The 110,679-nt window shown below is 62.0% G+C and overlaps 12 protein-coding genes across 19 annotated transcripts; 5 read left to right on the forward strand and 7 right to left on the reverse strand.

The window, feature by feature from the left end:
- Positions 1 to 5,701: 5,701 nt before the first annotated feature.
- Positions 5,702 to 7,290, reverse strand: LOC308226675 (uncharacterized protein; the record flags this gene model as incomplete). Its single annotated transcript, XM_080628604.1, has 3 exons — positions 5,702 to 6,163; positions 6,292 to 6,428; positions 7,254 to 7,290. 3 exons carry the CDS (start codon positions 7,288 to 7,290, stop codon positions 5,702 to 5,704), a joined length of 636 nt encoding a protein of 211 aa, XP_080484730.1.
- A 3,187-nt stretch (positions 7,291 to 10,477) lies between these two features.
- CASTOR1 (cytosolic arginine sensor for mTORC1 subunit 1) lies at positions 10,478 to 14,858 on the reverse strand (the record flags this gene model as incomplete). Of its 2 annotated transcripts, none has more annotated exons than XM_080628603.1 (9): positions 10,478 to 10,543; positions 10,631 to 10,722; positions 10,830 to 10,912; positions 11,014 to 11,127; positions 11,704 to 11,827; positions 12,353 to 12,485; positions 12,601 to 12,794; positions 14,596 to 14,666; positions 14,746 to 14,858. In XM_080628603.1, the coding sequence occupies 9 exons, from the start codon at positions 14,856 to 14,858 to the stop codon at positions 10,478 to 10,480; spliced, it is 990 nt and encodes a 329-aa protein (XP_080484729.1). The 2 variants fall into 2 exon arrangements, with proteins under 2 accessions (XP_080484729.1, XP_080484728.1); XM_080628602.1 differs by having other exon boundaries at positions 10,628 to 10,722.
- Positions 14,859 to 15,245: 387 nt separating this feature from the next.
- Positions 15,246 to 24,345, reverse strand: TBC1D10A (TBC1 domain family member 10A). 2 transcript variants are annotated; one of them, XM_080628600.1, is made up of 9 exons: positions 24,116 to 24,345; positions 21,671 to 21,770; positions 18,777 to 18,884; positions 18,377 to 18,483; positions 17,723 to 17,837; positions 17,549 to 17,614; positions 17,053 to 17,242; positions 16,570 to 16,724; positions 15,246 to 16,384 (listed from the first exon to the last, which is right to left on the reverse strand). In XM_080628600.1, the coding sequence occupies exons 1-9, from the start codon at positions 24,310 to 24,312 to the stop codon at positions 15,980 to 15,982; spliced, it is 1,443 nt and encodes a 480-aa protein (XP_080484726.1). In that variant the 5' UTR covers positions 24,313 to 24,345; the 3' UTR covers positions 15,246 to 15,979. The 2 variants fall into 2 exon arrangements, with proteins under 2 accessions (XP_080484726.1, XP_080484727.1); XM_080628601.1 differs by lacking the exon at positions 24,116 to 24,345 and adding an exon at positions 23,769 to 23,906.
- A 2,019-nt stretch (positions 24,346 to 26,364) lies between these two features.
- Positions 26,365 to 40,526, reverse strand: SF3A1 (splicing factor 3a subunit 1). Its single transcript, XM_080628726.1, has 16 exons — positions 40,338 to 40,526; positions 38,422 to 38,534; positions 36,494 to 36,698; positions 35,445 to 35,702; positions 34,729 to 34,803; positions 34,077 to 34,227; positions 33,044 to 33,237; positions 32,315 to 32,432; positions 32,038 to 32,223; positions 31,581 to 31,702; positions 31,153 to 31,395; positions 29,891 to 30,101; positions 29,002 to 29,156; positions 28,237 to 28,338; positions 27,956 to 28,027; positions 26,365 to 26,997 (listed from the first exon to the last, which is right to left on the reverse strand). Exons 1-16 carry the CDS (start codon positions 40,401 to 40,403, stop codon positions 26,896 to 26,898), a joined length of 2,373 nt encoding a protein of 790 aa, XP_080484852.1. The 5' UTR covers positions 40,404 to 40,526; the 3' UTR covers positions 26,365 to 26,895.
- A 422-nt stretch (positions 40,527 to 40,948) lies between these two features.
- Positions 40,949 to 46,579, forward strand: CCDC157 (coiled-coil domain containing 157). Of its 2 annotated transcripts, none has more exons than XM_080628796.1 (10): positions 40,949 to 41,287; positions 42,133 to 42,337; positions 42,923 to 43,613; positions 43,697 to 43,774; positions 44,046 to 44,236; positions 44,347 to 44,502; positions 45,004 to 45,172; positions 45,475 to 45,614; positions 46,076 to 46,134; positions 46,220 to 46,579. In XM_080628796.1, the coding sequence occupies exons 1-10, from the start codon at positions 41,040 to 41,042 to the stop codon at positions 46,476 to 46,478; spliced, it is 2,196 nt and encodes a 731-aa protein (XP_080484922.1). In that variant the 5' UTR covers positions 40,949 to 41,039; the 3' UTR covers positions 46,479 to 46,579. The 2 variants fall into 2 exon arrangements, with proteins under 2 accessions (XP_080484922.1, XP_080484923.1); XM_080628797.1 differs by having other exon boundaries at positions 42,133 to 42,304; positions 42,926 to 43,613.
- A 603-nt stretch (positions 46,580 to 47,182) lies between these two features.
- On the reverse strand, positions 47,183 to 50,766 carry RNF215 (ring finger protein 215). Of its 2 annotated transcripts, XM_080628880.1 has the most exons (9): positions 50,508 to 50,766; positions 49,880 to 50,008; positions 49,576 to 49,647; positions 49,412 to 49,497; positions 48,946 to 49,000; positions 48,727 to 48,831; positions 47,891 to 48,007; positions 47,680 to 47,817; positions 47,183 to 47,559 (listed from the first exon to the last, which is right to left on the reverse strand). In XM_080628880.1, the coding sequence occupies exons 1-9, from the start codon at positions 50,760 to 50,762 to the stop codon at positions 47,428 to 47,430; spliced, it is 1,089 nt and encodes a 362-aa protein (XP_080485006.1). In that variant the 5' UTR covers positions 50,763 to 50,766; the 3' UTR covers positions 47,183 to 47,427. The 2 variants fall into 2 exon arrangements, with proteins under 2 accessions (XP_080485006.1, XP_080485005.1); XM_080628879.1 differs by having other exon boundaries at positions 49,412 to 49,647.
- Positions 50,767 to 52,415: 1,649 nt separating this feature from the next.
- SEC14L2 (SEC14 like lipid binding 2) lies at positions 52,416 to 59,140 on the forward strand (the record flags this gene model as incomplete). The annotated part of the gene is made up of 12 exons (XM_080628912.1): positions 52,416 to 52,469; positions 53,631 to 53,706; positions 54,043 to 54,086; positions 54,226 to 54,285; positions 54,351 to 54,539; positions 54,935 to 55,030; positions 55,179 to 55,239; positions 55,313 to 55,396; positions 55,533 to 55,639; positions 55,737 to 55,876; positions 58,721 to 58,890; positions 58,989 to 59,140. 12 exons carry the CDS (start codon positions 52,416 to 52,418, stop codon positions 59,138 to 59,140), a joined length of 1,233 nt encoding a protein of 410 aa, XP_080485038.1.
- Positions 59,141 to 60,166: 1,026 nt separating this feature from the next.
- On the forward strand, positions 60,167 to 62,371 carry MTFP1 (mitochondrial fission process 1; the record flags this gene model as incomplete). Its single annotated transcript, XM_080628922.1, has 4 exons — positions 60,167 to 60,218; positions 61,526 to 61,653; positions 61,727 to 61,959; positions 62,249 to 62,371. 4 exons carry the CDS (start codon positions 60,167 to 60,169, stop codon positions 62,322 to 62,324), a joined length of 489 nt encoding a protein of 162 aa, XP_080485048.1. The 3' UTR covers positions 62,325 to 62,371.
- Positions 62,372 to 65,000: 2,629 nt separating this feature from the next.
- GAL3ST1 (galactose-3-O-sulfotransferase 1) lies at positions 65,001 to 67,522 on the reverse strand (the record flags this gene model as incomplete). Its single annotated transcript, XM_080628401.1, has 2 exons — positions 65,001 to 66,153; positions 67,398 to 67,522. The coding sequence occupies 2 exons, from the start codon at positions 67,520 to 67,522 to the stop codon at positions 65,001 to 65,003; spliced, it is 1,278 nt and encodes a 425-aa protein (XP_080484527.1).
- An 8,570-nt stretch (positions 67,523 to 76,092) lies between these two features.
- PES1 (pescadillo ribosomal biogenesis factor 1) lies at positions 76,093 to 84,152 on the reverse strand. The gene is made up of 15 exons (XM_080628529.1): positions 84,103 to 84,152; positions 82,971 to 83,050; positions 82,616 to 82,769; positions 82,433 to 82,542; positions 80,733 to 80,904; positions 80,386 to 80,475; positions 78,632 to 78,748; positions 78,432 to 78,509; positions 77,987 to 78,076; positions 77,670 to 77,800; positions 77,416 to 77,541; positions 77,143 to 77,327; positions 76,903 to 77,039; positions 76,572 to 76,739; positions 76,093 to 76,302 (listed from the first exon to the last, which is right to left on the reverse strand). Exons 1-15 carry the CDS (start codon positions 84,124 to 84,126, stop codon positions 76,216 to 76,218), a joined length of 1,749 nt encoding a protein of 582 aa, XP_080484655.1. The 5' UTR covers positions 84,127 to 84,152; the 3' UTR covers positions 76,093 to 76,215.
- A 251-nt stretch (positions 84,153 to 84,403) lies between these two features.
- On the forward strand, positions 84,404 to 90,766 carry TCN2 (transcobalamin 2). 4 transcript variants are annotated; one of them, XM_080628605.1, is made up of 11 exons: positions 84,404 to 84,589; positions 87,157 to 87,360; positions 87,896 to 88,082; positions 88,166 to 88,222; positions 88,751 to 88,893; positions 88,982 to 89,143; positions 89,223 to 89,398; positions 89,884 to 90,058; positions 90,151 to 90,343; positions 90,452 to 90,573; positions 90,662 to 90,766. In XM_080628605.1, the coding sequence occupies exons 2-11, from the start codon at positions 87,276 to 87,278 to the stop codon at positions 90,721 to 90,723; spliced, it is 1,362 nt and encodes a 453-aa protein (XP_080484731.1). In that variant the 5' UTR covers positions 84,404 to 84,589; positions 87,157 to 87,275; the 3' UTR covers positions 90,724 to 90,766. The 4 variants fall into 4 exon arrangements, with proteins under 4 accessions (XP_080484731.1, XP_080484733.1, XP_080484734.1 ...); XM_080628607.1 differs by having other exon boundaries at positions 87,194 to 87,360; XM_080628608.1 differs by having other exon boundaries at positions 87,245 to 87,360.
- A 769-nt stretch (positions 90,767 to 91,535) lies between these two features.
- On the forward strand, positions 91,536 to 102,648 carry SLC35E4 (solute carrier family 35 member E4; the record flags this gene model as incomplete). Its single annotated transcript, XM_080628370.1, is given in 7 exon segments — positions 91,536 to 92,145; positions 93,603 to 93,982; positions 93,984 to 94,071; positions 96,276 to 96,481; positions 99,886 to 100,127; positions 101,146 to 101,242; positions 102,403 to 102,648. Coding segments are annotated over 7 exon segments (1,869 nt in total).
- Positions 102,649 to 110,679: the final 8,031 nt, after the last annotated feature.

The following is a 110,679-nucleotide window of genomic DNA, read 5'->3' on the forward strand; positions in this document are numbered from 1 at the left end:
GATCCCCCAGCACCGCTCCTGGGGCAGCATCCGCTCCCTGCTGCACTTGGCATCCTCCCCATGGCTCCAGCGCTGCGAGGCAGCGGCGGTCCACAGCACCGGGAGCCCCAGAAGGAGGAAAAGCAGCAGGGGGGTGGAAAAGTATAAAAAAGCCCAAAAAAGCCCAAAAAGAAAATTATCCCCCCCTCGTTTTGGGTTTCTTTCCCCGTTTCTTGGCCGCAGTTCCAGTTATATAAGTGTCCAGATGTTGGCTGCACCGCGCCAGCGCCGCGCTTCGCTCCCGACTGCCAATTCCCAGAGATGCTCATCCCAGGGGAACGCGGCGTGGCGGGAGCCCTGGCTCCGGCTCTGGCAGCGGCCGCGAACCGGGACCCGCCTGTGCCCGAGCATCACCAGGGGAAGAGGAGCGGGGGGAGAGGGAAGGAAGAAGGGGAAAGGGGGAATAATCCCCCTCCAAAGCTGAGTTTTCTTTTTACCTGCCGGCACGAACTTCATTGTGAGCCGCGTCCCGGGAGCGACTTAATAGGGATTGGTGTTGGCAGAGGGAGTTTTCAGAAATTCATGTTCATACTGGGGGACTTCTCGGGGTTTATATACCGGTCCGGCAGCCAGCCTGTGTTGTAAGAAAGGGGAGGAGGGGGGGACGCGGGGGGGAGCAGCACCACTATCGTTACTTCTATTGAAACTGGAAATCAGGAAGTCGAGGGCTTTGGAAATCCTGAATGATTCTTAGAAATAAACTTCTGATAAAGTTGATGTCACCGGGATTGCGGCTTTGGGGGCTGCTGCCTTTTATTTTTCAATCCTTTTCACGCACGGGGCCGGGGAGGTGCTGCGGGGATGTGGGTGGGAAGGGAAACGGGGGGGGGGCAATGGGGATTGCCCCCGTCCCGCAGGGAGGCCAGCGGCCGCACGTGGGGTTCGGGGGTGTCGCGGTGCCGCTGTCGAGGCGCGATGTGAGCGCACGGGGCCGTGAGTCACGGAGCCACCAAGCACTTTCACCCCCGGGGCCCCCTCCTCGGGATGGGGCTTCCCCGGCGGCTGCCGGAGCAGCCGGTACAATGAAGGGGGGATGAAGATGACCTTGGGGGGGGGTTGGAGGGGTAAAATGTGGTGTCGGGATCCCCCGAGGGGTGCGGGAGCCCCGCTCACAGTGGGGTGGACCCGGTGGCCTCGGTGTCCCCCATCCCACCATCGGTTTGTCCCTTTGGGCACCAATGTCAGGAGTAAAGGGTGGGTTTTCTGGAGGAAAAAGGACAAACCCACCCAGGGGGAGAGGCTGGACCGGCCTCCCCCCCCCCGCCGGTTAACCCTTCCATCCCCACTGCCTGCTCTGGGCTGGTGGGAAGGTGCTAAACCCAGTGTGGGAGCGAGCACCCGAGCAGGGGTCAGCCCCTGGGGGAGTCCTGTGGGACCAGGGTGCTGCTTGCTCCCCGGGTTGGGTGTGAAAGGGGTTAAAGGGGATTTTGCTCTATGCATTTTCTGTCTGTTTTCTGCCTTAGAGGGGCACGGCCCAGCTGAAACTTTGGATCAGGTTTAGCAAGTTTGTGCCCTGGCAGCGTGAACCCGCCGGTGACAGTCGAGGAACGGTGATGCAAGAGCCACCACGACCGCGGTGTCCCCCGCCTGGCACCCCGAGGGGGACACCAGGACCCCACTGTGGTGGCCGGGGGGATGCTGGGCACGTAACTACTGCCTGCCTCAGTTTCCTCACGCAGGAACCAGGTTTACCGGTGGCATTGATGCCCCACAGCCTATTTCAGCCCAGTCTGTCCTTACTGGGATGCCTCCGCAGCCCATGCCTGGTTTTATTGGAGTGCATCAAGCAGCACATCATTTATTGATGGAGAGCTGATGCCTGATGGCACTTCATTAGTTCGGGAATGGGTGTTTCTTAATGAATAGGGAATGTCCTCGGGGGGGTTGTGTGCAGGGATTGACGTTTGCTGCCCATTCCTGCAATTTCCTCAGCTCAGGGCTGCTATGTACCGGAGCTGGGCAGGGATTTGGGGGTTCATTTGTAATAGGTTTTCAACGGAGGGTAAAAAGGAGGGTTCCCCCTCTAGAGGGGAGGATGCTCCAATAAGAAAACCTGAATCCCCGGTCTGGGCAGGCTGGACAAGGGAGATGCCCGGGAAAAATAGCCTTTCTCAATCACTTTGGTGGCAGGAATGTCCCTACCCGGATCCCGCAGGGATGTCCCATGGAAAGGTGAGATGCAGGCGCGGGGTGAGGTGCTGGCATGAAGGGGACCCCGGTAGGTCCCAGGGAGAAGGGGCTGGTTGGGAAGAGGGGGGAGCCCTCCCCATCGGAGGGAGCAGAGGGAACCTGGGGGTGTCCCCGGTTTGGGGACCCCAGGAGCGGAGCTGGAGGCAGGGCGGGCAGGAGGCAGCAACCGAACGCTGCTGTGCTGCCGTCCCAACCATGCCCAGCCTGCCCAGGAACATGGGCAACAGCCCAGGGCGTCCCAAGGCCACCGCTGTGCCCCCCTCCCCATCCCTGTCCCCATGCTGCCCCCTGCTGCCCCAGACCAGAACTAGACACTCCCCATCCCATAATTGCCCCCCTCGCCCCATCCCCAGCCAGAGCTGTCCCCTTATTCCCACCCTAGAACTTACTCCCATCCCCATCCCAGACCTTTTCTCTCCCCATCCCAGAACTGCCCTCTCCATCCACATCCCGTAATTGTGTGTCCCCCCAATACCCATCCCAGAATTTCCCCATTCCATAATTGCCTCCCCCCCCCCGGCCCTATCCCCAACCCCATCCCATCCCGGACTCTCCTCCTGGGTCCCCTCTGGGTCCCCATCCCGTGCTGTCCCTGTATAAGGTTATGGGGGGGAACCCCGGATTTCTACCCTGGGGGAGACCCCAGGCTTGGGACTGGGGTTGGGGCTGCCTGGGGGGCCCATGTCAGGGGGATAGGTCTGGTGCCTCCCCTCTGAGCCCCACTGGTGTCACCCCCAGGGACGCACCCATCCTGGTGACAGGCCCCTGTGGCAGGACCCTTGGGGACTATATCCAAGGGATGTCCCCACCACGGACTGGCTTTTCCCATGGGATGGGAGCACGGGATGGGCACTGGGGTCCCCCTGGGTGTCCCCCATGGGGACATGTGGGCTGGCAGCATCCCCTGATGACAGCCAACCCCTGTCTGGGTGTCCCCTCACCTCCCCTGTGCCAGTCCCGGGGGTCACGTACCTGCGCCCTCCCCTCCGCAGCCCATGCACGCTGCCGGGGTGCAGTGGCGGGTGGTGGCACCGTCACCCGCAGCGTGGCAAACGGGCCCGGGCTGCTTCATGGTGACATCGCGGCCCCCTCCGAGTGTCCCCAACGGCAGCGGGGCCAGCACGGGGGCAGCCGTCCCGGTGCCGATGCTCCCTGTGACTGAGCGAGGCGGTGCTGGTGCTGGGCAGCCGCGGGCACCGGCACACGGCACCGGCGCACGGCACACGGCACAGGGGGGAATAAGTGACTCCAGGGCCACATGACCAGGTCTCAGGGCTTTTGACTCAGCGGTGGCAGCGGTGGCTGGGTCCCTGCGGTGGCCACAGCAAAGGGTGCTTTGGTTTAGCTGCTCTGGGTCGCTTGCACACAGGGCTGGGTGACATGTGGCACATGGGTTGTGCCCCATTGCCACATGGCACTTTCCTGGGGTTGCCGATCCATGCCATGAGATGTGGTGCTTTGCCACGTTACATGCCATGTGCCCCACTGCACCATGTGCCACACTGCGCCATGCCATGTGCTGCATCCTATCGTGTGCCGCATGTTATCGCATGCAGCATCCCACCAGGTACCGCATCCTATCATGTGCCACATCCCACTAAGTGCTGCACCCAGTCGTGTGCCCATGTCATCGCATGCTGCATCCCACGAGGTGGTACCACATCCCATCGTGTGCCACATCCCATTTTGTGCTGCACCCAATCGTGTGCCCATGTCATCATCTGCTGCATCCCAAGAGGTACCACATCCCATTGTGTGCTGAATCCCATCATGTGCTGCACGTCATCGTGTGCTGCATCCTAGCAGGTACCACATCCCATCATGTGCCACATCCCATTGTGTGCTGCACCCAGTCGTGTGCTGCATCCCATCATGTGCCGCATGTCATCGTGTGCTGCATCCCACCAGGTACCACATCCCATCGTGTGCCACATCCCATTGTGTGCTGCATCCCATCTTGTGCCCCATGCCATCACATGCTGCATCCCACCGAGTGCCACATCCCATAGTGTGTTGCATCCCATACCACACCACACCATGTGCCAGGCCAGGTCCCAGCTCATGCTGCACCCTGTGCCTGGCAAGAACACCGGAATACAGCCCCTCTCTGCCCACAGACACCAGGACACAAGGACACCGGGACACAGGGCCCATGGGCCGACGTCAGCGCTTTATTTCCTGTGCCATTGCACAGACCCGGGCTCTGCCCTTCTCACAGTACCAAAATATAGTGAAATCCATAAATAAACCCTCATCACATTCAGAGTTGATACAAAATAAGAGTTATCACAAAAATAGATATCTATATATTAAAAGCATGTCCTTAAATACCTCTTCCCACTGTGGGGACACATTAAATTAACACCAGGAGTCAATAAATACAATAACACACAAATAATACGGTATAAATTAATGGGGGGGGTGCCACCACCCAGTGTCACAGTGTGGTGGCTGGAGCCCAGCCCCTGCCTGGCACAGCCTCAGGGGCCTGGGGACACTGAGGGTACGGGGGCACTGAGCAGAGAGGGATGAGCCTGGCTTCTCCCAGGACATGGGGATGCTGAGAGCACAGGGACACCCAGAGCACGGGGACACCCAGAGCACGGGGACACCCAGAGCACGGGGACACCCGAAGCAAGGGGACACCGATTGTGCAAGTGAGCACAGAGGCACCACACAGGGACAAGTGCAGGGACACCAAGCGCAGGGGGACACTGAGAGCACAGGGATGGGCACAGGGGTGACCACGGTGCATTGAGCTTGTGGAGACACAGAGCTCAATGGGACACCAAGCACACAAGGACACGGAGCTTGCAGAGACATGGAGTATGCAGAGGCACTGAGCACACAGGGACATGGAGCTTGCAGACACATGGAACACACAGGGACACCAAGCTCCCAGGGATGTGGAGCTCATAGGATCCCACTCCAAGATGCAATCAGGGGCTGGCAGCCCCGGCACAGGCGGGTGCTGGCTCTTAGTCAGGCCGGGTCACCAGACCCACTGAATCACTGGAAACTCCGGCAGAGCTCAGTGACAAGGGCCAGCTCCATCCCGCAGCGGTGGCACCGGGGACACCGGAGCGTGCAGCTCCCCACGGCACCGCAATGTGGGGCAGGAGATGGGGGAGCTGCTGGGAGAAGAGCGGGGCTGTCCTGCAGCCGGGCGAGCGGTGGCACGGGGACAGCTTGGTCCTCATGGCAAGCTGAGGTGATGGGAGCTGCTCCGGGCACGCTGGTGTCCTTAACCCTGCGAGCTTAGAGGGTCCCCATGGCGCATCCCGGCCAGCCGGCGAGTGTCCATCGCAGGGAAAGGAACAGGTAAAATGGAGATGATGGAGGTGATGGAGACGATGGAGATGATGGAGATGATGGAGATGATGGAGATGATGGAGATGATGGAGATGATGGAGATGATGGAGATGATGGAGATGATGGAGATGATGACACACGGACACCTCCAGTGGCCACGCTAGGAGCGTGCAGGCTGCTGCGAGCCCCGGTGTGATCTCCGCTTGTCCCGGCGCGCTCGGGCTCGGATCCGAGCCTCCAGCTGGGCGCTGAGCTTGGCCATGAACCGCGCGTAGCTCCAGAGGAGCCGGCACCCCTCCACCTTCTGCCGGAACACCCTGGTGGGTGCCGTGGGGCCGGGCGCGGGCCGGGGGCCGGGCTGGGGCCCCCCAAAGAGCCCCTCCAGGTTGTTGAGGAGCCCTCGCACCTTCAGGTGGGTGCTGGCCAAGCGGCGCAGGATTTCGGCGCCGGGCAGGTTGAGGTCGCGCTGCTGCCGGGTGATGTCCTGCAGCGCCTGGGCCATGCGGGCCATGGTCCCCCGCAGCCCCCGCAGCCCTCCGGGCCCCAGCACCGGGCCCCGCAGCCACTCGGGAGGGTGGTTGGTGCGGCAGAGGTGGTGGAAGGCCAGGCGCTGGTCCTCCTCCTGCCCGGGGTGGGAGGGAGAGGTCAGGGGTGTGGGATGGGAGCAGCACAGGGACCCCCCCCCCAGCGCTGTGTGTCCCCCCGTGGAGGGGACAGGAGCGGCCCCGCACCCTGGGGACGGGGACTCACGTAGAAGGTGAAGAGCTCCTGTGCATCCTCTGCCATGTGCCTCACCAGCGCCTGGATCTGCTGCAGGGTCGGGGGCTGCAGGGGCCGCCCCCCCTGGCCTGGCACCGCCCAGAGGATGAAGAGCCCTTTGGTGACAACTGGGGAGGAAAAGAAGGGTCAGGAGGGGACACTGGGGCATCGCTGGGAGCAGGGGGGCAGCCCCTTCTCCGTGTCGGAAAGGCACAAGCTCACTGGTCCCTGTGCTGCAGGGAGAGCTCAGCCCTGTGCGCCCATCACCTCAGCATCAGGTCTGGAAGCAAGAACAGCTTGTGGCAGGCACATGCAACCATTCCCTGTGCCACAGCCCCCAGTCCTGCCGCAGGGAAAAGCCCCTGTGCCAAAAGCCTGCCGGAGACCCAGCAGGGAGCAGAAAGATGAGGACAAGGGTGATGAAGATGCCACTGAGCAGCCACAGCGGTTACCCCAGCAGCTGCCTGTCACCATGGGCCACCATGAAGGTGGAGACAGCGGTGACACCCCTGGATCCGGCCCCGTGGCTCCAGCTGGATGCTGTCCCGACCCCACTGTCACCCATGGCTCTGTGCCGGCGGTGGCCTCAGATGCGGTGCTGGACCAGCACCCAGCACCCAGCTCTGCTGCACTGGGGGGGCTGAAGGGCTTGTGTGGGCTGCAGGGTCTGTGCCAGCAACCAACTGACTCTGCCGTCAGTCCCCACACTGACCCCAAACCATGTCCCCTCCTGCCCACCCCGTTCCCCGGGCACAAAGGGACCCCCATGGGATGCTCATCCCCATGCTCCCACGTGGGGTGGGATGCACCCGTCCCCTGCCAGCACCCTGGGGAGGTGACACCGCAGCGGCACAGGGAGGGCACAGCCTGGGTGACACCAGCAGCCCCCGCTCAACTGCCGGAGCCCCCCCCTGAGCCCTGCGGGCAGCCGAGGGCCGGCAGCAGCCACGTACCTGCCAGCACGCCCCAGGGCCGCCCGTCGCTCCGCATGGCCGGGGCAGGGTGTTTCGGCGCGAGTTCACTTCCTTCACTGCTGCCGATGGGGAACTTCGCCTTTTAAAGAGCGCCCATTGCCCCCACCTCCGACCGGGGCACCCGGCCCCAGCGGGGAAGGCAGCGGGGAGCGAGGCCGTGCCCCGGGGCCAATGAGCGGGGCTGAGCCCGGCAGGAGGAAATGATGCTGCCCGGCCAACGGGCTCGTTCTTCGATTCAGTTCCTCGAGGGAGTCCGTGTGGGTCCCACTGCTCATCCCGGAATCCCAGGAGCCGGCTTCCTGGAGAAGGGATGCTTTGAGTCACTCTGGTTTCACTGCGCGGCACCCGATGGGGTGGTTGAACCGAAAACATCCTCAGCTGCCCCAAAACCCCAATGCAAAAGAGCGTGGCAGAGATGGGGCTGGCACCCAGGGACAGGGGTGCCACCATGTGGGGACAGGCATGTCCCATCACAGGGGGCTTCCCATACTGGCTCCAGCCATGGGAGCTAAAAACCTATCTGGATAAGGAGGGAGGTGGAAGCCTGGGAAGTCTGTAGCATCCTGGGATGCCCAGGGACTGCCCTGTGCCATGAGGAGAGCTCAGCCCCGTGAGCCTATCACCCTGGCATCAGGCCTGGAGGCACAAACAGCACGTGCTAGGCACATGCATCTGTCCCCTATACCAAAGTCCCTGGTCCTGCTGCAGGGACAAGCCAATCCCTGTGCCAAAAGCCTACTGGGGACCCAAATGGGAGGAGAAGGATGAGCATCGCAGCATGGCCATGGCACTCAGTGATGCTCCAGAGGATGCTCCATCCCTCCACCCATCTGCTCCCAACAACCCATCCCTGTAGGTGATGACTTCAGGCACTGATGGAGCCTGGCTCAGCCCCTCTGCCCAGCAGCACCCATGGGTGCCCACGGGGAGGAACCACAGGCGGCGGGTGTTGCCCAAGGGCAGCGGAAGCGTGGTGCTGGCAGCGCTGCCCTCACTGCTGCGTCAGCCTTATGCAACCACCATGGGAGAGCCCAGCTTGCTCAGCACCAGCCCCATGGCAGCACCCACTGCAAACAGTCCCCTTACCCCCGCCCCAGCTCCCCTTTCCCAGCGGATGAAGCCGGCTTTGCCCGCTCCATGAAGTGGGTGCATGGGATCAACCCTTTGGGATGTGCTGGGCTCGCTTTGGTGCCACCAAGTTGCCCGTGTGAGGAGAGGGAGCTTCCCTGTGCCAAACTTCCACCCTGGGCGGGTTTGGTGGTGGCACGGAGGGGACAGCCCAGTGATAACGTCTGCTCCGGGCGGAAGCGCGCCCGTGACTCACCCCCAGGGGAAGAAGTGCTCTCTTTTCCCCAAATTTCCCGCCCCCCCCAGGCATCCGCAAGCTGAGGAGTCCCCAGGGCAGGACCTGCCTCCTCCTCCTCCGTGTGTCCTGCAGCAGAGGCGGTGCTGGGCTGGGTCTGGGGGGCCAGGAGCCAGGAGAGCATCCTTCTCTCTGCATAGGAGTTTGTCCATCTGTCTGTCTAGGCAGTCCATTTACCATCTGTCCGTATTTCCACCTATCCATCCACACATCCGTCTGCATGTCCACCACCTGTCCACCTCTCCATCAACCTGTCTATCCATCTACCTGTCACCCATACAATGAATCAACTGCCCATGCATCTGTGCATCCACTCATCCATCCATCCATCCATCTATCCACCAATCTGTGTGTGTCCATCCATCCATCTATCCACTTGTCCATGCATCCATCTGTCCTTCCTTCCATCCATCCATCCATCCATCCATCCATCCGTCCATCCATCAATCCATCCATCCTTCCATGCATGCATGCATCCATCCATCCCTCCATCCATCCATCCCTCCATGCATCCATCTATCCATGCATCCATCCATCCATGCATCCATCCATCCATCCATGCATCCTTCCATCCATCCATCCATGCATCCATCCATCCATCCATGCATCCTTCCATCCATCCATCCATCCATCCATCCATCCATCCATCCATCCATCCTTCCATCCATCCATCCTTCCATCCATCCATCCTTCCATCCATCCCTCCATCCATCCCTCCCTCCCTCCCTCCCCGTCCCTGTGGACCCTCCAGTGTGCGCGGTGCTGTGGCAGGACCCCGCAGGCAGAGCAGCGCAGTTCACACCCACCCTTCTCTCCCCAGGGCTCCACACGGGACCCCATGGCTGTGAACCCCCGGGGCAGGCGGGTGGCGGGGCCTGCGCAGCCCCATCAGGGACAGGAACAGCGCCGGTGACCGCATGGGCTGGGGCAGTTTCCTCATCGCTGGGCACGTCACCGGCGTCCCATGACAGGGGACGAGACAGGAAAGAGGAGCCTGAAGCCACCGCAGGAACCCGGCGGGAGCTGACGTGGGGAGGACACGGCCGGGACCCTGCTGGTGCCTGGGGCAGTGGGGACAGGATGGGAGCAGAGCTGGGGTCACCCCCAGCCCCACTGAGCTGCTCTCAAAGAGGTTTCCAGCACCCAAAGCAGAGGGCATTGGAGCTGACCCCATCACTGGGCACACAGGGGTGTCCCCCCTGTCACCTCCGTTCCCATCCCATCCAGTGCCACCCCCAGGTACATGGCAATAAAAATAACAGCTTTTATTGACTCATCAATAAACCCCGTGGAAATGCAGCTTGGCAGAGCTGGGGTCACCAGGACAGGCGACAGCCACCGGGGAGGGGACACCAGGCCCCACCATGGGGAGTTTTGGGGTGCCAGGGGGAAGCCCAGCTCTGGGGAGGCTTTTCACCAAGATGGGGCTGGTCCAGGGGTGCCCCAGAGCATCAGGGCCACTTCCCACCCCAGGGGACCACCCACAGGGGCACACATGGGGCAGGGGGACACATCCTGGGCTGTCACCCCCATCACTGCTCTGCGGCACATCCCCTCCATGTCCCCTCCTCCAGCAGGTCCCTGGGGGCATCCATTCTCCTCCTGAGCCCCCCAGCAGGGATGGAGGCATGGGATGGCACAGCAGGACCACTGTCCCGTTGCCATGAGGCCACCAGGTCCCCACATCCCCAGCAGGCAGGGAGCGATGCTGCCCCCGCCTCTGCCCCACACCATGGGGAGCCTTAACATTAAAACTAAGGGATGCGGTGGGGGTGAGGAGGGGCAGGGGCACCCCCCCGTGCCACCACACTGGGCCACCCGGCATGGGGACAACCGGCCACTATCTGCTGCTGTCCTGGCGCTGCTGCAGCAGCTGGATGACCTCGGCAATGCCCTCCTCAGGGACCTGCCGGGGGGGGAACGGGGATGTCAGCCCCATGGGGACACCCCCAGGGCGGTGGATCCCCGGGGAGGGGGGTCAGGGGCTCACCAAGGCGTGATCGAAGTTGAAGGTGCTGATGTAGTACGCGGAGATGTCAGCAGCGGCCAGCGGCTCCGCGATCTGCGCCACGATGCCGCACTCATCTGGGCAGGAAAGGGGCCCCCATAGAGCGGTGGCCTTGGTGCCGCGGGGATGCACAAGGGGAGCGTCACCCCAAGAGCAGGTCAGGGAGGATGGGGACGCGTCTCACCAAAGCCGAGCGGCTGCCCCCCGATCCGCACCATCCGCCACAGCTCCCCCGTCGAGCTGGTCAGCAGCAGGTCACTGGGGAACCTAAGGGAGGGGGGTGCGGAGTGAACCCCCCCTTTCCTGGGGTTCACTCAGCCCCCCCGGGGGGGGGAAGAGGGACGGACACCCCCAGGGACAGCACCCACCGCTTCTGGGTTTCGGCGTCCATCACGATGGAGATGTAGCCATCGATGAGGGAGAAGGCGAAGAAGGTGATGGAGTCGAGGTCCTGGCTGCCGGCGCCGGCCTCCCACGGGGGGCTGCAGGGCAGGAAAGGGGTCACGATCCCCAAAATGGGGTGGAAAGGGCTCGGTGGTGGCACAGGGCATCGCGTTGGGTGAGCTGGGACTGGGGAGCAGGGAGAGCCAGTGATACCCCAGGGTCTGCTGCTTGCACAGGGGCAGGGTTGGGGACAGGGGTGACACCAGGGCTTAGGGCATTCCCACAGTGCTGCAGTGGCTCTGAAGCAGCAGGGTCCCACAGGAAGGGCCTCATCCCAGGGGACATGGCCAGGAGCATCCCCTTGCCACAGCACCATCACCACCAGTTTCACAACCCATCTTTCCTGCTCTGCTGCAGGGGGGGGCTTGTCGTTACGTTGCCCTGGGGCTCCCACCTCCCATGGTAGCAGTGGGACCCACAGCAGCCACATGGGGGTCAGGAGGGCAAAACCAGGTTGCAAAACACACCCAGAGCTTGAAAAGCCACTGGGAGCAAGGGGAAGGGGACACTTGTCACTGCAGCTCAGGTGGCACAAGGATGATTGGATGGATGGATGGAGGGATGGATGGCACTGGGCGAGGAGCACCCACCGCATCCCCACTGCCAGGACCCACCTGTGGGAGTAGAAGAGGACGTCAATGAGCATGGTGGCGATGGCGGGCAGCGTGTCGGGGGCCACGGTCAGGATGCAGAAGCGGGTGTGGGGGCTCTGCACCGGGTGCAGCGTGGGGCTGGCAGCTGTGGGGCGAAGAGGCACCTGTCAGGTCGGGGACAGGCGCGCAGTGCCACCGCGTGGCCACCGCAGCCACAGCCCCGCATCCCTCGGGGCACGGGAGGGGGACCTGAGAGCAGCTCCAGTGCCTAAAGGGGCTGCAGGAAAGCTGGAGAGGGGCTTGGGACAAGGGCCTGTAGGGACAGGCCAAGGGGAATGGCTTGAACCTGCCAGAGAGGAGACTGAGCTGAGCTCTTAGGCAGAAGCTCTTCCCTGTGAGGGTGCTGAGGCGCTGGCACAGGGTGCCCAGAGAAGCTGTGGCTGCCCCATCCCTGGCAGTGCTCAAGGCCAGGTTGGACACAGGGGCTTGGAGCAAGCTGCTCCAGTGGAAGGGGTCCCTGCCCGTGGCAGGGGTTGGAGCTGGAGGAGCTTTAAGGTCCCTTCAACCCAAACCAGGCTGGGATGCTGTGACGTGGGTACCACTGGTGGGAGCTGGAGCACCTCTGAGGGGACCGGGTGGCCCTGGGGTACATGGATCTGGTGTCACTCACCCGGCTTGGGCTTCAGGAACCCATTGCTCACATCCTCACAGGTGACAGGGACGCATTCGCCGCTCTCCTCCTTGTAGATGTCGAACTCCCCAGCCAGTGTGTGGATCACCACCGGCAGGTCCCGCTCCCGGACCTGTCCAGGGGGGCAGGATCAGGCCCAGCATCACCACTAGCACCAGCTGGGGCCAGAGGGGTCCTCACCCAGCACCCCCATGGACCAGCCCCCTCCATCCTCGCACAGCGCTCACCAGGATGAAGTCGGTCTGGTAGGTGGAGAGCATCAGCACGGAGACGTGGTGCTCGGCCAGCGGCGCGATGACCGAGCGCGCGATCTTGGTGACGCCGGTGGCCTGGCAGCCGGGGGGCTCGCGCCCGTTGGACACCACGCTGAGCACCAGCCACGTCGAGTCCGCCACCTGCATGAACTCGGAGGGCGGCAGCTCTGCGGGGGGACGGGGACACTGTGGCCACAGCACGTCCCATCCTGCACACCCTGCCCAGGACACCTCACAGTGCTCCTCAGGGGGTGACGAGCTGGCCAGGGGGGCCAGGGCAGGATCAGACCCAGGCGTGGGGCTGGAGGTGCTGGTTGGGGGGCACAGACCAGCCCCATCCATGAGAAGAACCAGCACCACGAGCCAAGATCGCAGACCAGGCCTATGACATCCGAGCTTCAGGCCCCATCTCTCCTCCCCGCAGCAGCACCCCAGGCTGTGTGCAAGGGGGTGTTAGGGTGCAGTGCACCCCAAAACCAGCATTACCCTGGGGATGCCTGGCTCACCCCCTGCCCCCAGCAGTCCCCAGCACCATAGCAGGACACAGGGCACCAGAGGGGACAAGGGCAGGGGTTGTGTCCGCCCACCACCACTGTGCCCACCCCCTGCCCAGGACGGGACCTGGCACTGCTGGGGTGCCCCAGGACCCATCCCTGGGCACCATTTCCGCACCCCACAGCACTCCCAGCACATGGGGGGGGGTGGCCACCCAAGGGGTCTCCAAACCTCTCCCCCCACCCATGGGACACATGGGAGCCCGCTGGGGCCCCAGCCCCCCTTGAAGACAAACTCATCGCACCAGTGCTGATGGGGAGGTCACCCCGAGGGGGGGGTCCCCATCATGGGGCAGGCTCCGCACCCTGTTCCCGCTCCGTGGCTGGGGCAGGGCGGGAGCGGGGCCGGATCCAGGTCCTCGGCGGGTGTTCCCAGCGCCTGTTCCTGCGCAGGAAGCGCCAGAACAACCTCGGCTCCGGCCCAGGGCTCCGCGCGGGGGCCGCGGGGGGGACACGCGGGGCCGTGGGGACCTGTCCCAGCGCCGGCCGCTAAATCGCTTTCCAACACCACCCTGGGCGGGGGGGGGGCACCCCGCTCCTCGCGTCACCCCCCCCGCGGTGCCACCTTGGGGATAAAGGGGCGCAGCTCCCCTGTGGGGGGGCACTGGCACCCCCAAGGCCCGGGGGACACAGACGGAGCCGCAGGGCCACCGGCTCGGGAGCCATTGTTCGGCACTTCCCGCCCTCCCCTCGGGATGGGGAACGGTTGCGCACAGGCCCCGAAATGAAACAATTCGTGGGGAAGGGCTCGAGGAGGGGGGGCAAGAGCCCGGCCCCGCGGCCCCTGCCGTGGGCAAGGAGGTGGGAGCTGGATCCGGCCGCAGCGCTGCCCCCTGCTCCCTGCGGCACAGCCCCGGGGATGAGCTGCGGCCGGACCCGGTCCCGGCTCCGGCCCCGGCAGGAAGGTTTGGGCGTGGGACGGCCGGGCGGGACCCGGCCCCTCCGGCACGGCGCAGCCCGTCGGGCCGGTACCCGCGGTGCTGAGGGTGAACACGCGCTGGGTCACCCGCGTGGGGACGTCACCAAATGACACATCCCGAGAGGGCGGCGGGGCCGGGGTGGCTCCAACCCCCCCGTAGGACACCCCGAAACCCGGCCCCTGCTGCCCGGCAGCACCCCCGGGAGGGCTCCCCCCTGCCAGCCCCGGTGGGTGCAGAATCGGCCCCGGAGCACCGCAGCTCTGCCTGGGCCGTGGCCGGGCAGGCTGGGACAGCCCCAGCGCAGGCGCCAAGGGGATGGGAGCTCCGTGGCCAAGAGCCCCGGGGACGGGCACGCTCCCAGGGAGCCGCTTTACCAGCCGGGACTCGCTCCTTGTGGCTCAGGACCGGAGCGTTGCTGCGCTGGGGTGGGCTGAGAACAGGCACAGCTCGTGTCAGCGGTGCCAGCCCGGCCCGGCGGGGACACTGCGCGGTACCTTTGAAGCCCTCCTCGTCCAGCATGATGGTGTAGTCCTCGGGGGTCTCCGTCAGGCTGAAGAACTTGCACCTGAAGAAGAAACCGGCGCTGCCAACCCCGGGGCCGGGCACCGGAGGAGGAGGAGTGAGGCGGGGAGGAAGGTCGGTACCTGCAGCGCTGGGGCAGGAAGAGCAGCTTGAGCAGCGGGTGCGTGTAGAGCCAGAGCCCGCGGCGGGCCAGGCTCAGCACCCGCACCCGGTGCTCCAGGATGTGCAGATCCATGGCCCCGCCGCACCGGGACCCGCCGCCGCCACGGCCCAAGCCCGTCCCGTCCAGGAGGCGGGGACAACGCAGGCCATGCCCATCGCTCCGCCCATCGCCACGCCCCCTCCCGTGCCCCGGCCCCGGTCACGCAGGGACCGGGCACATCGCGACCCCAAAAGCCGAGCCCCCCCTTCCCCCCAAACACGGGGTTAACCAGGGCGGTGACATCGGGGTGAGAGCAGGGGGTTCTGCCCCATGGCACCCTCCCAGCACCTTCTCCCCCGGCAGGACCCCCCACGGGACATAGGGGGACACCCCCGCCCCATGGCCCCCCCCACCCCGCAGACGGGAGGACGCGGGGCCGCAGGCGCCTTTACACAATCTGCTTTATTTACCTTTGTACAAAACCGTGTTTCCCCGCTTTATTTTACAAAGCCACCCCCCAACCCTCAGGCAGCAGAGAGGGGACCCCAAACCAGGGAGAGCATCGCCCCTGCTGGGCATCGGGGGGGGGGGGCAGAAGTGCTGGGGGGAGCCCCGGGGGGCGGAATGCTCTCCCCGAGGCTGAGGACACGGGGAGGGGCTTTAGCCCCGTGGTCTGGCATCAACCCCCCGGCTCCTGCAGCTCCCAACCTCTGTCCCTGTCCTGCGACGGTTACTGCCACAGAGGAGTAATAAATAGGCTCAAGTGAGTAGGTACATTGGGTACTACAGGTAGGGCTACAGCTTGATATATCCTCACTAGATAAAGAGGAGCAGGGTGAGGGGTGCTCCTGGCTCCCTACATACCCCCAGTGCCCCTGCACCAGGCGTGAGTGCTTGGGAACTGGCCCTGGGGCTGGCAGACGGATGGAAGCAATGGAGGGACCCTGGGGACAGCGGGGCTCTGGGACAGGGCAAAGGGACCAAGGCGCACCCAGGATCCCCCAGCTGTGGGGAGGGAGCTTGGGTGGCTCAGCCACCCCTGCCAGGGCTCCCACCACGCATGGTGCCAGCACCGAGGTGTCCCCGTGGGTCACCGCGGCCCCTGCATATGGGGACCATGGCGTGTTCCCATCGCTCCGGTGCTGGGGGCCATGGGTCCCCACGCAGCCCCCAGCAGTGGCTTCCAGCCCGGGTCCATGCGTGCTGTGCTGGCCCTACAAGTACGTGTCCTCGCTCTCCCGGGAGCTCAGGCTCTCCTTGGACTGGTGGTGGGGGGAGACCTGGGGGTGCAGCAGCTCCTGGGCTGAGCTGGGCGCCCCATGGCCCTCGGCCCCGGGGCCGTTGGCGGGGCTGGCCGGGCTCTTCTCCTTGCTCTTCTCCTTGCTCTTCTCCTTGCTCTTGCGGGCCTTGGGCACGGGTGCGGGCCCTGGGGACACGATGATGGAGGGGACGGGCTCCAGCGCTTTGCGAGGGGGGGGCTCGGCCTCGCTGATGGCCTTGGCGCCGTGCAGGCGGGGGGGGCTCTTGCACTGCAGCTCCCCGTGTGTCTCCCGCCACTTCTTCAGCTGGATGAGGTGCTCCCGCTCGATCTGACGCTCCGTCACCGGCAGCTCGATGACCTGTGGGACACGGCTCGTGTCAGCAGCGACAGCGACAGCACTGACTCCGGTGGGGGCACCCCCAAGGCAGAGGCAACCCCAAATCCAAGCTGTCTGGGGGCTGCCCCCCATGCTACACCAGCTCTGCCCACCCCAGTGCAGTAACTGGGCAGCACTGGGACCACAGAGCTCCCCCAGCACCTCACCTCCTGCACCAGGAAGGTCTCCTGCATGATCTTGGGGCTGAGGGCCCTCAGCCTCTCCATGGTCTCGTACTGGCCTTGGCACGACTTGAGCTTGTCCGAGGAGCCCAGAGTGTGTTTGAGCAGCACCAGGCCCACGCGGAAGATGATCTTCACCCCTGCAACGGGAGAGGTGAGGCAAGAAATGCCCAGCAAGCAGGGTGACGCTGCCACTGTGTCCCTCAGGTGCTGTGGGACACCAGGTCCCAGCCCCGCCAGCAGTCAGGACATGCAAGAGGGTGGATTTGGGACATGTGTGTCCCCAGACCCCAAGCCAACAGCCCAGCCTCCATCCCAGGCACGTGGCTGCCCCAAACCTGCCCTACAACAGGTCCCATGTGCCAGGCACAGGCAAGCAGCGGCTGCAGAGCTTCTGCTACAGCCCCAGGTGCTGTCCATGTGCTTACCCCGGGACGAGGAGGAGGATGGTGGGTGAGGAGCTTCTACCTTCACAGAAGAACATGTCCCAGACGCGCAGGACGGAGCTCCAGGGCAGCGTGCGGGAGAAGGCGCACATGAACCACTCCGTCATGTAGAGGATGGGGTCGATCTTCTGCTTGCTCAGGTGCTTGTAGGCCACGGGAGAGACCTTGTGCAGCAGCGAGAAGAGGATCTGCCCATCCAGCTGAATGGCCTCCTGCAGGGACAGCATCCAGAGGCCTTAACCCCAGCACAGCCCTGGGACCAGCATCCCAGCACCCAGCCCCACCGGAGGAGCAGTCACCCCCCGACCTGGCTCCTGGAGCAGAGCTGTGCCCCACGGATGCTGGGAGCGGGAGCGCCCCATCCCTGACCGCGGGATGCTCCCAGGGACCACGGCACAACACGGATACTGTGGGAGCACCCAGGACTCCCCACGCTCCCTTCTCCCTCCGGGGTGAGGAGCTGAGGGAGCCATCAGAGGTCCCCACCGCCCCCAGGGCACCACGGGCCCTTCACTCACCAGCTTCTCGCTGTAGTAGCCGGGGAGATACTTCTCGCAGATCTGCACCAGGCACCAGAACGCTTGCTGCAAGCCAAGGACAGCAATGAGTGCCCAGGGAGCAGCCCTACAGCTCCCTGCGACCAAGGGAGGCAAGGGGCACCCCTCAGCACCCCCCTGGGCCCCAACTCGTACCTCGGCTGGCATGTGCATGAGCAGGACGGCGGCGATGGGGGCCTGGGCCTGGCAGTAGCCCTCCTCGGGGCGGTACAGGGTGTATGCCTTCAGCACCCGGAACAGGTCCTGCTGCCTGCGGGGACACCGGGACAGGGAGCTGGACACAGGGCATGGCAGTGTCCCGGCAGAGCCCATGGAGGAATCCACACTGGGCACCCCATGGGGACCCGCCGCTGGCCGCCACGAGCCTGGGATCCTGCTTCCACACATCCCCAGGGACACAATAACCACAGCTCTGCCCATGGAGGCCCCATCCTACCTGGATGTGTTATCTCCTACCTGTAGACTACCATCTCCACGGGTGCTGGCTCAAGCTGAACCATGGCCAGGCAATGACCCAGTTGCAAGCACAGTGGCACAGACACTCCCCAACACATGGGGAAGGACAGGTCCCCGGTGACACGGAGACCACAGTGGCCACCTCCTCCCTCCACCTGGGGTCAGAGCCGGCGATGAGGGCTGCGCCCCATGCACTGAGCTCCTGAGAAGCCATCCTGCTTTCAGCCTGCGCCTGGATGCCCTGGGAGCTGTGGAGGGGGGACACACAGCGCCCACCCCACAGTGCTGGTCCAAGCCAGGGCTCCAGCCCGGACACGCAGCAGCTCCACTCACCCATGGCCTCCGCGTGAGACAAACATCTCATGGAAGGGGAACTGGCGGTGGAGATCCCGCTCGATCACATCCAGCCACTTCGGGTCCCCCGTGAGGAGATCCAGCTCCTGGCGAGCACAGAGTCAGGGTGAGCAGCACCCCACATCAGCACGGTGCCAGGTCCATGGGGCTGGGGGAACAGCCTCCAGGCTGGGCCTGGCTCTGCCCCAAACACGAGCCCCACCTGGCTGTGGGTCAGGGCACTCTTGCCCCCCACACACACACAGCAGAAACAAGCAGCATCTGGGACCCCAATTGATGCCCCAGCCCTAGGGGGAGAAGGAGCTGACCCAGCACCTCCCCACAGCAGCACCTCATGCACCAGCACCATCCGCACCAGCACCCCTGTACCAGCACTCACATCAAACTTGCCGATGTTCTGCTCCAGCTTGACCTTGCTCCCGGACAGGTACTGCCAGGCCCGGCCCCGCAGCGAGGGGGGGATCCCCTTCTGGCACCGCAGCCGGATCTGCAGGATACACACAGAGCTATCACTGGGAATATCATGGAGCAGCTGTGGGCAAAGAGGCTCTCGGGGCAAGATGGAGCAGGGCTGAGCACCGGCTGCACCCCGGGGTGCCCGGCCACTGAGGCACAGCCTGGTTTGGGTTGAAGGAACCTTGAGGCTCATCCAATTCCAACCCCTGCCATGGGCATGAGGGAGCTGCAGACACTGCCAGGAGCCAGCTGAGGGTTCATGGTCCGCAAACAGCTCCAGACGAGCCTGGCTCTGCCTCAAAGCAGGATTCACTCTTCCCTGTGAGGGTGCTGAGGCGCTGGCCCAGGGTGCCCAGAGAAGCTGTGGCTGCCCCATCCCTGGCAGTGTTCAAGGCCAGGTTGCACACAGGGGCTTGGAGCAAGCTGCTCCAGTGGAAGGGGTCCCTGCCCGTGGCAGGGGTTGGAGCTGGAGGAGCTTTAAGGTCCCTTCCCACCCATACCCTTGTATGATTCCATTCATTCTGTGACCCTGCTGGGAGCTGGAAAAGCAAACACTGGAGACAAATGGGGAGCGGGTGCTCCCTCCCTGGCACAGCCAACGGGAAGCACTGGAATCACACAGGAGCACTCTCCAGGCTCCAGTCCAGCCCTCCTCTGACCCAGGGAGAGCAGGGAGATGCAAGCTGCCGAGCTCTTGGCCTTTCCCCCCTCTCATCCCAGGCCGGCTGGGCCCCAGCTCCACGCATGACCAGCTCCGTGCCCAGAGCCAGCCCCTGGTTTCCTTGGCACTGGGCACCAGCAGGACCAAAGTCCAGTGTGGCAGCACCAGCACCTATCCCACAGCAGGGCTTAACCCTGCTCCTGCCAGCAGCCAGCAAGGACCAAAACCAGACACCCCCAGTCCTGGGGCATCGGCAGCACCACCTCCCCATGGACCCTGGCCAGCACATGCAGCATTGCTGGGCCCATCAGAGCAGTGTTTCCAGCAGTCAGCCCATACAAGACCCTGCAGACCCTCAGCACGGCTCCACACCTCCCATCCCCACATGGGGAGCTCGTCTCAACTGCCAGAGAAATGGGATGCCAGAGCCCCCATACCCTCCCTGGCATCTCCAGCCTGCCCAGAGCTCCCCTCCCTTTGCTGCTGTAGCTCAGGAGCAGGTTGTTTCCAGGCAGCCTGGTGCAGCTCCCTGTCCCCGGGGGGTTTTGCTGCTCCCTCCCCATGGTGCTGTGTTTACCGGGGCAGCCCCGGTCCTGCAGGGCCTTTGTGCCTGCAGGAAGCCCGCAGGCGATGCCCATGGCAGCTCTGCCCTGCTGCCAGCTCCCTCCCGGAGCCAGCTCCCCTTCCTGCTGGCCCAGCTGCCAGGAAGGAAGCTGCCCTGCTGGGTTCAGTGCAGCCCCTGCAGCGCCACAGGCACCAGAGCCAGGCACCTCATCCCCTTGGAAGCCCCGAGCATCTCATCCCCATGGCTCCGGTGCTGGGGGTTCCGGGCCCCCTGGATCCCACTGTGTTCTTCCAGGGATCAGGAGCGTGTCCAGGCTGAGGGAGGCCAAAAGCAAAGAGCAGCCTGAGTGCTGCTCATGGGTCTGTCCTCCTTCGGGCTGGCGACAAAGGGCAAGGACCAGCCCTCAGTGCCAGGAAGGACGTGAGGCTGAGGTTCCATCGGGACCGAGGCCAGGCGGGCAAGGGAGGGAGCGATTTGGGATGCTGGAGCAGTGCAGGCGTGGGTGAGCCCAGCAGGGCTGGCCCAAGGGATCCCCGGGCTGTCAGCCAGCCCCGGGGCATTCAGAGGCACAGGGAGCAGCCACGCAGCATGGCCCCGTATCAAAGCAGCCTGGCTCCGGCCAGAGCAGCATCAAGGCCAGGCCTGGCTCCCGTCCCTGAGCAGCCCCAGAGCTCCAGGCACAGGGCAGCTCTCTGGAGATCCAGATCCACCCCCAGCAGTGTCCAAGGCCAGGCTGGATGGGGCTTGGAGCAAGCTGCTCCAGTGGAAGGGATCCCTGCCCGTGGCAGGGGTTGGAGCTGGATGAGCTTTAAGGCCCCTTCCAACACAATCTTCCCTGAGATTCTAGGTCTCAAGAGGCTCTGGGCATCGTTTTTTGCTTCAAGACAAATACAGCACATCAGCCCCATGGAGGCCCCTGGGAGCTCAGCCCAAGCAGAGGGAGCTCCTCTGCCAGCCCTGCTGCTGCCAGAGCCCTGATCCCAGCCTGAGCACGGCTGGAGAGCAGCAGAAAGCACCCGCAGAACAAAGTGCCCGCTGCCGCGTCCCGAGAAGCTCTCCCGAATCCTTTGTGAGCAGCCAAGAAACAGGAGGGATTCCTGCGCTGAACAAGAGGCTCCAAGCAGAGACAGCGCTTCAGGAGCACAGCACGGAGCCATGCCAGGAGGCTCTGCCAGCGGGGTGAGGAGGAGGAGGAGGAGGAGGAGGAGGAGGAGGCCCTTTGGCTGCTCTCTGGCAGCACTGGCTGGTGCCAATAGCCTCACTGCTTCCAGTGGACACACAGGCCTTCTGCATCCCATCCCATCCCATTCTATCCCAGCCTGGTCAGGAAGCACCAACAGACACAGCCAGCCAGCACACGGCACCATGGGTCCCCCTGGGACCCCAGCCTGCAGACCAGCACCACACACACCAGCCTCAAACATTTCCTACCCGGAGTCTTTTGCATCCATGAGATGCTCAAAACAGAAGTTTCCATGAGCCAGCAGTTCCCTCCAGGAATGGGACACAGGGTGCTGGCTGCCTCGGGGACACGGCTGTCCTTCCTCCTGTGCTGGGGCAGCCCCAGGGGCCGTGGCTGTCACCCACTCACCTTCTTGTGTTTTTTGGCCATCCACTTGTCCCAGTTGTTGAGCATATCCAGCCACTTGGACTCCCGCTGCCGCAGCACCTCCAAGGGCACCTCCTCCAGCCTGTGGGATGGGGGAAGAGGCCATCAGTGCAAGGCCCCCCAGGTCCTCTCCAGCACCTTGTGTCCTGTGTCCCCCCCGCACAGAGCCCAGCCAGGACACACTTGAGCTGGAAACACTCAGCACCCATGACACCACGGTGCCAGCACAGAACCAGCTCCAAACGGCTCCGGATCACCCTGCACTGCACCCGCTGCGCGCCTGAGCATCCCTGGGGAGCTGTGCCCAGGAGAAGGGCACATCAGGAAGGTGAGGAACCGGGAAGCACATCCAGAGCCATTTGTGGAGCTGAGCGCTGGCTGCAGACGGGGAAAGCTGTGGCCATAAGCATCATGTCATGCTCGCGCTCCAAGCCTGGCGCTGCTCCAGGCCCGGCACCGAGCCCAGCAGAGCTGAGGGTCCCCCAGGAGGGAGGGGAGAGTTTTCCAGCACAGCTCAGCCGAGCCGGGAACCGGAGTTAACCCTCCCGAGGCAGGAGGGATGCTGCTGCGATGCCTCCAACCCCCCGGGCATCCTCTGCCTTCCACCAGCGAGGAGATGGGTTACAGAGCTCAGCCAGGCCCTGAGCAGGGACACCCCAGGGCCAGCAGAAGCTTCTCAAGCCATCAGCGCCAACCTCAGCAGGCTCAGCGCTGCCCTGGCCTCAGCTCCACACTGCCCACAGCCCTGTCAAATCCTTCCTGGGGACCCAAGGACCACAGCCGGTGCTGAGCATCCTCCATGGAGCACAGGACACCCAAGCCCTGCCTCCTCCCGGAATGCAGGGAGCCCAGGGCTGTATCCAGCTGGCAGCTCCCTGCCCCACTCCTCTGCTGGATCCCACCCACCGGAGCTGGGATCCGAAGGGATCCGGCACAGCGGACAGAGGGCGCTGGCCCCGTGCCGGGGCTCTTGAGGCGTGGGAAGCTCGGGAGCGCTGGCCCTGGGCCTGCTGGAGCCCGGCCAGCCCTGAGTGGAAGCTGTTACCAGCTGCTGGCAGCGGGCACAGATGGGCACCAGAGGCACTTCATATGGCCCAGGCGGGGAGGACGGGCTGGGGGCACCCACACGAGATGCCCTGTGCAAGGAGGATGTGGATGCTCCCCTGCACCCACACTGTAGGTGACAGCCCCACAGCTTGGCCCTCCCCGGTGCCCCCCAGACCCTATGCAGCTGCTGGGACCTCCCACTTGCCCTCCCTATGCTTCCCCGAGACCCTTCCCGCCAGAGAGACCCCAGCTCTGCCAAGCCAGAGGGAGGCTCTGAACTCCTGCTTATCCACTCCTGGACAGATGGAGAGCGGATAAGAGCCCTGGAGAAGGCCAGGATTGGACCTCAGCGCATCCATGGGGCACAGGAGGAAGGCTCGGTCCCCAGTGACTGCAGCCACCACGCTGAGAGCAGCCACTTGCCTCCAGCACCAGGAGCTCCAGCAGGCAAAGCTGCAGGGACCAGGACATCTCCAGGGACACGTGAAGTGCTGCCGGGATGGGGTGCAGCAGCAGAAGCCACCCCGCTGCTACGGTGCTGAGCCATGAGCAGGGCCAGGGTTCATCCCCCGGCGCGATGCACCTTGTCCAGCACCAGCAGCGAACCCCCTGGTGCCTTCTGCCCCCAGGGACTGGCCCCGTAACACCCGAGGGGCAAACGCTTTGCTCCGTGTGCACGGGGAAACCGAGGCACGGGCCGCAGGGGGGGGGAACCACCCGGGTCCCATCGAGCCACCGCAGGCCCTGTGCTGGCCAGGGCGTCGCTGTGAAGCACCGCACAAACACGCTGCCGAACCAGCCCCGAGCACATTCCTGCTGCCAGCACCGCCCTGGGCTGCTCCTGGCCCCAGCCTGGGCTGCCCGGCTCCCTCCCAGGCCTTCCCCGCTGCCGCCCGTCCCGGCAGGAGGCCCAACAACGGCCCCGGCCGCCTCCGTTTCCCCGCTGGAATCCAGCGCTCGGAGGAGAAGGGGCCCAGAGGTACCGGATCCCCGAGGTGGGATCCACGGCGCTTCCCGGCTTTTCCCCCCTTACCAACACCGAGAAGAGGCCGGAACAACGCTGCGGGCTCAGGTTCAGCCCCGGCCTGCACCGCGGGCACCCCCGGGGCACGGCCGGGCTCTGCCCCAGGCGGCGGGTCCCGGACCCCCCCATTCCAGGGGCGCTGCCCCCCTTGAGGCCCCGCGCCCCGCCCCGGGCGCTGCCGCTCTTCCGGGGCGCGGGCACGGCGGGGCCGGGCTCTGCAGGGAGCCGGGGATAGGCCCCGGGGGACGCTCTCCGCTGCGGCCCAGCCCCGCGGCTCAGCCCTGCGGGTGCCGGCAGCTGCTCTACCGGGCGCTCGTTGACGCGCGGCCCGCCCGGCCCGGCCCGGCCCGACTCACGGCCCCTCGGCGCTGCGGCTGCCCACGATGAAGCCGAACTTGTCGACGCGCCGCTCCTCGGGGCCGCCGCCGTTGACCTCGGAGTCGGAGCCGAGGGAGCTGAGCTCGTCGGCGCCGGGCTCGGCCAGGCTCTCGCGGGTCCCGGCCAGGCTGTGGTGGCGGCCGCCGGGCGAGCCGGGCCCGCGGCTCTTGGCCATGGCGGCTCCGCGGCGCCTCAGCGCTCCTCCATGCCGCGGCCACGGCGGCGGACACGCCCCCGCCAGCCCGGACACGCCCCCGCGCCGCGCCGCTATTGGGCGGGAGCGCGCAGACAGCCAATCAGCCGCAAGGATGGCGACGGCGGACTGCCGCCATTGGCTGAGCGGCCAGGTGGGAGCTGTCAATCAGGGTGACAGCGCAGGGAGGCGGGGCCAGCGGCGGCAGAGGGGCAGGGAGCGGGAGCGGGGCCGCACCGGGGCTGTCACAGGCACACATGGGGCTGGGGCACGGGGCCCGGGCGGGTTGGAGCCAGCGGCAAGCACCGCACATCGCATCCCATCCTGCCCCAGCCCCCGGGCTCCCACCGCCTCCTCACGCTGAGGTTTCCTAAGCGGCAGCATTGTCCGCGCCAGCCCCGGCCGGTAAAACACAGCAGCAACGGACCCTGGGAGACAGCAACGGGCTGGGAGAGGTCCTGGGTGAAGCTTTCGCACGGCTGGGCCATGGGGCGCAGGCACCAAGCTCCACCCCACCTCCAGACGCTTCACATGGATCCTGCCCCTGCATGGACAGCTCTGAGAGTGATGGGTTTGTCCCAGACACACACACAAGGGCCCTGTTCACCGTTTATGTTGATGGGAGGGGCTGGCCAGGCTCCACCTGAGCTATTCCTAGCAGGAAGGGTTCCTGTGGGAGCAGTGGCGCAGGAGCTCAGCCCTGCTAGGGTGAAAATGGCACCTGAGCATGAGGGCAGTGGCAAAGACACACATGGGATCACATACATGTGGGATCAGGGAGCATCACAGCACTTACCCCCACCAGGCACAGCTGGAGGAGCGAAGCCGGGTGACCACAAGCCCAGTCCCACACCGGATGTCCAACACCACTTCTCCATTTCAGAGCTTTGCTGCAGTTTGGTTTTACACCAGGCACCTGTTTGCACCAATCCTCCCGTGTTTTAAAGCAAATCAAGGTCATTGCACACCTTTGCTGTGGGGCAGGAGCACATTCCCAATGGCAGTATGCTGACATGTGGGTTCACCACAGCCAGGGGCCAATGCCAGCACCAGGCACCTTCCCCAGGGCAGCAAGGCTTGCTCCTGGCCCAGAGGAGCACACTGGGGCGGGAGGAGGCCGGTGCTTCCCTTCTGCTGCTGCATCTCTCTCCCCTGACCATGCAGTAAGGCAATGAGGATGTTGTGGCAGTGCCTGACTACCACGAAGAATAATAATAAATCCGTGGTTTTGGATTATCCCAAGAGAAGAGAGACACCCACACCACAAACAACAGCCGCTCCTGCAGCACCTGTCCATTAACTTGGCTGCTGTGTCTGTGGATCAGCCTGCAGCACAGCTCTGACTGAAGCACAGGATCTCCACAAGCCCAAGGTGGCAGCTGCACAACACGAAGCACAAACACCTTTTCCAATAAAAATCTAAATTCAGAGCAGCCTTTCTGCCCACACACACAGACAGCAGCGCTTGTGGGCATTATGTTTACACCTAAAGCATAAATCAGAGCATCACAGAAAGAGAGTGCCAGCGCCTCAGCACCCTCACAGGGAAGAGCTTCTGCCTAAGAGCTCATCTCAGTCTCCCCTCTGGCAGGTTCAAGCCATTCCCCTTGGCCTGTCCCTGCAGGCCCTTGTCCAAAGCCCCTCTCCAGGTTTCCTGCAGCCCCTTTAGGCACTGGAGCTGCTCTCAGGTCTCCCCTTCAGGAGCCTTCTCTTGTCCAGGCTGCCTCAGCCCAGCTCTCTCAGCCTGGCTCCAGAGCAGAGCTGCTCCAGCCCTCGCAGCATCTCCATGGCCTCCTCTGGACTCACTCCAACAGCCACGTCCCTTTTGTGCTTTACATTGAGGAGTAACTCTGGATCACCAGGGGAATTTTAACCAAACCCCTGTCTTGCAGCCAATCCTGGAAAACACAAGAATTTCCTACAGTAAACAACAAACCCCAATGTACATCCCTGCAGCCCCTGCAAGTGCTCTGAAGTGCGGCACAGCTCCATCCACATCACCAAACCCTGAGGCACCACAGAACCACAGACGCCTGCACCAAGAGGTGTTTATTAAAACAAACTGGAGGCTCTACAGAAGCAGCAGGAAGCTGTTTTAACACACACAGATCCAAACACTCCTGCACAGGGCGGGTAAGTTTCCAAGTCAGGGTCAATCTGAGAGGCTCTTGCAGAGGGATCCAAGACAGGGAAAGAATAAGGGACTTGGCAGCTGTGTTGAGAAGGAAGAAGCTGTCAGGAAAAGGTGAAGTGAAGCAGCAAGCAGCACTCAGACAGATGATGGTCAGTGTAAATCCCTCAAAGATGGATGTACTGAGCTGGGCACCATCTCAGTGTTGCTTCGAGAGGGAATTCAAGCAAACCATCAAACCCTAACAGACCAGGTCAGTCCATTTACACATTTCAGGGCTCTACTAACTTCTTCTCTCTCCCAAACACACAGCTCAGCATCTGTCTCATCAAATCAGAGCAGTGGGAGTAGCCCCTAAAAGGCTGGAAGACTCAGAGGGTTGGGGTTATACGAGTGGCAACACAGCCACTTTATGCCTCTGGGTTCCACGGTTCCTATTTCTTTCTGCCTCCTCTCTCTTTGAGGGCCAGGTGGATGAGGGAGCCACTGGTCATGTTGTAATAAGCCAGAGAGTTCGAGTCCTTGATGAAGATGCCCTGAGAGGAGGAGAAAAAAAGTCAGTTAAAGAACTCTTAATGCTGCCTTCCCACAAAAGCCCAGAGCCAAAGCCCTCCCGGCCATGGAGACGGGACAGGGGGTGACAGAGCAATGCAGGCTTTGGAAAAACCGGGACAGATCCCAGTGTTTTGGAAGAGGGGCACTGGAGGAGGTGGGGATGCAGGAACTGACAATACAAACCAGATACCTTCACACACACAGTCACCATCCCAAGTGAAGTTATGTAGAACCACAGAATCCCAGCCTGGTTTAGGTTGAAGGGACCTTAAAGCTCCTCCAGCTCCAACCCCTGCCACGGGCAGGGACCCCTTCCACTGGAGCAGCTTGCTCCAAGCCCCTGTGTCCAACCTGGCCTTGAATGCTTCCAAGCTTCCTTTCTCACCAAGGGTTAACACAACATCTGCCCACAGACGAACTCCCAAGTGTACAAAGGTCAGTGCTCAGGCAGCAGGTTGTGCCTGTGCGTGACTGGAAATGAGACCCCCCCTGCAGTCCTGTGTCCAGCTCTGGGGCAACAACACAAAAGGGACGTGGAGCTGTTGGAGTGAGGCCAGAGGAGGCCTTCTCAGGGCTTCCAAGTTATTCTCATCCACCTTCCCAAGCACATACCACAGGTCTGCAAGAGGAGACTGACACACTGAACTATCAACCTCCCCCAGTAAAAGAAGAGGCTGACTTCAGAGAAAGCCACCAAGCCCAGAGGACTCATTTGCTGCAGCAACAACTCAACAGTCCACTGATGCCACCTATTCAAAGCTAGTCCTGCTGTCCTGCTGTGCAGTTCTGTATCCCAAGGTGCTGCACAGCCGGGAACATCAATGCCTCGGCTCCCTGCAGCACCGCAGTAGGTGCATTACCAACTTCTTCTGGTAAAAGTCAGTTTGTGTGTGAGAAAGCACTGCCATAACAAGCACCATTTCAAGGGCTTCAACCCACCTCATACTGCAGCTTCTGCTTCCCAGCTGGCATCCCTGTGGCCTCGTGGATCTTCACCTTTATAACAGACACCTGGGGAGAAGCAAAGAGCTTGTTCAGGGGGGCTTCCCTGTTGTATGAGTGTACCCACTGCTCCCCACACACACCCCCTCACAGGAGGATACAGCCTGGGGAGCATCCCGAGGTTTACAGCTCCCACCATCAGGTCAGCTGCTGCTCCCCAAGGGAAGAGGCTCAGAGCACAGGGAGGAAGGGGGCAGCCAGGTCCATGTGCTACGTGCCTGGTCCGAGAGGGGCAGGGTGAACACCAGCACTTGGCCGTTCAGCTTCCATTCAGTCTTGTCCTGCATGTTGGGAACCTGGACTTTGACCGTGACCGGGCCCTGGAGGAAACACAGATAATGTCTCAAGGTGAGGAGGCTCCGCACCGCGATAGCCAAGCGCCAGGCACAGTGTTTGCTCCCAAGACCAGGCACTATCTTCAGCTCTCAGTAAACATATGCCTCAATGATGGGAAAAAGCCTTCACTGCTCCCAGAACAAAGCATTCAGCTGGATTTCTCTCAAGCCTCTCTCTGCCCAGGCACCACAGGCACTCACAGCCCTCCTGAAGGACTCAGGACAGCACATGCTGATGGCAGCCCTCAGGAGAAGGTTCAGTGTAACACCCCGTCCGTGTTGTTAGGGAATACTCACATCACCACGGTCATGCTGACACTGAGATATTGAATCTCCTTCCACCTCCAGCTCAGCAGTTCTTAAAACCTTATTAGCACCTTTAGCTCTTCTTTGCATTACCATAAACCCACCTCTCCCTGCCCTCAAGTGCAGAAAGGCACCATCCCCACACGCTGCTGGAGTGCTGTATCACTGCTCCCAGCAAGGCACACAGCAGTTTGGGAATGCCAGCACCTCAGGAGGTCACTCCCTCATGCACAGCAGCTCCTCTCCATGCAGTGAACTGGCTTCGCATCCCTGTGGGGCTGCAGAGCCCAGGGGGTCAGCACTCTCTGGTGCTTCTCTGTGAGCAGCCATACACTCATGTACCTTGTTCCTGCGCAGGAACTCCTCCTCTGGGATGAGGCTGTCCTCGCTCTTCAGCTTCTTCGAGACCGGTTCATCCTCCATGGGTGGAGGAGGGTGCACAGGAGGCATTGGTGCCGGGGAGGGAACCGGAGCCACAGGAGGAGCAGGAACAAAGGCTGGAAGGGGGCAGAGGGACACAACACAACGTGCGGTCAGCACTGAGACACAGCAGGCACCCCCCATACAGAAGCTCTCTGAGCAACCAGCAAGGGCTGAAAATAACCAGAAGTGTGCATGGAGGAAGTTCACACAACCAACAGCAACACGCAAACTTCAAACATCAGAACTTTCATAGAGGGAAACAGGCCAGGAAGAGACAACAAGCAGCCAAAGAGCTTCCTGCAGATCCTGCAGAAGAGCAAAGGCTCCAAGCTGGACAGACAGCAGTGCCAGCACCTCACTTTAAGGAGAAAAAGAAGAAAAAAGAAGGGGAAAGGGAAGAATTGCCTTTTCCATTCTGCTTTTCAACTCTGAAACACCTAATGTTGTGAGGAAAGGGGACAGGTAACACTTTTCCCTCCCTTCTGCAAGGAGCTGCAACACCCAGCGAAGTGCTGGCAGATCCTCTTCACCTTGGGGCCTGTTGGGTGTTTCCCCTTCCCCTGGGCAGGCTCCCGGGGACACAGCCACCAACCAGTGACACCCAATTCACTCTCATGCTGCAGGAGGAGTTTTGAGCCCCACAGCAGCTGCTGTGAAACAGGTCACACCAAACACCTCCAAACTCTCACTGATGGAGTCTGCGGTGCCACCTAGACCTCTTATCCCAGGCACCAAAGGCGCAGAATGGAGCTCAAGCCCATGCTGACCAGGACTGAGTTGCTGCTGAACCGGCGCACACTGAGCTTACCTGTTGGCACGATCATGGGGGGTGGGCGGGGGCTCATGATGGGGGGAGCAGAGGGGGGCATGGGCACCACGTTGATGCGCGGGGTGTGGATGATGGGTGGCATCGGGGTGGCGATGACAGATCCCGGAGGCAAACGGACCACGGACGTCATCGGGGGCCGAGGCATGACGGGGACTGCAGAAACCACAGCAGCACGCACGGGAGGGGGCATCTGCAGGGAGACAGGGTCACTTCATCAGCAGGAATGTAGAATCAGAGAAAGCGCTGGGCTGGAAAGGACCTTAAGATCATCCAGTCCCAGCACCGTGCCATGGGCAGGGACACCTCGCACTACAGCAGCTTGCTCCAACCCTCTGTCCAACCTGGCCTTGAACACTGCCAGGGATGGGGCAGCCACAGCTTCTCTGGGCACCCTGTGCCAGCGCCTCAGCACCCTCACAGGGAAGAGCTTTTGTCTTACATCTAACCTGACCATCTCCTGTCTCAGTCTGAACCCATCACCCCTTGTCCTATCACTGCAGTCCCTAATGAAGAGTCCCTCTCCAGCACCCTTGTAGCCCCCTTCAGACACTGGAAGCTGCTCTGAGGTCTCCAGCAGCTTCTCTTCTCCAGGCTGAACGGCCCCAATGTTCTCAGCCTGGCTCCATACAGGAGGTGCTCCAGCCCCTGCTCATCCTTGCAGCCTCCTCTGGACTTGCTCCAACAGCTCCATGTCCTTCTTATGTTGAGGACACCAGAAGTGCACACAGAACACACAGGAATGCTGGGGGCTGTTCCCAATCCCGGCTAAAATAACATGGATTTCTGCTGGCCTAAGGCTTGCTGGGAACCTCAGGCCCAGGTTGCCTGTGAACAGGCTCAGGAGCCTCATTAACAAATGAGATGGTTCCTCCTTCCCTCACCACCCTGGGTGCCACTTTCAGTCAGGCAGCAGAACCCCTGGGGCAGGGAGTAACCCGGAGCAGCTCTTACCTGCAACTCCTTTGGTTCTGCATCCTGCCTGTTTACACCTAAAACAGGCCCCCACCCTCCCTGTGCTCTCCGCCTCCCCCTGCCCAGCTGCTCACATCTTTCTGATGCCTCTAAGGACAAACCACTCCACCCGAGTCTTGTTTCCCATTTTTAACAGCAGGTTCAACATTCTGATGTTTCCAAATGAATCTTAAACTGCCCCTAGGTCTGTTCATAACCTGCTGTTTATAACCCTTAACCTTCATCAGGACTCCCTTCTAACCATGGCCTTTGAAAGCCCAAACACTCACTGTGGGGGGACGAGGCACAGATGTGATGGGCTGAGCACTAGCAGGGGGATTTGATGCTGATGAAGGAGGGGGTGGCTGGGGTATCTCATTGGGTTTGCTGGGCCCAATCTTCTCCTTGCTGTCATCTTCTGGCACCAGGCCCTTGGCCTTATGGATCGCTTCAATCTGCTCTTGGAGGGTGATATTGGCCTGAGCAGCCTGTTGTGTGCGGGCCATGCTGCCCGAGTGGCCATCCCAGGTCACCTGAGAGGACAAAATATATCAGAATAAGCCCAACCCCAGCCTGTCCAGACTGCAATGTGAGCTGCAAAGACATCAAGAGAGCAGTCTGACAGCAAGAACACAGGTCAAAAGACTTGTGTGTCTCTGAGCATACAGAATACTACAGGAACCTGCTAAAACCAAACCAACACTAATGTCCACCCTACCTTTTCCTCTGGTTTCTGGATTTCCTCTTCACCAATCTTTTTACCAATGGCAGTCTCTTCTACACCAAAGATATCAGTACGGCGCTCTGCCAGCTGCTTCAGGCTGCTTTCAATGTCCAAACCTGCAAGCAGCAAGAGAAGTTATCATCTCAAGTGACAGAATCAAATGCGACCAAGCTTCTGCCAACGACCTTTATGGTACCTAATGGCAGTCTCTTCAAGAGACTGCAACTGCTGCTCAGCAGCAGCCTATGCTCTTTGCCTTTAACTTCACAGAAAGGCTTTGATGGACTGAAGACAAATGTAGCCACATAACCAGCATGCTGAGAACAGCAGAAAACCACATTTAAGACGGGCCTTATCAGAGAGAGCTGGGGGAGAGATGGGATGTGCTAAGAGTGCACAGAACTCATCCAGGAGCTGGGGTTTGCAAACCAATGCTCTCCCTGAAGCTGACCTGGGGCATAGACCTCATCATCACTCTGCTTTTCCCGGATGGAGCGGTCGCGCTGCTCCAGCCATCGAGGATCCAGGAGGCCAATCCTCATGTGCTCCTGCATTTTACTGGCAGGAATCTTCTCTCCAGTGATGGGGGAAACAAGATACTCGTCTGGAGCTGGGGCGGGTGGCAGCGGCTTTGAGGCTGGAAAAGAAGAGCACAGTGTTGAAGCAGCCTGGAAACAAATGCTTTTGTGGTCAGTGAGGGAGAACTGATCCTCACCAGCCTGACTTACCTTTGGGATCATAATCCTTCCTCACAATGACCTGGTCTGGTGTGGGAGGAAGAGGCGGTGGCATCGGCGTTTCTGGAGGAGGAGGAACCTTCTGACCTTCATCTTCATCATCTGAGCCCTTATTTAAACCAAACGCAAAAATGACAATCAAGTTCCAGCAGTCAAATACCCACAGACAACATCTGGGAAAGGCATAAACATCCTGTGCAGCGCTGGAAGAGCTGATGCTGCAGCTGCAATGAGACAGAGCTTCTCTGCCTCTGACACCCACAGTGGTTCCTCTGGATAAATCCCAGTTCAGCAGACTCAGAAGAGGAAGCAACAACCCCTCAGCTTCCACATTAAAGAGCAGAGTAAGCAGGGGCTTATGGTTAACCCTGCTCTTGTTCCTTGTGACCACAAAACAGCTTAAACAGTGGGTGGAGGAAGAGTCTAAAATGAGTCATCTTTCAGCATTCCAGACTGCAGAGCGTGGCCTGAAGGCTTGCTCACAGGAAGATAAAATCCACACCATGAGGTGACAGCACCACTGCATTTCTCTGTTGGAGAAATCATGTTGTTCATGGAAACATGAAAAATAGCATATTCCAGCAGAAACAGGTTGGTCTGAAGTTCCATCAGAGAGAAATCTCATTTACTCAAAGAACTGAGGAACTTCTTACAGTGAAAATGCACCAAGGAGCACACAAACTTTATGGGATGAAAGTAATGGGTCTGTTGGGTAGTTACCTCATCCATATCCTGCACTTGTGTGTCTTGATCCAGCTGGGCTGGGGGCTCATCTGTTTTCTCTTGCTTTTCATCTTCCTCATCTGACTCCACCTCCATCTCCACCTCCTCACTTTCCCCAAACTTCTCGTAACGCTCCTGGATCAGGATCCGAGCTCCCAGCTCTTCTGGAGTGGTGGGAGGAGGGAAATTCCCTACAATGCAGAAAACAGAGCTCCTGTTTCTCTGTCCCACTTCACTGCTCCATGCACAGACAAGTATGAACCTCCTGAATGAAAAGAAGTTTCTGTACACAGCAGTGGCATCAAATATCTCCTTGGAGCCAAGGTATATAAAAGAGAAAGGATGGAGCCTATCCAGACCAACATCAGCATGACACGTGAAGATGAAGGTACTTATAGGTAGAACTTAAGAAGTACTTAGGAAGAGAAGGCTCCAGAGAGACCTTAGAGGAGCTCCAGTGCCTAAAGGGGCTGCAGGAAACCTGGAGAGGGGCTTGGGACAAGGGCCTGTAGGGACAGGCCAAGGGGAATGGCTTTAACCTGCCAGAGGGGAGACTGAGATGAGCTCTTAGGCAGAAGCTCTTCCCTGTGAGGGTGCTGAGGCGCTGGCCCAGGGTGCCCAGAGAAGCTGTGGCTGCCCCATCCCTGGCAGTGTTCAAGGCCAGGTTGGACACAGGGGCTTGGAGCAAGCTGCTCCAGTGGAAGGGGTCCCTGCCCGTGGCAGGGGTTGGGACTGGAGGAGCTTTAAGTTTCCTTCAACCCAGGCTGGGATTCTCTGACAGGTGAAAGTGCTGCCAGAAAGTGCAACAAGTTCTGCTGTCCTGGTGGAAGTGGTAAAGTGGATACTAGTGCAGTCCTGGACCTAGTTCAAGGGGAAGGATACTGACTGGCAGAGACAACCCCAGCCCTGGTGTCACTAGAAGGCTTTCCCCACATCTGTAAACCCTGAAGTCTGCCTAAAACCAGCACTTCAGGACACAGCACCTGCTCAAAGGGAGCAGAGTTTTGTAGAGGTTACAGTGCTTCAGTACCTTGCTCATTGGGCTGAAAGTCAACAGTTTCCACCACCACAAAGTCATGCCAGTCGATTTGCGCATAAGCCACACGTTCCTTTTCTTTCTCCTCCTCTTCCTTCTTTCTCTCTCGCTCCTGGAACTTTGCCCACTCCACTCTGTAATACACCTGCATAAGCAAAGCACGCACCAAATGTCAGACAAGAGACACAACACAGTCACCTCTACAGCACCTAAAGGCTCACGCTACCAACCCTTTCAGGGCAGTTACACAGGCAGTATTCCAGAGGCCTGGCACGACAAAGAACAGTTACAACCCTGTAATTCCACCTTTCCAAAGGAAAAGCCTCACTGTGATGAAGACAGAAGTCAAAGTAATAAAGAACAACCTGGAAGGACTCCAAGTGACTGAGGGGTCACAGTGAAGTTGTCTGAGAGTGAAACATTCTGCTCAAAAAAGCTTCATGCAGTTCCTAAGCCTCTGCTGCCACCCCTGGCACCAATGGTAGCCAGTAAAGGCAACTGCAGCACCCTGTGTTCAAGTGGCTACAGAGGAAACACCCATTTTATTGACTGTGTATTTGCATTTGCTGCCAATAAACCAGAAACACACGAAGGTGAAACATTCAAAAGATCAGTGAAATGCTTCTATACATTTCCCAGGCATTACCTGATCAAGGACTTCCTTGGGATTTTCAGCCTCCTTCTTGAGTTTGAGGAGCAGACCTTTGGGTGGGATCAGGATCTGAAACACATGACACAGGACAGTTGGTGACAGTTCTTTTTGCCAGAGCCTCCTTAAAAGCAATTAATCTTCTTTCCTCAGTGATAAAAACACCAGCAGATCCCTGTTGCGACATTCCAGTTATTCTACTGCAACCCTCTTGTTACCTATCCCTCCTGCTTGCACTTGAAAATATGCCCTTCCTGGCTTTCCAGCTACGCTCTGTATTTAAAAACCCACAGCTCGTACATTTCAGTAGTGGCTGGTACATTTAAGTAACAGCCCACTGTGTTCAGCACCGCACACTGCCAGCCATACGAGATATTCACTCTACTTAGAGTGGGATTTAAAGGAAAGACCCATAGAATCCCAGCCTGGTTTGGGTTGGGAGGGACCTTAAAGCTCACTCAGCTCAACCCCCTGCCACGGGCAGGGACCCCTTCCACTGGAGCAGCTTGCTCCAAGCCCCTGTGTCCAACCTGGCCTCGAACACTGCCAGGGATGGGGCAGCCACAGCTTCTCTGGGCACCCTGGGCCAGCGCCTCAGCACCCTCATGGACCTACAGATGTTTCCAGGCTGGCTGCTTTGCAGCGCTTCAGTAGCCTCCAGAACCCAGGACTGCTGCTGAGGCTTGAACCTGGTGGCTGAGCTGCCAGGGTACCTTGGTGTACTGCTCCACCAGCTTCGTGAAGTAGTTGAAGAGGCTGTGCTGGGGGCGAAGGAAATCAAACTGGTAGTTCCTCTGCTCCTTCTGCATCAGCTGCGTGAGGAACTGCCGCCCGTTGCGTGCCACGAACTGTGCCGTCAGCTTCACCACATCCAGGTCGAAGGCAGAGATGGAGGGAGGATCCGCAATGAACTCGAACTCTGGAGGAGGCTCTTTGGGAACCACTGTCTCCTGGATCACCTGGGCCTGCACCTGCAGAGCAGAAGGACATAGCTCAGGCACTGCCCTCAGGAAATCATCACCAAACACTTGAAGAACTCCTTTTGCTTTCAGCTGCTGCGGGAAAGCAACACCAGAGATGCTGGCAGCTGCAAGGAGGAGGAGGAGGAGGAAAGCTGGTACCACAGGGTGCATCTGGACATCTAGGTTTGGGCCTACTGTAAAACAAGCATTGCTGCACCAGCTAACAAAGCTGGAAGCTGCCAGGACGTTGCTGTAATCCTGCAGGATGGGCAATGCCACACAGCATGACTGCTGGGTGTGCAAAGCATGTGGAAGACATTCAGCCAGTGCTCTCGTTCCAGCCAGTATAGAAAAAGCACAGCTAGGCAAGACTAGCAACACTTTGCATCCCACATTTTAAGGGGAAGTTGATCCTTCTGGCAGGAAAAAAGGAAATGTTTCTACAAGACAAGCCCAAATTGAACAAGACTCTAAAAACTTGCCTACGGTAGGAGTACTAAATCCATCCAATCTGAGCGATCACTGGTGTAGGTACCATGTCAGTCAACACACATTTGTCATTAAAAAGGACCAAGTAGAACAATAAATTGGTTCTTTCCCACCCAACTTTGAGTTCCCAGCAACTGGGGGATGCCCATCTGCAGCAACCAAGTCCTAGACTCTGAATGCAAAGGGATCACTGCTGGCTTTCTTGCAGATGTGTAACCAGCTCCTTGTGTTTCAGACCTCCTGCTTCACATCAGGCTGTGGGTTACCAGGGAGAAGTCAAAGTTCTGTGCCTGAGTGAAAGGGACACTTACCTTCTGTGGCAGCTGCTGCTGGGCAGTCTGCTGCTGCTGCATCACCTTGGGAATAGCAGCCGAGGGCTCCTGGGCTTTGCCCTCTTTGAACTCACTGACTTTGTGCCGGTAGTAGGCATGGTAGGGATCGTTGGGGTTCAGGAAATTGAACTTGGGGTTGTTTATCTCATTCTGGCGAATTCGAGCTTCAAACTCTGGCCCATTTCTGGGGAGGAAACAGAGGAATTGTTCAGGTGAACAGGCATCAACTCCCGGGTAAAGGTCTGTTTCTTTTACGGTAAGATGTGTTCGTGCATCAGCCCCTCAAAGGACAATTTCCTCTCTTGCATGGAAGGAGTTCACCTCTAAGTAACTCACACCCACCAGCTCCGCACACACGAGTTAAAGGCACTTGTCCTGATTTAGTCTGAACACTTCACAGGGAATGTTTCTTCAGACAGTTCAAAACTCAGCAGTGTTCCACAACCCCATCTGGCCACGGACAAACAAAAGGCCATTTACTGGACTGACAGTTTATGGGATGCAGTTTACAAGTTACTTCCTGACCAATCTGCTCTACTCACGAGCTTTTGGGACCAGTTTCACTTGCAGAAAGTTCATATAAGGAAAAAAGTAGGTAAAGAGCAGCCTGTGCAGAGGCTGAGTGTGGCAGGGTTGCATTCATGGAGCCCTAAGCTGAGGTACCATCCATTCCTCTCATCCATCTATTTGGGGGCACTTGAGCCAGAGCATATTTCTCTTCACATCCTCTGGTTACCTCCAAGTCTTGTTTGGACACTCCACCCCTTCCAAAAGAGGAGGTCTTTACAATACCAAAAGATAAACAGCCCCTTCCCTATCCTCACAGAAAGCCAACGCTCCCTGGCAGCACTCAGAGATCAGTTACACAATAAGTGCTTTTGTCCAGAGCAGCAACGAGTAACTCCCTTGAACCCACAGTGACAAGTGGCCCTTTCCAGTGACGTGACAGCACAGTGTGTGGCTGCTGGATGCCATGGAAGGTAAGAATGAGCCAGCTGAGGGGTGGCACCTCCTGTGGTACCCACATGCTGCCAGGAGGACCAGGATCCAACCCCCTAAGACCTCACACAGCAATAAGCCAGAAATCAGATCACGGAGCTGCTGCGAGGGCTGGAGCAGCTCTGCTCTGGAGCCAGGCTGAGAGAGCTGGGCTGGGGCAGCCTGGACAAGAGAAGGCTCCTGAAGGGGAGACATGAGAGCAGCTCCAGTGCCTGAAGGGGCTGCAGGAAACCTGGAGAGGGGCTTGGGACAAGGGCCTGTAGGGACAGGCCAAGGGGAATGGCTTGAACCTGCCCGAGGGGAGACTGAGCTGAGCTCTTAGGCAGAAGCTCTTCCCTGTGAGGGTGCTGAGGCGCTGGCCCAGGGTGCCCAGAGAAGCTGTGGCTGCCCCATCCCTGGCAGTGTTCAAGGCCAGGTTGGACACAGGGGCTTGGAGCACCCTGCTCCAGTGGAAGGGGTCCCTGCCCATGGCAGGGGTTGGAGCTGGCTGAGTTTTAAGGTTCCTTCAGTTCAAACCAGGCTGGGATTCTAGGAATGATGCCAGTCAGCAAATGGAAGAAGCCCACGAGTCAAATTTATTCAGCTTTTAGACTCCTCCCTACATTTGAGATCCACTCCCACCAATCACTGTGCTGGTGTCCACACATCACAGGAGATCCTGCCCTAAGGGAGCATCACACTTTCCCTGGAGGAACCTCTCTCCCTCTGGCTCTCAGGGCAGTGTGAGATGGGGCTACTGAGCTGAGCACAAACAGGGGTGGGATTTAACCCGAGGCTCACCACACAGGTGAGGAGCCTTCCCACAGGACTGGGACCTCCTTCAGCTTCCAGAGCTGCACAGCCACTAGCAGCAAAGAGGAAAAGCAGGAAAATCCCTGGAATTGTGAGCCAACAGCAGTGTCCATTACCTGGCTACGAAGCTGGCAGTCTTGTCCACAATATTCCTGACTTCTGGAGGAGGGTAAATAATTCCAACCACAGGCTTGGCTGGGGCTGCTTCCTCTTTCGGCTCCTCTTCTGGCTGTAAGAACAAACAATATACACACATTTATCTGGTGCTCTGGATAGGAGCTGGCACAGAGCTGAGGTTTGGATTTAGTACGGAATAACGTTGGTAACACACTAGTGCCTCCCAGCTCCAGCAACAAGCCAAAGGGAAGAACAGGGCCACAGGAAAACGTCTTCATGGTGCTTGCAACCAGTGAGGATGCTAAATTCAGACAACCTCAAATCAAACGTGTGCAATCAAAGCTCAAAACAAGAGAAGGAACTTCAAATACTTGTGAGCAATGTGTGTGTACCAGCACCAGGGACTCAAATGAGCCTAGATGGCTGGAATCCTGATTGCCAGGTGGTTGATCTCCATTGCTTCCCAACTTCACTGGGAATAACAATCCTAACACAGCTTAACTGCCAGAGGGGAGGCTGAGATGAGATGTTAGGAAGCTCTTCCCTGTTCTGCATCCCCCTGTTCAGTGAATGCCAGGTCAGAATGAGATATTCCAAGCAAGCAGCTCCCGAGGCCACTGCCCTCCTTAGCTCCCAGATCCCGGAGTTCTTCCCAACACAAGGCTCTGGTTTAACACTCCCATCCCACAGACTGCCCTCGGCTGCTCAGGGTGGGTGACAACGTGGCTGCTTGCCCAGAGCACCACAGGAAGCTGGAGAGGAAGCCAGGCCCCTCCATGCAATCAAAACAAGCACTCCCGGTGCTCTTCCTATCCCAGCCTTGATCCCATGTAGCTTTAGGAATGGCAAGCAAAGAGGAACACCTGGAACACTCCATGTGGGAATAACAGCACTGCCGTACAGGCTGGGAAGCTTGGAATGTTCCCAGAGGCCTGGAGGACCACAAGAAACTAGAACCTGAATGATCAGGCCTCATTAAACCAAATAGAGCTTTTCATCCAGGGCAGCTGCATCAAGAGCTGGTTCATAGAGAACAGCTCTGCAGGGCATTGTTCTCAGGGTAATTCCATGAGGAACCAAATTATGATCCCAGAACCCTCCTTGCAGACGGCTCTATCCTCTGCAGAGCAGCAGCTCTTTGCAGGACACTGATGTTGGTCCCCCTTCCTCACCAAGTGACTTCCACAGGAAAAGCTGTTACAAGAGAGCAGGTCTATGGGAAACGTTTATACCCTTAACAGGGGAGTGTTCACATTCCAATCAAGCCACTGGCCCTGCACAATCCCCATGGCTCCAAGGCAGAAGGGGTCAAATACAACCTTAACAGAGAGTGCAAGGTGAAACGTGCCATAAGGAGCTGTAGTTCTCATCCCCACTTGCTCTGAACACCATCTTGAGGAGCAGGATAAGGCAGCACCACGCTGAGAGCTGTTTTCACTTAAGCACCCCTCTGAGCTGCCCATGGGCACGGGGAAGCCGCTGGGGTTTATCTGGAGGAGCCTCGCTCTTCCTCGTGTGCGTCAGGATCAGCCATCGGCTCGGGTCCCCGCAGTGGCTCATGGCACAAGCGCTGACGCTACGGTGTCAAACCCAGCCAGAGCAGCAGCCCCTGCCCATGGGAGCTGAGCTCCCACTGCGGGACAGCCGGGAAAAGCCTCCCGCTGAGGTGAATGGGGCTGAGACAGAGGAGAGCGGGGCCAGGCAGTGAAGCACAGCGAGGCGGGGGGGGTGCGATCCCTTCGGACACTCTTCCCGCTCCCACAGCGCAACCATCGCCTGGGTCCCGCAGGGAGGCCTCCGGCCTACCCCCGCAACCAACCACAGGCGGGCCCGTGCAAGAACCCCGAGCAGCCCCGGTACGAAGCCCCCGCTCCCAGCGCGGCCTGTCCCCCCCCACTCCCCCCGCGGCGCGCACCGGTTTGCTGTCGGCGGGCGGCGCTGGCTGCGCGGGCGCCATGGCCTGCACGGGTCCCGCGGGCATGGCGCTGCGCTGGGGCGGCGGGAGCTCCCGCTGCGGGGCTGGGACGAACGGGACCGGGACCAGCTGCACCGACGGCAGCGGGCGAAATGGCGGCCGGCGGCTGCGCTTCGCTGCGCCTGCGCGCCGGAAGTGACGATAAGGCAAACGGACAGCGCGGACAACCGGTGTGTGCGGCGGCTGTGAGAGGATCAGTGCGCATGCGTGATGGGAAGGGAGCCCTGAAGGAGGTGAGGCCCGCAGCGGGGGGCGTGGCCTGTGCTGGGGGTGTGGTCCTTGTTGGAGGCGTGGCCTGTAATTGGATGATGGCCATGGGGGCGTGGCCTGAACAGGAGAAATGGCTTGTGATTGGGTGGTCTGCACTGGAGGGGGGGGGGCGAGGCCTGCGGTGGGTAGTGCGTTGCCTGTGATTGGGTAGTCTACACACGGAGGGGGCGTGGTCTGCGGGGAGCGTGGCCTGTGATTGGTTAGGCTGTACCGGGGTGTGGTCTGTGGGGACCGTGGCCTCCGTTGCCATAGCAGCGGCCGGCGCCTATGTGTTTCCCGTGTAGGCCTCGGCCCGGCCCCGGGGCCCCCTTCCCGTTTCTCCGGAGTCCCCCAGCCCCGGGGCCCGCTGTGCTTCTCCCGTCCCCCCCGAGCATGGCGCACCTCCTGGGCCACCCGGGCTGCATGGAGAGCCTGCGGGCCGACCTGCGGGACCTACAGGCCGCCATCGCCGACGTGTCCTCCCGGGCCGGCGCCGTGCGAGTCCCCTCCTGGAAGTTCCCGGATCAGGTGTCGTGTGAGCTGGACGTGGCGGCGCTGCTGGAGCGGTACCGATACAGCCCGAGCGACCCCGAGGTCAGCCAGCACGGCCACGTGGTGCTGCTGGAGCTGCTCATCGACAGGTACCGCCCTCCGTGTCCCCCGGCGGGGTGTCCGGGGTGTCCGAGGGCTCTGCGGCTCTGCTCCGTGATGAGCAGTGTGCTGACACCTCATGGCCTCATGCTCCACAGCTCTGCTGGTAAACCCCAACGCCTTGCCCTGCACAGAGCTCAAATGCTGCCTGCAAAGGAGCAGAGCGAGCGCTGGCACTGCTCTGCACAGGGCACTGGGTGGATAGGGGCGGGCTCCTTAAATTGCCTCCAGAAACCTTGGAAACCCCTTGAGTACAGCTGAATATCCAGGCCAGGGAGGCAAAAGCACCGTTTGCAATGAGGGTGAAGTAAATACAGCTCCATTTTAATAGGGGAGCCCTTCTTGCAGAGCTCTTGGGTTGGATATCAGCAGCATGGGTGATGGATTTCATATGGATGTGTGTCATATGGATATCATATCTGGGGAGACCTGAACTGCAGGCTGACAGCTGCAGGAGTGCTTTCATCCCCCCAAGTACTGCTCAGTGGAGTGAGTCAGGCTGAGGTGGGTCACAAGAGAACTGCTGCACCCCCAGAGCGTGAGCAGCAGCTCAGGGAGGGGATCCTGCCCCTCTGCTGTGCTCTGGGGAGACCCCCCCTGCAGCCCTGATCCAGCTCTGGGGCAGCAGCACAAGAGGGACGTGGAGCTGCTGGAGCGAGGCCAGAGGAGGCCATGGGGATGCTGCGAGGGCTGGAGCAGCTCTGCTCTGGAGCCAGGCTGAGAGAGCTGGGCTGGGGCAGCCTGGAGAAGAGAAGGCTCCTGAAGGGGAGACCTGAGAGCACCCTTCCAGGCCCCTTTCCCCACTGCTCTCAGCTGTGCTCTGTTGCTGGCCCAGGCTGCTGCTGCTGCTCCAGACCTTCACAGGCTACGCAGAGGAGCTGCTGAGCGACCGAGCGGTGCCGCCGACGCGGGCCCTGGCCCCTGGCATGTCTGCAGGGCTGACCGTGAGGAGGTACTGGTGCTGCATGCTCAAACTGGGAGCCTTCTACCAGCAGCTTCTGGCCGAGGTGGGACATGTGGGGGCCCTGACAGCCCCCGAGGTGAGCACAGGGTCACAGAAATGGCTCTTGCATCCCCTTCCATGACTGGGACTGTGCTGAGGTCCTCCTCTGAGATGCCTGTGAGCACTGACCCATGTGTCAAACCACATCTGTCCCACACCATCCCCTCCCTCCTCTAACCACCAAACCAGGATTCTGCTCCTGGGAAAGCCCCACAAACACTCCTCTGGCATAGCCGGAGGTGTGACAGAAGGGCCGGTCTCAAGAAGGGGAGCAGGTTTCATTGCTGAGCTCCCTGCTGTGACACCACAGCTCTGCCAAGGCTGGGAAGCTGCCTGGCAGCTGGGAAAATGTAATCCCCCAATTCCCCCTCATCCTGCATCCGGGAGGGGGAGGTAAATTCATTTTGCCCCTTATCCACGTGCTTTGGTTGTGATGGAGCACTGCAGTCAGTGAACACGAGTGCTTGGTGCTGCCCTCCTGGAAGCTCTGGGCTCACTGCCCCTTGGTTGCACTGGTGCCCTGTCCCCACACTTCACACCTCTGTATCTGGGCTCTTACAGATCATCTGCAGCCAACACGGTTTGATGTGAGCCCTGGTTTGTTCTGTGCTCTCTCCACCAGAAGAAGGCTTCCAGGAAGGAGAGCCCTGCACTGCCCTCCAGTCCCCAGGCTGGGACCCCTGAGAAGGAGCCCCCAAAACACTGCTTGCCCAATGGAGTTCTGGAGTCAAGATCTTCTCGAGACATTGCCCCATCCACTTCCCTGTGCCTGCCATCGAGTGTGCTCACACCAGCCAGCGGTGCCCCGGGCACTTCCCTGCCCAGAGCTGCCCACAGCATCCCCGTGCAGCCAACTGGGACATCCCCGGGACCCTGTGCCACCTGCACCAGCATCCAGGGCTGCCTCCACGAGGTGGGCAAAGCCATCACCAGCATCTGCCAGAGCCAGAACATCCCCTCGGCCCTCAGCAGGTTCCAGGAGGTGGTGGGGGACACAACAGGGAGAAGGACCCTCTCTGCCACAGATGTGAGCTACTGGGCCTCGGAGCAGAGCAGGGACCTGTCCCGGATCAGCAAACACCTCCAGATGCTGCTGCAGCAGGTCCAGCCGCTGCAGGCTGAACTGCAGGCGTCGGAGAAGCAGAGGGAGAAGCTACAGAGGCAGGTTGAGGACATGGCCTGGCTGCTGCAGGTAGAGAGGGACAGCCGTGTGCAGCAGCAGAAGGAGGCTCAGGAGAGCCTGGAAGCAAAGAACAAAGAGCACTTAGAGGCTGTAGGCAGGCTGGAGAGGGCCAAGGACGACCTACAGAGAGGTACAGTGGTGTTCCCAGTGTCCCCTCCTTGGTCTGAGGGTTTTGAGGAGCTGTTTCATTACTGAAGGCTTGTGCTGCTTTAGGAGCGGCTCTGCTGGAGGAACAAGTCTCCACCTTGAAGGAGGAGCTGGCTGGGAAGCAGGCAGCTGTGCAGGAGCTGGGTAAGGACCCCAGGGGCACCCAACTGATGTATCCCACCCCCTGCCAGGGGCTGTGGAGGCTGTAGGTCCCTGAAGACACCTTGTCCTGGAGCTTCTCCCACCCAGCCTGGTTTGGGTTGAAGTGACCTCAAAGCTCATCCAACCCTGCCACAGGCAGGGACACCTTCCACTAGAGCGGGTTGCTCCAAGCCCCATCCAACCTGGCCTTGAACACTGCCAAGGATGAGGCATTGACCCATCTTTGGCCAATGAAGGTGCTGTGTGTCCCCAGAGACCGCCAAGGCCACCTTGCTGGAGGAGATGAGGACCACAATGGTGGCCAGGAGCCAGGTGCTGGCGCTGGAGGAGAAGGTGCAGCTGCTCAGCAGCCAGCAGGAGAGCCTGGGCCAGGAGCTGAGCACCACCACCACGCAGCTGCAGAAGGAGAAGGCCAAAGTGGAGAGCATGGAGAGACACCAGGAGGTACCAGTCCAGCTCCCCCTTGCCCTGGCAGTGGGCTGAGCCCCTGGGTGCTGCTGCCCAGCACCACGTGGGTGCAGCAGCAGCCCCGGTGCAGGCTCCTGCCCCTGCAGTCCCTGCAGGCCAAGCAGAGGACGCTGCTGCAGCAGCTCGACAGCCTGGACCAGAAGCGAGAGGAGCTGCAGCTCAGCCTGGGGGAGGCTGAGGAGGACAAGGCCCGGCTGCAGGAGCAGCTCCAGGAGAGCCAGGAGCAGCACAGGCAGCAGCAGGTCAGTGCTGGCACCCAGCACCCCCGGGGGCTGCCCTGGGGACCCCTGTGCCTCCGGAGGGTGTCCGGAGCCACCCCCTGCCCTGTCCCACATCCACAGACACAGCTTTCCCAGCAGGATCAATCTGGGACAGGGGATGACGTGAGGGCCGTCTCCTCCCGGAGATCCCTCAGCCCTCATGCAGGGAAGTCTCCACTGGGTTCCTCCATGGCCAAGGAGCAGAGGGAAGTGACTCCCCGGGCTGCTCCCGTGTCTCCAGCATGCCTGCTCCTGGATGTGCACTGTTCTTCATGGCTGGTGCTGCTGCTTCCAGCTCACACAGGGACCTTCCAGCTAAATCCCTGCCCACTTCCCACCGTCATGGGGCATCCTTACCACCTAAGGAAAGGAGGATGCTTTCCCTGGGGATCCAAGTGCTCCCACAGGACTCCCCCATGCTGCACCATCCCGCGGTTCAGGAGAGCTCTCTGCAAACCTCAGCACCTCCTTTGTACCACCCAGGAGCTGCTGGACGCGCTGCAGCAGGAGAAGCTGGGCCTGGAACGGGCTGTCTCGGGGCTGCAGGAGAACGTGTCCAGGCTGCAGGAGCAGGCGCGGGAGCTGCAGGAGCGGGAGCGGCTCCTGGTCTTCTTCCCTGAGCTCCACATCCCCACTGAGGCACAGTTTGAGAGTAAGGGAGCAGGCTCCTGCCCTCAGCCTGTGCCCGGGCTCACACAGGATTATCTGAACAACACCCTCTGTGCCACTCACAGCCAAGCAGGGCTCAGCCCTGCGCTGTGCTAAGCCCATCTTAACACGCTTCCCAGCACAGGAACTGCTGATCCCACCTCCAGGCTGGGAGATAAAGCTGGGCCAGGGCATGGACAGGGCTTTGTTTGTCTGCATGGGTTCAGCCGTGCTGGTGCTCGGGGGCAGGAGAGCTGCAGCCTGAGCCCGGGCTCACAGCACAAGAATGCTGTGTTTTGGTTGCAGGCACCGGGAGCTTGACTGAGGACATGAAGAGGCAGCTCCAGGCCAACAGCATCCGGATCGGGGTGCTGGAGCAGGAGAACGCGCGGCTTGGCGCTGCGCTGGGCAAGGTGAAGGTGGCTGCCCAGGAGGGAGTGCTGAAGGTGAGGATGCACCAGCCAGGGTGAGCTGGTGCCATGAGGAGAGGGTGTGAAACCCAGCACCAACCTATGGGCCATGGCGCTGCACCCATCCTCTGGGGACTACCCATGCAGGAAAAGCTTTGGGTAGCAAAAGACCAATCATAGAATCCCAGCCTGGTTTGGGTTGGAAGGGACCTTGAAGCTCCTCCAGCTCCAACCCCTGCCACAGGCAGGGACCCCTTCCACTGGAGCAGCTTGCTCCAAGCCCCTGTGTCCAACCTGGCCTTGAACACTGCCAGGGATGGGGCAGCCACAGCTTCTCTGGGCACCCTGGGCCAGCGCCTCAGCACCCTCACAGGGAAGAGCTTCTGCCTAAGAGCTCAGCTCAGCTCCCTCCAGCAGCTCCATGTCCCTCCTCTCCATCAGTCCCACTGGAGCTGATCATGGTGGGGAAGTTTCACCCCTTCTCTTCCCTCCCGCAGCTCATCCCGCAGAGCCAGCTGTGGTCCCAGCTCAGCCAGTGCAGCAGGGACACTGTCAGGTAGGACAAGGGGTGAGTAGGACCCCAAAGGAGCTGGGGACCTTCCCCCTTCTTCCTCCCCTGTAACTGCTCCCACCACCCACAGGCCGTCGAGCAGCCGGGAAAGCACAGGAACACAGGGACACACAGGGACAAAGGGACACGCGGGGACACTGGGATGCACAGGCGACACCAGGCAGCGAGTGCCCAGCAGCCACCGGGCAAAGCCACCCTGGGCAGAGCCCATGGGCAAGGCCGGATGCTGTCCGTTGCCTGTGGCTGAGGGCCTGGTGCTGAGCCTCCCTGAGCCCCGAGGCAGAGCCCGTCCCCTGTCCTCTCCCCGTGCTGGTGGCCACCGCCGATGAATAAATGCTCCTGAGACTAACACAGAAGTGAAGAGCTCAGCACCCAGCCCCTGCCCTGCCCAAAGGACACGGCCTCATCCTGGGGCCCCTTCCCTTGGGAAACCCACTCCTGGCCCATCCTCTTGTGCCTCCACTGGGACTGGCCAAGCTGCTTGGAAGAGGAAGGCTGGGGGTGAGAGGAAGCTGAGCCCCTCAGCCCATGGAAGCAGCTCTCCCTGTGCTGCTGGCACCCAGAGGGGCCGGGGACCCCTGAGCAGCCCAGGGAGGGCATCAGGAACCTGGTGAGCTCAACACAACACACAGCAGCCTCTCCTCACTTCCTGTTTAATAGAGACCAGTGAGTGCCAGCCCCTGCGGCACAGCCGGGCCCGGTGACACAGGGCCCCACATAGGGTCCCTGCAGCCCCTTCGTGCCCTCCCTCATAATAAGTTAGTATAAATAAAGCACTGGCCCTGCCCTCGGTGGTGAGGCCCCCAGCAGAGCTGGCACCCCGCAGAGTGGCACCCAGCACCCCACGATGCAGGGGCCACCCCACCGCAGGCACCCGTGAATAGAAAACAAAAAGAGACCTATAAAAGTGACCATGAGCAGGGAGAGCACAGCCCTGCCTCTGCACCCCCCCACCCTGCTGCACCCATGGGTGCCCCTATTCCTTTCCCAGCACCCACTCCCCAGCCCTCCTCACACTGGACCCCCCCCACCCCTCTACTCGTGCTCATTCAGGGGAGCCCCCCCGGATCCTCTTTTGGGGTGTGATGGGCGCTGAGCCCGTGCCAGCAGCGAGTGCTGCTGCCCATCACCCCTTGCCCTTCCCTGGAGCACCCATGCGTCCGTCCCTGGAGCCCTGCCACCAGGCCAGCTAGCTCTCCGGGCAGCAGTTCCCTGCAAGGCAGGGGGATGGAGGGGATGGCATGGGGAGCAGGGGGGGCTCTGGTTCCCCCCCAGCCCTCACCCCCGTGGTGGCGGTGGGCTCTCACCCAGGATGTTGCGCTTGCAGAGGGGGCAGGTCTGCTGCAGCAGGAGCCAGGGGTCCACACAGTCCCGGTGGAACTCGTGGCAGCACGGCAGCACCCGCAGCCACTGCGCGGAGGGACACGGACGTGAGCGGAGCTGGGCCCCGGCAAGCAAGGGCAGCCCCAGCGCCCGGGGTGGCAGGAGCACAGGCAGCCCCAGTGCAGGCTCCAGGCTCCCAGTGCCCACCTGGCTCTTGTGGAACTGGTCCAAGCACACGGCACAGCTATCGATCTCGCAGGCGCGGCTCCGCAGCGCTTTGCCGGGGTGGTAGCGCCGTGTCTTCAGCGCCGAGAGCCGCCGGTGGATGAGCTGCTTCAGGTCCAGCTGCAGGGACAGCAGAGGTGAGAGCCTGGCACCCATCACCCCGGGGAGGAGCAGAGCGTGGAGACATCCCAACCTCAGCATCCTGCTCCGATGGGTCCTGCCGCGACTGCCGCTGGGCCTGCACGATCACACCGGTGCAGAGGAGCAGGGCGATGAGCAGGATGGTGTTCCAGAGCTGCTGCAGGTACTTCTGCAGGGACAGCACCGGTGAGCGAAACATGGAATCATGGAATGGTTTGGATTGAAGGAACCTTAAAGCTCATCCAGCTCCACCCCCTGCCACGGGCAGGGACCCCTTCCACTGGAGCAGCTTGCTCCAAGCCCCTGTGTCCAACCTGGCCTTGAACACTGCCAGGGATGGGGCAGTCACAGCTTCTCTGGGCACCCTGGGCCAGCGCCTCAGCACCCTCACAGGGAAGAGCTTCTGCCTAAGAGCTCAGCTCAGTCTCCCCTCGGGCAGGTTAAAGCCATTCCCCTTGGCCTGTCCCTACAGGCCCTTGCCCAAAGCCCCTCTTCAGGTTTCCTGCAGCCCCTTTAGGCACTGGAGCTGCTCTCAGGTCTCCCCTTCAGGAGCCTTCTCTTGTCCAGGCTGCCCCAGCCCAGCTCTCTCAGCCTGGCTCCAGAGCAGAGCTGCTCCAGCCCTCGCAGCATCCCCATGGCCTCCTCTGGCCCCGCTCCAACAGCTCCACGTCCCTCTTGTGCTGCTGCCCCAGAGCTGGATCAGGGCTGCAGGGGGGGTCTCCCCAGAGCACAGCAGAGGGGCAGGATCCCCTCCCTGAACTGCTGCTCACGCTCTGGGGGTGCAGCCAAGCACACGGGGGGATCCCTCCACTCCCATCCCCACCATTGCCACTGCCCCACACCAGTAACCGGTTACAGGAGGAGCCCCCGCCGGTGCCGGAGCCGTACCTGGACCTGTGAGCTGTTCTCCCCGGTGCAGATGACCCCCTGCCACTCCCCGTAGAGGCCCCCTCGGGAGAGGCCGCAGGTTGACCACAGCGTGAGGGTCACTCCCTGCAAGGCAGGAGATGGCATTGCTGGTGCTGGGTGCATGGAGGGGAGGAGGAGCCCATCGGTGGCGGAAGTTCCTTCCCTCCCACCAGGAGAGGGGAAGGCAGACCAACATACCAGGTTCTCCAGCAGCACTGCCTGGTACGTGATCTTGGCTGTCGCCCGGAGCCCCCTGTGAGCAAAAGGCAGGAAGAGTCAATCCTTCAGGCACAGCAGGATCCGACTGCAGCACCCCAGCACTGGGAGCATCTCCCCCCCCCATTCCCAGAGACACGGGGGACTGAGAAACACCCAGGGGACTGCCCTTGAGCAACCCTGCACAACCGCTTCCCCCCAGTGCCCTGCCACAGCTTCCCCCCATGACACCACAGCAGCGATCCGCACTGACCACGTGCAGGAAGGCTCGAGGGGTCCCATCACTGCAGTGGTGGGGACAAGCACTGACAGCACCAGAGGTGCTGGTAACCCACCACGTGGGCTCTGCACAGGTCAAGCTTGCCCCCAGCCCATGTGCTGTGCATGAGGACCCCGGGCGGCCCGGCCAGGCAGGGAGCAGGACACAGCCCCACCGCCGCAGCCATACCGCAGCAGCGCTCCCAGCAGCCTGGTGACGTTGTCCGAGGACTGGATCACGATCACGGGCTTGGCAAGAAGCTGGGACACGTCCAGCTGCAAGCAGAGAGGGAAGCAAGAGCCGTGAGCAGGGCGCGAGGCCGGCGCGGGGAGCTGCGGGCAGGACGCCCCTACCTCCCGGATGGCGTTCTGGTTCAGCGCCAGGATGAGCAGGGCCGATGCCCCCAGCACCAGGGCTCGCTTCATCTGCGGGGACAGGGCTCGGGCTCAGAGGGCAGCACAGGCAGGAGGACGGGCAGCGGCCTTCCCCCGCCTCTCATCCCGCTGCAGGCAGCACCCAGCGCCCCTCTGCCCTGGTGAAGCCTCACACGGGACCCACGAGAGGCCGACCCGGGAGCGCTGCCAGGGCCCCCCCGACGGCCGGGCCCCCCCCATGCGATGCGGAGCAGACACCCGGAGGAGCCCCGTGCGCTCGCACCTTGCTCACGACGGCGGTGGTGAAGGACTCCTCGCGGGCGCCGCGGGGCAGCTCCGCCGGCTCCTCGCCCACCGGCACCACCCCGATCCAGCTGCCGGCAGCGCCCAGCTCGGGCTCCTCGTCCCCAACCTGCACCAGGGAGCACAGCACCAGCCCCGGCACCCGCACAGCACCGCCGGGGCAGCAGCTGCGGGGGCACAGCGGGCAACAGGACCTGTCCCCGGCCCCCCCAGTGCCCCCCACATCTCACTGCTCCCCCCATTGCCTTCCCAGGGATCAACCCCGCCTCTCCCTGGTGCCCGCTCCCGCCGGTGCCCACAGCCCTCCCGTGCCCGGATCCCTCCAGTGCCCAGATCCTCCCGGTGCCCGGTTCTCCATTCCCTGCTGGCCAGTTCTCTATCACCCGGTGCCCGGTTCCCGGTCCTCCCGGTTCCCCAATGCCGGTGCCCGGTTCCCGGTCCTCCCGGTTCCCCAATGCCGGTGCCCGGTTCCCAGTCTCCCCGGTTCCCCAATGCCGGTGCCCGGTTCCCGGTCCTCCCGGTTCCCCAATGCCGGTGCCCGGTTCCCAGTCTCCCCGGTTCCCCAATGCCGGTGTCCGGTTCCGCTGTGCCCGGTTCCCGGTGCTCACCAGCAGCAACCGCCCGCGGATCTCCTCCTGCTCCTCCTCGTCCCGCGGCCCGGCCCGGCCGCCCCCCGCGCCCAGCACGGCACCGCGCAGCGTGTAGGAGCCTCCGGGCCCCGCGGCCGCGCTGCCGGCGCCATCCCCCGGGCCCGGCCCCGGCCCGGTCACCGCCACCTCCACCCGGGCGGCGGGCGCAGGCCCCGGCCCGGCCCGGCACAGCGCCAGCAGCGGCGCCAGCAGAGCTGCCCGCACCGCCGCCATCGCACCGCCGCGCCCCGCCCCGCAGCGCCCCCTGCCGTCGCGGAGGACCGTCGGGGCCGAGAGCCGCCGGGGGGCGCCCGAGAGCGAGACCAGGAATGGGGCTGGGATAAGGGAACAGGGATGGGGGACAGGGGTAAAAAGGACCGGGATGACAGGGATAAAAGGGGCCGATATAGGGGAGTGGGGTAAGAGTACTGGGATAAAGGGGATCAGGATAAACGACCGGGATAGGGGCAGGAACCGAGGATGGGGACCGGAAGAGGGAAGAGGATATGGACAGGAATATGGATAGGGACAGGCATCAGGACTGCTCCATCCCTATCTGGGACTGAGACAGGCACGGGGAGAGGGACAGGGACTGGGATGGGCACCAGGAGAGGGACAGGGGCAGGGATGGTGCCACACTGGGGGATGTGGACCCCATGGCCCCGCTTCCCTGTGGGGCCCATGAGGGCACGTGGGGACGCACAAGGACACGCGTGCACAGGGACACGCACAGCCCCGCACACATGTGGGGCACCCAAGCCTGGGCTCACCCCAACACCCGGTACCCCAAACCCCCCCGGTACCCGTCCACTGTCCCTGTGCCAGCAGCTCCAGCAGTGCCGCCACGGTTGGCCCCGCTGCAGCCACGTGTGCCTGGCACATGTGCCAGAGCAGGATTCCAGGGGGATTATCGGCTGGCCGGGGGCAAGGACCATGGTGCGGTGGCATTCCCGGCGGGACGGGCCTGGGTGTGTCCTGGTATTCCCGGTGCTCCGAACCGTGTCGCAATGATGGAGGCTTAATCTCAGCGCTGGAGCCGGTTTAACTGCACGGCAAAACATTCCCATTGTTTGGCTCTGCTGTAAACAACAGGCCGGAAACCTGTCCGGCTCCGGAGCTGGGCCAGGAAAGGTGATCCCCAGTGTGGGATATCCAAAATGGGAGCGTGGGGCACTGCGGCTGTGAGCATGGCCCCATGGAGGGGACACACATCGTGGGGTGGGAATGGAGCTGTGGAGTTATCCATAGGTTCATGGGATATGGATGGCTCCATGAGGCGGTCACCGCTCCGGGGGACGCAGATGGCTCTATGGGGCACGCATGGGTCCAAGGGACACAGATGGCTCTATGGGACACGCATGGGTCCAAGGGACAGACACGGCTCTCAGGGACATGCATGGCTCCACGGTACATCCATGGGGCCACGGGAGACACACGGTCCCCTTAGCCCCATCCCCCTGTGCCCCCATCCTCTCCATACCCCTATCCCCTCCTAAGCCCCATAACCCCATAGCCCCACACCCCTCCATCCCCCATCAGTGCCCCCCATCCCCCCCATATCCCCTCATACCCCCACCCCCCTATAGCCCCTATAGCTCCTACAGCCCCTACAGCCCTGATACCCGCCTACCCCTGTATCCCCGCATCACCCGCAGCGCCCACAGCCCATCCCTCCAGCCCCCCCCATCCCTCCATACCCCCCCACAGCCCCTATCCCCCCCGGCCCCGTACCCCCGTGCCCCGTCGCTGCCCGGGCAGGGTCCAAGGCCGCGGGGCCGGGCCGGGCCGGGGCGGGGCGGGCTGGGGGCGGCGCTCCGGAGCCTCCGCAAGCCGCCGGCGGCGCCGCGGCCCGGTAGAGGCTGCGCGAGCCCCCCGGGGCCGGGTACCATGAGCGGCCGCGTCGGGGACCTGAGCCCGCGGCAGGCGGAGGCGCTGGCGCAGGTGAGCGGGGACCGGCCCCGGTGACCCCCGGCATCCCCCGCGGTGCTGCCCGGTCCCGTCCCGGCTGCGCCATCCCAGCGGGGAGCGCGGCTCCGAGCCCCCCCATCCTGCCCCATCCATCCCCATTGCTCCCGGTGGGCCCGCCGCTGCCCGGGCACCTCCTGCCCCGCCGCGGGGCTCCAGGTAACCGGTGGCCATCAGCCGCCGCGGTGGCCTTGGGACCGGCACCGCGATCACCGGCACCGTGCCCGGGTGGCTTCCTGCGGGGTCATTCCTCCCCGATAGGACTTTATCCTATCGCTGCTCTTGGCGCACCCAAGCCCAAGATCACCCCAAGGGAGCCAGAGCCGGGACGGGGCACGGAGCCGAAACCGTCCTGGTGCTGGCGGGTGGGGGAAAGCAGAGCTGCGGAACCCGTCCATGAGCACCTTGTTGTGCACAGGGTGAAGGAGCTAATCCCGGGCTTAATTACACCTAAATTCAGCAGCAGATAATCCCATCCGCCTCATTAAGGGCAGGCCCTGGCCTGGTACAGGGACCTGGGCCTGGGCCATGTGCCACAGGGACCTGCGCCCGAACCCGGCTGGGACCTGCAGGGTGTCCCTGGAGCGGCACCATCCCAAAGAATGCCAGTGGCGATGGGGAATGGTGTGGTGGAGGGGGCCAAGAAACTTGGAGAGGGGCTTTGGGCAAGGGCCTGTAGGGACAGGCCAAGGGGAATGGCTTGAACCTGCCAAAGGGGAGACTGAGCTGAGCTCTTAGGCAGAAGCTCTTCCCTGTGAGGGTGCTGAGGCGCTGGCCCAGGGTGCCCAGAGAAGCTGTGGCTGCCCCATCCCTGGCAGTGCTCAAGGCCAGGTTGGACACAGGGGCTTGGAGCAAGCTGCTCCAGTGGAAGGTGTCCCTGCCCATGGCAGGGGTTGGAGCTGGAGGAGCTTTAAGGTCCCTTCAGCACAAACCAGGCTGGGTTCTATGGTTCCTGCAGCCCTGCACAAGGGGACCAGCTCAGGGACACCCAGTGCTCGGGCCCAGCCGCTCATCACAGCCACGCGCGGTGGCAGGGACAAGGTGTGGGTGTCGCTGCCCTCCTGGGGCACAAAGCGGCAGCTTTGGGGTTTCCAGGTGGGATCATGGCCCCTCCAACAGCCCCTCTTCCCCTGGCAGTTCCGGGAGAACCTGCAGGATGTGCTGCCCTCGCTGCCCGCACAGGACGACTACTTCCTCCTCAAATGGCTCCGAGGTGACCCCAGGGAGGGGGACATGCGTTGGGGGTGATGGATCCAGGGACACATGTTCGGGGTGATGGAGCCGAGGACATGTGTTGGGGGTGATGGAGCCAGGGACATGTGTTGGGGGTGATGGAGCCAGGGACATACGTTGGGGGTGATGGAGCCAGGGACATGTGTTGGGGGTGACAGATCCAGGGACATGTGTTGGGGGTGACGGATCCAGGGACACGCGTTGGGAGTGATGGAGCTGGGGACACGCGTTGGGAGTGATGGATCTGAAGACGTGTTGGGAGTGATGGAGCCGGGCTGGAGCAGCCATTGAAACTGAGCTCTTTGCTGTCCTGCAGCGCGCTCCTTCGACGTGCCCAAGTCAGAGGCGATGCTCCGCAAGGTGAGAGGGACCCCCCAGTGCCGCCACCAAGCTCCCGGTTGTCACTGGGATGGCCCCGTTCTCAGGCCTGCCCGCGGGGTGCACCCCATCCCATGGGATGGGGGCATCCCCAGATCCTCTCATTCTGCCCCCCCTGCAGCACCTCGAGTTCCGCAAGCACATGGATGCTGACAACATCGTGTCGTGGGAGGCCCCCGAGGTGGGTGTCCCGGCCCCGGGGGGGTCCCATCCCCATGGGGTGCCCCTGACAGCGGTGCTGCGCAGGTGATCCGCAGGTACATGTCGGGCGGGATGTGCGGCTACGACCACGAGGGCAGCCCCATCTGGTACGACATCATCGGGCCGCTGGACACGCGGGGGCTGCTGCTCTCCGCCTCCAAGCAGGACCTGCTCAAGAACAAGTTCCGTGACTGCGAGCTGCTGCGGCGCGAGTGCGAGGAGCAGAGCAGGAAGGTGGGGCCCGGCCCATAGCGCGCACCTGGGCGTCCCCAGCCCCACAAACCCAGGGCTGGTCCATCCCCACCACCCAGCGTCCTCCCCACCCCTCCATGTCCAGGCCATCCCCACCACTCTGTTCCTGCCAGCCCCACAAGCGCACATCCTGTCCCTCCTGCCGCAGACCATGTCCCTGCCAGCTCCATAAGTCCATATCTCACCCATTCCCACCCCTCAGTGTCCTCCCCAGCCCCACAAACCCATGCCCAGTCCATCCCCACCACCCAGTGTCCCTGTCCCAGCCCGCGGTGCCCCTTCTCCCCACACCAGCACCCGGAGGAGGCTCTGCCCGGGGGGGTTCCAGCCCCATCGCTGGGGCAGGGCACTGCCTGAGCGCCCCCCTCCCATCCCAGCTGGGCAGGAAGGTCGAGGCCGTGCTGATGGTGTACGACTGCGAGGGGCTGGGCTTGAAGCACCTCTGGAAGCCAGCGGTGGACACCTACACGGAGGTGAGGCTGCGACAGCGACACCGGGACCGTGGTGCAGGAGCAGGTCCCTGCTGTGCCCTGTACCCCATGAGCGCTTTGGGGCGGGGGTCCCTGCCCGTGGGGGGGGGGGTGCGTGGATGGGGGTGATGGAGCTCTCGCCATCCCGCAGCTCCTGTCCATGTTCGAGGAGAATTACCCCGAGTCCCTCAAGCGCCTGTTCATTGTGAAGGGTGAGTCCGGCTGCGGGGCCCCTCCTCCCACCCGGGGGTGCTGCCCCCCAATAACCCCCCCATCCACCCCCAGCCCCCAAGATCTTCCCGGTCGCCTACAACCTGGTCAAGCACTTCCTGAGCGAGGACACCCGCAGGAAGGTCGTGGTGCTGGGATGTGAGTCCAGAGCCCTCAGAACCGGTCCCCACGTCCCCCCCTGCCTCCCGTCCACCTGGGGGGGGCCCCGTGGCTGCGCTGGGGCTCCCCACGGCGCTCCTGTGCCCCCCCAAGCCCTGAGTCCTGCTCCCTGCAGCCAACTGGAAGGAGGTCCTGCAGAAGTACATCGACCCCGAGCAGATCCCGGTGGAGTACGGGGGCACCCTCACGGACCCCGACGGGGACCCCAAGTGCTCGAGCAAGGTCAGAGAAGCCCCAGCGCACCCGTGGGTTCCTAAGGGGGTGCAGGGGTGGTCTGCCCCCCCCCCCGTACCCACATCCATCCCCACCCCCTGTGCAGATCAACTACGGGGGGGACGTGCCGCAGCACTACTACGTGCGGGACCAGCTGGCGCGGCAGTACGAGCACAGCGTGGTGGTGAACCGCGGCTCGTCCCACCAGGTCGAGTACGAGATCCTCTTCCCGGGCTGCGTCCTCAGGTGAGGAGGGGGCTGCGCCCCGTGGGGATGCGGGGACACAGCGCGATGGGGGGGACACAGCGCGATGGGGGGGACACAGCGCGATGGGAGGGACACAGCGCGATGGGGGGGACACAGCGCGATGGGGGGGACACAGCGCGATGGGGGGGACACAGCGCGATGGGGGGGACACAGCGCAATTGGGGGGGACACAGCGCGATGGGAAGGACACAGCGCGATGGGAGGGACACAGCGCGATGGGGGGACACAGCGCGATGGGGGGGACACAGCGCGATGGGGGGGACACAGCGCGATGGGGGGACACAGCGCGATGGGAGGACACAGCGCGATGGGGGGGACACAGCGCGATGGGGGGGACACAGCACGATTGGGGGGGACACAGCGCGATGGGAGGGACACAGCGCGATGGGAGGGACACAGCGCGATGGGGGGACACAGCGCGATGGGGGGGACACAGCGCAATTGGGGGGGACACAGCGCGATGGGGGGGACACAGCGCGATGGGGGGGACACAGCGCGATGGGGGGGACACAGCACGATTGGGGGGGACACAGCACGATTGGGGGGGACACAGCGCGATGGGGGGGACACAGCGCGATGGGGGGACACAGCGCGATGGGAGGGACACAGCGCGATGGGGGGACACAGCGCGATGGGAGGGACACAGCGCGATGGGAGGGACACAGCGCGATGGGGGGACACAGCGCGATGGGGGGGACACAGCGCGATGGGGGGGACACAGCGCGATGGGAGGGACACAGCGCGATGGGGGGACACAGCGCGATGGGGGGGACACAGCGCGATGGGGGGACACAGCGCGATGGGGGGACACAGCGCGATGGGAGGGACACAGCGCGATGGGGGGACACAGCGCGATGGGGGGGACACAGCGCGATGGGGGGACAGCGCGATGGGGGGGACACAGCGCGATGGGGGGACACAGCGCGATGGGGGGGACACAGCGCGATTGTGGGGACACAGCGCGATGGGGGGACACAGCGCGATGGGGGGGACACAGCGCGATGGGGGGACACAGCGCGATGGGGGGGACACAGCGCGATGGGAGGGACACAGCGCGATGGGGGGGACACAGCGCGATGGGAGGGACACAGCGCGATGGGGGGGACACAGCGCGATGGGAGGGACACAGCGCGATTGGGGGGACACAGCGCGATGGGGGGGACACAGCGCGATGGGGGGGACACAGCGCGATGGGGGGACACAGCGCGATTGGGGGGACACAGCACGATTGGGGGGGACACAGCGCGATGGGGGGGACACAGCGCGATGGGGGGGACACAGCGCGATGGGGGGACACAGCGCGATGGGGGGGACACAGCGCGATGGGGGGACACAGCGCGATGGGAGGGACACAGCGCGATGGGGGGGACACAGCGCGATGGGGGGGACACAGCGCGATGGGGGGGACACAGCGCGATGGGAGGGACACAGCGCGATGGGGGGGACACAGCGCGATTGGGGGGGACACAGCGCGATGGGGGGACACAGCGCGATGGGGGGGACACAGCGCGATGGGGGGGACACAGCACGATTGGGGGGGACACAGCGCGATGGGGGGACACAGCGCGATGGGGGGACACAGCGCGATGGGGGGGACACAGCGCGATGGGAGGGACACAGCGCGATGGGGGGACACAGCGCGATTGGGGGGGACACAGCGCGATGGGGGGACACAGCGCGATTGGGGGGACACAGCGCGATGGGGGGGACACAGCGCGATGGGGGGACACAGCGCGATTGGGGGGACACAGCGGGATGGGGGGACACAGCGCGATGGGGGGACACAGCGCGATTGGGGGGACACAGCGGGATGGGGGGGACACAGCGGGATGGGGGGGACACAGCGCGATGGGGGGGACACAGCGGGATGGGGGGACACAGCGCGATGGGGGGACACAGCGCGATTGGGGGGACACAGCGGGATGGGGGGGACACAGCGCGATGGGAGGGACACAGCGCGATGGGGGGGACACAGCGCGATGGGGGGACACAGCGCGATTGGGGGGGACACAGCGCGATGGGGGGGACACAGCGCGATGGGGGGGACACAGCGCGATGGGGGGACACAGCGCGATGGGGGGGACACAGCGCGATGGGGGGGACACAGCGCAATGGGGGGACACAGCGCGATGGGAGGGACACAGCGCGATGGGGGGACACAGCGCGATGGGGGGGACACAGCGGGATGGGGGGGACACAGCGCGATGGGGGGGACACAGCGCGATGGGGGGGACACAGCGCGATGGGGGGGACGCAAGGCAATCAGGGAGATGCAATGTGATGGATGGAATGGGGGTGACACAAAGGAATGGAGGGGACACAAGGCAATGAAGGGACACAATGTGATGGAGAGGACACAGAGGAATGGGGGGACACAGAGCGATGGGGGTGACATGATGCGATGACAGGGACACAAGGCAATGGAGGTGACAGCGTAATGGAGGGGACACAAGGCAATGGAGGGGTATAATGTGATGGAGGGGACACAGAGGAATGGGGGGACACAGAGATGGGGGTGACAATGCAATGGAGGGGACACAATGCGATAACGGGGACACAAGGCAATGGAGGTGACAGCACAATGGAGGGGACACAATGCAACGAAGGGTCACAATGTCATGGAGGTGACACAGAGGGATGGGGAGACATGATGCAATGGAGGGGATAAAAGGCACTGGGGGTGACACACTGCAATGGAGAGGACACAGTGGAATAGGGGTGACAGTGCAATGCAGGAGACAGAAGGCACTGGAGGTGACACAACACAATGGTGACACAAAGCACTGGGGGCGTCCCCACCCCACGGCTCTCCCCATGGCGCAGGTGGCAGTTCCAGACGGAGGGCGCTGACGTGGGGTTCGGGGTGTACCTGAAGACCAAGGCCGGCGAGCGGCAGCGCGCGGGCGCCATGACCGAGGTGTACCCCAACCAGCGCTACAACTCCCACCTGGTGCCCGAGGACGGGTCCCTGACCTGCTCCACTCCCGGCATCTGTGAGCGCGGTGTCCCCCCCCCCCCCCCCCCTTTCCCCTGGGGCACCCCGGGCTGCTCCCCCCCCGGCGCTGACCGCCCCGTTCCCGCCCCGCCGCAGACGTGCTGCGCTTCGACAACACCTACAGCTTCCTCCATGCCAAGCGGGTGAGCTACAGCGTGGAGGTGCTGCTGCCGGACGCCGCCGCCGAGCAGCAGATCCAGCGCCTCGGGGAGCGGCCCAGCGAGGAGAGCCTCAACCACAGCCCCTAGCGCTGAACACACACACACACACACCCCCCCCCCCGCCGCTGCCGGAGCCCCCAGGATGGCCGCAGCCCCCCCCAGGATGGAGATGGGGCTGAGGCCCCTGAGCGCACGGACCGAGGAGGGGCTGAGCGGGACCGCAGGGGCGGGAGCCCCCGACTGTGCCTTAGGGGGGGCCTGGGCCCCCACTGCTGCGGGGGGTGTGGGGAGTAAAGGGACGGATGGAGCTGGGTCACCTTTGGTTATTGTCTCCCAGCCCCACAACCAGACCCTGCTGCCCCCCCCCAGCCCCATAACCGGACCCTGCTACCCCCCCCCGTCACATAACCGGACCCTGCTGCCCCCCTATAGCCCCATAACCGGACCCTGCTGCCCCCCCATAGCCCCATAACCGGACCCTCCTGCCCCCACCAAGCCCCATAACTGGACCCTGCTGCCCCCACCAAGCCCCATAACTGGACCCTGCTGCCCCCTCCAGCCCCATAACCAAACCCTGCTGCCCCCACCAAGCCCCATAACTGGACCCTGCTGCCCCCCCCAGCCCCATAACTGGACCCTGCTGCACCCTCCCAGCCCCATAACCAGAGCCCGCTCCGCCCCCCAGCCGCATAACCGAACCCTGCTGCCCCCCCATAGCCCCATAACCGAACCCTGCTGCCCCCCCATAGCCCCATAACCAAACCCTGCTGCCCCCCCATAGCCCCATAACCGGACCCTGCTGCCCCCCCCAGCCACATGACCCTGCTGCACCCCCCAGCCCCATAACCAGACCCTGTTGTCCCCCCAGCCCCATACCCAGAGCCCGCTCCGCCCCCCAGCCCCATAACCAAACCCTGCTGCCCCCCCCATAACTAATTCCCGTTCCCCCCACCCTCATGTCCCACCCATGTGACCGCCGCGAGGCGTCACGTGACTATTAACCCCCGCGATGCCCCGCCCCTCCCGCGTGCCCCCGGGGGGCGGGGCCTGGTGACGTGTCCCCGGAGGGGCGGGGCGGGCTCGTGCGGCGGCGGGAGCGGGAGTGCGCGCGCCATGGGGGCGGCGGAGCCCGACCTCTACCGGGACACGTGGGTCCGGTACCTGGGTGAGCACCGCGGCGGGCACCGGGTGGCGGGCACGTGACACCGGGCACTTGGCACGGGGGCACCACATCGGGGCGGGCACCGGCACCGCACAGTGCGTACCGGCACCGGGCACTGCGCATGGACCGGGGACCGGCACTGGTCAGTGCACATGGACCGGGTACCGGCACCGTGCTTGTCCTCAGGCACTGACACCGGGCGCTGTCAGGCAGCACGGCTGCATCAGGCGCCAGCGCTGTGTCAGCAGGTACCGGACACTGACACCCGGCGCTGGTTATGCACACTGCACCGGGTACCGGTGTCCTTGGGCCCACGCAGCAGGCACCGGGTACCAGACACCAGCACCACGCACTGCACTGCGTTGGACACCGTCACTGTGCAGCCAGTACTGACACTTGCCCTTGTGCACTGACACTGGGTACCAGCATCACAAACTGGGCACTGACCCTGGGTACCGGTGTCACACCACACTGGATAACAGCATCACACAGTGGCACCAATACTGGGTACCAGCATCACACACCGGGCACTGACACTGAGTACCGGTGTCAGACCACACGGGATAACAGCATCACACAGTGGCACCAATACTGGGTACCAGCATCACACACCGGGCACTGACACTGAGTACCGGTGTCAGACCACACGGGATAACAGCATCACACAGTGGCACCAATACTGGGTACCAGCACCACACACCGGGCACTGACACTGGGTACCGGTGTCAGACCACACTGGATAACAGCATCACACAGTGGCACCAATACTGGGTACCAGCACCACACACTGCGCACTGACACTGAGTACCGGTGTCAGACCACACGGGATAACAGCATCACACAGTGGTACCAATACTGGGTACCAGCATCACACACCGGGCACTGACACTGAGTACCGGTGTCAGACCACACGGGATAACAGCATCACACAGTGGTACCAATACTGGGTACCAGCATCACACACCGGGCACTGACACTGAGTACCGATGTCACACCACACGGGATAACAGCATCACACAGTGGCACCAATACTGGGTACCATCACCATACACCGGTGTGCACTGGGCACTGCCACTGCACATCAGTCACCATCACTGGTCCTGGCACTGTGCGCCAGCAGCACGTGCTGTCACCCGCACTGCCCCTGGGGACTGGGCACAGGCACTGGCACCGGTGCTGATCACGACAGCCGCAGGGTCCAGGGTGACCCATCTGCGCTGACCCCTCTGTGTGGGTCCTCACTGCTGCCAGTGGGCACAGGAACACCCCAGGGGGGTCCTGGTCCCCACTGACCCCTTGCTGCCCCCCAGGTTATGCCAACGAGGTGGGTGAATCCTTCCGCCCGCTGGTGCCGGTGCCGGTGGTGTGGGCCAGCTACGGCGTGGCCACCGCGTACGTGACCGCCGATGCCATCGACAAAGGCCGCAGAGCTGCCACCGTGAGTGTCACCCCCCCACCAGCACCCCCCACTGCTCTGTCCCCACACCCTGACCCCCCTCGTCCCCCCCCAGGCACACGTGCAGGACCCAGCGCAGGCCACGCGGGTCGGGGTGGCCGTGGTGGACACGTTCATCTGGCAGAGCCTGGCCTCGGTGGCCATCCCCGGCTTCACCATCAACCGGCTCTGCGCCGCCTCGCTGGCCCTGCTGGGCACCCTCACCCGCTGGCCGCTGCCCCTGCGCCGCTGGGCCACCACCGCCCTGGGGCTGGCCACCATCCCCATCATCATCACCCCCATCGACAGGTAAGGGGGACACCCGTGGGCTGGAGCGCTCCTCATCTCAAGGGAACTGGTCCCATTGTGGCCTTGGAACTGGGTGGGGGAAGCATGGGGTGATCGACGGGGGGGTCCTGGCCCCAAAGGGGTGTCCAGCCCCACAGGGATGACCAGGAACTGGGTGTTAGTAGGGCCCGAAGCCTGGTTTTGGTGACACCCGGGATGCTCCTGGGATTAGGGACCACTCCAGCTGCCCCATCAGAGCTGGTTAACCAGGGACACCCCCTGCTGCCCCGCTTCCCTTCTCCTGCCACAGGACCGTGGACTTCCTGATGGACTCCAGCCTCCGCAAGCTCTATGGGGCACCAGGAGAGCCCCCGGCCCCGCACTGAGCCCCCCCTGGGGACACTGAACCTGATCTTGGGGTGCTGAGACCCACAACTGTGAACCCCCCTCCCCTGATCCCACACCCGGTGACGGCCCCGGGGCTGGTCCTAATAAACCATTTCAAGGCTGACCCTGTTCTGGGTGGTGTTTGGAGACCCCATGGCCATGTCCCCTCCTTGGGGACACACACACAGGTCTGGCTGTGTCCCAGCCCCTGGGGGATCTCCCACTTGGGATGGGGGGGTCCCTCATCACCCCACCAGCACCCCCAGGTCCTAGCTGGAGCCCCTCCATCCTCCCACAGCCACTGCCAGTCCCATAGGACACCCTGGCGGCTGCCACCGTGTCCAAGGTCTTCAGAGGTGCCTCCAGGCACCCAAATCCCCCCCAGGCAGAAGCCACCCCCTCCAGCCCCATGGCCTGGGGGGGGCCGTGCTACCATGCATGGTGGCCACATCTCCCAGTACCACCAGGGTACCACCAGGGTGATGTGGCTTCCAGACAAGGTCATGGAGGCCCCAGCCTGGGGTGGCATCCACATGGTCCCACACGGAGAAGCTTTAGAGAAGAGAGAACCACTTTTAACTGGGGAGGAGGAAGGGGGGCACCAGCTCACCCCCAGCCCTGCACCAGGCTCTGGTGGTATGGACCCATCTCACCCCCTTTGTTCATCTCCCTGGGGATGAGGGCTCCCCTCAAGCTCTGCAGCTCGGCATGGAAGGGACATTGCCCCAGGCCTGCGCCAGCAGAGCCCCAGCCGTAGCAGATGCTGCCAGCACCAGCCTGGCCAGCAGGAACCTGGCACCGCGCTGGGGACAGCACCAGACCAAGCAGGGCTCAGAGGATGCTTCAGCACGTGGGGTGGTGGGTTTGGGGCATGGGGCTGGAGGTGTCCACTCACCTTCACACCACAGCACCTTCTCCTTCTGCACCAGCAATGGTCCAACCATCTCCCGGTGGAGTGTCCCCTCTCCTGGGAGCCCTGGGGCAGGATGTGGCCAATACAGCCTGTGAGGACCCCTAGGATCCCAAAGCCACGTGGGCCACCACATCCCAGCCCGGTACCCAGCAGCTCCCCTGGAGGGTGTCACCGCAGCAGCACAGGGCGCTCCGGGAAGGACCTGGGAGCTGAGACCGGGCCTCAGCAGGAGCATGTCCCATCCACACTGCAGAGCTGCTGCTCCCTGCCCCGGGGCTCGCTGCTGGCCCCTCTGGGGACAGGCAGCCCTGGGCGCGCAGAGGCACAGGGACAGCAGTTTGGTCACAGCCAGGACAGAGCTGAGATGTCCCCACATCACAGCCCCCGGCCTCGGCACAGGGACATGCATGGGGACATTGTCTCTGCAGCTACCTCTGGACTCAGAACTGGCTTTTCCAACCCCTTATCTGTGGAGATAACCGGTGGCTGAGCTGGGATTTGGCACCTGCTCCCAGCAGGATTGCTCAGCATGGCATGGGAGACACCATGGAGCTGAGGCAGGTGCTCCAAGCTCTGTGTGCAGGACCCACGGGCAGCACCACGCACAGCTGAGGTGGTGGGCCCAGACTGGCTCTTGGGGCGTGCGTCCAGCCCAGTACTGATGGTGCTTCTGGGGCCACCCTCCAGCAGCAGAGCTGGGACCTGTTGGCACAAGGGGGTTGTGACACCCGTGGTGGCTGTCCCATGGGTCTGGTGTCCCTGCAAGGCCAGCAGAGTGGATCCATGCTCCTCGGCCTCCCCCTGGAGAAACAGGAGAGGGGTGGAGGTGGCTGGGCCACTCTTGGGTTAAAAAGTGCCCAAACCACCATTATCTTACAAAAGTAGAAGGGCTTTTTTATTTATGGTCTTTCCAAAGGGAGCAGAACACGGGCTGGGGGCCCTTTGCTGCTGGGGAGCCTCAGCCACAAGTGCCACCAGGGGCATCACTGGGACGGTGGCCACCAGACCCTGCTCCCCATCTCCTCCCACACCAGTTCTCACTGGACCCTGTGGCCTTCTGGGATGTCCCATGTAGGGACTGGGGCCACGGGGCCCTCTAACCAGGGCGATGTGGGGCTGGGAGGGGACCTGCTGTGTGGATGCTGCTCACTGTGGGGACCATGAGCCCACTGATAAATGGGCTTTTGGGGTGGGTTTTCCATTCTCCAAGTGGCTCCAGGTCACAGCCCGACATGGACCATGGCTACAGGTAGGCTGAGAACGTGCCGCACTCATCACCCCACGGGCCAGAACCCCTGGAGGGGTGCAGCAGCCCCCAACACACAGTTCCAGGAGCTCAAGTGAAATGGGGTGATTTGAGGAGCCCCTCGAGGTTTGGGTTCCCTGGTGGCAGCTCTGCCCACCCCGGACAAGGAGGACACCCTGCCCATGCTGCCTCCAGCTGCATGGTGATGGATGTGCTGCTCCCGCCAAGATATGTCCTTCATGAACACCTCCTCCAGCCTTTCCATGGAGAAGGAAGAAGTGGATCCTGCTGGGAAAAACCACCCCAGGCCCCCAGTCCTTGGTGCTCTTGGAGGCTGAGGGAGAGGCCCTGGTGGGTGCCCAAGCACTGCAGGAAGCTGGTGCAGGGCGGCCCTGACCATTCCTGGGTGCCGGGGCCTCCAGTGGGTTCTGTGCACTTCCAACCAACAGACACCATGAGTAAGAAAAAGGAAAGCACCTGGTTCCTCCGGGGGGAGAGCGGGACCCCCGCTACCCCCTACCACTTGAGGAAGTCCCTCACGCGGCTCCATAGCTTGGTGATCCAGAGGTTGACCCCCAGGTCGGTCAGGTACTGGATTTCGGGTGTCAGCATCTTGCGGCACAGCTTCTGGTGCTTCTTGTTGATCTTCTTCTTCAAGTTGTAGCCCAGGATGGACTTCTCCCCCAGGGGCTGCCAGGGTTGCATGGAGGACTCCTGGATGGCACTGGCGTCCACAGGGTGTCCCCCATCGATGCAGATGCTCTTCATCTTCTCATTCTCCTGCTGCAGCTCAGCCACATCCTTGGCCATCCGCTCCCTCCCATAGGCTTCCACTTTACGCCAGAAGGTGGCGTTAAAATAGCGGTAGAGCTTGGCGTCGATGAGGTTCCAGGAGGTGGCCTTCTCGTAGAGCTCAGGTGTCAGCCGGGACACAGTGGAGCCCTTCCGGGCATTGAGCTTGAAGTAGAGGACATCCTCCAGCTGCCAGCACAGTAGCTCCTTCAGCAGCACCAGTGACTCGTCGAAGTACTCGAGCAACATGACAAGGTGGAAGCGCTGATCTATCTCCTGGATGTACTCCTCCACCAGCGGGCTGTTGGCGTTCATGTTGTTGTCGTAGCCCAAGTCGAAGAAGAGGAGGTTTTGGAGGTAGTGAGCATTGAACCCGTTGGGGTCATAGTAGTGCCAAGGGTCCCGGAGGAACTCTGCCAGCTTGTCGTCCCCGCTCAGCTTCCAGGTGAGGGGAATGATGCGCCCGAAGTAGTGGAAGGAGGACTCAAAGAGGTAGGCAGGGTCCCGCAGCACCGTCACGAACGTGGTGTCAGCCGGCAGGAGCTTGCGCACCTCCTCGTAGTGGAAGCGCATGTGGTTGCAGATGATGTTGAAGCAGGCACCGGGCCGGTAGTGCTGCACTTGGCTGCGCTCGAAGAACGCGGGGTAGTAGAAGTCATTGCGGCCGTTGGGGAAGGCGAACTTGAGGCGGTGCTTCTCGCCAAAGCGGAAGAGGATGTTGAGGATGGTGCTGCTGGCCGTCTTGTGCGTCTTCATGAACATGATGTTCACCTTGGGCACGCAGCTCTGGCCCGATGCGCTGCCCGTGCCGTTGGCCGCCGTGGCCGGAGCCTTGCCAGGGGCTGCAGAGGAGGAGCAGGAGGAGGAGATGGGGATCCTGGTGGGAAGAAGATGGGACAAAGTGAGAAGGCAGTTGGGCCAACGTGGCTCAGCCCCCACTGAGGCTCAGCCATGTTCCTTCCTGGAGGAGCTGGACCGGGGAAGGGTGCTCGGCCTGCAGATGGGTGCTTACTCCCAGCACCTATTAGGATCTCCAGTGCAGAGGAGGTTGGGTTTGTGCAGAGCCCCATGTACCCCACACCATCCGCAGAGCCCCTGATGCACTGCTGAGCCACCAAACCAAGCTCACCCGCCCCTGGACAACCCCAGTCACTGAGGATGTGCTGCTGTGGGGGTCAGACCCCAGCAGCATCAGCACAGCCTGAGCAGGGCTCCCCATCCTTCCCCACAGGCATGGCTGTGGTGGCCCTGGTGATGTTGAGATGTGCATCAAGACAAGCTCTCCATGGCCATAACTCCATGGACAGGAGCTATTAACATTCTTGTGAGGTCTGGAAGCTGCCCACCCCTTGTAGGAGCTGTGGAGGATCCAGCATCCCAGTGAAGAGGGGAATAATCCCCATGCCCAGCTCCACAGACAAGCACTGGGAACACCATGTGTGTTACCTGAGCTCCCTGGGGCAGGAACCAGAGGCCTCTGTGAGTGACTTTGGGCACTGTTAATGAAGGTGCAAAGCTGATCCCTGATAACGATCCCATTGGGCAGCAGCTCATGCAACACCCGCAGGCGGACGCCGGGGATAAGCTTAGAGATAAATCCAATGCCAGGAGCTGAGCTTTCACCAGGCAGCAGGGAGCTTTGAACCTCTCCATGCCCATTGCTCTGCATGACAGTGTACATGTGGCAGCCCTCTGGTAACTCCTAAGGACAAGCCCTCCATGATAAGCACCCAAGTAACTGCCTTCTGCCTTCTTCCCCTCTGCCTTCTGCTCCTGACTGCTGGGGAATGTCCCTGCGATGCTTTTCCTTCTCCCAGGGGACACGAAGCTGTGGGGAGGTGGGGGTTCCTACACCTCCTCGTCCCACCATAACCCAGGGTGTGTGTATGGATACACACATCTCCATCCTGCCCCAAAGTGAGCATCCTCAGCCCCCCAGGAAGCTGGGGTTCCCCTTCATCAACTCATGGGGTGCAGACACCAGCACAAGGTTGTAGCAAGGGGATGTCTTGGTGTGAAGCCATCAGAGCCTGGGAAGCCCCAGGATTTTCCCAAGCTTTCCAGGGCTGGAAAGCTCTGGCTGAGTACGAAGCAGGGTGGCCAAGCTGTCAGGGCACTCACTCTGCCATGCTGACTTGCAGTGGAGGGACGGCATAGGAGTAGAGCAGCAGCATGAAGCTGGTCAGGAGGGTCCCCAGGACGAGCCCCTTGCACATGGACCTCCAGTGCTTCCCATGGTGCAGCATCCTGGTCACCTGCAGGAGAGGAGAGATGTTAGCACCAGGAGATGGGGAAGCTGGGATAGAGGGGGCTCAATTCACATGCCCTGGCAAGTGTCTCACTGCATTTTTTGGCACTGGCACTGCCAAGCTTGAGGTGAGGCAGCACCAGGTGTGTCCCCACTGCTGGCACAACCGCTTCATGGCGAAGGAGCAGCAGCTCTGCCCAACCTGAGCAACCTTTGCCCACTTGGAGGAAACCCAATGGACTGGGCTAGAACCAGGGGGAAGGAAGGAGCTGCCATGGGGCAGAGCGAGAGCACTGGAACTTGGAGCTTTCCAAGGGCACTGGGATCCCTTTTCCCAAGGAAACCTCCAGCTGGATCAGGAGCTCCATCAGCTCATGGATGGATGCTGCTCTATGCACCCAGCGCAGGCATGGACCCAGGGAGGTCCTGGCGCCTCCGGCAGCACTGAGGGCAATGTTCAGCCTTGGGTGGCTCCAGGTGGGGACAGAGACCTGTTGCACAAGGGGGACCCGGGGCAGGATGTCACCTGCCTGCGCCATTGCACATTACACACGTGTGCATGCAGCGGGGCATGCACACAGTCAGAGGGCACGTGCACACAAACACACATGCACGTATGTGCATGTGGAGACACATGTATTCATACACATTGGGACACAGACACATATTGTGCGTGCACACACAAGTACCTGCATCTGTGTGCATCCACATGCATGCAGACACACATGCACACATGTATGCACTCATGAATGCCCCCAGGGACACAGACACCCTTATGCATGCACACCAATGCACACACCCAGGGACACACACACACACATACATGCACACCCATGCACACACAGGGACACGGACACACACACACATGCACACACACACACACACACATGCACACACACACACACACACATGCACACACACACACACACACATGCACACCCATGCACACACCCAGGGGGACACACACCCCCATGCACACACACACACATGCACACCCATGCACGCACAGGGACGCACACAGACACACACATGCACACCCATGCACACACACAAGGACACACACACATACATGCACACCCAGGGATGCACACACATACATGCACACACACATGCATGCATACCCATGCACATGCAGGGACACACACACCCACACCCCATGCACACACACATACATGCACACCCATGCACACACAGGGACACACACACGCATACATGCACACACAGGGACACACACACGCATACATGCACACACACACATACATGCACACCCATGCACACACAGGGACACACACACACATCCCCATGCACACACACATACATGCACACCCATGCACACACAGGGACACACACACATCCCCATGCACACACACACACATACATGCACACCCATGCACACACACAGGGACACACACACATCCCCATGCACACACACACACACACATACATGCACACCCATGCACACACACAGGGACACACACACATCCCCATGCACACACACACACACACATACATGCACACCCATGCACACACACAGGGACACACACACATCCCCATGCACACACACACACATACATGCACACCCATGCACACACACAGGGACGCACACACATCCCCATGCACACACACACACATACATGCACACCCATGCACACACACAGGGACACACACACAGAGCCCCGTGCCCACCCCTATCGTCCCCCAGCATCACCGGGGACACGGGCGGGGGGGTTCGGGCAGCTCCGCTCGCCCGCGGCCGCATTGCTGCAGGGTGTCCTCTGCGGCAGGACACGGGCACGAGCCACCGTGACCGCGGCACCGGGGCTGCCACCGGAGCCCGGGAGCACCCCCCGAGCTGGGGCAAAGCCCCGCAGCCCCGTTCCATCCATGGGCTTGGGACTGGCTGAGGTTCAATGTCCATCCCAACCCGAACCATTCCACGATTCTCCGACTGAGTGGTAGCAGCATCTCCCCAGCCCCGGCTCTTTCCTGCCCCCCCATGCAGCAAAGCCCCCTGGGTTTATCCCCGCTGCCCCCCAAGCAGGAGGGTTACCTGGTGCTGGGAATGCTGCTGGGACACGCGGAGCCCGGGCGGCTGCTCCCCCTGCCCCCCCGGCGCCTCGGGTGCTGAGATTTCCAGCTCGATGAATAATGAATGGAAAGTGCAACCGGAGCCCAGGCTGCGGCCGGGCGCGGGCACAGCTCGTCCTGGCACCCGGCGCAGCAGCGGGGGCACCGGCGGAGTGGGGGCACCCCAAAAGCTCACCCAAGCGCTGCGCTGCAGCAGGGACGGGGGTCAGGCAGCGCTGGCTGCATCCAGCCTCATCCTGCCCGGTGTGTGGGGCTGGCGGCAGGCGCAGCACGGGACACAGCGGGTGTTTAGCAGAACCACATGGGAGCGGGTGGCCCTGACCCTTACCCCATCCCGGGTGTGAGGACCTGAGGGTCTCACATACCCGGGAGCAGCCAGAGTTTGGTCCTGTGCACGGTCACCATCCACAGTGGAAAAAGGTGCTGGTGGGAGCCAGGCAGGGACAGTGAGGACACCCATCAGCACCGGAGCGAAGCTGCATCCTGCTGGTTGTCCTTGTCACCACAGCAGCACTGACCCCATGGAAGCAAACCAGCTCCATGAGCCCGTCTCCAGGCTCCCACCATTCCCGCAGAGCAGCACGGAACCCCATCCCTGCGCACTGGGATGCCAGGAGGATGGAGCTCCACCCTGGCTGGCTCCCTGGGGTGGCTCTGGCAAACAGTTCCCAACCCAGCTCCTCTATTGACTTTGCCTTCAATGAGTGGCTTAATTATTAATGGCTTGCTGAGAGAAACGTGGTGACCAAGGCACTCTCCTGGGGCTGCCATTAGAGCCAGGCGTCTGCAGCACCAGCTCCCAGCTGCCTGCTTGAAATTCCCAGCCGGAGGACACGGCAGCACCAGCCATTTCCCCACAGGTCACCCCTAGCACGGCCCAGGCCACGCGGCTCTGCAGCTCCATCCCCAGGTCCCAGCAGCTCCTCTGGTCCTTGGGGACATCCTGGAGCCTTCTTTGAGGTTTTCCCTATAGGCACCATCTCCATGACATCCAACTGCTATGGCTGCTGTCCACATGCACCTGCCGCTTGCTCCTCTGGCCCTACAAGCCCATGGAAATGGTCCTTATCCCACAATCCCAACTTTATGCAGACATGATGCTTCCTACCCCCCTTGCACACCCCCATGGGTACAAACATCCATCCCCACACCCCCCCGCGCACCCTGCCCCACAGATCTGACCCCCAAGCATCCCCGTGCCCCCCTAAGCATCACCTTTTCCTCTGCTTGAGCTGCTCTCTGTGAGCCCTCCCTCTCCTCTCCTGGGCTGGCCGGGGCGCAGGGGGAGCGGGTGGCACGGGGCGAGGGTGCCGATGCTGCTCCGACATGGAATAAGCTCTTCCCGGCAGCTCCCCACAAACGCTGGCTGGTCCGAAGCCTCCCCACTAACCACAGTGGTTATGGCATTTCCGGGGGCCCGACCCTGTGTCACTGGCCTGGGGATGGGGGAGAAGAGGCAGCGAAGAGGGGCGCTGCGGGAGGGACGCGGGGCTGCGGCCGGGCACTGCCCGGCTCCCCCGGCACGGCCGGGCCAGCTCCTGGGTGCCCGCAGCCACCCCGAGCCTCCGGCTCCCCACCCACCGCAGCAGCACAGAGGAGGCATTGAGCCGCTGCCGAGCAGAACAACGGCGACGTTTGTCTCCATCTGCGCCACCGGCCTCAACGGGGACATTGTCACCGGCAGCACCCAGCCCGGCATGGCCCTGCGCTGGCAGCCGGGGTGCCGCCGGCAGGGGGGGGACAATGGCTGTCCCTCGGCGGTGGCACCCGGCTCCTCGCCTCTTACCACGTCCCATGGCTGCTGTCAGCTGTCGCCACCAGAGCTCACCTGGAGGTGGGGGGCTCGGCCCCACAGCCCTGTCCCTGCCACCAGCACTGCGCCAGCTCCTCTTCATCCTCCCTCCTGCATGCTCCCTGCCCTCCTTCCCCGAGCCTGCCCTATCTAAAGAGCTTTTATGGCCTTCGTGGCAGCAATATTTATGCTCCCTCAACCCAACCCGTGCAATAACGGTGGAGCCACTGCTGCCACCAGTGTTACCTCCAGTGCTGCTCCCACTGCGCTGCGCTGGTGTTTTGGGTGCACCCAAAACCCACTTGTGGGGGGCTCAGCGGTGCTGCTGCCTGCTCAGCTGCTGAAGACACAGCCCCATGGGCTGCATCACCCCACGGTGGGGCAGGAAAGGGGCTGTTGCACTCCCAGACCTGTCCTCGGCACTTCCCATTCCTGGTCCTCACCTGAGTCACCAGGATGGAGGGGTTTGGGTTTGCTGAGCCCCAGGGCAGCTCTTGCCCCATCGCAGGCAGTGGTCACATCCTGCCCTGCCTCAGCAGGACTGGTTCCCCCTTTGGTCAACCTGTGCAATCCCTGCTGGGGCATGGGAAGGGCCAGAATATCACCTGTCATGGCAAGATGAGGGACAAGGAACTGCCACCGCCCTGCAGAAGCTGGCATGGCCTTGCCCCCTGGACAGCCCCCCGGCCATGCAGGAGGGATCCCATCTGACAGCAGAGGGGAAAGGGCACCTCTGTGCAGTGGAGCGAGCAAGTGCCCAAGTGGGCGCAAGCAACGCTGGGATGTGCCCTGGTGGAGCAGAGGCTGCTGTGGGACAGGGACAGGAGATTTGTCCCAAGTGTGTCTGAGCTCATGGCCTTCAGCCCTTGTTTGATGCATTTCCAGTTCCATCCAGCCCTGGCTGGGATCATGCCAGGGATTTCTCCTCCCAGGCCCATCTGTCACAGGCACGACACCAGATTAAATATCAGCCCTGGCTCTTCCAGCCCTTTCCATCCACTCGCCTGGAAACAGCAGTGCGGGGGCAAGGAAGCACCCCACAGCCTCTCCACAGGGCACCCCTCCATTCCAGGGTCCCCCTTTGCTTTGGGAATGCTGCTGCAAAGAATTCCCACCCGGAAAAGGACCGCAGTATGTGGCAGTTTAATGAAGGGACGCTGGTGGCCTCAGGATGTGGTGTGGATGAGTCGGGAGCTGTGACACCTCATCTCCAGCACCCATCCCCAGGAGGCCTCACCCATGTCCCCCACCCACCTGGGAGAGGGCAGAGCGAACCCCCCTACGTTTGGGGTACAAGCAAAGCGCTCACGCTGGGAAGCAGGGCTGGAGCGGGGGATCCCGAGGGATGCGGTGAGGATCCAGGCGGTGGCACAGGCAGCAGCACCGTGGTCCCAGGGCTTGGTCCAGCCGGACACACGCTCCCCAGGCGCGGCGTCACACGGAGCTGTCACAGGGAGAAGGTGTCATTAGGGTGGGAAAGACAGGAACCAGTGCCTGCCCGGGTAGTACAACTGGTCCTTGCCTCTGCCGGCCCAGCCCAGTGCCCTGAACCCAGCACCCACCCCGGCACAACACCTCTGGGTGCTGTGGGTGCCCCTGGGTGCTGCAGTGCCTGTAGGTGCTGTGGTGCCTGTGGGTACTGTTGGTGCCTGTGGGTGCTGCAGTGCATGTGGGGGCTGTTGGTGCCTGTGGGTGCTGCAGTGCCTGTAGGTGCTGTGGTGCCTGTGGGTACTGTTGGTGCCTGTGGGTGCTGCAGTGCATGTGGGGGCTGTTGGTGCCTGTGGGTGCTGCAGTGCCTGTAGGTGCTGTGGTGCCTGTGGGTACTGTTGGTGCCTGTGGGTGCTGCAGTGCATGTGGGGGCTGTTGGTGCCTGTGGGTGCTGCAGTGCCTGTAGGTGCTGTGGTGCCTGTGGGTACTGTTGGTGCCTGTGGGTGCTGCAGTGCATGTGGGTGATGTGGGTGCCTGTGGGTGCTGCAGTGCATGTGGGTGCTGCAGTGGCTGTGGGTGCCTGTGGGTGCTGCAGTGCATGTGGGGGCTGTGGGTGCCTGTGGGTGCTGCAGTGCATGTGGGTGATGTGGGTGCTGCAGTGCATGTGGATAATGTGGGTGCCTGTGGGTGCTGTGGGTGCCTGTGGGTGCTGCAGTGGCTGTGGGTGATGTGGGTGCCTGTGGGTGCTGCAGTGCATGTGGGTGCTGCAGGTGCCTGTGGGTGCTGCAGTGGCTGTGGGTGATGTGGGTGCCTGTGGGTGCTGCAGTGCATGTGGGTGCTGTGGGTGCCTATGGGTGCTGCAGTGCATGTGGGTGATGTGGGTGCTGCAGGTGCCTGTGGGTGCTGCAGTGCATGTGGGTGCTGTGGGTGCCTGTGGGTGTTGTGGGTGCTGTGGGTGCTGCAGGTGCCTGTGGGTGCTGCAGGTGCCTGGGGCTCCGGCGCAGTTGGGAAGCTCCACTCAAGTTCTCCTGGCCCATGGTTGAAGCCTGGCTCCCGGTGCAGCTTCCCAAGAGCTCCCCCCATGTGGTGCCCCTCCCCCCCCCTTTCCCAAGAGCTGAAATCAAGGAAAGGGGAAAAACGAGGTGGAAAAAAATAAACGGCAAAATGCTGCCAAGTCCTGAAGTGGGGGAGGGGAGGGGGGGGAGAAAAGAAGTAAAAAAAGAGAAAAAAGGAGAAAGGAAAATGAAAAAAATAAAAATAAAAAAAAGGGAAAAGAGCAAAAGAAAAAAAAAACTAAAAAAGGTAAAAGGGAAGAAGGAAAAAGGAAAAAAGATGAAAGAAAGAAAAAATAAAATGGAAAAAGAAAAAAGAGAAAAGTGAAAAAGACAAAAAAAGAAACATTAAAAGAAACAAGGAAAAAAAGCAAAAGGCCTCGATGAAAGCTGAAGGAAGGAGCAGGGCAGGAGGAACCCGGGGGAACAGGGAAGGAAGAGCAGGGCAGACAAGAGGCCTCTGTGCTGCTGCTGGGGGGCGGCGAGCGCCGGGGCTGTCGGTGAGCCCATGGCCACGTCCCTGTGCGCCGGGAGCACCGTGAGGCGGCACCGGGGCTGCAGCGGGCGAATCCCCTCGGAATTCCTGCGGGGTGAGGCAGCCCCCGGCGCTGCCGAGCACAAGGGTCCCGTGGAGCCCCGTGGGCCCCGCAGCCCCTGCCATGGCCACCACATGAAGCCCTCAGCCACCCCGAGCCAGCTCACCAAGCCCACAGGAGCCCCCCAGCACCTCGGGACCCCCCTTCCCACCCTGCGGAGGAGCCGGGGAAGGGGGAACCTGCCCCACGGATGCTGCCCCACTCCAGGCATTACCCAGCTCCTCTGCTCCGGGCAGCCATGAGCAGGCCTCAACCTGCGAGCAGGCCCCGGGGCGGGAATGTGTGAGATGGGGGGGGGGGGGGGTTTGGGGAGAAAACCATGAATTTAGGGGCAAAGGAGGGGATAATGCTGCTGATGGGGGCTGCCAACCACCCCCATGTGCTCTGCAGGGACCCCTTCCACTGGAGCAGCTTGCTCCAAGCCCCTGTGTCCAACCTGGCCTTGAACACTGCCAGGGATGGGGCAGCCACAGCTTCTCTGGGCACCCTGTGGCAGGCCCTGGCCATGGTGTCTCCCCAGTGCCCCCCCCCAGCAGCCCCAGTCATGGCCACGGTGCTTCCTGGGGTCCTGAAGAGCCTCCTGGGCCAGTCTGTGCCATCACCTCCTGGCCTGGCACTGGGTACCAGTGACAAGAACCTGGCTCCATCCCCACAGCCTCCCCTCAGCTACTTACACCCACTGCTAGGATCCCCCTGAACGTCTCCTCCAGCCCCAGTCCTTGCTGCACTTCCAGGCCCTGCCCCAGCTGGGTGGGCACTCGCTGGACAGGCTCCAGTGTCCCGCAGGCACCATGTCCCCCACTGGACACAGCACTCCCTGAGCGGCCCCACCAGTGCCGAGGGGCAGGACGGCCTCCTCCACCTCCTCCATCCCTCCTCATGCTCCGCTGGCTGTGCTTGCCCCAGGCCATGGTGGTGGCTCATGGCAAGCTCCAGGCCCTTCCCCTACAGAGCTGCTTTCCAACCCGGTGCTCCCCATGGCCAGGACCTGGTTGAACAAACGGGCTTGGGTTGAGCTGAGCACGCAGCCAGGGTGGAGCAGACCCTTCCCAAACCTGCTGCTGGGAGCAAGGACCGGCAAAGGGTGACAAGGAGCAAGGTCACAGCCACGGTGCCCATGGGTTGTGGCACCCGGAGCAGGGCCCAGGCTCTGTCTCTTCAGCCCCATGCAGGATGAGGAGCCTCCTCCAGCCCCACACGTGCATTGGGCAGAGCACGGGGGATGCGGTGCGGTCCCAACACAGCCAGGAGGGACGAGACAGCACTGGATAAATGTCACCTGCTTTAATGACAAGTAAAAAGCCAAGAGGGTGGCTCCAGGATGGGCTCCTCTCCATTGAGGGCTCCTCTCCACCAAAGGCAGGGCGCTCTGTGCTGGGCAGTGCCCGGGAGCTCCTGCTCCACCGTGGGCCTGTTCCTGCACCCAGGGCTGTGCCAATCCAAAAGGAACAATCCCAAAGGGACCTGCAAGAGCCTGGAGCTCTCCCTGGCCTCCTCCTCCTCACTCACCCCCCTGTGGATCAGGAAGCAGAGGTGGCACCAGCATGAGGGGCTGGTGGCACTGATGCCATGGTCCAAGGCAGGATGGGCAGCACCGGTGCAGGGGAGCACTGCGAAAGGCACAGCAGGAGGTTTATTTACAGAAGGGAAATGGTTTCATTTTGCATTCCTGTCCGAGGATCAGAGCTGAGGGTTCTTCACCCAAGGACAACGGTGTCCACAGGGCACAGCCCCGTCACGCTCGCCGTGCCTTCTTGCTTTTCTTCTTCTCCTCCTTGACAGCAGCATCGTGGGCTTTCCTCTTCGCAGCGAGTTTATTCGCCTGTGGAGAACCCCCGGAGAGGCAGTGTCAGAACCATGTGCAGCCCTCGAGGGCAGCTCTGCCCCGGCCCCGCCAACCCCCGGCTGTGCATGGAGAGATGGACCCATGTGCTGCAGGCACCCAGGTCGCTGCCCTCACCAGCTACAGGAGAGCAGGAGCAGCCCAGAGCCGGCACAAGGTGGGGCAGACCTGGGTTTAGTGATCCACCACCACGAGATCATTTGGGAAGAGGCAAAGGTGCTGGGCCCACAACAGCCCTATGCTCCTACCTCTCGGATTTTCCTCTTCTTGCCAAACATGATCTTCTTGTAGAGGTATTTCTCCCTCTTCTTCATCATCATGATGGCCAGGCGCTTCTCCTCACTCTGCTGCTCCTGCTCCAGGCGCTGTTTGTCCTCCAGCCGCAGTTTCCCGGCTGTCACCGTCACCGGCAGCGCCTGCAGGAGCCAGAGCTCAGCACCCAGAACCCACAGCCCTCCCCAGGGACACACGGAGCACCCTCCACAACAGGCAGCAGGTCCTGAGCAGGGACAGGGCTCCAGCACCCAGAGGTGCGGCGGCTGCAGTAGCAGCACAGCCGCAGCAGTGCCGGCTCTGTACCTTGTTGCTCTGAGTCTTCTGCTCTTCCAGCTTCTTTAATTTCATCTCCTCTTCCTTTTCAGACTCATCTTCCTCCTCCTCCTCCTCTTTATCGTTGTCCTCCTCTTCCTCCTCTTCTTCCTCCTCACTCTCTTCATCTACAGACAGAGCACCGTTACCAATGGCAGAGCAGCCACAGGCTCCAGAGCAGGTCCAGCCCTGCTCAACTCCCCAACTCCTGATCCCAGAGCCCAGCATCACCTGGCTCCTCTCCCCTCTGCATCGCCAGCAGCTTCAGCTTCTCAGGAGGGATGTAGTCTCCCTCCTGCTCCGTCACGAAGGGCGAGAGGTGGGGGGGCAGCAGCACCCCAGGGAAGTAGTCGGCCACAGGGAGGCACAGCTTGGCATTGACCGAGTCGAAGACCCACTGAGGCTGCAGGTAGTACCTGTGGGGCAGAGGGACTCAGGCTTCGGAGCTCATGGGCTAGAGGGGAGCGTGGCACAGCTCAGGGACAGCTCTGGTGCCTCACCGACCTGCCAACAACCTGCTGCTGCACCTGGGGCCGGTCAACGATCTGGTGGGTGATGGATGGGTCGCTCACGTCGTAGGTGGCCCCGATGCACAAGGACTTGTCCCAGGAGACTTGGCCACCAAAGCACCTGCCAGCAAAGCCCACCGAGGGGTCAGGCAGGCAGGGAGGGCCCGCGGGGTCCCCTCACCTGCAGGACGTCAGGCAGATCAGCCCCCAAGCCCTGATGGAGGGGCAGCACCGGGGCACAGCACGTACCGGATGACGAAGGCCAGCGGCTCCCGAGGCACCTCCCGGTTGAGGAAGAAGCGCAGCCCCTCAAAGAGCTTCTTGTGCTTCTCCAGGGCCTCCTGTTCCTTCTTCCTCACGTCCATCTGCTCCGCAGTCTCCTGCTCAGAGCAAAGTATTCAGCCTCCTCCCCAAGACCAGCCCCTGCCAAGCCCCTCTTTGCAGGGTGCCAGCCCCATTGTGCTCCAAGTCCCCCCCAGTACCACACCAGCCCCCGCCTGGGCACAAAACCTGCCCCAGACAGGATCCCTCAAGGCCAGGGCTGAGCCCCACCACCAGGCTCTTACCCCCTCCACTGGGAACTCATCCAGCTCCACCTCCTCCTCGTGGGTTGGTGCCACCACCCGGGCCAGGCTGGAGCTCAGAGCCGACAGCTTCTGCAGCGGGAGAAGATGAGGAGGGTCAGGCCCAGACAGGGCTTTGAGATGGGAAAAGGGGCAGCCTCATGGAGGAAGGAGCTTCTCACACCAAGAGGTCACAAGACTGGAGAGATATTCAGCCTCCTCCATGTACTGTCCCACCCCAGGTCCCCACCACGTGGAAGGGACACCAAGCACAGCTCCTCCCTTGGCCAACAAGGAGTTTGAGACCAGCCTCCTCCACCACGGAAGGGTCTAGCTCTGCTCCTCAGTCCCTACACCGAGTGCCCCACAGCAGGAGGAGGTGTGGGGTCAGGACACCAAGACCATGCAGGATCCTCCCATGGAGCACAGTGACAGCAGTGTCCCTCACCTCCAGGTAGCTCTCCGAATCCATGGCATATTCCTTGCCCTCTGCAGGCTTCAGCTCAACATCAGCCTGGCCATCAATCTGAGGCGAAAAACAGGATGTGGGGAGGCAGCTCCCAAATCCCAGAGACCCCAAACACTCCCTGGCCCTCCAGCACAGCCCCACTTCCCAGCACCCCGAGCTGGGAGCAGCCAGTGCCTCACCTTGGGTGGGTAGAGCAGGTTGAGGGACTGGTAGAGGCGGAAGTTGACGAAGCCCAGGAGCGTGGTGTAGAACTCGGTGAAGGTGGCCATCACCCGGTAATCCACGTCCGTGGGGTGCTGCGGGCACAGCGAGGGTGAGGACACAGGGACAAACTCCAGGGAGGGAGAACTAATGCTGCCTGGGCAGGACATGGGCTGGCCAAGGAGATGCTTCAGGGTGAGCTGGAGGGGTGAACCCCAGCAGGGGCCAGACAAAAAACTGGGAAGCCTCAACCCAACTGTGCCAAACCCAGGGGTGAAATGAGGGGGTCCTGCCTGGCAAGGGGGAATGGTTCTAAACTGACAGAGGGGAGACTGAGATGAGCTCTTAGGCAGAAGCTCTTCCCTGTGAGGGTGCTGAGGTGCTGGCACAGGGTGCCCAGAGAAGCTGTGGCTGCCCCATCCCTGGCAGTGTTCAAGGCCAGGTTGGACACAGGGGCTGTGGAAGGTGTCCCTGCCCGTGGCAGGGGTTGGAGCTGTGTCCTGGTTTAGCAGTAGCAGTCATTTTTTCTACTGGTGCAGTGCTGTGCTTTGACTTTCGGCCTGGGAACAGCGCTGATAAAGCCGATGTTTTCAGTGGCTGGTCAGAATGTTTACCCTGACCAAGGACTTTGTGAGCCTCATGCTCTGCCAGGGAGGAGGGGAAGGGGGGAGGAAGCAGGGACAGGACACCTGACCCAAACTAACCAAAGAGGTATTCCATACCACAGCACGTCATGCCCAGGATGTAGAACTGAGAGTGCCCGGAAGGGCTGGATCACTGCGGGGTGGGGGCAAGGTACCGGTCGGTGAGCGGTTGTACTCTCTTCCTTGTTATTTCCTTTATCATTATTACTATTAGTGGTAGCAGTAGTGATTTGTGTTATACCTTAGTTATTAAACTGTTCTTATCTCAACCTGTGGGAGTTGCATTCTTTTGATTCTCCTCCCCGTCCCTCCAGAAGCGGAGGGAAGAAAGGTGGGGGGGAAGTGGACTTCGTGGTTCTGATTTACAGCCTGGGCTTAAACCACGACAAGCTGGATGGGCTTTAAGGTCCCTTCTAACCCAAACCAGCCTGGGATGACTCCATGATACAATCTTGGCAAGGTTGCAGCACAGCGATGAGTCTGACTCAGCTCCTCAATAAGTGGCACCGGCCTCATTCCTCAGGTTAATATTTAATTGTTGATTAAGGCATATTTGGTAATTAAAAAGAGAAAACAAGGAACTGGGAGCCTGGTACAGCCAGCCACGGGGACAGTCAGCCTGGAGGGCCGTGCCCCACCAGGTCCCCTAGGGCCCTTTAGGGCCTCCACAGCATGAGAGCCACAGCATGGTCCTTCAGCTGTCCTTGGGAGGGACTTCAGCAGCGCGTGTTGTGTCTGATGAGGGGTGACGGGTTTGAACTGAAAGAGGAGATTCAGGCTGGATATGAGGAAGGCATTTTTTTATCATGAAGGCAGTTAAACGAGCACAGGTTGCCCAGATTGTTGGAGGATGCCTCATCCCTGGAGACATTCCAGGCCAGGCCGGATGTGGCTCTGAACAACCTGGTCTAGTTGAAGATGTCCCTGCTCATTGCAGCGGGGTGGATTAGATGAGCTTTGGGGACCCCTTCCAATCGAAACTGATTCTATTCTAACCCTTCCCCATCCCAGGGAAGGCAGCAGTGGAGTAGCAGCAGCAGCAGCACGGATCCCACACAGATCCTGCCATGTTCCCCCCTAGTACTCACATCGTGGGCAAAGGTGTAAGGGGTGATCCATGTGACGAGCTGCCCCAGCACCTCGGCCTGGTAGTAAATGCCCTTGATGGAGAGGAAGACCTGGCAGGGAATGGAAGGAAGGCTCAGGGGAAAGAAGACCGTGGGTGCTCCCTTGTCCCGTTCCTATTAACCCTTCCCCTGTCAGTGCAGTCATCAAAGGAGCATCAGGCAGCCCAGCAGCACCCATTCCCCCGCTGAAGCACCAGTGTCAAGGTGCTTCACTGTTGGGCCCAGTGCCAAGCAGGGGCACAAGCTCACCACCACCACCACAATCCCCCAGGGCAGGGGGTCTCAGCTCCCCCTCCTGCAGCACCCACCTTGCGCAGGGAGCGGGAGGCGATCACGTAGTTGAGGAACTCCACGGCCAGGCGCCGGCAGAGCTGGATGGTCTGGACGTGGCACTTGCCCGTGCGCGGGAAGGTGGAGAACAGGAAGCACATGGAGAGAGCATCATCCAGGTCCCGCAGTGCATCCACAAAGGTTGGATACCTGTACCCGTGCAGGAGGAGGAATCACACAGAGCCACGTCCACCAGGAGCTGCTGGGGCTCATGGAGACCATGCAGGACAAGGGGACAGGAACCAAAGCGCATCAATCTCCTGCACATCCCACCAAACTGGTGGCCCACAGCAATGGAGTGTCCCTGCTGGGCACTGGGGAGCTCACAGACACCAGCTCCTGGGACTCAGAGCTCTCCAGGGAGTCAGGACAGCAACAGCCCAGTTACCGTGTGGTGTCAACAGGTTTTAGAGCATCCACAGGCACTGAGTGTTGGGAAACCGTGAGCTGGACTGATCCCCAGAGCGTGAGCAGCAGCTCAGGGAGGGGATCCTGCCCCTCTGCTGCAATCTGGGGAGACCCCCCTGCAGCCCTGATCCAGCTCTGGGGCAGCAGCACCAGAGGGACCTGGAGCTGTTGGAGCGAGGCCAGAGGAGGCCATGGGGATGCTGCGAGGGCTGGAGCAGCTCTGCTCTGGAGCCAGGCTGAGAGAGCTGGGCTGGGGCAGCCTGGAGAAGAGAAGGCTCCTGAAGGGGAGACCTGAGAGCAGCTCCAGTGCCTAAAGGGGCTGCAGGAAACCTGGAGAGGGGCTTGGGACAAGGGCCTGTAGGGACAGGCCAAGGGGAATGGCTTGAACCTGCCAGATGAGAGACTGAGCTGAGCTCTTAGGCAGAAGCTCTTCCCTGTGAGGGTGCTGAGGCGCTGGCCCAGGGTGCCCAGAGAAGCTGTGGCTGCCCCATCGCTGGCAGTGTTCAAGGCCAGGTTGGACACAGGGGCTTGGAGCAAGCTGCTCCAGTGGAAGGGGTCCCTGCCTGTGGCAGGGGTTGGAGCTGGAGGAGCTTTAAGGTCCCTTCCTACACAGACCAGTCTGTGACACTGAATTCCAGCCTGGACCCATCAGGACCAGTGTTCCTGCGGTGCAGCACAATGGCATAGGGCAGTCCTTGGATGGATGAAAGCTGCAGGACTCAAAGGCTGCAGTCAGAAGGTAAAGTCTCACCACACCAGCATTGCTGCAGTCACAGCATCCCCCATCCCAAGCTTGCTGGGGCAGCGCCTGCCCCTTGGTGCCATTTCCCTTTCCTCAATCTGCACCAGCACAACGAGGTCCTGGACACCACTGGGACAACGAAGAGACAAGGAGGCTCCTTCCCTGCTTTGGTTTTCTCCTCTCCCACTGCCACCAAACCCATCAACAGTCACCATCAATCAGCCCTCCCTCTGAGGAAAACAGTGCCCAAGGAGACGAGGATCTTCCTGGAGCATCTTCCTGGAGATCCCAGATGCATGTAGGATGGCCAGGCACTCTCTGCTCACTCATGCATTGCTACAGCCAGCATGCAGCACACCCTGCGCTTCTCCTCCAGCCCTGAAACACCAGTTTTCATCACCCCCCCTTCAGATACACACAGGAGATGGATCCCTAATGAGGGATGGACACAGGGAAGGCTCCACAGCTCCAGGGCAAGCTCCTGCTCAGAGGACAGCTCTGCCAGGGCACGGCATGCAGCTCACCCACCTCTCCTTCACAATGTGGTCAAGCTTGTAGGTGGGCTTGTTGTCCTTCAGGCGGTCTACGGTGCTCCACTCGCTCTTCCCGTATGCCTTCCGGAGCTTCCGCACGAACACCTGCGGGACAGCAGGAATGCTGGGGGGGGTCTGCGGGAGAGGCTGAGGCCCTAGGGCTCCAAAGGGAAATCACCTTGTACTCCCGGAACTTGTTGACGATGGGCTCATGGAGGAGGAATTTGATGTCCTTGAGGAGGTAGAAAGTCCTAGGAGCTGTGGAGCCTTTGTTCACCTTCTTCTTGTGCTTGGGCTCGTGGGGGTAGATCCCCTTCAGGATGCAGAGGCGCCTGGTGGCGGTGATAAGAGTGAGACACGCGGGGCTATAGCACCCAATGGTGTTGCCACCCCTCGGACACCCAAAACCACAGCACCCTGAGACCCCGGGACATGCAGGACACAACACCCGGCTCCCCATGGGGAGAGCCCATAGGGACACCCCGCCACAGGACCCATCTCGTGAGGGGGTCCCGGTTGGATGCTGGGCGCACCTGAAGTCGGGCAGGCTCAGCTGCAGCTTCTTCCGTGCCCGGTTGCGGGTGATGTAGTTGGTGGCGGCCCCGCGCTCGTACTGCGGAGAGACGGGGGGGAAGTCGGTACAGGGAGCCCCGGCACCGGGACGGGGAGCGGGAACCGGCGGGGGCAGAATAGAGCCAGTGGGCACAGCGAGAAGAGGGGGAGACCCGGCACTGGATAGGGTAACAGGGGAGCACGGGAAGGTACAGCAGGAGGTGGGGAAGGGGGAACGGACACGGTAGGTCACGGGAGAATAGCGGGGGGATGGACACGGTACGGACACAGCGGGGTACCGGGGGGGATGGACACGGTACGGACACAGCGGGGTACCGGGGGGGATGGACACGGTACGGACGCAGCGGGGTACCGGGGGGGATGGACACGGTACGGACGCAGCGGGGTACCGGGGGGGATGGACACGGTACGGACACAGCGGGGTACCGGGGGGGATGGACACGGTACGGACGCAGCGGGGTACCGGGGGGGATGGACACGGTACGGACGCAGCGGGGTACCGGGGGGGATGGACACGGTACGGACGCAGCGGGGTAGCGGGGGGGATGGACACGGTACGGACACAGCGGGGTACCGGGGGGGATGGACACGGTACGGAAGCGGGGTACCGGGGGGGATGGACACGGTACGGAAGCGGGGTACCGGGGGGGATGGACACGGTACGGACGCAGCGGGGTACCGGGGGGGATGGACACGGTACGGACGCAGCGGGGTACCGGGGGGGATGGACACGGTACGGACGCAGCGGGGTACCGGGGGGGATGGACACGGTACGGACGCAGCGGGGTACCGGGGGGATGGACACGGTACGGACGCAGCGGGGTAGCGGGGGGGATGGACACGGTACGGACGCAGCGGGGTAGCGGGGGGGATGGACACGGTACGGACGCAGCGGGGTACCGGGGGCATGGACACGGTACGGACGCAGCGGGGTACCGGGGGGGATGGACACGGTACGGACGCAGCGGGGTACCGGGGGGGATGGACACGGTACGGACGCAGCGGGGTACCGGGGGGATGGACACGGTACGGACGCAGCGGGGTACCGGAGCAGGGGAGCTCCAGTGCGGGGGAAGTGGGGGTAACCGGTACCTTCTTCTTCTCCACGCCTCCCATGGCCGCGCCGCCGCTGCCGCGTGCTCCCGGCGCGCCGCAGGACCCCGGGCTGCCCGCCCGCTGCCTGAAACCGGGGCTCGGGGCCCTGACCCACCGGAACCGCGCCGGGCTGGGGCAGTGCGGGCGGGACGGGAGGCGGAAGCGGGGCGGGCAGCGCGGGCAGGCGACGGGACCGGACAAGCGGCGCCGGGGCGGGGCAGGGCAGGCACGCCGCGGGCAGCCCGAGCGTCCCCGTAGGAGGGGTCCTGCGGCGCGGGGCACGCCGGGGTGTGCGAGGCGGGGCCGGGCCGGCCGCAGGGGCGGGCCCGGGCGGGGCTGGTCCCCGGTGTAGGCCCCGTCCTGGGGTCCCGCAGCGGCGGCTCTTGCGGGGCGGGCCCGGCTCCGGAGCCCCCGTGGCTCGGGAGAGGCTCGGCCCGGGGTGCCCGACTCGTGGTGGCGGGGGGCGCACGTCCCCGCGCCGGGGGTGAGTGCCCGCAGGGGCTCCGTGCCCGGCCCGGGGCCGAGGCGGGGTCTCGGTGTGCCTGGGGATCACGGGCTGAGGAGGTTTGGGTTGGTCTGTGCCGCTCCCAGGTGACAAGGGACGCTCAAAGAGGTTATAATCGATAGCTCCCAGCACAGAGGGGTTATAACCGATAGCTCTGAGCTCAAAGGAGGTTCCTCAGCCTCACCATTTGCACTGGAATGAGCTGTTTGCCTTAAAACGAATCATAGCCACCAAACAAACCAAAAATGGGGAAAAGGAACAATTCCAAGGTGCAAAGCGTTGATGGAAGAGAGGAGTTGAGGCTCTGCTGTCCCAGGGGTGTTCTCCTGGGCCAGTGCTGCCGTGCTGGTGGCACCTGAGCATGCACTGAACGTCCACCGGGACCTTGTCAGGGTGACGGCTGTTGAAGCAGTTTAATGTTTGCCCAGTGTCAGGTGTCCCTGCCTGGGGCTGGGCATGGAGCTGGAAGAGATTTGAGGTCCCTTCAACCCAACCCCGGCTGGTTCTGTGCTGGTTTGTGCGGTGCTGCGTGGGGCTGTGGGTCATGAGGGCTTGGACCTGACCCTGGTGGGTCTCTGGGGCTGCTCTTGTCCCCCCTGCAGGTTGCTGCCGCTCTGGGTGCTTCACCTGCCCCTGGTGCCTCTGGGTGCTGCTGGTGCCAGGCACCTTCCTGCACCCTCATCCATCCCCACTGCCCTCCAGAGAGCAGCTGCCCCTGGGACATGGGTCACCTCCATGGGTGCTCCCTGGGGTCCGCATTGTGTCCTGTAGAGGCCAGAGCCACGTTCTCAGCCCCCACCAGGTGCAGGGGTTCTGTGGGGCGCAGGAGCGAGTCCCCGCAGCCCAGCACCTGCCCTGAGCCTGGGGGTCCCCAGCAGCACCCTGGGACCCCACAGCAGGGATTTACCTGGTTGGAACACCTTATCCTTGGTGCCACCTTAAGGCATATCAAGGATAAGAGGGTTATGAGGGGCAGTCAACATGGCTTTACCAAGGGGAAGTTGTGCTTGACCAACCTCATAGCCTTTTATGAGGAAATAACATTGTGGATGCATGATGGCAGAGCGGTGGATGTGGTCTACCTTGACTTCAGCAAAGCATTTGACACAGTCTCCCACAGCATCCTCATAGCTAAATTGAGGAAGTGTGGCCTGGATGATCAGGTAGTGAGATGGACTGCGAACTGGCTGAAGGAGAGAAGCCAGAGAGTTGTAGTCTATGGGGCGGAGTCCAGTTGGAGGCCTGTATCTAGTGGAGTGCCTCAAGGGTCAGTACTGGGACCAGTATTATTTAATATATTCATCAATGATTTAGATGAGGGAATTGAGTGTACTGTCAGCAAGTTTGCTGATGACACTAAGCTGAGAGGAGTGGCTGACACGCCAGAAGGCTGTGCTGCCATCCAGCGAGACCTGGACAGGCTGGAGAGTTGGGCAGGGAGAAACTTGATGAAATATAACAAGGGAAAGTGTAGAGTCCTGCATCTGGGCAGGAACAACCCCAGGTTCCAATATAGGTTGGGGAACGACCTGTTAGAGAGCAGTGTAGGGGAGAGGGACCTGGGGGTCCTAGTGGACAGCAGGATGACCATGAGCCAACACTGTGCCCTTGTGGCCAAGAAGGCCAATGGCATCCTGGGGTGTATTAGAAGGGGGGTGGTCAGTAGGTCGAGAGAGGTCCTCCTTCCCCTCTACTCTGCCCTGGTGAGACCGCATCTGGAATATTGTGTCCAGTTCTGGGCCCCTCAGTTCAAGAAGGACAGGGACCTGCTGGAGAGAGTCCAGCGCAGGGCAACTAAGATGATGAAGGGAGTGGAGCATCTCCCTTATGAGGAAAGGCTGAGGGAGCTGGGTCTCTATAGTTTGGAGAAGAGGAGACTGAGGGGGGACCTTATTAGTGTATATAAATATATAAAGGGGGAGTGTCATGAGGATGGAGCCAGGCTCTTCTCAGTGGCAAACAATGATAGGACAAGGGGTAATGGGTACAAACTGGAACACAAGAGGTTCCACTTAAACTTGAGAAGAAACTTCTTCTCAGTGAGGGTGACGGAACACTGGAACAGGCTGCCCAGGGAGGTTGTGGAGTCTCCTTCTCTGGAGACATTCAAAACCCGCCTGGACACATTCCTGTGTAACCTTATCTAGGTGTTCCTGCTCCAGCAGGGGGATTGGACTAGATGATCTTTTGAGGTCCCTTCCAATCTCTAACATACTGTGATACTGTGGTTCAACCCCCCTGCACCCACTGCCGTGCTGGGCTGGTTAATCCTTGTTTGCAGTTCCCTATGGACAGCGAGTTACAGCTTGCGAAGGGGATGGAGGGCTCGGGAGCACGGGATTCCCAGCCCCATCCCTTGTTGCTGACTTTGGCCGGTGGTTCTGACCCAGGCAGGGGTTCAGGTCTCGCTGCCCCGCCGCGGGGCAGGGACACCCTGTGCTGACACGGGCTGTGCCAGGTCAGCGAGCTGGGAGTGAAGGGGGCCGGGAATTCCTTATCTCTGCCCCGCGGGGGTCGGGCTTCACTTCCCTTCTCTTCGCCTCCAGCCAAAGTTCTTCCCTGTTCCTGCTGACTCGGCTCCAGTGTGCGGAAACAGCCTCTTGTGACACCTCCCTGTCCCCGGCTCTGTCCCAGCTCACCTCGTCCTGCTGTGCTGTGCTGAGCTATGGCACAGCACTTGCCATCCCGCTGCAGCATGTGGCTGCTCCTGGTGCTGCTGCTGGCTGCGGTCCTGCCTGCCTGGCTCTGCGGTGAGTATGGCCACAGGCACATCCCACAGCCCCCCGGGGCTCCCACCTGCTGAGCAGGTCCCTAAGGAGCAGTGACACGAGCCCCATCCTGTGCTCCAGCCCCGTGCCCTGGCTCTGGGGCAGATGCTGGCCGGGTGAAACCACTCTGGTGATGGCTTGCCCAGGGCTGAGCTCTATGAGGTGCCCACTGGGTTTAAGCTTATTCCTGTGTCCCCTTCCTCCCAGCGCTTGCAGCCCCCAACCACCCATGTCCTTGGGGACAGCGCAGCCCTGGCAGCCCCCTGCCAGCCCCATGGGTTGCCTTGGGCTCTTCACACTCCTGCTTCATGTCATTTATATTGTTTATTCCCCATTTCGGGGCGGAGACTTGAGCTTTGGGGACCTGAGGGGGGGTTGCAGAGGGCAAGAGCACACGGCGGTGTTTGGTGCTGGGTCTCCATCACCACCACAGCCCCACCCCACCGGTGCTGGGTGCTGCAGGCGCCCCGCGGCTCTCCTGCCCCACTCACCCTCTGCTCCCTGCTGGGGCTGGTAGAAGCCCCGGGGCAGGCGGCCGTGCTGCGGGCTCTGAGCTCCCGGCTGCTGGCGCTGGCAGCGGATCCTGAGCGGGACCCTGACCCCAGCGTGTACCTGGCGCTTCGCTTGGCTGGGGAGCACGACCTGCGCCGGGAGCAGCAGTACCTGGAGCGGCTGCAGGACGCCTTCCAACACCGCTATGGCCGGTAGGTCCTGCGGGGCACGCCGTGTGTCCCCTGGGTCACTGCGGGGTGTCCCCTGGCCTTCCACTGACACTGAGTCCCCGCAGGAGCCTGCAGGCAGCTGGAGATCCCCGGCACCATGCTGCGGACACGGAGCACAGCACGTACGTGTGTGTCCACACAGGGACAGTCCCCTCTGCTGGCATCAGTGCAGTGCGGGGGGTGACTGGTGCCGGTGTGCTGCAGGGGGGGTGATGGGTACCGGTGTGCTGCAGGAGGGTGATGGGTACCGATGTGCTGCAGGGGGGGTGATGGGTACCGATGTGCTGCAGGGGGGGTGACGGGTACCGGTGTGCTGCAGGGGGGGTGATGGGTACCGGTGTGCTGCAGGGGGGGTGATGGGTACCGGTGTGCTGCAGGGGGGTGATGGGTACCGGTGTGCTGCAGGGGGGTGATGGGTACCGATGTGCTGCAGGGGGGGTGATGGGTACCGATGTGCTGCAGGGGGGGTGATGGGTACCAGTGTGCTGCAGGGGGGGTGATGGGTACCGGTGTGCTGCAGGGGGGGTGACGGGTACCGGTGTGCTGCAGGGGTGATGGGTACCGGTGTGCTGCGGGGGGGTGACGGGTACCGGTGTGCTGTAGGGGTGATGGGTACTGGTGTGCTGCGGGGGTTGATGGGGTGTTTGCAGGAGCACTGATGTAGAGTGGCTGGAGACGGGGCGGCTGGCGCTGTACCTGCTGGGGCTGAGGGCCACGTGTTCCCCGCTGGAGCACAAGCTGCTGCGCTCACTGGTGACGTGGCTCAAGTACTACCTGGAGGAGGACTGGGCAGGTGAGAGCAGCCCCATGGCGTGACCACAGCGAGCACCCACCTGGGTGCTGGCACATCCGGCCGCCGTGACACAAGCCCTTGTCCCCAGGCTCCCGGCAGCACGGCCACCCCATCACCAGTTACTACCAGTACAGCCTGGGTGTGCTGGCGCTGTGCGTGCACCACAAGCGGGTGCGGGAGGAGGTGATCCGCCGGCTCCTGGCCGCCGAGCAGCACGCCAAGTTTGGGTACAGTGCCGGCAGTGCCATAGGTAAAGGGTCCCTGGGGATCGGTGGGGTGGTGGCACCCAGGGTGGGTGTGTGGCTGCGAGTGACACCCTGTCCCCACAGACACGGAGGCAGTGGTAGCGATGGCCTTCACCTGCCTGGAGCAGGAGCGGCTGGTGGGGTCCACGCTGGCAGCAGAGCTGCGGGCAGCAGTGCATGGAGCAAAGAAGAGGATGGTGGAGGCACAGGGCGAGGATGGCTTCTTCGGCAATGTCTACAGCACCCCCTGGGCCATGCAGGTGGGTGTCCAGTGTGGGGGGACACCAGCATCGGATATGGGTTTGGGACTTGGGTGCAGACGTGGGTGTGAGCATAGACACGGTGTGAACATCGTGAGGTTCAACAAGGCCAAGTGCAATGTCATGCCCCTGAGTCAGGGCAATCCCCAGCACAAAGACAAGTGGAGTGGAAATGGGATGGAGCAGCCCTGAGGAGATGGACTTGGAGTGTTGGGTGATGAGAAGCTTCCCATGACCATGGCAGGGGGTTGGGTCTGAGCGAGCTTTAAGATCCTTTCCAGCCTTTCCCTTTCACTCTGTGATCCTATGGCTCTATAAGCAGGGGTACGGGTGCAGGCACAGGCATGGGTGCAGATGTGGGTACTGGGGCAGAGGCAGGGGCTGGGTGGTCAGTGCTCAGCTCATTGTGGTCCCCACAGCCCAGTGCTCTGGGCCGCCTCCCTCCTTGGGACGCTGCCCCATCCCCTTCCTCCCTCTGGCTCCAGGTCTTCATCGCCACCAACTCGTGTGAGGCTCAGGCTCCGTACAGCCGGGCCATGGCTGCGCTGCTGCAGCACGTGGACGCCTTCAGCACCGCCGCCACGCTGGCACAGGCACTGCCGGTGCTGCACGGACGCTGCTACCTGGACATCGCCTCCATGCGCTGCGAGGAGGAGCTGGGTAGGAGCTGGGGACAGCTGGGGGGGGCACTGGCACCGCCGGCACCGCGGTGGTGGCCTGGTGCCCATCAGCACTGCGGTGGCTTCTCGCAGACACGCTGACACCCATCAGCCCTGAGCCACTGTCGGAGCTGCCGGGGAACAAGACGGTGCGGCTGGTGGTGGAGTGTCCTCTGCCACCGTGTCCCGAGCGCTGGCTCTACGACCACCCGGTGCTTGTACCCGCCAGTGCCACCCTCCTGGATGTGCTCAGGGCAGCCACTGAGCAGGGACCCCCTGACTTCACGTGTGTGACCCTCACACCCAGCGTGGCCGTGCCCTGTGCACCCATCCGCGGGCTCATCCACCCGGCAGTGCTGGGGCTGGACCCTCACCCTCATCTCCCCCCCACCAGGTTTGACACCCAGGACACCCCTCAGGGCCCCTACCTGAGCGGGGTGCTGGGGCTGGAGGCGCAGCAGCGGAAGCGCACGTACTGGCAGCTCCTCACTGCGCCCAGCACCAGCCTGCAGATGGGTGAGTGACAGGGGACCCGTGGGGGGCAGGAGGTTCCTGGCTGTCCCCACGGCCACTTTCCCACCCGGGGCTGTCCCTCTCTCCACAGGTATTGGTGACTACAGACCCTGCGATGGGGAGACCCTCATCCTGCGCCTCACCGAGTGGTAGAGGATGGGGGTGATGGCAATGAACCGCCTGCCCAGGCACGGACCCTGCTGTCTCCTGCCTCCTGTTTTCCTGTGCCTGGGTGCCAGCACCCCAGATCTGCCCTGGGGGGAGAAGGGAGAGGAGGGGGAACAACACGATGCCTGTGTCCTGTGTGCATGGTGGGACAGAAGCACCCAGAGCAGCAGCTCTGTGCGTGGATGGGGCAGCAGCTGCTGGAGGCAGTATTTTGGGTGCCCAAAGCGGCCAGGTCTGGGCAGTCAGAGCCAGAGCTGCTCATCCCCAGTGAGTCACAGCCAGGGCCATCCTCTGGGCGGGACCCACTGAGCGCCCTCCAACCCCAAGCGTTCGGGCACCGTGGTGGCCGCGGTGCCACCTCCTGGGTGCATCCCAGCCCCGCTCCAGGATTTATCCCAACCCCAGCCCCTGGAGGCGGTGCGGGCGCTGCGGGTCGGGGTCGCGGTGTCCCCGCCGCGGGTGCCACCGCCCCGGGGGCTCTGACGCGGAGCCGGTGCCCCCGCCCGGGCGGCTCTGACGCGGTGCCGGGGAGGAGCCTCCCTCCCTCCCCGCGGCCGCTCCCTCCCTCCCGCCATCACCAAACTTTCCGCTCGCCGCTGGCATCGCCACCCTCGCACATGGCAGCAGCGCCCCGGGGCTGAGCCCTGGCACCGGGCACCGGGCGGGCACCGCCACCGCCGGGAACGGGGGGATCCGACACCGCCACCAGCAGCACCAGCACCACCGGCGGCGGAGCTCGGCGCGGGAGGACGGGGCAGAGCGCAGGGTGGCAGCGGCGGGGAGCGGAGCCGGTGTCCATGTGCCCGCGGTCCCGGCGCGGCGATGAGGCAGCGATGATGACAACCACCGCCGAGGGCACCCTCCGGCCCTGGAAGCCGGACCCGGGGCAGGTGCAGGGCGGTCGGGCCCCGCTGTGGCCGTCGGTGCCGCTGACCCTGACGGTGCTGGCCTGGCTGGGCACCGGCACCACCATGGCCGGCCTCAACAAATGGATCTTCTCGGCGCACGGGTTCCGGTACCCGCTGCTGCTGTCGGCTCTGCACATGCTGTCGGGGGCGGCCGTGGGGCAGGCGCTGGGCTGGGCGCGGGGGCTGGCCCCGCCGGCCCCGCGGCACCGCGCCAGGATCTACCTGCTCAGCATCACCTTCTGCACCAGCGTGGCCCTGGGCAACCTGGGCTTGAGCTCCGTGCAGCTGGACGTGGCGCAGGCGGTGGCTGTCACCACGCCGCTGGTGACGCTGCTGCTGTCGCGGGTGCTGGGGCGCCGGCGGCACCACCCGCTGCAGTACGTGGCCATGGGGCCCGTGTGCGCCGGGGCCGCCTGCGCCATCGCCAGCGGCCACCAGCCCGGCTGCGGCTTCCTGCTGGCTGCTGCCGTGCTCCGCGCCCTCAAGTCCATCCAGCAGAGTAAGTGCCGCCTGCCCGCTCCCTGTCCTGCCCGTCCCCTGCCCGCCCCCTGCCCGCCCCCTGCCCGCATGCCTTCCCCATCGCAGCCCCCAGGGCACAGGAGTGCTGGTGGCACCCAGCACCGCCCTGGTGCTGGTGCTGCTCCCTGGCACCAGTGCCACCCCAACCCTCGGGTACTTTGGCTGCCGGTGCCCCTTTAGCCCTAGTGCCACCCCAATTCCAGGGCCACCAATTGCCTTCCTGGCCCTGGTATCAGTCGCTGCCCACCCGGTTCCTGGTGCCACGCCAGTGCCACCCTTGCCCACCCTATCCCTGGCATCACTCCGGTGATCACCCTGTGCCACCCTAGTGCTACCCTATCCCTGGTGTCATCCCAGTGTCACCTGCACTCACCGGCTGCCCCCAGCATGGTGTCATGACCTGGTGTGACCCTGCTTTGTTGGTGACAAATACTCTGTCCCTGTACTGTCCCGTGGGCACCGCTGGCTCCCAGTGACACTGCCCCATGTCCTGGGGCCCTGGGGGGTGGCAGTGCCATAGTGTGGGGACACTCACACTGCCCAGTCCTATCCATGGGCTCCCCCGGCACCCACCGTGTGCCCCTCTCATCCATGGGACATGGTGAGTGGCACTGGGTACACAGCACGTGCCCCCCCCGTGCAGCCCCCCCGGCTGTGCCTGCTGTCCTCGGGTGACCCAGAGAGGGGCGACCTGGGGACACAGCGGGGACAGTGCCTGGGAATGGTGCAGGATGAGGAGATGGGTGTGAAAACGGCAGAACAGGACCAGGAAACGGCTCCATCCAGCCTGCCCCTGGGGCATCCCCTGACCCAGGGCATCCCCAGTTCCCCATTTCCCCCTTCCTAGTGACTGTGTTCAGCTCTGAGCCTCTCACAACAGAGACATTGAGGGGCTGGAGCAGGGCCAGAGGAGGGCAGCGGAGCTGGTGCAGGGCCTGGAGCACAGTGTGATGGGGAAGGGCTGAGGGACCAGGGGGGGTTGAGTCTGGAGAAGAGAAGGCTCAGGGGGGACCTGATGGCTCCCTACAAGTGCCTGAAAGGAGGATGGAGCCAGGAGGGGTCTGGGCTCTGCTCCCAAGGAACAAGGGATGGGACAAGAGGAACCGGCCTCAAGCTGCACCAGGGCAGGTTTAGATGGAGCTGAGGAACAATTCCTGCCCCAGAGGGTGCTCAGGCATTGGCACAGGCTGCCCAGGGCAGGGCTGCAGGCACCGTCCCTGCAAGGGTTCACACCCCGTGGAGACGAGGCCTCAGTGCCATGGGTTAGTGGTGGCCTTGGCAGTGCTGGGAACGGTTGGACTGGATGAGCTGAAAGGGCTTTTCCAACCTCATTGATTCTGTGATTTGGGCCCTGGGCACGAGGGCTCTGGTGGGTGCCGCTGTGGGTGCAGGTGTCCCCCCGGGGCCATCCCCACTGACAGTCCTGTGTCCCCACAGGTGTCCTGCTGCAGGAGGACCGGTTGGACGCGCTCTCCCTGCTCTGCCTGACGTCCCTGCCCAGCTTCTGCCTGCTCCTGGGGGCTGCGGTGGTGCTGGAAGTGGGGCCCTCCTGGGACGGGGTCCTGCGCTACGACAGCACCCTGTGGGGCTGGGTGCTGCTGAGCTGCCTGGGCTCCGTGCTCTACAACCTGGCCACGTCGCGCGTCCTGGCGCTCACCTCCGCGCTCACCGTGCACGTGCTGGGCAGCGTCACCGTGGTGGGGAACCTGCTGCTGTCGCGCCTCGTGTTCGGCACCCGCCTGAGCGGGCTCAGCTACGCGGGCACCGCGCTGGCGCTGGCCGGGCTGCTCCTGCTCCACCAGCCCCGGCTCCTCGCGGGGCGCTGGGCCCGGGCGCCGCAGCCATGAGTGGGGACAGCGCGGAGCTGGGCACGGGAGCCGTGGTGGTCGCGGTGCAGCGCACACGGGTGGGCTGAGCTCACCGTGACGGGTGTGCACAGGGGTGTGATGTGTGAACACGTCTGGTGTGCGTGTGGTGTGTGCACATGTGTGCTGGTGTGCACAGCTCTGTGTGCACATGGGTGTGCTGAGCTCACCGTGATGGGTGAACACTTCTGGTGTGCACGGTGGTGTGTGCACGTGTGTGCTGGCATGTACATCTCTGTGTGCACATATGTGTGCTGGCGTGCACAGCTCTGTGTGCACGTGTGTGCTGGCGTGCACATCTCTGCATGTGTGTGCTGGCGTGCACATCTCTGTGTGCACATGTGTGTGCTGGCGTGCACATCTCTGTGTGCACATGTGTGTGCTGGTGTGCACATCTCTGTGTGCACATGGGTGTGCTGGCGTGCACAGCTCTGTGTGCACATGGGTGTGCTGGCGTGCACAGCTCTGTGTGCATGTGTGTGCTGGCGTGCACATCTCTGTGTGCACATGGGTGTGCTGGCGTGCACAGCTCTGTGTGCATGTGTGTGCTGGCGTGCACAGCTCTGTGTGCACATGGGTGTGCTGGCGTGCACAGCTCTGTGTGCATGTGTGTGCTGGCGTGCACAGCTCTGTGTGCACATGGGTGTGCCGAGGTGCGTGGTGCTGTGCACAGAGCAGTGCTGGTGTGCACAGGTCTGTGTGAACACGTCTGATGGTGTGTGTGGCTCTGTGCACCTCACAGTACTGCGTGTACACGTGTTTGCAGGTGCACAGAGCTGGTTGTGCTGGCGTGCGCAGCACTGCACATGTGTGTGCTGGTGTGCACAGCTCTGTGCAGCCTGTCTGCTGGTTCCCATGGCTCTGCATGTGCACAGTGCTGTGCACACGGGCTTGCTGAGGTGCTCAGCACTGTGCCCATGTGCTGGTGTGCATGGCACTGCACACGTGTGTGCTGGTGTGCATAGCACAGCGTGCACGTGTCTTGGTGTGCTCAGCCCTGCGCACACGTGTGTTGATGTACACGGTTCTGCATGTGCGAGGGGGCCCATGCAGAGCTCTGCGTGGACAGGCTCTGTGTGCTGCTGGGCGTGCATGGGGCACACGTGCTGCTGGGCAGCTCTGTGGGCTCAAGCAGGTCTTGTGTGCTCTGTCCATAGGAACACGTCTGTGTGCAGGGGTGCTGTGTGTTCGTGTGTTGCTGTGTGTGCAGAGCCTGGTGTGCACGTGGGTATTGTGCATAGGCGTGTCCCTGCGCACATCTGTGCACAGAACATGGGTGTGTTGGTGTGCACAGGAACTGCGTGTGCAGATGCACCTCCGCATGTACCCGGCTCTGCACAGGGCCGTGTGTGATGGGTACTGGTGGCGCGTACCTGCATGTGTGTGCCACGGCTCTACATGTGTGTCCCCAGGCTGGGCACACTTGGGACATGACTGTGGATACATGGCTCCATGCATCTGAATGCTGTCACAGCACAGTGTGTGCGCACACGTGTGTCTGTGTGCACACGTGTATATCTGTGTGCACATATCTGTGTGTGCACATGTATGTCTGTGTGCACATGTATGTGTGTGCACATGTATGTCTGTGTGCACATGTATGTCTGTGTGTGCACATGTATGTGTGTGCACATGTATGTCTGCGTGTGCACATGTATGTGTGTGCACATGTATGTGTGTGCACATGTATGTCTGTGTGTGCACATGTATGTCTGCGCACATGTGTGTCTGTGTGTGCACATGTATGTCTGCGCACATGTGTGTCTGTGTGCACATGTATGTCTGTGTGCACATGTATGTGTGTTCACATGTATGTCTGTGTGCACACATGTATGTCTGTGTGCACATGTATGTCTCTGTGTGCACATGTATGTCTGCGTGTGCACATGTATGTGTGTGCACATGTATGTCTGTGTGCACACATGTATGTCTGTGTGCACATGTATGTGTGTGCACATGTATGTCTGTGTGTGCACATGTATGTCTGTGTGCACATGTATGTGTGTGCACATGTATGTCTGTGTGTGCACATGTATGTGTGTGTGCACACGTGTGTCTGTGTGTGCACATGTATGTCTGTGTGCACATGTATGTGTGTGCACATGTATGTCTGTGTGTGCACATGTATGTGTGTGCACATGTATGTCTGTGTGCACATGTCTGTGTGTGCGCACGTGTGTGTGCCTGCTCTGCTGTCTGGGGTACACCCGGGGCTGTGCACACGCGGTTCTTGTGGCTGAACAAGGCGCCAGGACCAGGTCCGTGTCCCCCCCTTGTCCTCGTCCCCACCGGGTCCTGCGGCCACCACAGCTCCGGCCCCTCCGTTCCCGGCTTGCCGAGGCTGCAGCAGCAGAGCGGGAGGGCCAGAGCCCAGCAAAGGGCACGGGGACGGCTCAGACCCGCTCGCATCTCTCCGGGACAGGGAAGGGACGTCCCAGCGCGGGTTCACCGGTACCAGCAGCGCCGCGGGGGAAGGGCCCGGCTCTGGTTGCCCTTGTCCGAAATAAAGCTCTATTTTTGTCGTGCTCCCCGGCTCCTGGGTCATTCCCGGCCGAGGCCCCGTGCGGGGCAGCGCGGAGGGTGCTGAGGCGCTGGCCCAGGGTGCCCAGAGAAGCTGTGGCTGCCCCATCCCTGGCAGTGTTCAAGGCCAGGTTGGACACAGGGGCTTGGAACAAGCTGCTCCAGTGGAAGGGGTCCCTGCCCGTGGCAGGGGTTGGAGCTGGAGGAGCTTTAAGGTCGCTCCCAACCCAGCCCAGGCTGTGACTCTGTGCCCACCGGTGCAGGAACGGGAAGAGGCACAGGAACCCCTCGGGTCTCCCAGCTCCCGGCGCTGCTGTGCCCACCCCGGCCGCTGCCGTCCCCGTGCTGCGGTGCGGGGCCCTGGGGCGGTCACTGGGACCCGCGCACGGTGCCCGTGTGGTGCCCGCAGCGCGGCCCCGGGGAGCAGCACCCGCCGGTGCCTGCACCCGGCCGCGTCCCCCGCAGGCACAGCCCGAGCAGGGGTTGCGTTGCACCCATCAGGGCGCGGAGTCGAGGGGCTCCTTCCCCAGCACACGCTAAAGGCCATGAGCTTGTGGTGCTCAGGCTCCCACTGCAGGGGCTGCTCCATAGCGGGCGCCGTTGGGAGTCGCTTTTGTTTCCCAGTTCCTCCCCAAAGGCCGGTCCCAGGATGTCTGCGGGGATGGGGCTGGGGGAAACCCCTCCCAGGGACCCCAGACCTGCGCTGTCCCTGCCAAGGGACGGGAGGAGCAGGACCTGCCTGTGGGCAAGGAGCCCTTCCCCATGGAGTGTCCATCCCAGCCCCTGACCCATCTGCTGGCACCAGGATCTGCCTGGATCCTGCCTGCATGGAATCCCAGCCTGGTTTGGGTTGAAGGGACCTTAAAGCTCCTCCAGCTCCAACCCCTGCCACGGGCAGGGACCCCTTCCACTGGAGCCAGTTGCTCACCTGAGGCTTTGCTGGCCCTGGTTTCCTGCTTCAAGGATGTGGCCAGGTCCCTGTGCAGGCTGGGGCTGGAGCTGGGCTGGGGGCTTTGGTGCTGCCCATGAAGGTGCTGGCCTGGAGCTGTGGCCCTCTCATGGGTATTTCAGGCCGTGACCTCAGCCCGGTGGCATCCCAATGCTCCGGCCATGGGAAGGATCAGGCTTCCCACGGGCACAGTGCCCATGTGCCAGGTCTGGTGGCATCGCAGAAGCCACCTTCCTGGGGAGCAGACCCTGCGGCAGCGAGAGCAGGGGAGGATGGGGACAGCCCCGCATGGGCACATGAAGGCAGCGGCAGCGGGGATGGGTGGCACCTCCATGTGCTTGGTCCCACCGTGCTGGAGGTGCTGGCGGCGAGGAGCTCCAGGTGGGAGGAGGGGATGTGTGTCCAATGGGATGGTGTTGTTATGAGGGAAGTTTCTTCTGGATCTGCTGTTAAACTGCTGCTGAAATGCTCCTGTGGGGCAGTGAGGGAGAATCTGGGCGCTGGGAGCTGCTGCTCTTGCTGGAGGAGCAGCGTGTCCCCATGCAGGGGACAGGACATGGGGGTGTCTTTACTGTGCTCACATTATCCGTGTTTCTGGACAGGGGATTAGCTGCTCCCTAGGGATGCGGGAGCTGCAGCACGACCGGCACTTGCTAAGCTGGAGCCAGAGGCAGCAGGTGACACCTTCCCTCACGCGCAGGCTGTGGTCTGACACGACCACGTCACCGTCCTCACACGGTGCCAGGGACCATCCCGGCTCCGGAGCTGGAACCATGGAAAAGCCTCCTTTAGGGTAGACCTGAAGGAAAATGCATCCCTGTGGCAGGACAGCGCGGCCCGAGGCCGGACAGCGTGAGCGGTGCCATGGCCAGCGGTGCGGAGCGGGATCTGAGGGTGATGGAAGCAGCCCGAGCCCCGCTGGAGGCCAGGGGATGGACAGGGAGACCCTTCAGGCCCCCTGCAGCCCCTCCTCTGCTTCAGCCCCTCCAGAAGTGCTGTGAACCCCCCGGCCAGGCTGGGGTTGCTGCTGCCTTCCCTGCTCACCCTGCCTGGCACCCGCTCACTGCTCTGCTCCAGTGCCCCAGGGCAGAAGTGCCCAACACTGAAAGCAGAGAATCCCAGAGCCGGCTCAACCCCTGCACCCACCAACCCAGCCCAGCCCAGCCCAGCCCAGCGAGCCCCGCACCGAGAGCAGCGGTGCATGCTGCAGGAGCCTGCATCCCACATCATTTATCCTTCTGCTGAGCAGCACGGAACGCGCACATCCTTCATACAGCCTCTAGAAAGGCAGAGGTTCTACAGGCTCAGATCTTAGGGCTCATTCCTGCCCATGCTCCAGTGGCCCAGGCTCTGTGTGAGCTCCAGTCACTGCGGTACTGGAGGGGTAAAGATCTCTGCCACTGGCCCAGGGTGCCCAGAGAAGCTGTGGCTGCCCCATCCCTGGCAGTGTTCAAGGCCAGGTTGGACACAGGGGCTTGGAGCAAGCTGCTCCAGTGGAAGGGGTCCCTGCCCGTGGGAGAGGTCTGGAGCTGGAGGAGCTTTAAGGTCCCTTCCCACTAAACCATTCCATGACTCCATGGTTCCATGGCTGCGGATGCTGGAGTCTCTTCCTGCCCTCTCTGGAATGCAGCAGATGACTGGACTCGGAGTTGCTCTCTCAAAACCTGGAGTCATATCCCAGTTAGGAAAAAACAAACCCTGCTGGCGCTCCAAACGCCCTGACTCACAGCTCGCTCCTGGCCTGGGCTAGCACAGTTTGTGCTGGGATAAAACAACCCTCTCCTAGCACGGGGCTGCTTCAGAGGCCCCTCAGTGCCCCAATACAAAGAACACATGAAAACCAACTTTACAGCTTAAACTGTGCTCATTCTACCTCCAGTGACCTCCCCGGTTGCACTGCAGACCCCTTGGGCTCAGAGCACAGACTCCATGCTCCAGCCCCCTTGGATAAGAAGTTTATTTTTAATGCTCCGGCTCGGATCTGGAAAAGTGCCGTTGGCTTTTCCTTGGTGCCTTGCCAAGGGCCCACAACAGCTCCTTTGTACTCTGAGCCGCAGGACTGCTCTTACTTCACCTTCACAAACATGGAGCATCACCCCTGACGGAGGGATCACAGAATCCAGCCTGGGCTGGGTGGGAAGGGACCTTAAAGCTCCTCCAGCTCCAACCCCTGCCACGGGCAGGGACCCCTTCCACTGGAGCAGCTTGCTCCAAGCCCCTGTGTCCAACCTGGCCTTGAACACTGCCAGGGATGGGGCAGCCACAGCTTCTCTGGGCACCCTGGGCCAGCGCCTCAGCACCCTCACAGGGAAGAGCTTCTGCCTTATCTCCAAACTGAACTCCCCCTGTTCCCCTTCAAACCCATCACCTCGTCCTGTCGCCGCAGATCCTGATGCCCACTGGGTGCAGAGCTGCTGCCAGAGCTGGCCCTGGGCCGGGTGATGGGACAAGAGGGCTCCGGCCAGGCCCCGCTGCCTGGGAGCCCCGGGGGGGTCCAGGAGTGTTGGGGGCCTCCCATGGCAACCAGCACAGCACAGAGCAGCGCGGGGCCATGGCGGAGCGGGACAGAGCGCGGCCTCGCGTCACCTTCTTCCCACCGCCACAGAGCCGGCAGCCTGGGGGGGCCCGGTGCGGGCTTGGGCACCCCATGTGTCCACATGGGGATGGGCACCCTCACATGGGGATGGGGCACTCACACATGGGGATGGGGGACCCACACATGGGGATGGGGGACCCACACATGGGGATGGGGCACTCACACATGGGGATGGGGGACCCTCACATGGGGATGGGGGACCCACACATGGGGATGGGGGACCCTCACATGGGGATGGGGGACCCACACATGGGGATGGGGCACCCTCACATGGGGATGGGGCACTCACACATGGGGATGGGGGACCCACACATGGGGATGGGGCACCCTCACATGGGGATGGGGCACTCACACATGGGGATGGGGGACCCACACATGGGGATGGGGCACCCTCACATGGGGATGGGGAACCCTCACATGGGGATGGGGCACCCTCACATGGGGATGGGGGACCCACACATGGGGATGGGGCACCCTCACATGGGGATGGGGAACCCTCACATGGGGATGGGGCACCCTCACATGGGGATGGGGAACCCTCACATGGGGATGGGGCACCCTCACATGGGGATGGGGGACCCACACATGGGGATGGGAGACCCTCACATGGGGATGGGGGACCCTCACATGGGGATGGGGCACCCTCACATGGGGATGGGGGACCCTCACATGGGGATGGGGCACCCTCACATGGGGATGGGGGACCCTCACATGGGGATGGGGGACCCACACATGGGGATGGGAGACCCTCACATGGGGATGGGGGACCCACACATGGGGATGGGGGACCCTCACATGGGGATGGGGAACCCTCACATGGGGATGGGGGACCCTCACATGGGGATGGGAGACCCTCACATGGGGATGGGGAACCCTCACATGGGGATGGGGAACCCTCACATGGGGATGGGGCACCCTCACATGGGGATGGGGGACCCACACATGGGGATGGGGGACCCTCACGCCTCTGGGTCTGTGGGAAGAGGGGTCCAGCTCAGCACCCCTGCACCCTGCTCTGTGTGACATGGAGCCCCCTCATCCTTGGAGCAGCTTTGCAGACTTGGCCCTGGAGCAGGACAGCGCCTGGTCCAAGAGCCAAGCGTCCAGCTCCACCAACCGCCATACCCTGCTGCTCCGGCAGAAGCAGGTGAGGCCACCGCTGCCTGCAGGGCCCTGGGGTGGGGTTCATGGCTGCCTCCAGCACAAGGGGTTTGTGCCTTGGAGTCCTCAAACCATCACTTGGGTCCTCATCCCTTTGGCCTGCAGCCTGATGGATGAGGATGTGGGTGCCGAGGATCTCTTCAGGGGAGTAGGAGGCAAACGGTCAGGGGGAGGCAGCTTTTGGTTCCTGGGCCAGCTTTGGTGGGGAAGGTTGCACCTCCAGCCTGACCTCAGGCTGCAGCTGCCCCATCCTACCTGCAAGTGAGCTGTGGCTTGGAACCGTAAGCTACAGACTTACCCTGACTTAGATGTCGGTCCTACACTACGTAGGGAGATCAAGGGTAAAGCACTAGGAACAGGCGAGGCGCTGACGTGTGAGCTCCCAGCTGTGGGGTCCCGGCAAAGCTTTAACAACATTTAACAGCCTGAGCCCCCCTTTAGAGCTTCCCACTCTGGGTGCAGCAGGAACGGGTTCATGAGCAATGGCAGCTGAGATAGGCTCTCCTGTGGGAATGTGCCAGGTAGAGTCGGACACAGAAATGAATGTCTGCTGGTTCCGACTCCCTGTGTCTCCTGCTCAGATCTGTCCCTGAGACATGAACTAGTGACCAACAGCTCCTGGCTGGAGGTTTGCTCCGGCTGTCACAGGGATGACAGCGCCTTCTCCTCGGTTGGGTGTTCCCTGACCCCTTAACTCAATGGGCCGATGGTAACCTCCGGGTGGGTGTGCTCAGGAGATCCTCCTGCCTGCCGTGAAGCTCAGCAGCCTGCCCTGGAAGTTCAGGTTGAAGCCCACTCAACCGGGTGACCGCATTGGCCTTGGCCAGTCTGATGACACGGGCCTTTTGTTACCCGTGTGATGGGCCGGTTTGAGATGGAACAATGCCAGGGAGTGAGGGTTCTGTCCTCCAGACCTGCTTCTTGCAGTAGCACAACGTGAATTACAGTCAGAGGCAGCACGGTTTGAGCGCTCTTCTTCAGACCAACAGTTAGAGATCCTTGCGAATGTTTGAGCTTGGAGGTCACCTTGAGCACAGTGAGGGACGTGGCGGGATGTCCCCCTTCCCAAAGACAAGCATCCCTTTGGAACTCTTTCTGCCATGGTTAGGATGGTGACTGTAAGGTCTTACATTTGCTTTCACAAAGGCAAAGCACTTTGAAGAGGCCAAAAGGAAGACAGAGAATTTCCACAAGCAGCTCCAGCAGCAGTTTGTGAAGCAGCAGGAGCGGAAGCTGGAGCGCAGGAAGAAGGCAACGCAGAGGTTTGAGAAGTCACTGGAAGTGCTGAGCCGCAGGAGCGGGAAGGCGGCCGTCCCTGGGGCTCGGAATGGAGCAGCACCCCCGGAACATGCAGCTCCCACTGATGGGAAAGGCACCGAGACACGCGTCTAGAGAGCTCCTCCTGCAGGCTCCGGCCCGCGTCCTGCCAACACTGCCACGTTCGGCTGCTCCTTTAGGAAGCCAAAGCTCGCTCCTGTCCCAGCAATAAAGCAGCGTGGTCCTTCCCTCTGCTGCTGCTGCCCGTCTGAATCCAAGGGGCTGCTGTGGTTAAAGGGCCATGGGCTGGGGACAGCTCCGGGAGCAGGAGTAAAACACCTCTTCAAAGGCCTGGTGTCCTTGGAGGGAATAGAACAGGGATGGGAAAGGGATAGGGCTTTTCCTTGGCTTGTGCTTTTAGAGAGGATCCAAACGACATGTTTCATGGCTGGTTGGATTTTGAAATCCAGCTTTGAAAAACGCCCATCTATCTTGTTTTTATAAAGCTGGCACTAGGGGAGGAGCTCTGGTTTCTGCAGGCGCCTGGTTGTCAGCCCAGTTCAGTGCTGGGGTTCATAACATCATAAACCTGTTCTGCTTGGGATGAAGGTGATAAGCTCGGGGTTGGGTGGAGCACTGACTCAGAGCAGCCTGAGGAGAAGGACTTGGGGGTGTTGGTCAATGAGAAGCTCCCCATGACCCAGCTTCAGTGTGTGCTTGAGCCCAGAACCCCCCCGTGTGCTGGGCTGCACCCCCAGAGCGTGAGCAGCAGCTCAGGGAGGGGATCCTGCCCCTCTGCTGCGCTCTGGGGAGACCCCCCCTGCAGCCCTGATCCAGCTCTGGGGCAGCAGCACAAGAGGGACGTGGAGCTGTGGGAGCGAGGCCAGAGGAGGCCATGGGGATGATCAGGGGCTTGAGCACCTCCAATACAAAAACAGGCTGAGAAAGTTGGGCTTGGAAACATCTTGGGCCATGCTGGCACCAGTGACTGGCTGGTGTCTACCTACCTCCCGTGGCTCGAGCAGCACTGACACCCAGGAAGAGGTGCACTGAGATGGAAAGCAAGGAAATGCCAACGCACAAATAATGCCATGAGTGCTCAGAGAGGAGCCTGGAGGTGTCACCCAGGGGTGACCTGTGCTGGTGTCACCCAGGAGTGACCTGTGCTGGCCACCCCCAGGGGTTTCCTTGTGGGAGGATGCTGTTAGGAAAGAACTGGTTTCAAACCAAGTGAGAGCTCCCAGGTTTGGTGACAACTGCGTGTTACCACGCAGCACTTGAGCTGTTGTCTGAACAGTGCCTGGAGCTCTTGGCTCTGTCCCTGGGGGATGTGCCACCCAAAGCACACCCAGGCTCCTGCAGCCCATCTCTCTGCCCTCCAGCTCTCAGCAGCCTCCGGGGCTGGTGGACTCTCCTGTACGTGTTTGGCCTGTGCAGCATCCCGGGGCAGCGAATCTCAGCATTCAATAATGTAGTGTGAAAATGTTCCTTTAGCTTGTTGTAAACCTGCTACCCGGGTAGATCCACTGTGTGCCCACTTCTGGTGCTGTGAGCAGCAGTGACTGATTAGTGCCCATTTCCTGATTTCAGAGTCCTCTGCTTTGTCCCCCCTCTATCAACCTCCTCCCTGTTGCTGTGGTAAAAACTCCATCCCTCCATCCCCCCATCCATCCATACATCCCTCCCTCCCTCTATCCCTCTCCCCATCCCTCCCTTCATCCCTCCCTTCATCCCTCCCTCCCTGCATCCATCCATCCCTCCATCCCCCCATCCATCCATCCATCCATCCATCCCTCCATCATCCATCCCTCCCTCCCTCTATCCCTCTCCCCATCCCTCCCTTCATCCCTCCCTTCATCCCTCCCTCCCTGCATCCATCCATCCCTCCATCCCCCCATCCATCCATCCATCCCTCCATCATCCATCCCTCCCTCCCTCTATCCCTCCCTCCATCCCTCCCTCCCTGCCTCCCTCCATCCATCCATCCATCCATCCATCCATCCATCCATCCATCCATCCATCCCTGCATCCATCCCTGCATCCATCCCTGCATCCATCCATCCATCCATCAGTCCGTTCATCCCTCTCCCGAACAGCCCCCACCCTGTGTGGACCCGCAGGTGGTGCCTGGCATGCAGCAGCACCCTGTGTGCAGTGCCTGTCCTTCCCCTCCAGCCATGGAAGCAGAGGGGCTGTGGGGCTGTGTCTAGCACTGCTCCTCTGTGCGCAGCTCACAGCGCCCAGCTGGGTGAGCGAGGCAGGCAGGTGAGGGTCACAACCACACTGATCTGTCTCAGTGTCCTCAGCACCCCCAGGCAGGTTTCCCTCTCCGAGCTGATCCCATCGCTGCCCACAGCTGACTGCAGAGGGTGCTGCTGCCTGAGCCACGGCCCCTCTTCCTCCTGCTGCCATCGGCTCCCAGCCTGGTGCTCCCGGGCATTTCCACCCCTCCCGTCCTGCCCCTTTGGAAGTGTTTGCTCGGAGCTCACAGGACCCCACGGCACTTGGCTCTTCAGCAGACTCCTCGCTGCAGGAGCTCTGGTTTCTCTCTTTAGCTAGGGTGGAGGTGAAGGCAATGGTGGCTTGCTCGGGAGCTCCCCAGCTCCAATGGTCCACTGTGGAGGGGCTCCTCATCCCTTCCAGTGACTGACAGACGGCTCCAGGAGGGAGAGGACGGCGGCACAGGCTGGGGAGGGCCGTGTTTTCAGACGCGGCGCTGTGTCAGCACGACGCTCATCACCCGCAGCAGGGGGACAGCGCAGCAGTGGAAGCCAGAGCGGCAGGGCCGGTGCCATCCAGGGCTGGGGGGATTCCCAGAGCAGCCCAGGCCCCAGCCCTGACACCACCCCCCCTTCCCTCCCTGCAGCTCTGGGGTCCGTGGGTAGAAGCGAGCAGGCGGGATCGGCGCCGTCTCCTGCCCCAGGAGGCTCCAAGGAGAGGAGGAGCTGATCCCTGTGTTATAAAAACTCAGTCTTAGCCACGACTGATCCCAAATGTTTCATTCAGATTGTCTAAGGGTGAGAGGCAATAAGCAAGCAGCGCTGGGTGCGCAGGGCAGCCTCCGCTCCACCAAAGACGCACCCCTCAGTGCCGTTTCCCGCTACCTTTACCCTCTAACGTTACACCCCTATACATATTCATGACCTATCCCCGCTTCGTATTAGAATGAGCTAAAAGGTCCTTTGCACATGCGCAGTGCCTCCCCGTGGTCATGGGCGAGGGGCTCAGGATGAAGTAAATGAGTCTTCCTCTTGTGAGTAGGGGTCTTCAAGATGAAGGAAACGAGTCTTCCTCTTCTTAAACTTTTCACCTCTGGCACAGTTGGACGCCCCAGTGGTTACACAATTGGCTGAAACCAGCCGTATCTGTAAATCTTCTGTTAACTAGCAAAGATTTAGAACAGGGTGACCTTCCTGCAAGATTTATTGCAGGAAAGAGCAGGCAAGGAGTATCTCAAGCTAGCAAATGTTTGCAAGGCTCTGTCTGATAAGTAGAAAGGATGGTGTGAAATGCTATACTTTAGAAGAACAATTAACTCCTGTTTAGTGGGGGCCCCTAAATTCCACAGACTTAATGTACTTTCACTCTATTTTTCCCAGGCACTAGCGTTTCTTATATCAAGCCCTCTGTATCAGTTTGACACTTAACACAAAACTTAAATTCATTCACTCAATATCGACATTACAAAACCTATAGCCATATAATACACAAACTTTCCCTGATCAGCAAATTAAACATTGAAGTTTATTACACCTGCCAGGCCCTGCACACTGTGCAGAGCGCTCGCAGCTGCCCTGGGGCACTGTCAGAGCCCATGCAGGTGACTTGAGGGCAGCCCCGCAAGGCAGGACGCAGCACAGTGTGACAGGAGGTGCGCAGTGTGTGCTTCAGCCTCAACACGTGCATTTGGCTTAGAGGCAGCTCCTTTGCCTGCCCATGTGCTCAGGCTCGGACCACAGATACGATGTTAATGGTGTGTGTTCACTGAGTGCTGCATCACGGGAGCTTGAGCTGACCTGGAACAAGCTTTGTAAAGCCCTGAGTTGAACGTGCAGCTGAAAAGAAACAGCAGCTCCTGAACGCCTGTCCTGAGACCAGCACCACAGCTTCCCTGGGCTCCTTTATGTGCATGCTGCATGGTTATTGTCGTCCACAGCTGCAGGAGGCTGGCAGGAACCAGCCTGAGAACCAAAGCGCTAGTGCATGGGTTCCAGCAGCACCAGGTACTGAAACCACCACTTCTCACCATGAGCTTTCAGTTTAAATTCCCCCTGAGCTGGACAGGTCTCTGGGTGCCTGGACAAGCAGCTCCACCACTTCATCCAATGGTGCCCTCGCTGTGATGACTCTCCTGCCCCATGCACAGCCAAGGAGCACGCTGGGCCCATCTGCCCGAGGGCCACCACAGAAACAGGAACTACTACTCCCAAAGTGGTGCTTGGGAAGCTCTGTCATGCTTTAACTGAGCTACAGTCAACCCTGAGTCAGCTGGCGAGGGAAGCAGGGGACGCAGGTCACAGATGACCCCGCACGGCGCAATGGTGATGGTGTGTTCCCTCTCCCTCTGCCCAGAACAAGCACCGGGAGAAGGGGCTGGTGTTGTTTAATGATGTTCCCAGGGTGCTGCCTGAGCCCTTCTGACAGGCTCCAGGATGCAGGGGAAGCGCAGGCTCCTTCCCACCTGCTCACAGGAGGGATTGGGGACACGTCACCCCACTGACAGACAGACAGGGCAATGGGTGAGCACAGGCCGGAGCCGCAGGCTCCATGGTCGGGGGTCAGTGGGTGGCACAGGTTCCCCTGGGGCTTGGTGTGGATGTGCAGCTCCATGCTCCCAGCAGAGCACGATGCAGGGCTCCGTGCAGCAGACACCGTTGTGTGCTTTTTGTCATCATTTCAGTGGCAGTTTTAACTGGCATTATCCATCCCCTCCCTGCTGCCCCTTCCCTTGCCCCACACAGGGGTGGGTGGCAGCAGGAATAGGGGATTTATTTGGGGTGGATTGCCGCCTTCCAAGCTCCCACGCGCTGAGCTTCGCTTCCCATTGCTGCAGCGGAGATGGATGCAGCTCTGGGGAGAGGTTCAATGGTGGGAGAAAGCCCAGATGGGGCCAGGGAGGTCCCTGATGTTCGGGTGATCACTCACAGGCATCAGTGTGTGAGCTCATGCGTGGGCACAGCAGTGTGCCTGCACCCAGCATCTCCCGGCTCTCCCCTGCACACGTAGTTGGGATCCTGGGGCGCCTGTGGCTCAGGCAGTGATGCAGTGCGCTGGGTTCACACGCAGGCAATTGTTCCAGGATGGATCTGAGGTTTCCTACATCCTGGATGAGGTGGGATTGACGCAGGTTCAGCGATGTGTCACCCAGCTCCCACATGGACCTGGCTTCCTGCCGGGCAGAGGAGCTGCTGCTGGCCAGGAGCAGTGGGTGAAGCTGCAGGAGCAGTCAGGCTGCTCTGGGCACTGCCATCACCTCTGTCTCCGCCTGCAGAACCAGGATGTCTGCAGTTACCCAGGTCCAGGAGGGAGCAGCACCGCTCCACAGCTCTTCCCTGCTTTAAAGGAGGTCTGGATGGGACCCACAGCTCCAGCCTTTCAGTCCTCTCTCCCTGGATGTCCCAAGGACCAGCCTGTCCCTTTGAGCAGGCTGTGGGGCACAGGCAGCTGGTCCCATCTCCAGGCCACGGGATGGAGCCAGGAGGGGCTGGGCTCTGCTCCCAAGGAACAAGGGATGGGACAAGAGGAACCGGCCTCAAGCTGCACCAGGGCAGGTTTAGATGGAGCTGAGGAACAATTCCTGCCCCAGAGGGTGCTCAGGCATTGGAACAGGCTGCCCAGGGCAGGGCTGCAGGCACCGTCCCTGCAAGGGTTCACACCCCGTGGAGACGAGGCCTCAGTGCCATGGGTTAGGGGTGGCCTTGGCAGTGCTGGGAACGCTTGGACTGGATGAGCTCGAGGCTGTTTCCCAACCCACTGAAGCTGTGCCGTGCCCCGCAGGTGCTGTGCCTGCCTCTGCTGCCGATTCCCCCAGAGGACTCCATGCTCCCAGCAGACCCGGGCCCTTTCCCATGCTCTGTGGCACAGGCGCAGGGCTCCTGCTCACCGGCTCCCTCACACTGTGCCCTGTGTACTGTGTCCTATGTACTGTGTCCTGTGTGCTGTGTGCTGTGTCCTATGTACTGTGCCCTGTGTACTGTGTCCTATGTACTGTGTCCTGTGTGCTGTGTCCTATGTACTGTGTGCTGTGTCCTATGTACTGTGTCCTGTGTGCTGTGTCCTATGTACTGTGTGCTGTGTCCTATGTACTGTGTGCTGTGTCCTATGTACTGTGTGCTGTGTACTGTGTCCTGTGTGCTGTGTCCTATGTACTGTGTCCTGTGTGCTGTGTCCTATGTACTGTGTGCTGTGTCCTATGTACTGTGTGCTGTGTCCTGTGTGCTGTATGCTATGTACTGTGTGCTGTGTGCTATGTACTGTGTGCTATGTTACTGTGTGCTTTGTGCTGTGTCCTTTGTGCTGTGCGCTGTGTGCTGTGTCCTATGTGCTGTGTGCTATGTACTGTGTGCTGTGTCCTATGTGCTGTGTGCTATGTACTGTGTCCTGTATGCTGTGCTCGGTGTGTTGTGTACTGTGTGCTGTGCGCTGAGCGCTGTGTCCTGTATGCTGTGTCCTATATGCTGTGCGCTGTGTCCTGTATGCTGTGTGCTGTCCTGTGTCCTGTGTGCTGTGTCCTGTATGCTGTGTGCTGTCCTGTGTCCTGTGTGCTGTGTCCTGTATGCTGTGCGCTGTGTCCTGTATGCTGTGTGCTGTCCTGTGTCCTGTGCGCTGTGTCCTGTATGCTGTGTGCTGTCCTGTGTCCTGTGTGCTGTGTCCTGTATGCTGTGTGCTGTCCTGTGTCCTGTGTGCTGTGTCCTGTATGCTGTGCGCTGTGTCCTGTATGCTGTGTGCTGTCCTGTGTCCTGTGTGCTGTGTCCTGTATGCTGTGTGCTGTCCTGTGTCCTGTGCGCTGTGTCCTGTATGCTGTGTGCTGTCCTGTGGGCTGTGTCCTGTATGCTGTGTGCTGTCCTGTGTCCTGTGCGCTGTGTCCTGTATGCTGTGTGCTGTCCTGTGTCCTGTGTGCTGTGTCCTGTATGCTGTATGCTGTATATGCTGTGCGCACACACCGCTCGGGATGGCGCTTCTCCACTATAGAGCCCCGCTCCCGCCTCACCGCGCCACAACATGGCGGCCCCCGCCCCTCACGGGACGTCTCATTGGGCAGCGGAGCTGTCCATCAAGAGATGATCGCGGCGAGGGCCGCACGCCATTGGCTGTCGGGAGAGGCCCCGCCCCGGATGGTTGCCGAGCAACCGGAGGACGCTGGAGGCGGCTGGTGCGCAGGGGGCTGCGGCGAGCGGGGCCGGGACCGGAGCGGGGCCCAGTGCGCTGCAGGGGCTGGAGGCAGCCTGGGACCGACACCCCCGAGATAACCCCGAGTCCCCCTCGGGCCGCTGCGGCCCCAGGCCTCTCCTCAGGCCTGCCCCGGGCCTCCCGACCCTGTCACGGGGCTCTCCCCACCGGAGGCCATTCCCCTCATCCCCCCAGCCTCTAACTCTCCCATAGCCGGGGATCTCTGGGTTCCCCTGGTTTCCAGCTCCCCCCCTCTTGCCCCGCCAGGCAGGCAGCTCCCCTCTCCTCCCTCCGGCAGTGCAGGCTGCAAAGATGGAGGTTTCACAGTGGGAGCCCTGCGCTTCCCTCCACGCTGGGCCCAGGGACCTGCAGGCTGCTGCCTAGGGACTGCAGAGCTGCAGCGTGTGTGTGGGGGCAGGCATTGGAATAGGGCAGTGCTGGAGCCGCTGCCCCTCGAAGTGTTCACACACTGTGTAGATGAGGCCTCAGTGCCATGGCTTAGTGGTGGCCTTGGCAGTGCTGGGAACGGTTGGACTGGATGAGTTCAAAGGCTTTTCCACCCTGTTTGGTTCTGTGATTCTGTGATCCCCACCTCAGCTGCTGCTCACCAGCAGTTGGGAGGTTTCTCCCTGCCGCCCTTCACAGCAGGAGTCTGCTGGTCTTCTTCCTTCCTGTGGCAGTTCCACGGCCTCTGGGACACAGAGCAGGTCTGATGCATGATCCCGTGTCCTGACCCCATGCCCAGACCCAGGGAGAGCTCCAGTGTCAGTTGAAACT

The sequence above is a fragment of the Psittacula echo genome (assembly GCF_963264785.1).
Source record: "Psittacula echo genome assembly, chromosome: 13".
NCBI classification, from domain to species: Eukaryota; Metazoa; Chordata; class Aves; order Psittaciformes; family Psittacidae; genus Psittacula; species Psittacula echo.

Bases quoted from the DNA above. Each gene is read 5' to 3' on its own strand.
- TCN2 (XM_080628605.1), top strand. From the start codon at position 87,276: ATGGCACAGCACTTGCCATCCCGCTGCAGCATGTGGCTGCTCCTGGTG. The intron at 88,083-88,165 runs GTAGGTCCTGCG...GAGTCCCCGCAG, and splicing joins TTCCAACACCGCTATGGCCG to GAGCCTGCAGGCAGCTGGAG. The intron at 90,574-90,661 runs GTGAGTGACAGG...CTCTCTCCACAG, and splicing joins CAGCACCAGCCTGCAGATGG to GTATTGGTGACTACAGACCC.
- RNF215 (XM_080628879.1), bottom strand. From the start codon at position 50,762: ATGGCGGCGGTGCGGGCAGCTCTGCTGGCGCCGCTGCTGGCGCTGTGC. The intron at 49,648-49,879 runs GTGCGAGCGCAC...CTGTCCCCGCAG, and splicing joins CCACCGCCGTCGTGAGCAAG to ATGAAGCGAGCCCTGGTGCT. The intron at 48,008-48,726 runs GTACGGCTCCGG...CTGTCCCTGCAG, and splicing joins AGAACAGCTCACAGGTCCAG to AAGTACCTGCAGCAGCTCTG.
- TBC1D10A (XM_080628600.1), bottom strand. From the start codon at position 24,312: ATGGCCAAGAGCCGCGGGCCCGGCTCGCCCGGCGGCCGCCACCACAGC. The intron at 17,243-17,548 runs GTGAGTGAAGGG...CTGTCCCTGCAG, and splicing joins GCTACTACAGCGAGAAGCTG to GAGGCCATTCAGCTGGATGG. The intron at 16,385-16,569 runs GTGAGGTGCTGG...CGTGTCCCACAG, and splicing joins AGACCTTCCTGGTGCAGGAG to GTCATCGAGCTGCCGGTGAC.
- CCDC157 (XM_080628796.1), top strand. From the start codon at position 41,040: ATGGCGCACCTCCTGGGCCACCCGGGCTGCATGGAGAGCCTGCGGGCC. The intron at 43,775-44,045 runs GTAAGGACCCCA...GTGTGTCCCCAG, and splicing joins GGCAGCTGTGCAGGAGCTGG to AGACCGCCAAGGCCACCTTG. The intron at 45,615-46,075 runs GTGAGGATGCAC...TCCCTCCCGCAG, and splicing joins CCCAGGAGGGAGTGCTGAAG to CTCATCCCGCAGAGCCAGCT.
- PES1 (XM_080628529.1), bottom strand. From the start codon at position 84,126: ATGGGAGGCGTGGAGAAGAAGAAG. The intron at 80,905-82,432 runs GTGGGTGAGCTG...GCACGGGTACAG, and splicing joins GACCACATTGTGAAGGAGAG to GTATCCAACCTTTGTGGATG. The intron at 78,077-78,431 runs GTGAGGGACACT...CTCCCGCTGCAG, and splicing joins ATTCGGAGAGCTACCTGGAG to AAGCTGTCGGCTCTGAGCTC.
- SF3A1 (XM_080628726.1), bottom strand. From the start codon at position 40,403: ATGCCCGCGGGACCCGTGCAGGCCATGGCGCCCGCGCAGCCAGCGCCG. The intron at 35,703-36,493 runs GTAAGTGTCCCT...TCTGCTCTGCAG, and splicing joins AGCAGCAGCTGCCACAGAAG to GTGCAGGCCCAGGTGATCCA. The intron at 28,339-29,001 runs GTACATGAGTGT...TGTTTCCTCCAG, and splicing joins AGTTCCTGCGCAGGAACAAG to GGCCCGGTCACGGTCAAAGT.